The sequence below is a fragment of the Tetrao urogallus genome (assembly GCF_951394365.1).
Source record: "Tetrao urogallus genome assembly, chromosome: 9".
Taxonomy (NCBI): Eukaryota; Metazoa; Chordata; class Aves; order Galliformes; family Phasianidae; genus Tetrao; species Tetrao urogallus.
This window is the reverse complement of record NC_136822.1, coordinates 4236635-4355124: the sequence shown is the minus strand read 5'-3', so window position 1 is coordinate 4355124 and position 118490 is coordinate 4236635. Positions and strand designations below refer to the sequence as shown.

At 52.0% G+C, this 118490-nt stretch overlaps 9 protein-coding genes across 11 annotated transcripts; 6 read left to right on the top strand and 3 right to left on the bottom strand.

Moving 5' to 3' along the window:
• Positions 1-640: 640 nt before the first annotated feature.
• KIF1A (kinesin family member 1A) lies at positions 641-28279 on the top strand (the record flags this gene model as incomplete). Its single annotated transcript, XM_079539736.1, has 48 exons — positions 641-746; positions 3357-3433; positions 3525-3704; positions 4067-4132; positions 4243-4421; positions 4683-4794; positions 4955-5032; positions 5288-5353; positions 5675-5692; positions 5968-6043; positions 6129-6207; positions 6395-6537; positions 6883-6909; positions 8108-8316; positions 8929-9008; positions 9152-9227; positions 10799-10878; positions 11076-11182; positions 11346-11429; positions 11518-11698; positions 11775-11847; positions 12059-12152; positions 12623-12771; positions 13062-13240; positions 13339-13476; positions 14202-14462; positions 17337-17455; positions 17535-17620; positions 17828-17966; positions 18072-18240; positions 18613-18703; positions 18852-18970; positions 19165-19220; positions 20328-20436; positions 20552-20618; positions 20715-20799; positions 21035-21140; positions 24875-24989; positions 25279-25412; positions 25542-25603; positions 25724-25869; positions 26129-26341; positions 26465-26542; positions 26775-26899; positions 27033-27179; positions 27332-27524; positions 27597-27715; positions 28237-28279. The coding sequence occupies 48 exons, from the start codon at positions 641-643 to the stop codon at positions 28277-28279; spliced, it is 5439 nt and encodes a 1812-aa protein (XP_079395862.1).
• Positions 28280-30882: 2603 nt separating this feature from the next.
• On the top strand, positions 30883-39307 carry ILKAP (ILK associated serine/threonine phosphatase; the record flags this gene model as incomplete). Its single annotated transcript, XM_079539680.1, has 12 exons — positions 30883-30928; positions 31145-31210; positions 31398-31454; positions 32052-32171; positions 33014-33140; positions 34127-34233; positions 34712-34805; positions 36086-36173; positions 36455-36576; positions 37462-37581; positions 38820-38901; positions 39167-39307. 12 exons carry the CDS (start codon positions 30883-30885, stop codon positions 39305-39307), a joined length of 1170 nt encoding a protein of 389 aa, XP_079395806.1.
• A 1153-nt stretch (positions 39308-40460) lies between these two features.
• KLHL30 (kelch like family member 30) lies at positions 40461-44449 on the bottom strand (the record flags this gene model as incomplete). Its single annotated transcript, XM_079539916.1, has 7 exons — positions 40461-40712; positions 40921-41066; positions 41236-41424; positions 41499-41654; positions 41747-41833; positions 42065-43031; positions 44210-44449. The coding sequence occupies 7 exons, from the start codon at positions 44447-44449 to the stop codon at positions 40461-40463; spliced, it is 2037 nt and encodes a 678-aa protein (XP_079396042.1).
• Positions 44450-48544: 4095 nt separating this feature from the next.
• On the bottom strand, positions 48545-62633 carry THAP4 (THAP domain containing 4; the record flags this gene model as incomplete). Of its 2 annotated transcripts, none has more annotated exons than XM_079539787.1 (6): positions 48545-48730; positions 50418-50521; positions 51356-51465; positions 53191-53350; positions 60716-61872; positions 62326-62633. In XM_079539787.1, 6 exons carry the CDS (start codon positions 62631-62633, stop codon positions 48611-48613), a joined length of 1959 nt encoding a protein of 652 aa, XP_079395913.1. In that variant the 3' UTR covers positions 48545-48610. The 2 variants fall into 2 exon arrangements, with proteins under 2 accessions (XP_079395913.1, XP_079395914.1); XM_079539788.1 differs by lacking the exon at positions 62326-62633 and adding an exon at positions 62006-62082.
• Positions 62634-67741: 5108 nt separating this feature from the next.
• Positions 67742-80377, top strand: ATG4B (autophagy related 4B cysteine peptidase; the record flags this gene model as incomplete). 2 transcript variants are annotated; one of them, XM_079539780.1, is made up of 12 exons in its annotated part: positions 67742-67838; positions 68319-68390; positions 70184-70282; positions 71096-71197; positions 71957-72029; positions 72802-72881; positions 75556-75752; positions 76677-76755; positions 77486-77631; positions 78215-78271; positions 78562-78655; positions 80304-80377. In XM_079539780.1, exons 3-12 carry the CDS (start codon positions 70222-70224, stop codon positions 80375-80377), a joined length of 963 nt encoding a protein of 320 aa, XP_079395906.1. In that variant the 5' UTR covers positions 67742-67838; positions 68319-68390; positions 70184-70221. The 2 variants fall into 2 exon arrangements, with proteins under 2 accessions (XP_079395906.1, XP_079395905.1); XM_079539779.1 differs by having other exon boundaries at positions 67745-67838; positions 78562-78663; positions 80276-80377.
• A 3577-nt stretch (positions 80378-83954) lies between these two features.
• DTYMK (deoxythymidylate kinase) lies at positions 83955-88848 on the bottom strand (the record flags this gene model as incomplete). Its single annotated transcript, XM_079539545.1, has 5 exons — positions 83955-84065; positions 86437-86634; positions 87421-87511; positions 88534-88642; positions 88719-88848. 5 exons carry the CDS (start codon positions 88846-88848, stop codon positions 83955-83957), a joined length of 639 nt encoding a protein of 212 aa, XP_079395671.1.
• A 235-nt stretch (positions 88849-89083) lies between these two features.
• ING5 (inhibitor of growth family member 5) lies at positions 89084-95110 on the top strand (the record flags this gene model as incomplete). Its single annotated transcript, XM_079539862.1, has 8 exons — positions 89084-89126; positions 89262-89333; positions 89439-89605; positions 90893-91004; positions 91875-91968; positions 92900-93035; positions 93855-93916; positions 95065-95110. The coding sequence occupies exons 1-8, from the start codon at positions 89090-89092 to the stop codon at positions 95108-95110; spliced, it is 726 nt and encodes a 241-aa protein (XP_079395988.1). The 5' UTR covers positions 89084-89089.
• Positions 95111-98378: 3268 nt separating this feature from the next.
• On the top strand, positions 98379-105784 carry D2HGDH (D-2-hydroxyglutarate dehydrogenase; the record flags this gene model as incomplete). The annotated part of the gene is made up of 9 exons (XM_079539915.1): positions 98379-98730; positions 99422-99479; positions 100785-100924; positions 101612-101805; positions 102004-102172; positions 102749-102892; positions 103298-103440; positions 104011-104176; positions 105525-105784. 9 exons carry the CDS (start codon positions 98379-98381, stop codon positions 105782-105784), a joined length of 1626 nt encoding a protein of 541 aa, XP_079396041.1.
• A 6374-nt stretch (positions 105785-112158) lies between these two features.
• Positions 112159-117546, top strand: GAL3ST2 (galactose-3-O-sulfotransferase 2; the record flags this gene model as incomplete). The annotated part of the gene is made up of 4 exons (XM_079540101.1): positions 112159-112184; positions 115763-115849; positions 116024-116303; positions 116707-117546. The coding sequence occupies 4 exons, from the start codon at positions 112159-112161 to the stop codon at positions 117544-117546; spliced, it is 1233 nt and encodes a 410-aa protein (XP_079396227.1).
• Positions 117547-118490: the final 944 nt, after the last annotated feature.

Sequence of the window (118490 nt, the reverse complement as noted above, 5' to 3'; positions counted from 1 at the left end):
GAGCTGTTCTTTTTCCATGTGAAAGCCCATCCTGTGTTCAGGGCCCAACACACCGCTCTGGCTTCTGACATCCAAGGAAGCGAAGTGGGACTGGCGCTCGTCCATTTGCACCTCCCTGGGGCGAGCATCCCAAGGCCCCTGCTGCGTTCCTGGGAGCCACTGGGGCCCTGCTGGCAGGGTTGCCCTTTGCTGCTGAGACCATTGATTGCTGGCTTAGTGAGATGGAGTGGAAAATAGCTATTGAGTGCACAGGGCAGGGCAGCAGCCAACCATGGGGCACTGAGAAACCGCAATGTTTTTGTGCAATGCCCTCCTTCCACTGTCTGCCCTCGAGTCAAAGGGTTTTCCTCCCTTCTGGGCTGGGGGCTGGAAGCTGTGGGGATGGGCACATGAAGGGCAAAGGGGTGCTCACTCCATGGGATCAGCACCACGAGGTGAGACAGCTGTCCTGCCCCCAGCTGCAGGCGCCGTGTCCCCTTCCATCCAAGGGATGCTGCAGGTGGCTGGGTGATGCTCTTGGCTCATCTCGACTCAGTGATGGATCGCTCCTCCGGCAGGGCCTGGAGGTGGGAGCTCCCCTAACTCCTCCTTCTCGCCCCACAGGACAGCTCCGTTAGCAGCACCCATCCCAGCCGGCGCCATGGCGGGAGCGTCCGTCAAAGTGGCGGTGCGCGTGCGGCCCTTCAACTCCCGCGAGATGAGCCGGGAGTCCAAATGCATCATCCAGATGTCAGGAAGCACCACCAGTGAGTACTGCATCGTGAGCCCCGCGTGCAACTGCGGGAGCGGGGTTTGCACGGCTTGCAGGGAGCAGAGCAGGGGTTGACACCATGCGATGGTGGGGAAACGGTGCCCTACATCCCTCCTCTTTGGCTCTGGAAGCATGCAGATGGGACAGCACCTAAAATAACTCCCAGCTCCCTGCGTCACTGGCAGAGCCGGTGCCAGCCACCCCCATGGCACACACCGCCAGCAAAGGACGCTGCAGCGTGACGTGTGGGGACGTCTGGCAGGTCCCGGTGTGGGCAGTGCAGCTCCCGCCGGCCCTTTGCTGACGGCGAGCTTTTCCTCGCCCGCGGCGTCAGGCGATGAATGAACAAAGCATGGGCTGATCCCACTGGGGGGGCTGTGTGGGGCCGCGCTGCTCCCGGAGTCGTGCTGAGCCCCTCTCGCCGGTGGAGCGTGACGGCCTGGGGCAGCCCCTGCCCGGCAGCGAGGCCAAAGCTGAATGCGGTTGGTGGGGCGGAAGGTCCTCTCGCAGCCTCTCCCCCTCCCCAGGGTCAGCTGCAGAATGGTGTAGCGGCGCGGCTCTGCGCTCTGCATAACTCATTCAGCGGAATTCATCGCGCCCTGCTGGGTGCAGGGCAGGGGGATGGGAGCGAAGGAGCCAGTCCTTCCCGCAGCCCTTGTTCCCCAATTTCCAGCCCCCCTCCCTCATACTTCTTGGCTCACGGTGACCAACCCTGCCTGCCAACACTGCTGCTTTGTTCCACTGCAGCATTGCCACGGGGACCCCGGCCTCCCTCCCACAGCCCATTGCCATTCCTGAGGGCGGCGTGGCACTGAATGGCCACGGGCTGGGGCTGGAGGAGCCCTGCAGGCACTGCCGCCCACGGTGCTTTTCCAGGTGCTTCCCCACACTGATGTCTGCTCTCTGGAGCTTTATCCCAGCCTGAGGCCTGACATCTCTGTTGTCATGGCAAAACATGGGGCTTCAAAATATGGGGATTAATTTCATTCTGCTTTGTCCAGTTCAGTACTTATGTGTGACAAAGATAAGCGACATCTCCAGATGCTCTCCTCCTCCCTCTTGCCCGTACCTTATTCTCCCCATCATAGAATCATAGAGGTTGGAAAAGACCTCCCAGAACATCCAGCACGTCCATCTCCTCGGTGGTAAATAACCAGGGTGAAAAAAGGGGCATGGAGAGCATCTCAGCTTTGGGGATGGGACAGGATGGGAGACCCACAGAGCCACAGTGCATTTCCCCATTTCCCAGCCATTGGCCATGCTGGGGCCGTGCCCCCCCCCGCCAGCTGGGTATCTGCAGCTGGGACACACAGAGCTGCTTGGTGCCATCCCCGCTGCTCCCAGCCCTGCGCCCGGCACTGACAGCACTGCGACATGCAGCGTCCTTTCCGTGCCAGCTCCTTCTCGCTGCAGGTCTTGGTCCTGACCCCTCCTTTGTCACCTCTGTGGTGACAGGTCAAGGACACGCTGCCAATTCAGTACGGCAAAGCCCGTTCCCTAGCGACCCCGCTGTTCATGAGAAGACTTCATCACTAATTTAGGACCTGGGTTGTATCAAGCACAGCAGTGGTTGTGGTGTCCTCATGTTTGCACTGGGTGCTTTCTCACCCCATTCCAAACTTGGAGCACTTGGGGTGATTGTGCCATGTGGGCAGAGCTGCAGGCACCTGCGTGGGGCAGGCGGATGGGCGATGGGATGGCGATGGGGCATCCCACCCTGGGGGAGATCCATTGGAGTTTGGGCTGAAGAACCCACTGAAATTTGAGTTGCGGAACCCACTGCGATTGGGGTTGCAGAACCCACCATGGTTTGTGCAGCCCCCTCCCAGCTGCTCAGTAAGCTCCCAGCCCCACAGCAGTGACAGGGAGCACTGTGGTCCCACTGCCACCGCTGCATGCTGGCAGAGCTCTTCGTGGGGGCTGGGTGCCCCATGCTGGGGGCTGTTTCCCCCCCTCCCCACACAGCCCTGCGCATGTTGCAAGGGCATCTCAATGTCAGCGGCGATTGCTGAGCGCTGCGTCCCGTGACTGCCCTCCTGGTTTGGGTTTCTTCTGACGCATCTCTATGAGTGTCGGTTATTTCAGAAGAAAATAAAAAGCATCATAAACACTCCACGGGGTGGGGGAGGAAAAAAAAAAAAAAAGAAAAAAAAAAGCGTCGAGCAAGTGAGAAAGAGAAGTGATGCAGTCTCTAATTTCCATGGCAACATCCTTTTCACCAGGGGATGGGAAAAAGCAGGCTCTTGTTTCTGCTGGCGGTTTAACACAGGGCATTAATCACCCTGCTGCTGCAGGGAGGATAAGGTACCAAAATAAAGCAGTGAGCAGGAGGGGGCTGGGAGCACTGCTCCAAGTCCCCGAGGGTGGCTGTAGGGGGTCGGGGCTGTGACCCTGAGCTGTCCCCACGGTGTAATGGGGCAGGAGGGAGCCCAATAGAGGGAGCCGCTCCCCCTCACTGCGCTCACCCGCACAAGGCTTTGCCCTCCTGCCTGTCCCCAGTTTCCATCCCAATGGGGATATAGGAATGAGCCCCTTGCAGCCCACTCGGTTGTGGGATGTGGTGCTGCCACCTGGTTTCATCACATCTCTCTCTGTCTGCCCCCAGCTATCCTGAACCCGAAGCAGCCCAAAGAGACACCCAAAAGCTTCAGCTTTGACTATTCCTACTGGTCCCACACCACGGTAAGCAGCAGGGGGCCCGAGCCCAGCTGGAGTGGGATGCAGCAGGATGACCTCTTTCTCTGATTCCTTCTCTCCTTCCTCCTCTCCGCAGCCTGCAGACATCAATTATGCATCTCAGAAGCAGGTGTACCGTGACATCGGCGAGGAGATGTTGCAGCATGCCTTCGAAGGCTACAACGTTTGCATCTTTGCCTATGGGCAAACTGGTGCTGGCAAATCCTACACCATGATGGGGAAGCAGGAGAAGGACCAGCAAGGCATCATCCCACAGGTACTGCCTGGTGAATCATAGAATCATTAAGGTTGGAAAAGACCCCTCAGAGTCCCAAGTCCAATCCCAGCCCACCTTACCGTGCCCACTGCCCACGTCCCTCAGTGCCACATCTCCACAGCTCTGACCGCCTCCAGGGATGGTGACTGCCCACCTCCCTGTGCAGCTGTGCAGTGCCTCACTGCTCTTTCTGAGAAGAAATCCTTCCTAATACCCAACCTGAAAAACTGTCTCGCACCTGAGCAGGATGCCCAAGGAAGAAGTCAGAGGGAGGGACAAGTCAGGGAGATGATCTGTGGGTCACGGGGACTGCAGAGCATCCCTCTGCCCGGGGCTGAGCATCCCAATTCTTCTCTCTGCAGCTGTGTGAGGACCTCTTCTCCCGCATCAATGACACAACCAATGACAACATGTCCTACTCCGTGGAGGTAGGCACATCTCCTCTTGGGAGTGGGACGCTGGAGGCCCTGCAAGTTGGCCATGTACCAACGTCATTAATTCCAAGTGAAACTCAGAGCCCTGTGCATGCTGTCCCCAGGTGAGCTACATGGAGATCTACTGCGAGCGGGTGAGAGACCTCCTGAACCCCAAGAACAAGGGGAACCTGCGGGTGAGAGAGCACCCCCTCATGGGTCCCTATGTGGAGGACCTTTCCAAGCTGGCCGTGACCTCCTACAACGACATCCAGGACCTGATGGACTCGGGGAACAAGGCCCGGTGAGTGGGGTGAAGGAGAGCACTGGGACTTGAAGAGCTTACAGGCACCTCTAGGGACATCAAGATATTTGTGCATGGGCTGAAGTTGGCTGAAAAGCTTTCCCTGGTGCTGGGGGCAGAGTGAGAGGTTGGTGCCTCTCTGCTTCTCTAGAAAGGAGGCAAGATATGATCTGCCTTGACTGCACTGCCCCATAATTGTCCCCAGTATCACCGCTCTGGCATCCCCTGCGGAGTGTCATGCCTTCTGTCCTTTCCCCACAGCACGGTGGCTGCCACCAACATGAATGAGACCAGCAGTCGCTCGCATGCTGTCTTCAATATCATCTTCACCCAGAAGCGGCACGATGCCGAGACGGACATCACCACTGAGAAGGTGAGAGCAGAGCCCCTGGGAAACCCGAGAGGACACAGCGAGGGCTTTTTGTGCCACTGTTGGCCACGGAGAGCAACTGGGAAGGCGCTGGGTGTTGGGTACCGGTGTGTTGGACATGTGCCGAGCCTGCTACAGCTGTCAGCTCTGTCTCTGCCTGCAGGTCAGCAAAATCAGCCTGGTGGACCTGGCTGGCAGTGAGCGAGCTGACTCAACCGGCGCGAAGGGCACAAGGCTGAAGGTGAGTGTGGAATGGTGATGGTGCCAGGCCCCTCATCCCCAAGTGTTCCTTGTCCTTCTCCCACACACTGCACTGGACACTGACACTTTTTGAGTTGCCCAGTGCCAGGTCAAGCAGGATCCACAGGCTCCACTTGAGAGTTGCTGGTTGCCCAGTAAGACCAGCTGCTGTTTGCACACCCTGCACCGGGGCTTCCCCATCCTCCTTGGCTGCTCTGAAACAGGGTCTAATGATTTTGGCTTTTCTCTCTATCAGGAAGGAGCAAACATCAACAAGTCCTTGACCACACTGGGAAAAGTCATCTCTGCTCTGGCTGAAATGGTAGGTAGCCTGAGCATGGGTAAACAGCCCCATGGAGCACCCAAATTCCCATCTCTAAGGAAGGTTGGGCACCCAAGCTCTCAGATATGAAGCACCCAAGCTCCCATCTCCAAAGCGGATGCAGAACCTAGACTCCCAGCTCTCAGGGATGGGCAGATACATCCCAACCTATCCTGCACAGCCCAGCCCCCTTGGCTGGAGCCAGCTCGTTCTTGGGATCCCATGCTGGGTGAAGAGATGGGGAGCAGCTTACTGTCACCTCCCTCCCCCGCTCCTTTCTATTTGCAACAGAGCTAAACAATTTTTCTGCTTTCTTTGCAGGATTCGGGGCCGAATAAGGTGCGTGCTCTGATGGGGCTGGGTGGGTTTGTCTCTTGAGGAGTGGAAGTGGGTTGTGTGGTGGTATGAGTTGAGCCCTGTAGGGGTGAGACACTATGGACCCGACTCACGCTTCTCTTGTGGGTTAGGCCGATCCCTCAGCATCTTGGCCAATGCATGACTCTTGTTAGATACCTCCTAGTCCTTGCAGTGCATTTTGAAGGCGGGATCTGAACATTTCAGCAAAAAGGAGAGCAGGCAGTCTGACAGCCTGACCTTCTGCTCCCTCTCCCCAGAACAAGAAGAAAAAGAAAACAGATTTCATCCCATACCGGGACTCAGTGCTGACCTGGCTGCTAAGGGAGAACCTGGGTGAGGCTGCAAGGCTGTGAAGGGTCTGGGGAGTATGGCTTGGGGGGGACCACAGCTCACTGAAACGTTATGTCTGTCTGAACAGGAGGCAACTCCAGGACGGCCATGGTCGCTGCGCTCAGCCCTGCTGACATCAACTACGATGAGACGCTCAGCACATTAAGGTAGGCTTTGGCAGGAGGTCCGGGGTCGGGTAGGTCTCCAAAGACCAGCTGCTCCCTCGTGCTCTGAGTCCCTTCCCTTCAGCAGGGGGGAGGTGAGGGCTGCCTGCAGGCCCCTACAAGAAGGACAATGCCCTGCCACGGGTCCTCTGGCCGAGCCACCCTTCTCATGGGCCCTGTCTCTCCCCAGATATGCCGACCGCGCCAAGCAGATCCGCTGCAATGCTGTCATCAACGAGGACCCCAACAACAAGCTGATCCGGGAGCTGAAGGACGAGGTGGCCCGCCTGCGTGACCTTCTCTATGCCCAGGGGCTCGGGGACATCATTGACAGTAGGTACCGCGCCGCGCACAGCCAGGCTCTGGGATCTTGTGGGGATGCTCCCAGAGCTGCCCCGTGTCCTGCTCCACACTCAGACCATCTCATTGCCCACCTCACTGTGAGGAATGGCACGTCCCCTCCTTGTCACCACCCTGCTGGGACATCTGTGACCAGCCCCGCATATGCCATTCCAGAGCCCTCCTCACCCCACAGTCTGTGTCCCACTGCCTGGGATGATGTTGGGGGCCCCAAGGCCTCTCCTCCCCGTGCTTTCAGGCTGTTGTCAATCCTACCTAGATGAACCCACTCTTGTTCTGTTTTCTTTGTCTTCTTCCCCCGCTGTCTCTCTCTCTTAGCCCACCCTGCTGCGGGAGGATCCAAATGTGTGTATTGCCTGTCACTGGTACTCTGTGTTGCTTCTCTGCTTTGGGTAGGCTGTGCCAAGGAGCATTTGTGCAGCATGGGGAAGAGCTCCCACAGCTGCTCCCAGGGCGCTGGCAAAGGGCAAACTGGGCAGAGCCCAGTGCTCTCCCGCAGGAATGGTTGGCACAAGGGTATCCCTGCACTGCCATCATGCCCTTCCCTTGTGCAGGGCACACTTAGTGCAGTGTGAGGTCCTGCAAATTCATCTGGTGGGACCTGGTGTTACAGTCACCACAAGGACTCTTTTCCCCATGCTGTAACTATGCTTCTCCTTGCTGCTGCTGCTGCTGCTGCTGCTGGGCTGATTGCTGCTTCTGGCACTGCTTCTGAAGGCATGGGCTCTGCTCCCAGGGCAAACCGGTGCCAGGCAGGCATGGTGTGATGTGGGTGGCCTTGGGACACCTCGGAGAATGGTTCTGCTGAGGATCATCCTGGGGACAGCAGAGGAACAGGGTGAATTCAAGGTGGAGACTTCACCAAGTAATGGGGCTTCTGTCCCCAAGCAGCCAGAGGGTGACACCATCTCTCCTGGTAGTGCCTGGGCAGACGGAACGGTTCTCTCCATAGAAGCTGGCTGGTTCCTATGGGCAGGGAGGATTGGAGTGGCCAGCATCCCCAGAGAAGGGATGTTGACTCATGTCCACATGGATTGCACAGCAGCAGCAGCTGCAAGCATCCTGCTGGGAGATGAGACCAGCAGCTGGTGGTTGCTGATGCTTGAGGTGCTGGGCTGCAGTGAAGTCTGAACACAGGTCCCTATCTCCTTGTCCCCTTTGTAGGGTGGGGGCTCCTGGCTCTCCTTGCTTTCCCCAAATTCCCCTCGCTCCCAGCCCAGCTTATCTGGGGCTGTGGGGCAGGATGCTACATGTGCTTGGACAAGGTGGTTTAGGCACCGTGTCATCAAAAAGCATCCCCAGCAGCCCAGGAAGGGCTCCCAGACTGGTCCTGAGCTGCTTCTGACAGTGGCCCCAGGGCACTGCTGCTGATCTGCTCTGCCAATGCTCTGCCTTTTTATTTTAATTTCTGCCTTTCTTCTTGCCACTCTTTTTTTTTTTTTTTCCAACAGCTTTTCTCGTCTCTGTCTTCTCTCTCTCTCTCTTCCTTCTTCCTGTCCATGTGTCTTCCCCCTGGCCCATCCCTCTCCTTCCCCACCCGTAGATGTGTCCGACTTTGAGAACAATAATGGCACTATTGGGACAGAGCTGAGCCAACGCCATGACAATCTCTCCACAGTGACCAACGCAATTGCTGGCATCAGCCCCTCTTCCTCCCTGTCGGCTCTCTCCAGCCGCGCAGCCTCTGTTGCCAGCCTCCATGAGCGCATCATGTTTGCTCCAGGCAGCGAAGAAGCTATTGAAAGGCTCAAGGTAGGAGGCTGGCTTGTTGTACCCGCTGTTTGCTGGGTGTAGAGAACGAGAGTTAAGAGCAGCAGCTGAGGGAAGTGGGGCTGTGCAATCTGGAGGATGCTGAATTGTAGCCTCGTCGCTCTACAGCCACTTGAAAGGAGAACGTGTCGGCCTCTTTGCCCAGGTGACAAGTGACAGGCCATGAGGAAACAGCCTCAGATTGTGCCAAGGAAGGTTCAGACTGGGTATCAGAAGGAATATCTTCACAGAAGGGTGGTTAGGTGTTGGGTTGGGTCCCCACCCCTGGAGGTGTTGAGAAGCCATGGGGGGTAGCTCCAAGTGCCATGGCCTAGTGATGGGACATGGCGAGTTGGGTTGGTGGTTGGACTTGGTGACCATGAATGCCTTTTCCAACTGAAATGTCTCTGTCATTGTGATTCTGTGGACCCGGAGCTGCCAGGTGCACTGGGTGAGGAGTGGGATTGCTGTGGTGGGGCTGGGCTGGAACTGTTGTTGCTCTGTGAGATGCAGTGAGTGAATGCAGAGCCCATCAAAACCAGGCTGAAAGTGGGGCAGCTCCATGGCTGAGCCCAATCAAATGCCCAAAACGCTGAGCCTCCTTCACCCCACCAGGAAACAGAGAAGATCATTGCTGAGCTGAATGAAACGTGGGAGGAGAAGCTGCGCAGAACCGAGGCGATCCGGATGGAGAGGTGGGTGGATTGGGATGGGGGCAGTTTGGTGACTCCCATGGGCTCCAGCTGTGCCTGGCGAGCATGAGGCATCCCCAGGAGGCACGCAGGGAGCAGTGCAGGGTGGCTGCCAGGGCTGTATTGACAGGCTCTGCTTCCTGCAGGGAAGCCTTGCTGGCCGAGATGGGGGTGGCCATGAGAGAGGACGGAGGTACCCTGGGTGTTTTCTCTCCAAAAAAGGTAGGATCCTCTAATTCTCCCTGCTAAACGGGCAGGTGGTACCCATGCAGTTCCCTCCAAGCCTATCTGTGCCAGCCAGCCCCAGATATTTCCAGGGGGCTCTCAGAGACATTAACTGTTAGCTCTGGAACCTGCAATGCACATTTCGGTGCCAGCCCTGCTCTGTCTATATGCCACAAGTTGCTGCAATAGAAGTGCACAGGTAAATAGAAGAGCCATTCCCTGCCACAGAGCACATGGAAGAAACAGCCCCCATTCAAGAGACACCGTGGAGCCCTGGTGACAGTTGTGGTGTCAGGCTCTTGGTGTCGGCTGCTAACACCTGGGGCATTTGATATTGCTGTCAGCCTTCCTTGCTTGGAAACGGAGGCGCAGCGGTATTAAATAGCATTAAACAGCATCCCAGGAAGCATTTTCTGAGCAAAACACTGGCCCTGCCCCAAGCAGATCATCTGGCAGCGAGCCCTGCCAGTGCAGTGCTGCAGCTCCTCACCGCCACCCAAATACCTCATGGGACCCACGGGGTGAGGAGAGCAGGCTCTGCCCCCAGCCCCTGCTGGGACAGGTGGTGATGAGCACTTTGGGACCCTGATGTGGCTCTTGTGACAGTTTTCACACCACCGTCTTTGTTTTTCACCTGCCTCAGCCGCTGCCCATTAGGCCCCCTGATGTGTGTGTGGGAAGCATGGGGGTGTATTCCCCAAAGCAGGTTGGTCCTCATGTGGCCTTGCTGTGGTGTTCTTGGTGCCAACCTTTTCTTCAGCTCTCTGATTTCTCCAGCTGCTGGTGAGGAACGCTAGCTCCAAAAGTGTGCAAAACATTCTGTGAGCAAAGCACAGCCAGAGCTTGTTGCCCTGCTGTACACCATCACTGGGGTGACAATTTGTCCAAATCTTGCAAATCTGGAGCAAAATTGCAAACCAAAAGAGCCTCAGAGTTTCAGACCCAGAGGATCTGGAGGGTATGTTATTCCTGCCAGCCGCCATGAAGAACAGCCTGTGTTTCCCTTCACCTCCAGCTCTCCTGTCCTGTTTGCTGTGAGTCTCTTGCACCCATCCTGGTTTATCCAGCTGGGGACACCTCTGCATGCGGAGTGCCCACAGGCTGATAGGATATTTATCCTCCTCTTTCTGAGAAACTCAGAGCTTGTCCCGCTGGCAGAAGGTGCAGTTGCAGTAGCCTGCAGTGGGATGAGACAAGCAGAAATTCCCTCTCATCAAGTGCACAGTGGTCATGGCTTGTGGGAAGGAAATCATGGGAGGGAGCTGATAGGAGGAAGGACAGAGAGTGCAGACATGGCCACCTGCATTTGAGGACTCCTTGTGCTGGGCCTTTTTGCATTCCAAATATTCCCAGCAGCCAGGGAAAAGCCACCAAGAACTCAACCCTTGGGAGAGCAAAGTGAGGAGGCTTGGTGGAGGCTCACAGTGGAGTCCAGCCCTGGTTTTGTTGGTACTAGGTTGGGTCAGGGTGGCCACAGGACTGGATGGTCATGGAGGCTGAAGGTTGAGGAGCTGGGGGGTGAGCTTGGGTTTCGCTGTACCCTGGTGACTCCTTCTTGTGTCCCCCAGACGCCCCACTTGGTCAACCTAAATGAAGACCCGCTCATGTCTGAGTGCCTTCTCTACTACATCAAGGACGGGATAACCAGGTGAGGGCTGGGTCTGCTGAGCTTATATGAGCAGTACAGCTGCAATGGATAACATGTATGTCTGTGGCAATCTCATGAGAGATGTTAGTCCTGCTAGATGATGCAAGTCCAGAGAGTACTTTGAAGCCCAAAGCAGGATATTTTGGAGCTGGTTTGAGGACAGATGCAGCTGGCTTGAGCTGCCTTTTCCCCAACAGGGTTGGCCGGGAAGATGCAGAGAAGAGGCAGGACATTGTTCTCAGTGGGCACTTCATCAAGGAAGAGCACTGCCTTTTCCGCAGTGACACGAGGACCGGTGGTGAAGGTACTGATGTCCTGAGGGGCTCTGTCTGCTTCCGTCTGCCCGGGTTCATTCTGGGGTCCTGCCCTGGGCTTGGGGCTTGATGTGAGGTTGGCCAAGCCGTTGCTCATGGTGGGGATATGCCTGGAGGCCCAGGCTGCCCCTCCACCTGCTGCTTGTCACGCAGTGATTGTGACCCTGGAGCCTTGTGAAGGCGCCGACACCTACGTGAATGGCAAAAAGGTGACAGAGCCCAGCGTCCTGCGCTCAGGTGGGTCCCCAGGGGACGCTTCTGCCCACAGTTCCATGCACTGCGGCCATCCCTGCCACTAAACTCAAGCTCTATGTCCCCGCCACAGGAAATCGGATCATCATGGGGAAGAGCCACGTGTTTCGCTTCAACCACCCCGAGCAGGCCCGGCAGGAGAGGGAGCGGACGCCGTGTGCTGAGACACCTGCTGAGCCCGTGGACTGGGCCTTCGCCCAGAGAGAGCTGCTGGAGAAGCAGGGCATCGACATGAAGCAGGAGATGGAGCAGAGGTGGGCACGTGGGGCTGGGAGGAGGGTGAGGGCAGGAGCCCAGCTTGGTCATCTCCATCTTCCCTGCTCCTTCCAGGCTTCAGGAGCTGGAGGACCAGTACCGGAGGGAGAGGGAGGAGGCAAATTACCTTCTGGAGCAGCAGCGGCTGGTAAGTGGCCAGGCTTTCTAGGCTGTCCCAGCACCACCATGCCTGGCAGCTGTTTGCATGGGGCAGCTTTGTGCATCTTGGAACGATGACGAATCCATCATCCCATCATTATTCCTGGGACTGCTTACCAATATGGACGTGGAGTGGGGAGAGAAGGGTGATGAAGATTGTATCCTGTGGATTGCATCGTTCTTCTCCTTGCTTCCCTTAGGACTACGAGAGCAAACTGGAGGCTCTGCAGAAGCAGATGGACTCTAGATATTACCCTGAAGCCAATGAGGAAGAAGAAGAACCTGAAGATGAAGGTGAGTGCTGAGTGGCAAAGGAGAGATGGAAAAGTTTGGGTGGAAGGAGAGGATGAGCTGATGTTTCTGCAGATAGGTCTGGGAGGGCAGCTGGTGTGCTCCAAGCAGCCTCAACTTCACCTCCCTCCTCTCAGCCATTAGAGGAGATATTAATAAAAAACATCCAGAGAACTGGTAGGAGGAAGGATTTTAGAGTGAAGACCAAAAAACTCCATTGCGACATCTGGCTGCAGAGCCTCGGGGAGCCAGTATGAAGACACTGGGAGCAATTTTGCAATGAGTTTGCCCACTGCTGCGCTCCATGCCCTTCCACTCCTCCTTCTCCGCATGGCAAAGCAGGTGTTGCAGTGAGGCCTGGATGCCTTCCATGGGAAGAAAAGCAGTGCACCCAGACACCTCATGCTGCATCCTTCGCCCAGCCTCAGCACCAGGATGTGTGTGGTGAGCATCCTTCTGTGTCCTTCCCACAGTGCAGTGGACAGAGCGGGAGTTCGAGCTCGCCCTCTGGGCCTTCAGGAAGTGGAAGTGGTACCAATTCACCTCCCTCCGTGACCTGCTCTGGGGCAATGCCATCTTCCTCAAGGAAGCCAACGCCATCAGTGTGGAGCTGAAGAAAAAGGTGGGTGCTGATTGCGAGTGGTGGGTCTCACCATCGTGGTGTTGCTGGGTGCTTATTGCTTGGGTTTTTAGGGGACGTGTGGTGTTGCTGCTTGCTGCCACAGCAAGGGAGCACAGACCTGTGTGCTGGCAGGGAGCTATGGGAAGAGAGCCCTAAGCAAGCGGCTCCAGCACATCCCTGTCATGCATCTGTGCATGTACCCACACAGTGCTGTGGTGACAGCAAGAGCCCAGGCTGATGGCACTGTGGTCTTCGTGGCTGGATCACCATTCTTCTCTGCCTCCTTCCAGGTGCAGTTTCAGTTCGTCCTCCTGACAGACACGCTGTATTCACCTCTCCCTCCTGACCTGCTGCCTCCCGACGCTGCCAAGGACCGGGAGAAGCGGCCATTTCCCCGCACCATCGTGGCTGTGGAGGTGCAGGACCAGAAGAACGGGGCAACGCATTACTGGACCCTGGAGAAGCTCAGGTAGGAAGGGACGTCTGCACTGGGCAGGCTCGGCAAGAGGGCTCTGCTAGCCCCAGCCTGGTTTCTCACCACTGCCCCTTGTGTGCCCACATCTGCAGGCAGCGCCTGGACTTGATGCGCGAAATGTACGACCGTGCAGCAGAAGTGCCTTCGAGCGTCATTGAGGACTGCGACAACGTGGTGACCGGCGGAGATCCCTTCTATGACCGCTTCCCGTGGTTCAGGCTGGTTGGCAGGTGAGCGTTTTGGCTCCTTCGATGTGCAGCCTGGAGGCACGGCGTCCCCCCGGGGTAGAGCTGCTGCCAGGCAGAGCGGCCTATCACCGCCGTGGCCCACACCACAGCCGGTCCCCTCCGGCCTCCCGTGGAGCAGTGCCACCAGGCAGGGGCTGCCAGCTGCCAGTGGAGCGCCGGTGCCGCCGTGCCCACCGCCTATGTGTGTGTGTGCACATCTGTAGGCGTCCGTGTCCAAGCGTCTGTCTGTGCCACCCGTGCCGTGCGTCTCCATGTGCTTCCTGCACGGTGCCGGCAGTGAGGACGGGTGGCCCAACAAGGACACACGGATGTGTGTGCCTTGGAGGCCTCACCTCGTGCCACAGCAGCACCGGCAGTGGGATTTCCCCGTGGTGGGGTGGTGGGATGTCCCCCAGCCTTGTGTTGTGTGTTCCGTCCCGCTGTGCTGTGCTGCCTGCAAAGCCAGCGCCGGGAATTCCCGTGTTTGCACCAGTTTGTTGGGTCTCTCTTTTTTTCCCACATTTTCTAGCCGACAGCCATTGGTGGCTCCCTTTAGAGACGCACCGGATGGGCAAGTCTCTATTTCCTGACATCCCTTGGTTTGAGCAGAAAACAAACCAAGCCAAAAAAAAAAAAAAAAAAAAAAAAAAGCAAAATCCCTATTCTTGCTCTCTCTGTTTGGAACAGCTGGTGTTAACCTGTCTTCTATCTTGTTGTACTAACCTTAGTTCAGATATCTCTGGCTGCAACAGCTCTCCTCTTTTCAACACATGCATGAGCGAGCGCATGGCTGATCTCACCCCCTCCCCTACCTTCTCGAACCCCGACTCCGACATCACCGAGCCTGCTGACGAGCAGCACGAGGGGCAGGAGGAGGAGGAGGAGGAGGAGGCGGAGGACCTGGAGGAAGACATCTTTCCGGAGTGCCCGCTGTGTGATGGCCGGGATCCGTTTTACGACCGCTCCCCCCTGTTCAGTTTAGTAGGAAGGTTGGTGAGGTTTTAGGAGAGCATGCTGGGAAGGAACTAGCTCTTTCGCATGAGGGAACTGCTTTCTGGCACGACCCCCACCTCCAGGGCGTCCCGTGGGCGCAGGGGTGGCCGTCGGGTCGGGGCCACCGAGGTAGGGCTGTGACAAACACAGCAGCAAGGGCACAGGGCGAGCGCGAGAGCCCAGCTTTGGGCAGCCCCCAAAAACATGAGATCTCCCTGAGTGCCGCAGGACCTGCACTCGGGTTTCCATTCCCAGGGGGCCCACCTGTCCGTCATAGCGAGGACCACAGGTGTGACCTCACGAGTGTGAGGCTCTGTGCTTTTGTCCTGGTGGTGCTTCGGCCACAACTTTTGCAGCTGTCCCAATGCAGTAGGGGAAAATGAGGTTGTGCCGGTCGCTGTGAACCCTGGCACCATCTGGTGGGACTCAGGGGGAGCCACGAGAGTGAGATGAGCTTGGGATCAGCGGGGGGAGGAGAACTCTTTGGGAAGTGGAGTTTTCTCTGTCTGTGTCCCACGCACTGCTTGGGACCATCTCCACGGGCTGGTAGCTACGAGCGCAGGGCATGCTCAGGAAGGGCACATAGAGACCCAAGCTGCAGGAATAGGAAGGGAAAAGAACCTTAATTTCTCCTCCCTGTATGCCAGGACAGTCCTGGGCTTGGTCACTCCTGGCTTGGAGAAATCGGGATGGGTTTCTGGGCTCCAACTGTGCCTTCAAACTGTCACAATCCGCCCATCCCCAAAACGCCCTCGTGACACAGGCAGGATGATGCTGGCCCCCTGGCTTCACTGCAGAAGGCTTCCCAAGGGGACAAGGGATGTGTGCTCAGAGCAGGACTCGGAGCCCCCATTCCTGGGACCATGGGGGTCTGCCCAAGGCAGAGCCCCCACCGTGCTGGGGCTGCTTCTCCCTTACCGAGTCCAAGTCTGGGGTGCGAGCAGCAGATGGAGCGGCACAGGCAGAGAGGGAGGAGGTGGGGTAAGAGCCCTGCAGCCTCAGACCGAAAGAGCTGGGTTCTTCCACCCTTTTTTTTTCTTTTTTTTTTTCTTTTTTCCTTTTTTTTTTCCTTTTTTTTTTTTTTTTTTTTTCCAAAAACCAAAACCAAAACTCTTGGGGGCACCTCAAAACCAAACCCACCGACCTGCCAAGCGAACCTCTGCAGTCCCCCAGGTCGTTCCCTCGGGCTCTCCCGACTTCTTTTGAGTCTGCCCCGGGTTTGGCTCCCCACGCAGCAGCTGTGCCGGCCACATTTCTTGTGAAGTGTGCTTTGATTGGTTTATGATTGGATCCTTGTCTTTGATTTCTTTCTTTCTTTCTTTCATTTCAGTTTTTTGTTTTGTTTTGGTTTTTTTAGTTGTTTTGGTTTGGTTTGTTTTTTGTTTTTGTTTTTTAGCTGCTGGCTCTCTCTCTCCAAAGCTTTAGCAAAAATTGGGGTTATTTCACTTTTGTCTTCCTTTGGAAAGGCTTTTCTTTGGTCTGAGCATGCCATCTTTGCACCTCACCAATCTTGTGGTTAGTGTCCCTGCCCTCCTTCCTCTAGTGACACACTTGTCCCCCTCCTCCCCATCCTCTTGTCCTTCCCTTCCCATCTTCCCCCCCTCCTCCATCCCCCGGATTCATCCTGATGGGCTGCCCACTGATTTTGGGGCAGGAGAATTGCTCATGGGCAGGCAGTCCCAAATCCATGCCTACCTGAGCCCTGGTGGCCAACAAGAAGAGCTGGGGAGAGATGCTCGGTGGGGGATTGCACTCTGTGACTCAACCCCTCTTGGAGTTGTTTTGGGTGGAAAAAGCCTCGGACTTTTGGGTGGAAGAAGCCTTGGCTTGAGGTTGGCCCAAGCTGCAGCAGCAGCAGGGAGAACCTCTGCACCTCTGCAAGGCTGAATCTTTGAACACAGGGCTGTGGCCTTTTCTGCAAGAGCCTTTCAGATGCCATTCGGATGCCTGTGAACTTAGGAAACCAGCCACCTGGAGACATCTGCATTTGCCTTGGGGAGCCTCCTGAAGCTGATGTGTCCTGACTGTTGCCTTCAGGATCCCTACCCACAGGACACAAGGACATCACACTTCGAGACACATGGGAAAGTGGAAACAAGCCATCCCTGCTGAGGACATAAGTGCTAGAAGGACCTCTAAATGGTGGAAGGACCTCTATGGTGTCCTGGTCAGAAAGGACCAACATTTGTCACCAGCTCCCAGCTAGGGAGGGAGAGGCTGAGCCGGCCAGCTGTGAACTCAAGGAAGGCAGCAAGCGGAAGCCAAATGACTGAGGAGTGCCACGTGCCTGTGCCCAGCCCGGATACCTGAGAAGGTCCCGGGGAGCTCAGCAGCCACACTGGAACCCCGCGGTGGCACCAGGCGGGACACAGTGTGGGGACACGTGCATGCCACCAGCCACACCTCACAGCATCCCCAGCCACCTCCAGCCACCGCCGCCCAGAGCAGGTTCACCTGCAGAGGCTCTGATGCCCAGGCCAGGACCTTCTCCTCCCCCCATCCTTTGTTCCCGCCCAGCCTCTTCCTCCCTCCTTCCCTCCCTCCCTTCCCATCCTGTCCTCGCCTCGCCCGCCCCCCGTTGCCTCCGCAGCACCCCCAGCTCTCTCACGGCACCTCCTGCCCCCATCCTCCGGCTCGTCACCGCCAAGACAGTCCTCTGCCCAGCTTGCCCCCTCCCCAGGATGCGACGGCCGGAGAGACGCCGGCTCGCCCGCTCCCCGCCCCGCGCTGGCCCTGGCTGCCCCTCATGGCTTTGCTTTGCAGCGGTGACATGGGACATGGGACCTGGCCGCCGGCGGCCGCCACCCGCGCTCTGGGATGCTCGGGCGGAGGCGGTGACGGCGCTCCCGTGTTGCTTCTCTCCCCGGCAGGGCCTTCGTCTACCTCAGCAACCTGCTGTACCCCGTGCCCCTGGTGCACCGTGTGGCCATCGTCAGCGAGAAGGGCGAGGTGAAGGGCTTTCTGCGCGTGGCCGTCCAAGCCATCTCAGGTAGGGACTGGCCCTGGTGCTGCTTCGGCCTGCGTGTCCCCTAGCATCCCACCAACACCTCGCTGCTTTCCTCCTGCAGCCGACGAGGAAGCCCCAGACTACGGTTCTGGCGTGCGGCAGTCGGGGACAGCGAAGATCTCCTTTGATGATCAGCACTTTGAGAAGGTATGACCGCAGCGGGGACTGGGATGGGGTTGGCTGCAGAGACCACGGCGTCTCACCCTGTAGGGTGGTGCCCAGCTGCTCTGCCTTGGGTACCGTCTGGGCCGGGCACAGCCCCTCCAGGAGCTGTGTCTCTGGGCTGGGGCTGCCCTCCTTTTGGTGCTGCAGTGGTGGCAGCTCCCTCAGCCCCATTCCTCCATCGCCCTCCAGTTCCAGTCCGAGTCCTGCCCTGCTGTAGGCATGTCTCGCTCGGGGACCTCCCAGGAGGAGCTGCGCATCGTTGAGGGCCAGGGGCAGATCAGTGACTTGGGGCCCTCCGCCGATGAAGTCAACAACAACACCTGTGCCGGTGAGCAGCACCCAGCGGGGCGTCTGAGCACAGAAAGCCCACATCCCCAGCAGCAGCTCAGCATCAGCACAATTCCTCCTGCTGAGGGCTCTCCTTTCCCCACAGTGACCCCAGAGGACCTTCTCCTGGACAGCCCGGAGAAGTCCACAGTGGATGGGCCTCTGGAGGCAGCTCTGGACCACCTGAAGCTGGGCAGCATCTTCACGTTTCGAGTGACCGTCCTGCAAGCCTCCAGCATCTCAGCAGAATATGCGGATATCTTTTGCCAGTTCAAGTGAGATCATGGTGACCCCCCCCAGGCTGTCGTGTCCCTCTATGCTCTGGCCTTCACCTCCCTTGGTTGCCCCAAAGCAGGGATAGTGTTGCAAGCTTCGTCCCACACTCTGCTTCCATTCCATCCAAGTCTTTCATGGAAGCAAAACCAAAAGACGTGGGATGAGCCTCTGTCTCTGCCTGGACACATATTTGGTCACTGGAAAAAGCAAGGGAGTGTTTCACAGGCACTGAGGGCTGCAGATCAGGGTGGAGTGTCTTTCTATGCCAGCCCTGCCCAGGTGGCAGCGCAGGCTAAGTTCCTGTCCTCTCTCCCACTCCTGCTCCTCTATGCTGCCCTGCAGTCCCCACGTGACTTCCCTTCCCTTTGCAGCTTCATCCATCGCCACGATGAGGCCTTTTCAACGGAGCCCTTGAAGAACACAGGGCGAGGGCCACCACTGGGTTTCTACCATGTCCAAAATGTGAGCACCTTCCTCTCTGGCACCCCCTCACCCGCACAGCTGCCAGTGCCCATCCCTAGAGCAGCACCTTCCTTCTGCCTGCTTTCTCAGCACATCACATCCCTTTCCAAACTAGACAGTGTGCTCAAGTGCTCTTTCTCTTTCTCAGATTGCTGTGGAGGTGACCAAGTCCTTCATCGAATACATCAAGAGCCAGCCGATTGTATTTGAGGTGTTTGGGCACTACCAACAACACCCCTTCCCACCCCTCTGCAAGGACGTCCTCAGGTGGGTGCGTGTGGATCACGTGTGGCTTATTGTGCCTTCCCCTGGTGCCACAAGGCCAGGCTGGAACAGCTGGCTCCAGCACCAGCTCCAGCACCAGTGGGGTCCTGGCTCCGAGGGTACATGGAGGTGGGTGGCCCCAGGTTGGGACCAGTTTTTGCCACGGTGGCTTTTATCTACACCTGTTTTCTCTGCAGCCCGCTGAGGCCATCCCGGCGCCACTTCCCACGGGTGATGCCACTTTCCAAGCCAGGTAGGGGATGATGTCCTGCTCCTCTCCCACGGTCCCCAGGTCGCAGAGCACATTCCCCACTATGCCCCGCTCCCAGTGCCCTGTGCCACATGCCTGCAAGAGCAGGGCTGGATGGCAGAATCTCAGAGACATCACCAAATGTGTCGTGCTCCAGAGCACCCGGAGGCCCTTTGGCACCTGCTCACTCTGTGTTTGGCTGACGCAAGCATCTTTTCCCCCTGCTCTCATGGCAGCCCCGCAGCATCCCTCCCTTGTGCCAAAGTGTCTGTGCGTAACCGCTTTGCTTTGTGTTGCCCTTTCTGTTTGTTTCCCTCCCTCCTCACAAGAGCACTCCAGCCCCCACCGGCTCACCCACTGCCCAGTGCCGGCCGTGCTGGCAGGCTCACTCCTGGACATGCTTTCTGGGCACGCTCTGGCGGCCGCCACCGCCGCCACTTCCCTCCTGCGGCGTGGCATGGAGGAGCCCGTCTGCCCACCGCCCCTGCCTGCCGCGGACCGCGCCATCAGGAAGGCGCAGAAGCCGGGTTGGTGCCCTCATGAGCCTGCAGCAGGGTCAGCAGCTGTCCCTTGAGGGGCCAAGGATAGCAGTGGGGATGGCATGGTGCTCTGAGGTCACCTCCCAGGGGCTACATGAGTCCCTGCTGCTTTCGTCTGCTGAGACCCGAGTTGCTGTGGTTTTTGCTGAGTGCGGTGGTTTGCTGTGATGCCTGCCCACCTCCTGCTCCAGCACCAGGGGTCCCATGTCAGCCAGCAATCCGGCTGTCCCTGAGCTGCTCCACTGGTGCTGGAGCTGTGCTGTGTGGTTTGGGACCCGTTCCTGTCCCTTCTGGGGTTGGTCAGGTGTTCCAGGAAAAGCCCCATCTTGAACCCTCACTTCTCTGCTTTGGGAATGGGAGGAAGTGCCCATGAGGTGCTCAGGATGGGGCTGCATCCCTTTGGTAGTGCTGCGTGCTGCCTCCTGCCATATTGCCACCTGCCTAGTGGCCCTGCTTGTCCCCAAGCCCTGCCTGCTCTTTGTCCCCCTGCTTGCTCCCGTGTGCCCCCAACCTCAGCAGCAAACTCCCCCTTTCTGCCTCCGAGTTAAGGTGTGCTTCCCACCCCCTACAGTGCCCGCCACCAAGCTAAGCACCATGACTCGTCCCAGTGCTGGGCCCTGCCAGTGCAAGTACGACCTGATGGTCTTCTTCGAGATCTGCGAGCTGGAGGCCAACGGCGAGTAAGTCCTGGGTGGAGGAGAGAGGGAGGCAGCATGGTGATTTGCACCTCTGGGGAAGCACAGTGGGTTTGGGCACATGAGCAGAGCTGTGTCCCCCCACCGTCTTCTCTTCCAGCTACATCCCGGCTGTGGTGGATCACCGTGGAGGCATGCCGTGCCACGGGACCTTCCTCCTCCACCAGGTACTCCCTGCTCAGAACCCAACCGCCTGCTCCTGCCCCGCTGCCCAGGAGCTGTGTTAATCACCACCCTATCCTCTCTGCCCTTGGCGTTTTCAGGGCATCCAAAGGAGAATCACTGTCACCTTGGTGCATGAAACAGGCAGCCTGATCCGCTGGAAGGAAGTGCGGGAGCTGGTTGTGGGTAAGCAAAGCCAGACAAGGTTGCAAAGAGTTCCCCCAAATCTCCTCCACATCTCTAGAGGCTTCTGTGCTTTTTTTTCCCATCCCATTCAGTTTTCACTTACTATCATGCTTGCAATAGTACAGAGGTGACTGCCCTGTGGGTGCCACCACAGTGCCAGCAGGACATGGGGGTGCACACCATACACATGGACCCTGGCAGGAGACCTGAGTGGGGTCCTGTGCTTTGTTTGCAGGTCGGATCCGGAACACCCCAGAAGCTGATGAGTCTCTTATTGACCCCAACATCCTGTCCCTGAACATCCTGTCCTCAGGCTACATCCACCCCTCACAGGACGACCGGTGCGTGCCAGTGCTTCTCTTGCATTGCAGTGCTGGGGGAGACAGGGAGCTGGTCCTGTTCAGTGGCAGTGACAGGACATTGTGCTCTACTTGTCACCAACTCAGTGCCGTGTTGTAGCTAACTGGCTGGAAATGCCGCTTCATGCTCATGGCTGATCCCCATGTGTCCAGGGCCATGGGGGACACGAGGTCCCTCACACCTGTCCTGGGGCTGTTCCTGCTCTGCGGCTGTGATGTGGCCGCACCGAATGGTTGGAGTGTGTGAGTGTGGGGCACTGTGACAGTGGGGACAAGAGTGTGACCGTTTGTTGGTGGCACAGGGAAGGAGTGATGGGGCTGATGCTGAGCTTTGAGTGGCATAGGAGCACACTGGATGGCAGTGGGACCGTCTTTCCCTTTGCTTTTCTTTGTTTTTCTCCTCCCCACTGTGGCTTGTCCCCAGGCTGGTGTGTCAGTGACAGCCCTGCCTGTGAGGTGCCAGCCTGCAGTGCTGCTGGAGCAGCTCCTGGCCACTCTGCATCCCACTGCCAGCAGGCAGGGAGCGCCTGGGCACGGGCTGTGCGTGCAGGTGTCAGACATTGTCACACCCACTGGGACAGCAGTGAGGCCAGGCAGGAGGCTGATGGAATCAGTGGTGAGGAGGGTTCAGACTTACAGAGCTGTGATGGTTCGTGCCGGGTGGCTGAGGCTTATGGGAGCCACGTGGATGTTATACCCAGGCACACAGGCTTGTGGGACCGTGTTGATGTGCGTCAGCAGCTGCTCTGGTCCAGGCTGCGGCCAGATCTGATCTCAGCAGCCCCAGCATAGCCTGATGGAGAGGAACACGGCTCCCACCTTCCCCGTGCATTGGGGCCATGGGGTACCAACCACCCCCTGGGATGCCATGGCAGGGGCAGCAGGTGCTGGATGACACACTGGGGGGACAGAGATTGCTGGCTCCCCGCAGGACACCGAGGGGCCGCCGCAGCAACCCCGCGCTTCCATCCTGCCATGTCCCGCATGCTTCGACCCCAGCCGCCTGCCGGGACAGGAGGCCAAGGATGGCAGCAGGCAGAGCGGTGTCTGCCCTCGCCCTCCTCCCAGGCTGCTTCCGCTCCCTGCTTTGCTATCGTCCGCCCCTCCGCCTCCATCGCCGACAGCAGCCCTGGCTCTGCCCTCCTCCCGTATCCTTTTGGACCTTCCATGGCAGCCGCCGGGACCCTGCTGCCCTCAGGCAGCCCTGGGGTGCAGTGCCCAAGGCCTTTCCTTGCTTCCCTCCCAAACCGCTGCTGCCGCTGCCCATCTGAGCCCACACTAACCATGTGATTGTTTTGTGTTTTCGCAGGCAGTTTCTTGATTCGGATATGCCTAGGTATTATTTGTTTCCATTGTTTTTTTTTTTCCACCCCCTCCACTCTCTCCCCTCTCTCCCCGCATCTCAGCACTCTCAGTCCCGCTGCCGGCGGCACTTGGGTTTCCAGCCCCCTCTCCACGTCCCCCTTCCCCTCCCCGCATCCTGGGCACCTCTCTCTCACGCCGCACTTCCCTGCGGGTTTTGCTGTTTGTTTGGATCGTGCTCTCGCTCCTCCTCACTCTTGCTGGCCTGCGCTCTCATCGCCCCGTTTTTGTTTGCTTTTCGACTTTTCACACTGCTGCTCTCCCAGCTATCCGGCATCCAGCTCTGGACATGCGGTCCCGGCCCCCTGCCCCAGCCCTGTGTGGGGAAGGCACGGCATGGCAGGCTGTGTGGGGACGTGTGCTGGGTGTACGCACACCCTGCAGCCATGTGCAGCCCTCCTTCAGGTGTAGGTGTGATGTATACATGGCAAAGGTGGATGCAGCAGGGATGGGGTATGCCAAGACCCAGTGGGGTTCTGGATTCCCTGCCGCAGCTGGAGACTGATCCTGCTCAGGACAACCGAGGACATCTGTCTGTCTGGCAGCATCCCACACCAGTGGGGCACTTGGGGATCTCTTCATTGCCTTAATGCAGGCAACTTTCAGGCCCTAGGAGTGCAGAAACTGCTCTGAAATCGTTGGAGGGGTCCTGCAGTGAGGGTAGAATTAAGGGAGGAAGGTGGGGGGCTGCAGAGGTCTTGCTGCAACATCCATAAAGCAATAAACCTTGGGATGCTCTCCCTGAGCAATCTTTCGCCCCTGATTTGGGGGCCAGGGGAATGTGAGCAGTGATGCAGAGCTTAGTGGCACAGAAGCAGCCACTGCAGAGCGAGGAATGGCCACCGTGCCTGGTGAGGAATTCTGTCTGGGCACAGCTCCATCCGCAGTGTGGGTGCTGAGATGGGCTCTGAGAGTTGTTGGGCTCCACTGGGCCCCCAGAGCAGCCCCAGGGCAGACCCTTGTGCCATCCTGCTCCTCCTGGCACCCCGGTTGGCTCCATCCTGGGCAGTGGTTGCCGCAAGGCACGCGATGGCCCCGTCCAGACGATGCTTTCTGACGTTTCGTTTTTCTGTGTGTGTACGTGTGTGTGTTTGTCCTGGGTTGCCTTCCACTTATAGCATTTCATTCGGAAATGACACTAGGTATTTTGCGTGCACATGCTCGGAATGGTCCCTCCCGCTTCTCTCTCTTTCTCCTTTGCCTCGTTCCTTCGCTTTTTGCTCTTCTTCCCCCTCTCCCTAACTCTCCTCTTCTCTTATATCCTCCCTTGGGAGCTCTCTCTTCTCAAGAGCCCTTTGTGTGAAAAGTGATCCTTTGCTTTGACTCTGTCTCACGTGGTTTTAATAGGCAACACCTCTGAGAGAGTGACTCGCTGCTCTCCAGCGTGGTGCCCCAGGCAGGGGCAATGGCCATGCACCCATGGGTGCAGCCAAAGCCCCCTTTGCCGGGAGCCTGCCCCGCTCTTGGCCCCAATGCAGCTCAGTTCTGGCTGCCTGCACATGGCCACGGCCAAGCTGTGGCTGCCTGGGGGTGCTCACAAAGGGACCAGGGTGGCCTTGGGTGCGTTGTGAGTGTGGGTGCCCTGGCAGTGGGGAGGTAATGCTGGGGTCCCCCATGTTCTCGACCCAGAGCTGCCTCCTGCTTCCCCCTTCTCATTACTGTACTGCCCAGACCCCAAAATGCAACCACTGCTCTGCTATGCGCCGTCCTTTACGGGGTCCCACCAGAGCTCACACCCCAGCTCCTGCCCAGACTCACCAGTGCACAGTGCAGAAATGGAAAGCACAGAATGAGGCAGCGGGCAGGAACAGAGGGCAGTGGCCAAGGGACAGGGGAGACTGTCCCATAGGCTCCAAATCCTGGGCCCTACCTCCTGGTGGGGACTTTGCTGGTGGGATCTGTCCCTCCATGCTGAGCATCCTCTCTCCTTCCTACTCTGGCTGTCATCACCCGAATGGTGACAGCTGCTCCCAGAGTGCTGATGGGTGACAGGGTGCTGGCCTGGGTGTGCTGGAGGTGGCAGCTTGCCTTGAGCTCTGGGGACACGCTCCCTCCTCTGTCCTTTTGTCCCCCATTCCCTGCCTTGCCTTGCACTCAGCTGAGCCCCCCGTGCTCCCAAACCCCTGCGCACAGTTCAAGGGCACCCGTCTCCCTCCCGCTGCACCCATTCTGCCTCGGCTTTGCCTTGAGCCTGCATCCCCCAGAGTGGCTGGCCCCAAATGTCCCATGCATGCCCATGTATCCCTGCAGGCCTGCTGCAGCGCTGCAGAAGGAGGGAGGAAGGGAGGTGTCTCCCCGCTGTCTGGCTGGCATTTCAGGGAGATTGTTTCACTGGCTCTGCTCTGTCTTGGCAGGACTTTTTACCAGTTTGAAACAGCGTGGGACAGCTCCATGCACAATTCACTGCTGCTCAACCGTGTCACCCCATACCGGGAGAAAATCTACATCACCCTCTCCGCCTACATCGAGGCAAGGACCCATCTCTGTGCCATTATAACACAAATGGGAGTTCCCTCACCATTGTGGTATTCCTGGTGGAGTGCAGCCCTCAGAGGTGTTCCTCTGGCAGCTCCCCACTTGCAAGCACAGCCCGGGAGGACACTGGGATGCTGCCTTTGCCCGTTAATGGGGAAAGGCAGGGGCTCTTCCAGCCCTTCCTGCCTTCTGTGGGCTGCACAGCACAGGGGTGCTGCCCGTATAGCCCTTGCACCCCCTTGACACAATCCCTCTGCTCTCCTCTCTCCCCGCCCTGCTGCAGATGGAGAACTGCACCCAGCCTGCCGTCATCACCAAAGATTTCTGCATGGTTTTCTATTCCCGAGATGCCAAGCTCCCTGCCTCCCGCTCCATCCGCAACCTCTTTGGCAGCGGCAGCCTGCGGGCTTCAGAGAGGTACCAGCTGGTTTTGGGAGGGAGGAGAGGGGACAAGCAATGCTTCCAGCACCCAGTGCTGCCCTGGAATGTGGGGTAAAACCTCAGAGTCTGGGAACAGAATCAAGTGACATCCCCCTTTGCTTACAGCAACCGCGTGACGGGTGTCTATGAGCTGAGCCTGTGCCGCGTGGCGGATGCTGGCAGTCCAGGTGGGTGCCCTGCACGTTCACTGTAGGGCTGTGGTGTGAGTGATTCTGTGAGTGCCTGAGCCGTGCTCCTATCCTTTGAGCCATGTGTCTGTCCCCTGAGCCATGTGTTTGTCTCCAAAGGCATGCAGAGGCGGCGCCGGCGCGTATTGGACACCTCTGTAGCCTATGTGAGGGGAGAAGAGAACCTGGCTGGCTGGCGGCCCCGCAGCGACAGCCTCATCCTCGACCATCAGTGGGAGCTGGAGAAGCTCAGCCTCCTGCAAGAAGTAAGATGTTGGGTTGGGAAGAGCTTCTCGGGGCTGAAATTCCACACTTTGCAACAGAGGGTGCCAAAACACACCCAGGATTCTCAGCCCTCCTGGCTTTGTGCCGTGGGGCTCTGTTCCTGCTACACTGATGCTAGCCAGGTGCCTGCAGACTCAAAGCTAATAAGCAGCTGGGTTATTGGGGGTGGGAGGCCCCCCAAAATGCTTCCAAGCTGGGCAAGGGGGAAGCCTGGCGCTGAGCAGGGATGCCCTCACCCAGGTGGAGAAAACCAGGCACTACCTGCTGCTGCGTGAGAAGCTGGAGACAACCCAGCGGCTGGGCCTGGAGACCCTGTCCCCGTGCTCCAGCGAGGACTCCGAGTCCCGAAGCACCTCCTGCGTCTCCTCCCCACTCTCGGCTGATGGGGCCCCAGAAGGACGGACCTCTCCTCCCGAAACCCCCAGTGAGAGGCAGAAGGAGCTGGCCGTGAAGGTACAGCATCCTGGAGCCAGAAGAGGTTCCCAGGGGGGCGGGCATGGTGGTAGCGACGCGGTGGGAAAGGCGATGGGGGTGGAAGAAGGAACCTCCTACACCCTCATCCTCATCTGCCCGCAGTGCCTGCGCCTGCTCACGCACACCTTCAACCGCGAGTACAGCCACAGCCATGTCTGCATCAGCGCCAGCGAGAGCAAGGTACCGGGGCGGTGACAGAAACCTGGGGTCTGCAGGGCTGGTGATGGCTGGGAGGGACGCGTGGGGACTGGGACTCGCAGGGCAGGGGTGGGTCTGCGGGTGGCCCTGCTGCCACCCTCTGCTCGCCTGACTGCTCCCAGAGCACCCATATGCACGTTCCTCTCCCTGCCCCGGCCAGAGCTGTGCCCGGCTTCGGGCAGAGACTCCAGTCCACACCTCCGCTCCTCCACAGCTGTCTGAAATGTCTGTGACCCTGATGAGAGACCCGTCCATGTCAGCTCTCGGGGTCACCACCCTCACCCCCTCCTCAACCTGCCCGTCGCTGGTGGAAGGACGCTACAACACCATGGAAGTCAGGTATGAAGGTGGCCGGGAGGTTGTGTTGAGTCCCCAGTGTTCACTGAGCAGGATGGCGGTACTGCTCAGGCATGGTCCCACCTGATGGCTGCTCTTCATCCTCCTCCAACGCTATCCTTTCTCCTCCTCCTAGAACCCCACAGGTCTCCTCCAGGGTGGAGAGTCCTGACCTGGAGCCTGTGGTGGAAGGAGAGCAGAAGAAGTCCCCGTCCCGCCGGCCTGAGGATGAGAAGGAGCCTCAGCGGCAGCTGGTGCCTGACATTCAGGAGATCCGGGTCAGGTAGGAGCCACCAGAGAGGCCAGGAGGGGACTCCCCAAAGGGACGGAGGGGGCAACCAGTGGCTTGGGGGAGAAAGGTGACAGTGCTCTACTGCAGCCACCTCCTTGCAGCCCATGTCCCAGCCTGATCCAGCTCTCTCTATCTTTCTCCAGCCCCATCGTCTCCAAAAAGGGCTACCTGCACTTCCTGGAGCCCCACACCAATGGGTGGGTGAAACGTTTTGTGGTGGTCAGGCGCCCATACGTCTACATCTACAACTCAGACAAGGACTCAGTGGAGAGGGCCATACTCAACCTCTCCAAGGCCCAAGTGGAGTACAGTGAGGACCAGCAGGCCATGCTGAAGGTGGGTGCCAGCCTCACACAGGGAGCCTCAACACCCTGGGGCAAGGTGCTGACCCCACGCTCTCCCTAGCAGACCCCCAACACGTTTGCGGTGTGCACGGAGCACCGGGGCATCCTGCTGCAGGCAAGCAGTGACAAGGACATGCACGACTGGCTCTATGCCTTCAACCCCCTCCTGGCCGGGTCCATAAGGTACGGAGTGGGTGACAGAAGGAGTGTGCTTTGGTGAATGGGCTGTAGGAAGGGGTTGGGAGGTCACTAGCGGCTGAGCGCTGTCACTGGGCTGCAAGCTGCTGTCCTTCCTTGCCAGACATGGGGAGTGGGATGGAAAGGGCTCTAAGCTGATGGAGTTTGGGACATGTTAATAACGATTTCAGCTCCACCACTTTATAGCTGTAAGGAGTTACTCCTCCCCACTTAACCAAGGGCCATGTTGTGGCTGGTACAGGGACCGAGTTCAAAGCAGCACCCATATGCAGCAACGGAGCATTTGCTCTTCTTGAGAACATGTCAAGAAGTTCTTGAGATCCCCTCAAATTGCAGAAGGGGAATAGGAACCAATGCACAGAGATTTATGAGCCCTGGCAAACGAGCACTGTTAACCCCATGCCCCGCTGGTTCCAGCTGGATTCAAGAACCAGCCTGCACACAAGATACCACAGATCTCCATTTCCTCATCTCTGACTTCTTTTGTGTCTTGGTTTCCAATTCAGGTCCAAGCTGTCCAGAAGGAGAACAGCCCAGATGAGAATCTAACCTGAAAACCACCCTCCACCTCATCCGTCTGCCAACAGGATCAAGATAGCAGATTCTGTCTCAAGAGTCCCCATGTTAACATCCGATCTCTCACACCATCTGCTGCCCCAGCTGCCTGCTCCATGGAAGGATCCGTCTCGATCTACACCTTCATGGGGGAAACTCATTTCTGTTCGTAGCTGCAAACGCCCGGTCCCACCTGGGCAGGATCTCTCGTGTGCATGTGATCTTCTGCCCCTCCCCCCATGGGTGGCCTTCATGTCACACAACCTGTAACACTCCTGAAAGGTTCCTTTCGGAGAGGAGGGAGCAAGGAGGGTAGATCCGGTTAAAAGCTGGTCTTTGATCTACAGAGGTAGCAGTGTCGTAAAGCTCAGAGATGAGAAATCAGGAGGAATTGCTTCCACGCGAAGGGAAAGTGGTAGTTTAGGTATGGGGATTTCCTAATTTATTGTTTCTACAAAAGATGGCAGGGCAAAATCAGGTGTCAGTAGTTTAAGATTATATTTATAAAGTATTTATTTCTATTTACATCACAAAAACCCATACACTGGGTCCCGCCCCCGAACAATGCCTCCCCTGAGCCGGGGAGAGGCTTGGCAGCGGGCTGGTGCCAAGGCCACCGCAGCCCCTCTCTCAGAGACACCTTTCTGGGAGAAGGGACCAAACACGGCGACTGCAGTGCGCTCGCCCTCTCTCCCCATCCTTCCCTCAACCTTCTGCTTTGCCCCCCAGCGCTTAAACTACTTTTCCCAGAAGCGGTGACCAGACCGGGCACCACGTCTTCCCAAGCGAGGCAATTCCTCCCTGCCCCATCTACCTCTGGTGGGGGACGCATGCTGTTTTGGGCGGCCAGGGCACCCACATGCACATGGACGAGCCAACCGCCCGAGCCCCGCGGGATGGTTGTGCCTCACTGAGAACAAGTGTATTTGGGCTCCTTCTTCTGTCCGGTGCCCGAAATGCAGCCTACGTTGGCTGTCCCCATGCTGCCCCCAGGGCCTCCTACCAGACAGCTGCGGAGGTCAGCATTGCCACGGCGGGGAGCATGGAGGCTGGGCAGGCTGTTCCCAAAGCTGGCTGACGAAGCTCCCCAAGAGCCGGGATTCGGAGCAGCCATCCCAGCCCCACGGCTCCTCGCCCCCAAAGGCTCTGCTGTCCCCTCCTGCAGGAAGAACAGGGCTGAGGCAGGTGATTGGGCAGTGCAGAGACCAGCGTCAGGGTGGGGATGGTGGGGAGCAGAGAGGCCGGGGCTTCTTACTTTCATAGCTGACGTTTTCATACCCCACACCCCCGTTCCAGAAGTGCAATCCCACCTTCCTCCCCTACCTCCATAGGTAACTCAGTCTATGGCTGCAGCACAGCCGTGCTGGCGGGGCTCCCCACAGCCTCCTCCTCCCCAACAAACCCCACACCCATCGCTCACGTCCCTCCTCTCGTCTGTTCGTTGGTCGTTTTGCCGAGCGTGGGTGCTTCACTTCAGGGCTTCCCGAGGGTGGCCCATGCAGCTCCGGGCAGGAAGGCGGGCGCCTTCCCCCGCACATCCCCAGGCCCTGCCGGGCTTCGCTTCGCTGTCACGCATTCACAGCCAACCTTAATTTGCACAGCACGGCCACATCTCGGCCCCACCACCGCACGTCCCCGCGCTGTCCCCTGTGTTGTCGGTGCGGTGCTGGGCAGAGGCCGTCCCTCCACACCGTTTGCTCCTTTGTAAACCCGCGGGGACGCAGAGGACGGGGTGGCCGGGCGCATCGCTCCCCGTTCGGCTGTTTCCCTCGTTGGTAGGATCCCAGTTTGGCCCAACTCCTGCCTGGGGGCGAGAGGCTCCTGCGGGCTGAAGGCAGCTCCCGGCAGAGGCCTTCCGACAGGGCCGGGCCCGGTGTCTGCCAGCAACCAGACACCGCTCTGGCGGCCATGCAGGGCTGCGGGCCCGGCTCCGAGGCGTGCCTGAGGCCAGCCAACCTGCAGAGCACGCCGTGGGACCGGGCTCGAGGCCCGCAGCTCGAGGCCCGTTTCAGCCCCGCATCCTCTCGACCCCACGCGGGACCGCAGCCGTTCCCGCCCCGTTCCCGTGCCCCCTCCTCCTCGTGTTGGAGCTTCGGGCCCCGGCCGCCTGCCCGCGCGCCAGGCTTGTTCGGTTCTGAAATAAATGTGGCATTGACGCAGCCGCCTCGAGCCGTGCTTTGCTGGGGGCGCGGGGAGCACCGGGCCGGTGGGGCGGTGGGGGCGGTGGGGGCGGTGGGTTCCCTCGCGGCGCCGCCAGAGGGCGCTTCCTCATTCCTCTCTCCCCCCCCCCGACCCCCCCGACCCCCCAAAAGCCGGGCACGCGGCTGGCGCCCTGCCGCCCCGTTGGCCAGAGCGGTATTGATTGGCAGCGCAGTTCCGCTTAGCGATTGGTGAACGCACCTCCGCGTCACCGCCCCACGGCGGCGCGTCGACAAGAGCCGGAGCACTTCCGCCGCCACCACGCCGCTCTCTCGCCGGCTTCCGGCCTTCCCGCGGCCTCCCATTGGCCGTCACGCGGCGACGCCCCGCCCCGCGAGCCTGATTGGCAGGGGCGGGGCGCGGCGGCGGGGCGGGCGGCGTCGGGCCGGGCGCGGTGGATGGACCTGTTCGGGGACCTGCCCGAGCCCGGCGGCTCGGCCCAGGGTGAGGGGGCGGGGGGAGCCCGGCAGGGGGCTGCGCTGCGGGCTGCGGGTGGCCGACGGCCGGCGGGGCCTTTTCTGGAGGCGGGAGGCCGGAGCGTTCGGCGGCGCGGCCTGGAGGCCGCCTCGTCGCGGGGCTGAGGGGTGGCTCTGGGGGTGCGGCCGCCGCCCCTCCGCGCCGGGGCCGCCGCTCGTGCCGAGCCTCTCCGGTGTCTTGCAGGGAAAGAGGCCCAGGGGCAGCTTCGGCTCTTCGACGACCTCCCGCCGGCCGGCAGCGCCGACACAGGTAAGGCCCCGCCGTGCCCCACTTCGTTCCGCGTCGGCGCGCCTCCGGGCTGCAGAGACCTCCGAGCGGAGGTTGAAATGCGGCCGCCTTTAGTTGTGCAACTCGTGCCCGTTCTGAGGGGCCTGCAGAGCTTTGTTCCCCTGCAACGACGAAAGTGCTCGCTTTTTGCCTTTCTGTTGTGCTCCAGGAAAAGGAAGCTCTTTGCTCTTCGATGATCTCCCGCCGGCCGGCAGCAGCGATGCAGGTAAGCGGCTCTGTTGGCTCTGCTGGCCCGGCCTTTCCAGCCTCTTCAGAACCGATCTGTTGGTAGGCAGGGCTCTGCATGCAGCCGGATGGTTGCCAGCTCCAGGATGGTTGAGGCTGTATTGTATGGGAATGGGAAAAGGTTCTGATGCCACGGCAGCTGTTTTTAATTGACAGCTTTAGTTTGTGACCTGTGTTCTGAAGTCCATAATGAATACACTATGCTTCTTTAGAGTAACAGTGTGTGCTTCCTCGCATTCATTAACAAATGTTAATGAAAACCAAGCAAGACTCTGATCTGGAATGTTAACTGTCTGAACGTTCAACTGCAATAAAGGCCAGGAGCTAGGAAATGGTTTGTGGCCTGGGAAGAATCAGATGCCCTCTAGCCGTACCTGGCTGTACTGTGGCTGAGGAAGGGCTGTATGATTCAAGGTGACCACATCTGTGCGTGCTAGGTTAGATAGTGATGTGAGCTACCTGTCACTTAATGCTGCGTGAGCATGAGAGTGCTTCAGTGCAGGAGGACTTACTGCGGAAGTCCTGCAAATAAAACCATGCTGGGAGTTTTCAGCTGCCTGCTTTTATTCTCTTTCAGCCTCCAGCACTCCTGAGCAGGTCTCAGCAGGGAGCCATGCGAAAGGGGAGAAGAGGAAGTCCCTGGAGGAGGAAGAGAAGAATGGCAGGGAAGAACTTGTGGAAAAGAAAGTTTGTAAAGGTTTTCAGACAGTTTGAAAACAAATGTACTCAATTTATACTTTTGACATTTTGCTGAGGAAGTCCAGACTAAAGCTGAGCCTTGGTTCTTCAGTCTGCTGGCATTTGCAACCTCTTGTGTGGAGCAGACTGTGGTGGAAGGAGCCCCTCAAACTCTCTGGCCCTCTGCCTCCCTTACATGGGCCTCCTTACCAGTCTGCTGAAGTGGCAGGAGCTGGGCAGTGTGAGTGCCTTGGCATCTGCAGAGTAAGGGGTTGTGCTGCCAGCAGGGGAACTGGGTGTGAAGCCTCTGGAAGGCTTGACCTACACCAGTTTCTTTTGCCAGATCCACAAATCTCTCTTGAGTGGCTGCTGAGAAAGCCAGAGAGAGAGAGAGAGAGGCTTATTTGTGTTGACATGTAATACAGTTGACTTCAGTGCAAGTTCCCACGTGTTATGTTCAGCTTTGGGAAACCAGATGTGTTCAGTGAAAAGGAAGTTACATATTCTGGAAACAGTGGAGTTGGCTTTCCTGCTCTCACCCATTCTTTAAAGCTACGCTTTGTTTAATCTTCTGTTTCAGTTGTGCCATTCGTTCTCACCTCACCATCTGATAAGGGCCCTCTGTGATGCCCAGCAGTACTGCTTGTGTACAGCTGTCCCCCAGAACAGTGCAGGCTGCTTTTGTAGCTGCTGACCTCGTGTTACAAAGCACACTGTGCTCAGCAGAAGGTGCCAGATAGGCTGCTGCAAAGCATGGGCCGTAACTTCGCTGTGTGTTTGTCAAAGCTGAAAAGTGACCATCGATGTGAGCTGAGGCAGTGAGGGAGTTTGATTGGCTGTGTGTCTGTTTGTCTCCTTTAGGGTCAGTGGGCATTCTTGGATTGAAGGGCTACGTGGCAGAGAGGAAAGGTGAAAGAGAAGACATGCAGGATGCACACGTCATCTTGAATGATATCACTGAGGAGTGCCAGCCTCTGCCCTCCCAAGTGTAAGTGAGCCCTGACTGCCAAAGCCAGGGGATAAAGCTGTGGATGGCAGCCAGGTGTGGAGGTGAAGAAGCTCCAGCTTGCCTCACCAAAGCCTGTGGTGTGTGATGGTTTTTGCTTTAAGCAGCTGCTGCTCTTGCTTACAGGGTGCTTTGTGATGTGTGTTTGGGGCTTGTGATTGGGAAATGTGGAGCTAACCATTAGCCCTGTTCCTGAGCATGTCACAGAACTAGATTATATATAAATACCTTCCAGTGGTAGTGCAGTTAGTCACTGACCTCACAAGAACTGTGAGGGCCTGATAACTCTGGATATTGAGTTTCTGTTACCCTCACTGAAGCAGGGATGTTTCGAGACACTGATTTTAATTAAAAGCAATCAGTTTTCGCCTTGGGATTATTGCAGAGTGTGAAATCCTTACCTGTGGCAACAAGAGAGTGCTTGAAGAGGAGAGAACAAATGTTAGAACTCTGTCACCTGAAAAGCTGGATTATCTTGGGAAATAAAATATAAACGTGCATATATATTTATGTTTAAAGGAGTGCTCTCAAGTGTTGTCCTGATGCTGTGTTGAGCTCCTGAACTCGTGTTCTAAGAGCTTTGTTTGATGAAGGATCCAAGCTTCCTGTCCGTAGCGCAGTTGCAGCAAACTTCAGCCATGCAAAGAACTGTAGGGTTGCTCAGACTGATGTTTGTATAGTGCTGCACAGTTGCAGCACCTGGCAGGTGAAGTGTTTAGCTGCTTTTATGCCCAGCTGTAGCCTATAAACTACATTATACTTCTCATGTTCTGCAGAGAGGGCAGTTACAAGGCAGTGTTGCTTGTAAACCATGAAAATCCTTGACTGCCTGAGCTTTGGAACTTCTTACCTCTGCTTGTGCCTCAGAGTGCAGCATTTCTAAGGCTGGCTGAGGTGGGGCAGGATGTTATGGAACAAATGTATCCAGTCCTGCCTTCTGGCTAACAGCCCTTCTTGTTCCCTCCCAGCACACGTGTCTCATACTTTGCTGTTTTTGATGGCCACGGGGGAGTCCGAGCCTCAAAGTTTGCAGCACAGAATCTGCACCTCAACCTGATCAAGAAATTTCCAAAAGGTGAGAGAGAGGAGTGTGAGGGCTGTGGGACAAACGGCCACCTTTTGTGCTGTGAAGCTGTGGCTGCTGCTTAAGGGGATGGGTTTGTTGGTGTGCAGTTGTGCAGTTTCCGTTCCTTATTCCAAATGGGATTGTGTGCACAGAGACCATGCTGCCTCTTGGGGAAGGGAGTTGGAAGCCTTTTTTGGAATGAAAGTGCAAACAGCCAGTATTGAACCAGTAACCAAGCCTAGGATGTTCTGTTGCCAAGCTTGGCAGTGCTGCTTTGTGAGAAAAGGAAAAGTAAAAAATATCCTCATTGCAGGGGAGGGGGTTTGTCATAACTTCTGTACACGTGTTATCAGGCAGACTGTAGTGGCATGAGCCTGGGATGTTCCTCAGCTGCTGTGTGCAGGATCTGCCCAATGTGCTGCCATCTGTTCTGTGTGATGGGCTGGATATGTCTTAGCAGGAGCTTAGTTGCTGTTTTCCCTGGCAGGTGAGGTGGTCAGTGTGGAGAAAACCGTGAAGAGATGCCTTTTGGACACCTTCAAACATACAGATGAAGAGTTTTTAAAGCAGGCATCCAGTCAGTAAGTGTAAATGCTTCCTGTGAGGAAGCCTTGAGCCATGTCTTGGTGAGACACCAAGTACAGCTGTGTGCCAGGCTGTGCCTGCCTGCTTGAGCTCAGTCACAGCATGTTCTAGTCTTACCCTGCAGCGAGCAGCCTGCCAGGACCCTTTGGGCTAAAATACCTGCTAATGGCAAAGAAAGGAGCCAAAACGTAACCAAGAATCCACTCTGCACCTACCAGAGCATCCTGCTTGCCTTCTCTTTGAAGACTTAACGTGTTGCTGAAGCGATGCATCCCACACTGTGTGAGCTAGGAGCTCTTGCTGGGTTGTTGTTTTTCTTTTCCAGCTCTAATTTTTAAAACAAAACTGATAAACACAGGTACTTTGTGGGCAAAATGCCAGCCTATCTCCCTGCTGGGTTTTGAGTGTAAGCGCTCTTGTCTTGTTCTGCCTCTGCTAGGCTGACACACCAGCTGTGGTTTGTGAGTAAGTAGGGTACAAATTGGTAAGAAAATGATTGTATTTCAAACACAGGCCTTTACACTTCTTGTCTGCTTCTTAATGACACTTCTGGCACAGCTGGAGAGACTGCTGCATCTGAGATGCCCTGCAAATTTTAAGTAAATTAAAAATTGGCTGTTTCTTAAGGGACAATAGGAAGAAGTTTCCTGGAGTCTGTTACAACAGCATCACCCCTAAGGCAGTCTGTTTGGTCAGAAATGTGACAGAGCTACTGCAAAGAATTCCTGTGTAGCAGCACCTGTGTTGATGGTGACATTTCATGGTGATGCACATTTTCAGCAGCACCTTCAAAATCAGGAAAAAATGACTGAAATCAGTCTCTCAAACCTAACTTCAGTAAAGAATTGTGTTCAAGCTGGGCTTCATTATGGGAAAGATTCATGTGGCAGCTGTAACCTAAGAACCACTTCTCAGCTTACCTAGAGCTCCAGGGATACAATCTTAACTGCAGTGTCATGGTTTTATGGTAAGTATGGCAAGTAAAATACCAGGGGTGTGACCAAGTAATTGGTGTTACTGCTGAGGTGAAGGTGGGACTGAAGTGGGCAGGAAGAGCATGGTGAGAAAAAGAAGGGAAGGAAAGGCAAAAGCATGGTAACTCAGTTTCAGCCCTGGCGATTCTGGTGTTTGGTTTTGGCTTTTTCCTTGGCTGCCTGCAGGTGTAATTTACTGCGGGCTTGCTGCCTGCTCAATGTCGCTGTTTGAGTCCCCAGGCACACTGTCAGCAACTTCTCAACAGTTTTCCTCCTTGGTAATCTCTCTGTTGTTTCCTCAGAAAGCCTGCATGGAAGGATGGCTCCACAGCTACGTGTGTCCTGGCTGTTGACAATGTTCTCTACATCGCCAACCTCGGCGACAGCCGGGTAAGCAGAACAGAGATGCCCACTGTTGGCATTTTGGTTCCTCTGCAAGCTTGCTAGCTCTGCAGGGTGCGTTCTGTTGCCTGTATTATTTGCAGGCAAGTGCTGTGGGGAAATACTGCATTCTTTCAGTACTCTATGCCAGAGATCACAGTTACCTTTCAACATTTAAGCTAGCTTTTCTTTTATATATGTAGAAAGCCTTGAGTGCAAACTTAAAGCTCTCTCAAGAAGTTCTTGCTAGAGTTTTGGTGTTTACTCACGAGGTTCTTTTGTCAGCACAGGCTATTCTGTGTCGTTACAATGAAGAGAGCCAGAAGCATGCAGCCTTAAGCCTCAGCAAGGAGCACAACCCCACCCAGTATGAGGAGCGTATGCGGATACAGAAGGCGGGGGGAAATGTCAGGTTAGTCCTGAAGGTGAAAAGTGAGCAAACCTAAATGCTGGCTCAACTTTGGATGTAGAGTTTCTGGAGCTTTGCATGCCTGCTAGTGAGACCCTAGAGGTAATTTCACTGCCTATGAGTGATCCCTCAGATATCTGAGGAGTCAGTGGCCTTGTTCCGTTGGCTGATGGCTGCTGGTTTCCCAGGACTTAAAATGGTGACAGTGTTGTGCTGCAAAGATAGGAACTTATCCACGCCTGAAAGCCTGACAGCATAACATCAGCATAGACATGCTTAAAATTGAGCTGCAGAATTTGGCTTGGCTGTTAAGCTGCACGCTGTGGCACTGAGCAGAGTTCACTTGCTACTTGCAGCACCAGCTCTCCCTCCTTATCTGGCACGAGGGAGAGTATTTGAGAGGGCACAGTGTCTGTCCTCACGGCTGTGCTTCTTGTTCCTCTAAGTGCTAGCAGCTGAACCAATGTGTGGGGCAAATTGTCCTGCATGGCAGAGCACAGGAGGGGCTGCCTGTTGCTGTTCTGGTCTTCTGTTGAAACACAGTGTGCTAGATAACCCTTCTTACACAAGCCTGTAAATGCGGTCCTCTGCCTCCAGGAGTTGTAGCATAACTCTTGCTTCCCTGGCTTGCTAGGCTGAGCAGGACTCAATTTAGGGCGGAGAGAGAGAAAACAGCCTTGAATTCTCCTGACTTCATTTCTTCCTTCCCCACTCCATTTGTTTGTGTGAAAGAGTGGGAAACATGCAGAATAGGATAGAGGCTTGAAAGGCAAGGTTTGAACTTACTGGGGAAGTGAGTTTGGTTTTGTGCGAGGCAGCTGAATGGCAGTGGAGAAGAGCAAGAGGTTTGTGCACAGAGGAGACTGGGCATTTTTTCTCCTTGCACAGGGATGGAAGAGTGCTGGGAGTGCTGGAGGTTTCCCGCTCCATTGGGGACGGCCAGTACAAGCGCTGTGGTGTGATCTCTGTGCCAGATATCAAACGCTGCCAGCTCACACACAATGACAGGTAAGTCGTGCCCACTCACCAGGAGGCTGCTGTGTCCTGGCTCTCTGCTCAGCAGCAACGCCAAGCTGCTGCCTGAGCTGAGGCACTTGAGGCTAATCACCCAGAATCGAAGGATGCTCTTGCTGCTGATGTCCCTCTGCTCCTGTTCCTTACCAGCGCAGTGGGGCAATGCTGCTGCCTCACTGCCAAGACACTGAAGGCTCCTGTTGGAGAAACCAGCCTCACTGTGGCGATAATGCACACAGGCCTCATCCTGCCTTTGTGCTCTAAGCTTGTGCACCTGTCTTCAAGCAGGTGGTTAAGGCTTGAATCCTTGGATCCCTGTGCTGCCCAGGCGGTGTTCCTAGAAGCTGTGGTGCCCAAATACACCATTGCATTCAGCTCTGATTTTTGAAGATTTGAGATAATTTTCCAGCAAATGATTGATGATGATAAATTCCATTCAGGTCGGTACAGCCCTGAATGCTGTCAGAGGCAAGTGGGTGACCCCGTGCTCCTGCTTCTGGTGGGATTAAAATTCCATAGCAGGCAATCTACTGAAATATTTTAGGGGATATTCTGAGCATCGGGATCTGAAACTGCCTTCAAAGATGTGCATTGCTGTGGTGCAGGGGCTGTAGTTTTCTGTTTGGTGACTGTCTCTGGGGCTCCTGGTTAATACAAACTCCTGTGCAGGAGAGGGAGTAGAGTGCGCAGCAAGCTGTTTCCTTCTCCCCATTGGGAGCTGAGAGATAGATAGCTCTCCTCCCCTGGGGTTTTGCATCACTTGTGTTTACACCAGGAGCACAGCATTGTAAAGGGCTGCACTTAAGATACTAAGCTGTGTTGCTCTATTTCCTTGCACTTGGCTTCTTAGCAGGGCAGATGTGAACGAAAGGATCTGGGAGCTGCTCCTAGAGAAATGGTGCAGCTTCCCAGCAAGGCATGGGGACAGATTATATGGTCTTGCTTAACTGTGTGTCAATCGGCCTCCCAGGATGTCCTGATGTAGCTCTGACATGGCTCATCTAACTGCTAGCTTGTACTCTGAACTGCCTCAGCCCCCTGAGTGGTTAAAGCTGAGAAGCCTCCTGGTGCTTCTGGAGGGTGAGGGGGGTTCAGATGAGCTTTTTTGCGTTGTGTCTTTGGATTGAAACATGGATACTCATTCAAATTAAAAAAAAAAAAAAAAGGTGCAGAGGGACTTGGCTTTAGCTGGGGACTCAAAGCTTCATTCTCATAACCTGTCTAACTTCCAGATTCATCCTGATAGCGTGTGACGGCCTCTTTAAAGTCTTTACGCCAGAAGAAGCTGTGAACTTCATTGTGTCCTGCCTGGAGGTAAGGAGAAGTCATCTTGGGGGCTGGGTTTCTGATGCATTCATTTGTCAGTGCAGGAGCTGTGAAATCATATGTGACTTGCTCCCTCCAGACTAATTAGCTGAACAATGAGCAGGTGGTGCAGAAATGTACTTCTGCCAGAGGCTCCTGTCTGTTGATGCTTGTCCTTATTTAGTTTGCTTCCCTGTGCTCAGAAATGACCACGTGCCTGCACTGCTGTGCTTTGCTGGGAGCGATCTGTGTTGTCTTTCTCTCATCCCAATAGGATAAGAACATCCAGAAAAGAGAAGGGAAGCAGGAAGCAGACGCTAGATACGAAGCTGCCTGTAACAGACTGGCCAACAAGGCGGTGCAGCGAGGGTCGGCGGACAACGTGACGGTCATGGTGGTTCGGATAGAGCACTGAGAGAGGAGGGGCAGCAGCGAGGCCCCCATCTGATGTAAAGATGGGATGAGTCGGTGTGGGTCTGTGCGTGGTGGGGGGAGGGCCCTGCTGCGTGCTCCTCAGTGTAAATAAAGGTTTTTTCTAATAGTTCTAGTTCACTTGGCTAGCAGTGTTTTCTAAGCAGTTACTACAGTGGATCAGCTTGTTGGGGGAGTTTTGTGTCCTGTTAACCCTCACCCCCTTGAATGTCCTGACAAACCAAATAAATCCATTTGGTAGAGGTGCTGGTGAGAGCAGGCATCTTTGTGCACAAACTGCCACCTGTTCAAATGCTGCAGCTTTGCTTTTTGTTTCCTCGAGCTTTATATGATGCCTAGGAAGAGCTCCGAGCACCAGGGGCTCAGTGGGAGCTCCTGGCTGGGCTCTGTGTTTGCTACCTTCTGGTGCTGGGAAGGAAATCCTTTGGATCTGGAGTGTGAAGTGCTCTAAATGGCCCTGGGAGAGCAGCAGAGGTCCTGCTCCCAAGCAGGGTGTGCCTCACCAGCCCTGTATGTGGCCCTGAGCGACACAGGGATCCCCCCACCCCGACACACAGGCGGGCCACAGAGCTACCGGTTGCGTACATTTAATGAGTCAAACATCAGAATAGCACTCTGGAACAACTTGATCAAACAATACCAGCATCCCAAGAGCAGAGTGCTGGAGGCTGCATTGGCCTCTGAGAAAGGGGTGGCTTCATGCTCAGCCCGACCTGGGGCTGTGGGCATCAGAGCTAGGAAAGGGCTGACAAAGTGCCAGCTGTGTCACCATTGTGGGACCGTGTCCTTGGGGTGCTTGGTCGTGTGCATGCTGTGTTGCTGTGCAAGAGGAAGCTGACATGGAGCAGCTTCAGCACTGGGGAGGTTTGCCCTGCTTGCTCTGGCACTCTAGCTCCCAGAGCCACAGGGAAAGGGGGCTGGTGGGAGGGAAGCAAGTTTGAAATACCCCAAAAGCTTTGGGCTTTCAGAGGGTAAAAAAAGCTTTTTTTTTTTAAGATGTTGGTGAGGTGTTGGTGGCTGTGGTAGGGTTAGGGGGATGGGGTGGCAGTGGGAGGTGAGGCGAGAGGGAACCCAAGCAGCTTCCTGTCTGGCTGGGGTTGAGCCTGCCAGTACCTGGAACGCCGCCGTCAGCTCTGCTACCGCCCCTGGTCCCCTGGGAAAGCCTCAGTCCACTTGGAGGTATCCATGAAGATGGAGGAGGAGCTGTGGAAGAGCCAGAGGCAGGGCAGCGAGCCCTCCCGCACCCAGCGGTCCTTGGCGCAGTCGTACACCTCCATCTCCACCCGGTAATCCCCATCCATGCCCTTCCAGTGGCCGCCGGTGACGAAGAGCCGATCTCCCAGCGGCACCATCCCGCCGTTCTCATGCAGCGTGTGCAGGAGCTGCACCTGCACCAGGGGAAGGGCGAGTGTTGGGGTCCCGCTGCCCACCTGAGCTTTAGCTGCATCCGTGCTTTGGGCTCACACGGTGCGCTGTGGGGATGGGGTGCCGGGGGAACGTGCAGGGGTTTCATGCTGGTGGCGTGGGAAAGCGAGGGTGAGCTCTGCTTAAAGCCATAACTCCGTGCGGATGCTGTGCTCCTGGAGCATGCACTACCTTCTGCCAGATGTTGGCCTCTGGGTCGTAGACGTGGACCTTCTTGGTGTTGTCCCCGATGAGGTAGATGAGGCCGTGCAGGGTGGCGCAGCGCGGGGCCGACAGGTACTTGGGGATGAATGGGGACGTGATCACGCTCCATGCATCTGCAAGGGGCAGCCGTCAGTGGGCGGGCAGGGAGCAGCCCCGGGTATTCAGGGAGGGTTAAAAGGAGATAGATTGGCACCCACGCTGCCCACCAAAGGCAGTGCTACAGCCCAGGGGTTTGCTGTAGAGCGCCACAGGGGCTGGCAACGGGGTTTGGTGGGTGCTCACCTCGCACAGGGTTGTAGCACTGCAGGGTGAGCGCGTTGTACTTGACGGCACAGGAGCCCACCAGGTACAGCTTGCCCAGGCAGCCGGCGGCGGCGAAGTTGCTGACATATTTGAGGGCTGGGCTGATGGCTGCCCAGCTCTGGTTGTAGGGGTCGTAGCGCTCTACCTCCAGCACCTCCACCGTCGTCCCTGCAGGGCAGTAGCAGGCTGCAGCCCTCTGGGCCGTGCCACAACCATCCACCTGTTCCCCGGCATCCCCTTACCCCCGAGGACGTAGATCTCGCCGTTGAGGACGGCGCTGGTGTGGTTGGTCCGCGCTCGCAGCATGGAGGTGATGGCTGTCCAGACACCATCCTTGGGGCAGAAGCGCCAGGCCTGCGTTGTTGACCACGTGTCATTCCGGGACCCCCGGGAACCACCTACAGGAACAGGTCAGGACCCAAAGTCAGCTTCTGCTCAGACAGGGGTCCCCAGTCCCTGGGACGATGCTGACCCCCTGCCCGGCACCTACCAGTGACATAGACGTCATTGTTCAGTGCCACCAGAGAGAAGCCCCACTTGTTGTAGTCAGGGAAGTCGGGCAGAGCCATCCACCGCCCTGCAAGGCAGCAGAGCCACGCTGTCACCCTGTGTGTGGGCTGGGGACTTCCCACCTGCACCATCAGAGGTGGGGACAGCAGCTCAGGGTGACACCGTTCCGCCAGCCCTATTTCATTCTTCCTTCACCCCGTGTCCCCACGCTGCCAGATGGTTTGGGAGCTGCTTTTCTCCATCTCATCCCATGTGGGAAGAGCTGGGGGATGATGACCACACCGCAGTGGGCACTTACGCGTTTTGGGGTTGTAGAAGGCGAAGTTCCTGGGGGTGGCCGGCGTTTCCAGCCCCCCCTCCTCGTCCTCGCTCTCCTCCAGCACGCGCCCACCCACCACCACCAGCACCTCCTCCAGTTTCTGTGGTGGGGCTGCCTTTGGTGGCGTGGGGACAGTGCCGGTGGCACTGAGCATGGCACGGGAGCGGGCCACCAAGGCCTGGCTGGCGGCTGAGTCACGGACGAGGGGTTCGGCGGCGAGCAGGTTCTGCAGGTAGTGGTCGGGCAGCGAGACCAGGCGAGCCAGCTCCAGCAGCTCAGGCAGGAATTGGGCCCTCTGCTCCGGGTCGTAGCGCACCCAGCGCAGCACGGCTTCGGCCACGCTCTGCTCTTCCTGCACCTGCAGCTGCTCGTTGGAGAGGTAGACAGCCAACCTCTCCTTGGAGAGCTGGAGGAACTCCTCCTGCTGAGAAACAGCCTCAAAGTTCTCCTGCAAGAAGGACCAGGCCTTGGAGGACACCTCGGGGCAGCCGTGGCTCTCGCCAAACTCACAGATCCCCAGGCAGTTGGTGGCGTCCATCTGCTGCCGCAGGTAGCGGCTGCACACCTGCTGGATGGTGGGGAAGTGCAGCTGGCTGGAGGTGCGCGTCAGCCCCTCCACGTTGCCCTGGTTGATGGTCACCTTCCCCGTGTAGGCAAAGTCCAGCAGCGTCTCCAGCGCGCCGGGGTCCACCTCCTTCAGCTCCACACGCGCCGCGATGCTCTCGGCGAAGTCCCCGGAGAACATGGCGTGGAAGTAGTGGCTGCAGAGCGCCAGCACGCCGCGGTGGCAGGGGAACTCCCGTCCGCCTGCCAGCAGCGTCACGTCCGACAGCTTGGGGTGGGCGCGCAGCCGCTGCAGCCCCTCCAGCACGCCCTGCGCGTGCGACGGCAGGCAGAAGTCAAAGTCGTCCACGTTGCGCACCATGGTGCCGGGTTTGGTGGCTGGCTGTGGGAAGGAGCTGAGCGTGGCGAGGCTGTCCCTGCTGGGAGGTGGTAATGACGGGCTCTTCCTTGCATCGCCCGTGTGATGTACGGCACCAGCTGGGGCTGAGGAAGGGATTTCAGGATCCCCGCCGCCCCCCTGCCCTCACCGCCCTGCGGCTGCGCCTTCCCCACCCTGAGCCGTAGGGCTGAGCTGCCCTCCTGGAGCTGCTACGTATTTCTGAGGGGGGGTTGCAGTGATCCAGGAGGTGGCTTTAGGACTGGGGTCACATTCAGCCCCCGAAGCTTGGATCGTTCACCCTGACACACCAAGGTGGTGCACACGGAGATGCCCCCCCCCCTCTCGGTACAGCTCAGCCTGAGCATCCCATGTGTGGGGTGTGGATGTGTGGGTGCCCACAGGGAAAGGTCAAACTCATCCCCCCCCACCCCCACCCCCCCACACGCGGTGCTCAGCCCCCGGCCCTGCTGAGCCCCCAACTCCCACCCGACTCCTACCTGGGCTGTGCCCCGCTCAGAGCGCGCCGTGTCCCATGCAGCAGGGAGGGCAGTGGCAGGGCACGGGAGGGACACGCGGGGTGGTGGCGGGGGCTGAGCTGGGGGGGTATTTTTAGCCGGGGCGGGGACAGTGCTCTTAAAGGCACCGCTGGAGCAGAGCTGCCTGCTGCCACCATTGGCACCTAAGGGTGCAGAGGGGGAAATCACCCTCCCAGGTTACTGAGAGCACCGTGCTGCTGCGTGTGCCCAGGAGGGGCAAGAAAGACCCCTGTGCTATTCAAGCACGTGGCTGCGACCCATTCCCCTGCCTGGGGCTCGCTGTTAAATATAGGCTCGTATCTCGGCCCCGAGGTGGAGCACAGCGGGTGGCAGCAGACACAGAGCAGCCGGCACCGAGCAGCCGGGTCTCCACGGCGCCGGGGCACTCAGCAGGGCGTCCTCCATCACTCCAAAATATCTCGAGGGTTTTTTTTTGAGACAAAACTGAAACGCTTTTATTGAGGCCGTTTGAGAAGCACAAGAGGGGGCGTCCACGGGGGTGGTGAGGCGTCACTCCTCGAAGCTGAAGATCTCGGCCTCCTTCTCCTTCCAGAAGGCGAAGCTGCGGTCGATGCACCTGCAGATCTCCTCCTGGCTGCTGCGGCCACGGCGGGCTGCGCTCTGCGGGGGGCTGCCCCCCGCTCCCCCCGCTCTCCAGGCCGAGCCCTTGGCGGTGCCGAAGAAGCGCTCCTTGATGTCCTCGAAGCCGTCCCCCCAGCCCCGCCGGCCGGCCGCGATCTCGTCGGTGACGGCGCGGTGGAAGGCGCGCGCTGTGTCCCAGCCGTGCCGGCCCAGGTGGTCGAACACCTCGAAGCACAGCAGGTGGCGGCCGCGGCGCTCCTCGGGGGGCAGCTCCCGCTCCAGGATGCGGAAGTAGCCCAGCATGAAGAGCTCCAGCGTCAGGCTGTCGTAGTCGGCCGGCGTCCCGTCGGCGCGCCGCACAAACTGCTCGGGGGACAGCGGGGAGCGGGGGCTGCCCGCAGCGGGGGGCAGCGGCGGCGGGGGGCAGGCGGCCACGTCCCTCCAGCTGCCCAGGAGCTGCTGGATGGCGCTGCACTGCCGCGACAGGCGGCCCCTCCTGCCCGCCCGCTCCTCGCCCGGAGCGCCGGCTCTCTCCCTCTGAGCCTGCAGCGCCCGGCACGCCGCAGCCCAAGCGTTGAGGCCTCCGGCCGAGCGCTTCCAGTGGCTGAGGAAGAGCAGCACGATGCGCTCCTTGCGCAGGCCGGCCGACTCGGGCACCGGTGAGCCGCTGCCTTCCGACGGCGCTTCCTCGCAGCTGATCCCCGAGTCGCTGGCGGCCTCCACCACCGCTGCGGTCTCGCTCTCCCCGCCGCCGTGCCGCTCGAAGGCCCCGCGCAGGCTGCTCACGCTCACCCCGCACTGCCGGATCTCCCGCTGTGCCACGCTGCCCGACGGCGTCCGCGGGGCTGCAGGGAGCGGTGCGGGCGGCGGGGCAGGCACGGGGCTGCCACGAGCCCCCTCGGCCTTGGCCAACAGCGCTTCCAGGCTGCCTACCACACCGGCCAGGCGGCCGCACCAGAGCGGCAAGGGCTGCCCTGGGGCGGGAGGAGGGCTGTGAACGGTGATGCTGAGCAGCGGGGAGGGCAGCAAGGCGCGCAGCTCTTGCGCCAGGCGCTGCAGCTCGTCCTGGTAGGCCTCTCCTCGGCGCCGCAGCCGCAGGCTCTCCACCGCCCTCTCCAGCTGTTGTAGGTCAGCCTCGGTCAGCAGCTCACCAAATGGGCCCAGCACGGCCTCGTGGGACGGTGAGAAACGCCAGGCGCCCGGCTCCTGCGACAGGAAGCCATCAGGATGCAGAGACACACGGGACCCAGCTGTGTCCCACCCACAGCCCGGCCCTACCTGATCACACACGGGCACCTCATCCGCCAGCCGTGCCCGCAGCCGCCGCACCATCACCTGCCGCTTCCACTCGGGGATGGCGCGGCCCCGCTCGTCATGCGTGGGCACCAAGGCGTCCACATCCAGAGGGTCCACTGCGGTGGTGCCGTGGGGGTCTTTCCAGGGTGCTGCCGGCTCCGCTGCCGTGCCCTGTGCAGCAGCACGGTTTCCCCGGGCCTGCCTGGTGCAAAGGGGAAGGGCAGGGACACGAGCACGGGATGGCGGAGCGGTGCGGTGACGTACCGGGTCCATGAAGGGCGCCGGGATCCTGCCCCGCTGTACGGGTCTGCGGAGCTTCAGCTCAGGCAGTGGTGGCTCGTTGGGCTGCATCACCCTCGTGTCTGGGACCTTGTGGGGACAGGGGGATGGGGACATGTTGCGGGATGGAAGAGGAGTCTGCATCCCCGCTCTGCTGGGAGAGACAGCAGAAGCAGCACAGGCGTGAGGGCAGAGAAATGTGTTCAGACATTTATGCTAGGCAGAGCACTCACAGCTAGATGAGGAGAACCAGGAAAAGCTGTGAGCGCATCTGTTGACACAGCCCCACACTCCTGGTGTCTATCCACCCGCAGGGAGGACCTGCAGCTCCTGCAGCCCACACTGCAGCATGGCCCTGGCTGGGTGCTCTGCTCCTGGGCACAGCAGACACCCTCACTGGCAGCCCTGGGGAGTGCAGAGAAGGGGAGCTGGGCCTGGGTAGCTGCGATGATGTACAGCACTGCTGTGCTCAGGAGGGCTCTTTGCAGAGCAGCACAGCCCCACCCCAGCAGCAGCTCTGCATTTCTGCATGTCCAGGCTTTGCAACCCAGCCTGACCCTGCACACGGCTGAGGCGCAGGAGGCTGGGCAAGACCTTTCCTGGCTACCTTCTCACCTGCCCAGCAGTGGCCCCACTGCAGACACTTTCCTGATCCGCTTGGGCGGGTGCCAGCAGCAGTGTTCCCATGCCTGCCTCGGGCTGAACTGCAGGGACAGCAGCTGCCCCAGGGCACAGAGGGTCTGTGTGGGTGGACATCCTGGGGGACACCCACGATGCCCACAGAGACAGGGACCCCCCTATCCACAGCCACGTGAGGCTGTGCTCCCCTCCACCGCCAGCCCTTCTTTTTCCCCATCCCTTCTCCCAGCACTCACTCACCTCGGGGCTCGCTGCCACAGGCAGTGCTCACAGGGCTGCAGCAGAAGATGGAGCTCAGAGGTGCAGGCTCATCCTAGGGTGCCCCTCCAGCAAAGCGGGGTGCTTCTCACCTGCACGGAGCCGGGGGGAATAGGGGGCAGGGCGGCCCCCCAGGAACATGGAGCCAGGAGCACCGTGCTGCCCGCACCCCGTCCTGGGCAAAAAACAAGCAACTGGATCCCAGTGCTGCTGCTCACACCGCAGGTTGTTATCTCAAAGCCCTTGAAAAGAAGGAGCCTCATTAGTGAAGCAAATGTGCTGGCCGGCATCGGCCGCCGGCTCACCACCCGCCTTGCAGGAGCCAAAGATGCGGCCGATACAGCAGTGCTGGCGCAGCCTTGATGGGCTTTAGGATCAATAGGATGATGTGCAGATGGAGGAGGGATGGAGCCCGGCACCCACCGTCCTGCTGTATCCACTGCACCAACCTCCAGGTCAAGTGATGCACAATCCAAGGCCGGCTCAGGGCTGGATGTGAGTGCAGGCACCCTGTGCCCAACTGCACACACCTGTGGGGCGGTGGCAGGGAGGGGGTCCGACTGCAGGACCCGCATGGCTGCTCCCGATATTCAGCGCTGTTTTTGTTTCCTCACTCAACCTCCATCCATTATATATGGCCAGAATATATCAGTGGAGCTCGGTTACATGAGAGAAATTCAATCGAGGGGCTGGAAAAAAAATGAAGCAGCAGGAGATCAAAGCCTCTAAACGGTAACCACCTGGTGAGGATCCATTACAGAGCCGGCCTCCGGCCCCCCAGCAGGACAGCGCTCTGAGGGCACCACTGCCACCAGCCCAGGCACAGCAGAGATGGAGCTGGGCAGCTCAGGGACCAAAGATGGACAGAAGCAAGCTTGAGCACCCTGCTGTCCACCTTGGTGCCCACCAGGACCCTTACAGTCACACAACCTTTGGCCAAGCCTTTGAGCTTGGCTTGTAAGGAAGCTACGGGTGCAAACCAGACATGAATGGAAGCAGCCATTAGAAGGGCACTGCAACCCCCAGGCCTTCCACAGAGCTCCCACTTAGAATCCTTCAGATGGCAATAGCAGGCAGCCTGAATTTAGATCTGTCTGAAAAGACAAAATTCATCCATTGCATATACTAAATCACAGATGTTTACTCAAGATAAATCCCTTTCTCATCGTTACCCACCCCTACAACTATCTCCTGCACCATGAGTTCTAGGGAGCCCCTTCTCTCACCTCCCAGTCCCCACTGTTTAAAGTTTCTTTTGCTGCTCCGTGACTCAAAGTCTTCACCTGTACTCTTGCAGCACTCTGCACAGAAGCCAGAGGTCTGGTTCTGGCCTCTGGGCCTGTATCACCCTTTGTGAGAAACAGGATTCCTGCAGGACCTGACCAAACAGCCTTCAAAGTCCATGGGGGAGCGGGTCATAGAATCACAGAGTGGCTTAGGTTGGAAGGGACCTTGAAGATCATCCAGCTCTGCTCATTCTTGGTCCCGCTCCAGCTGTCACACATTAAGAGGTGTGTGAATACGTGAGCTGAGCTACATCAGGCAGGAGCTGGAGGTCTCACAGTTGATCCCTATAATGCAAACCCATTCCTAATCCTGCTGCTTCTGTGGCACAGTCAGACAATAAGCAGAAGGTTGAATCCATCGCCCTTTCTACCCCTGAAGCACTGACAAACAAACACTGATCTCTTCCAACCTGATTCCATGATTCTAAGTATCCAAAGGCCCCACCTGCAGCGCAGAAGGCCTCAAAGACCACTCAGCAATCACACCCAAAAACACAGCCGTAAAAATAAAAGCTTTTATTATTATTATTATTTTTTTTATATATACCATTACAGGAACATCCGCTAACATTCTCACCAGCATGGGCAGCTCCACACAGCCGGGGCTGAGCACGGGTACCTGGCTCCAGCTTCACCATCCCACATCCCCGAGCCACTGCTGCTCCCGGGGCGCATTGCCCAGCTCCTCACCCTGGCCCTCCTGGCATCAGGGTGTCACCTTCTTGTAGGTGATGTGGAGGTGCTGCGTCATGGGCTGTGTAGTGGTCGCCATGGAGACAGTTTGTTCTAGCTTCCCATCGGAATTGAGACGGAATTTTCTGGTAATCTGAGAAAGGGATAAGAAAAGAAATATCTCATAAATCAAGCAAACTGCATTCCTCACTAAAAGTTGTCTGCTGGAGCGATGGCTGCTCTCGGTGAGGTGTTCTGTGGGACAGCCAAGCAGCAGATCTCTGCGTTACACTGCCTGGCACCATTACAGCCACCCCCTCCTACAGACAGGCCAACAACCAGCAGTGTCTCCCCCACTCTTCCTTGCACTGCTCATACTGCACTAAACCTCCCTCCCCAGAACCAATCTGTGGTTACCCTGCGGAGCTACGAAGCCCAGGAGCTGTGCAAGCAGAAGCTCGAACCCTGATATCAGCCACTTCCAAGCTGCTCAGGCTGTGTTCAGATCTGGGCTTAGCACATGTTGTTAAGTCTGCTCTTAGGTGTCTATGTAATAAGGAAGAGAAGTGGGGCCATTGTAAATCTCAGCTCTTGGTTCAAAATAATACTTAAGAGTACTGCTCCATCTGCCCAGCTCTTAGGGACAGCAGGATGACCTGCAAGTATGATTAACTGGCAGTTAATTAAACCAGCTCCATTTAGAAATTTCTACAAGAAAGAAGAAAGTAAAGATCGTTAGGAGCACAGTGTGGTCGAAAAGCACCCCATGGATTCACAGAGCACTTCTCTAACTGCCTCACCATAAAGCTTTTGCCAAGTGGATATACTGAAGTGTACACATCCCTGCTCTGACCAGCTCCCTTTCACCTTAACAGCTGAAAAACCAACAGCCTTTCCAAAGTGCCATGTTCACATCACCACCGGGGTGATCCACCCAGCTGTGCCAGGGGAAGGCCAGCAGGAAGACACCAGGATCCCTGCTGCTCCAGGATTTCAGCTGGTCTTGAAGACATGGAAGGGAAAGGAGGCTTTCACAGACATGTTCATTTCCCATGAAGGTGACTCAAGGGCACATCCACAAGCTGCTGCCAGTCTGCGTGCGTCTGTTTCTACAGATGCAACATGTGCCTAACACCAGCAGTAACACATCCCCTCCCATTTCAGCAGCCCGTGCTTGCCAAACACACAGCTGGTGCTCCTGCTCTCTTAAGACCACCTTGGCCTTATCAACCCACCCTCAGCTTGCCCTGGCTGCTTCCTGAAACAGGAAAAGACAAATTAAAGGTTGCTGAACAGCCTGGTTTGACCCGTTATCAGTAGCAATATCAGTGCATATGCAAATTGTTCTGATGTCATGACAGCAAAGGAGGAAATCCACGATGACTATCAGAACAGACACAGGCTGCTCTGTGTCCCACAGCTGCGGAAGGCAATCTTGGAAAGGACGTGTGATCAGTGTGGCAGAGATCCGTATCTGCAGAGTGAGCTGATCCATGGCTGCCTCTGTAAAGAGAAGCCCTTTCCTGTGGGCTCAGTGCTGCTGTTTAGACAAGACTTTCCTATCTTCTTCCATAAGGACCTGCTGCTGCCACGGTGGAGACAGGGCTGTAGCTGGCTGCTCTGACTCAGCATGGCAGCTCTTATCTGTGATCCCTTTTCATCCTGTAAGCTATGGAACGGCTTCTGAAAACTCAGAGAGAAGATAAGCAAGGATACTGTGCAATATTTCCAAGAGCACCTGAGGCAATCTGTAATGAAAGCGTGTTAATCAACCTGCCCTCTCAAACAGACGCCCCTGGGCTAACATGATGACTTGAATTGCTGACCGAGCGTGAACTCACCTGCTCTACATGGGGCTTCTTGGCAAAGGAGATCCTGGCTATGGAGTGAGAAGCTATAGACAGCTCTTGACCATTCACCTCCCCTTCCTCCACCTCCACAAGACCTAATGAGAAAGCGGAGTCATAAACACCAGGCAACAAAGGTTAATTAACAAAATGTCACAATTATTAGGCTACACAGACAAAGAATGTTTTTCCTTGACCTAGCACATATCAACAACTGCAAATCCATGCAACCTCAGAAACATAACGCTACTTGGAAGCCCCAGCCAGACTTACTCTCAGTGTGGGATGAGTATCACATTGCAACTGGCAATTTTCCATTCAGCACCTGCTCTGTGGTCTTAGATCCAAATTTAAGCATCAGCTGGGTTTGAAATTTCTTCACTTACAACAGTGTAGATGTAGTTCTGTCTCTCATTTGGTCTCTGTGAGTGCACAACTAGGCACTACTTCCAAACAGTGGGAAATTCTCCTAGTTTAAGATCTCATGTGAAGAGTGGGAATGATGCAGCTCATCTGTACACATTCCTCCCTTCTCTCTGCACAAAAAGACCTGGATGCCACAAAGGCAACAAGAATGCCACTGGCTCCTTATAACAGCCCATCATTAAGGCTGAGACTGCAACTCCTGGCACGAATCAAAGGGTTCCTTTGTTTTCAAAATCTATGCCTGCAAATATCAGCATACTATTTTAGGAAAGGGTGCCCCCATCTCGTGCATGTGTGGTATTTGGATTTGTGGTCCCTTCCTGACTGAGACAGCCACAAAGCCTTGCTGGCTGGGCTAAGCCAGTCCCAGCAACGTGGTGCTCATCAACAGCAGGACGGAGGTGCTGAACCCACAGTGAAAATACATGAAAAGAAACTGCTAAAGAGGAAGAGTAATGAAAGGCACAGCAGGACAAGGGCCTCCCTCTTCCCCAGAGAGGCAGTACCTGTGTTCTGGGCGCTGATGAAGGCCACCTTATTAGTGTCAGGTTTGAGGCGGATGAATCCACATTCTCGGTGCATTGGTTTCCTGGTGTCCGGATGGAAGGCATTGAATCTGAGGGGAGATCAGAACACCAAAGCTGCTGTACTGCTGCACTGCAAATACAGGCTTTGGCCTGGTTTCATCTTAGAGGAAACCACATTGCATTTAACCACACAAGCCGGCCTGCAGTGTTATTTGTAGAGTAAGAGGCTGAGCATCCTTCATGGTAAGAAAATGTGTGTAAGGACAGCCCCTTCACACACACACACCTAGCTCCCAAATAAGTGGAACCTGTTATGTAAGTTCAGACTTCAGATTTTCTCTAAGAGCTAGCTCAGAAACTCCCTTGGGTTACAGTAAGACACAGCACTGATGCTGAAGGTGTATTCCATCTCAAAACCTTCCTTCTCTCAAATAAACATCTAGCCTTGCAATATCACCTTTATTAAGCTTTTAAATCTGGCAGTCTTTTTCTTCCTTGTATGTTACTTGCCACAGGCAGCAACACTGCACACTTATTTCTTCCCCACCTCAAAAAGAAGAGCAAAATAAATCAGCTCAGATGCCTATCTAGGCATCTTCAGGATGCCTTACAGCTGCATACTTGGTCATCGATATCACAGCTGTTATTTATGTATTATTACACACGATCATAAATTACATTAGCACTCCTGAATCTACACAGGGGACTGAATTAAACAGCAACTTAAACGCACTGATAGCTGCATAATGCAATGGTCTGCTCCACTGGTGTATTATGGCTCACATATTCCAGACTCATCTCTTTCTTTTCACATCATTTGTCTTCGCATTTCCATCTCCTCACCCTCTTGTGAGAAGGAGGCAGAGGCAAGCTGCTGCAGCAGGCTGCATCCATGCTGAGGGCTGTCCTGGCAGCCCAGCTGTGCTCTGCAGCCAGTGCAGCCTATGGAGCCGTGCATCATGCTGGGATCGTTGAGACTCCAAGTGGGAAGGAACTGAACTAAAGCAGTTCTCAGTGCCTGAACAATTACTTGCCACCATACAGTTAGGCTGCCTGCCCAGCATCCTGCTTGTTGAACATTTGATTTAATTTTCCTCCAGTTTTTTTGAAGGTGAAGATTGAGGACCAGTTTTAAGCAGACAAACTCAGGAGCCACAGCACAGCTCCTTCATTCATATCCGTAAGTGGCAGCTTGAAAAGCAGAGTGATAGCAGTTCTAGGATAACACCATTACCTGAGGATTCATTTCTAATTAAACAGCTACCACTGGCAACAGGAACAGTGTCTTCTCTGGCCAGAGGGACTGCACATCTTCTGCCTAACAGATGCACTGGAGCACACCACATTAATGTGGAAGGACAGCAGACCTTTAAGGACAGGTGCTGAACCTGCCCAAACAACTGCGATGGCTGAGTCCAGGATGGGGCTGTTTGGGGTGCACATAACCCTAAGGACTGGCAGGCCACATGAAATGCACACTCAGCCACTGTCACAGTGACCCTGTATAGGTGCACATCAACAACAGAGGTGTGAACTCACTTCTGAAAAGCCCTGTGGTACTTCTAGGCTGGTGAATCTTCACAGTCTGCAAGCAAGCAGCTCCGGGCACGTCACAACAGCACACCCATTTATCAGCAGTTTTAAAGGGAAACAAACAAATCAGGCCACCCAGCCACATGTGATTACACCGTCTTGTTTGGTAAATGAAAACTTGTTTACTTGGAACTGGAATAGAAATATGAACAAATCTCCCTGCAGCCACACCTGCTGTGATCCAAACGTTGCTGCCAACGCAGCCAAGCCTCCAGACTTACGAGAAGTTGAGCATAGGCTGTCCCACGTGAGAGATGTGCACTTCTTCCAGGTACTGGAATGGCTTCATGGTGGGGAAGGTGCCGTCGCCTGGCGGGTCTGAGAGCCAGGTGCCCAGCATCCAGGAGAGGGGCTCCATCACAGGGTTCAGCTGTGGGGTCTCTGTGGAAAGAATGAAGGTGGAAGATTGGTGGGTCTGCTCTGCAGCTTGGGTGGAGGGAGAACACGAAACACCTTGGAGACAAAAAAGCATCAGGAATGCTTTTTTCCAGCTCCACAAGGCAGGAGACAGGGCATACAGCACAGTCGTGGCAAGCAGGTCTGCTTTCAGGGCTGCCCTTGCCTTACCTATAGTGAAGGGAAAGGCCCCTGCCACCTCCAGGCTGGGACTGAGCAGTCTGTGATCCCAGGATAAAGAAGGATGCACGATATCAGTGACACATCTCCAGAGCTCTGCCCTGATTTTTCTCAAGCACTGAGTCACCAATGCTCCTGTTTGGTTTGGAGACCAGGGAAATGAGTCCTCACTACAGAGGAAAATCAGGCTGTATGCATATTCAGGATCAAAGTTCACTTGTCTTCTTTTTTAAGAGGTTAACGAGTTGTGCGAAAGGAGGCAGAGAAGAAATCACTCTGTTCAGGTGTTGGACGAAGGCTAAGTGTAAAACACTGAAAGACCAGGAAGCAGGCAAGTTAAAGCATAAAGCAGAGGAAAAAACTACCTCCAGTCCTTGCATTTATTGAGAAGCAGCCACAGCCTGCTTCACAAAATGGAGAGACTCCTGTTTTAATGAATCATTTCAGAAGAGTTTTGATAAGCAGCAGCTTTTTGTCTCAGGGGGTGTAAGCTGGAATAATAAAACAGGGAGCAAATGAGACAGGCATCTGAAAGTCATGCTAACAACAACGTAGACAGTTCCTAAGATGTAAGCAGGGAAAGTGATCTGGCACCCACGTGATCTCAGGAAAGACCTCTACAAATAGAGATGAGGGGGCCCACTGAAAAATCTGGGTTAGTTATGTGTTGCAGACAAGTAAGACTGAAGCACTTGGAGCAGGGCCTCCTCCCACTCGTTGCTGACTGGCAGGTACTGGCAGGCTGAGGCTTCCACACCGTGTGATATCATCCAGGAATAAGCTACCTGTCTGGCTGCTCTCAAAGGAGAAATGTTGCCCCAAAAAGGCAACGCTGTATGTAAAAAGCTGTTTGCTCAGTCTGAGCCTGAAGTTCTCTGCAAAGAAACCAGCACAGGAAAACACGAGATGTGACTGTGAAATAAGGTGTTGAAAGCCTACAGCATCAGGGCAGCTCTCTGCAAAGAGCACAAAGAGACCCCATAGGTCTGGGCAGGCAGCACTGTTGACCAGATGGGTCACTGCAGCCTGCAAATGTCCAACAGTACTTCAGGGCATTTCCCTTCTACCTGTACTGTCAGCAGCCCAACTGACAGCATGTTATTTTCCCGTGCAGTGCAGTGATTATTGATCACCAAAGGCCAAAATTACTGCTGCAAGAAAGTGTACTTCTAAACCATTTCTTTGCAATCACTTTCCCCTTGCAATGTGAACGTGGGCCATTTGAGAGCACAGAGAGCATCACTGCTGTGTCCAACCAGCATCTGCCATCCCCTTGTTACCTGCAGACAGACACTACTTAATTTCTGAGCTTGCTGCAGGCCTAGAAACCCCAGGCAGTGAAGAGAGAAGCTTGGAGAAGGCTGGCAGCCTGCAGCTGGGCTGCTGCTGCCCTCTCCTGGGCCAGGAGCTGGCAGCAGAGCTGAACACCAGGACCTTCCCATCACCAGAGTGCTCGGTAATAGGGCCCTTCAGTTTCTCTTGCTTACCTTGCAGCAGCTCAGGAGACTGCATCCAAGTAACAGATGGAAGAAACAGCTTTAGCAGAAACTCAGTTATAAAAAGACACTGCACACTGCTGCTTCTTACCCTTGGCATCCGTCTCTGGCTGGTGGACTTGGTCCTTTTATCATCTCTTGCAGCCCCTGTGCCAGGGACTGAGCTGAAAAGGGGGAAAGCAATAGCAGGGAGGCAGCAAGAGAAAGTGAACTCATACTAGAAGCAGAGGCACTCTGCTCTACCCCAGGTTATACTCTTTCATGAAGCATCCATAAGACCTCTGCTCCCCTGTGAAACCCAACTGAAGGCTGCCACCACATCCAAAAGCTGTGATCACAGCTTAGGAGACAAAAACAAAGTCCTGCAAGTAACGTGATCACCTAATTATCATTTCCCCAGGAGGCTGCTCAGGCCACACTTCCCCTCTGACTGCTGTGCCTGGGTCTCGGGGACACAGCACTGTCTCAGCTTCTGGCCTTGCCCCATCCCTCTGAACTCATGGATCCTTCCCCTTTGCAGGGGTGTTAAAAGTCAAATCCCTCCCTGCATGGGAACAAAGTCAGCCTGCTGCCCACACTCTGCAGCAAGGAACAACACAGTCTCCTGCCATGAGATAACAGGACCACGCAATGCCCCGGCCATGGCTACATGGGCTTCAGTCACTGTGTTCAGTCACTGGCACACAAAGCTATGCTGGCACAAAGCCCTGTAGTTTTATCAGCAGTGTGAGCAGCCAGTTAGCTGGCAGTGACACAGCCACCCTACCTCACCCGGGCTGGGGAGGGCTTGCTGCACGAAACATAAGGAAAAAGAAAAGAAAAAATCTCATGCAGCACCTTCCATCCTCAACATGCAGGGTGTGCAGCCAGCAGCCTCCTGCAGTCCTTCCTGCGGCTGAGTCACTCACTGGATTTGAATCAGCAGCAGCAACATGCTGCTAATTAAGAGCAGCCTCGTTCTCTGTGCTTTTTGCATGTTTAATTACAGAAGGAGGCTTTATCCCCCGCTGTCCCTCCCCAGCACTGCACCCCCTTACATTTTGCTGATGCTCTCCCCCAGCAAGAGCAAAGCACTAAGTATGCAGCTCTGCTCTGGGGGGGTGATTACATTCACAAATACTCATCTTATGCCCTGTATCAGTAATTAATTTCATAACCAAGTCCCCACGTGTTACTGCCTTCTTCTAACCTCTATGGTGAAACATTCCAGTGTCTGCAGCCACCACCAGACTTCTGCAGCACAAGGCACACAGAAAACACTTTTTTAAATGACACACGATTTTGAGAAACCCAAACAGCCTAAGGAAAGCTTACCTCTGTGTGTCTTATTGCTTTCAAGTTTTCCTTAGTTAGCATTTTCCTTGCTTCCTAGTCACAAGCTATTGTATTTGTGCTTTTTTCAGTGTGAGTCATTGCCTACTGGCTTCAAAAATAAATGCTTAACACACACATGCTGTACAGCTAATGAAAAAAATAGAGAAGAAAACAGACCACTCCACTGAAAAAGGCCACAGGAAGAGCACCAAAGCAACATGTCTTTTTTTCCCCTTCCAAGCTCCTTTCTCTCCATGGGGACAGCAAAAGGGCCCTCTCCTGCTCAACTCAGTCCTGAAAACACAATTCCTAGACTGAAATGTCTACCTCAATCAGCTGCAGGCTGGAAAGCCTCACCCAGCCTCTCTCACGTTGCCTTCTGACACAGATTCAGCCTCACTCTTAACCTATGTGCACACATTCTTGCTTCTTATCTCCCACTTTGCTTACTTTATCTACCTCCCCGTGTGTAACAACCACTTTATAGACCAGCCTTCTGTCCTGGCCATTCCCATCCATTTCTCCTGGTAACCGAGGCAGAAAAGTTGCAATCAGCATTTCCCATTCTAGACTGAACTTATTTTTCTTATTCTCACACACCCCAAATCTCTTCCTACTGATGCTGAGGAATTAGCTTTGCTGCAATGAACAAAACCCACTGCCATCTTGGTGGAAAATGCTACAGCTGTAGAGGCATCAGGACTCCAGCTGTGCATGACAACAGATGTTTAATGTTTAAGTACTTCCCCAAAGCTTCCCAGCTACACTTCATTCACACAGAGGAAGTATTAGAAGCAACTGTACTGCTGTGAAGTTTTGTACACATACTGGAAAACAAATCTAAACTGGAAGAAAATATTTCCTGTGGATTTTTAGCAAGATTCTTATTTTCCACATGCACCCATTTTGCAAACTCTCCTGCCTTTAACATGACCTTCATGAAGGGAGACACAGAGTTTGGAACAGGCTCCACAGCAGCTCAGAACTCTGTGTTTTCAAAGCTCTGTCTCTCTGTTAAACACATACACTTGAATCACATTGAATCCTACCTGCATCTGCTCCACTGCTGGCCATGGCGGGCTGAGTTATTTTCCTATCTCTTGGTCTAGCTCTCTAATCACCTTTGCTCGCCAGATCGTGTTTTGCACTTGGTTGATAAGATGGCTATAAAGGAAGTGATCTCAACGTGAGGTAAGAAGGCCATCCCAGTGCCTGCTGGGAGATGTAGTTTCAAAAAGAGATCAAACTCCACAGCGGAAGGAGACATGATCTTGTGAAAGCAATATCTCCTTCCTGGCTCCGGGAATGGATGCAGCTGGCAGAGCTGAGAAGAGCTGGGTAGATGGCAGGGGCGCCTAGCAGGAGCACTGCACAGAGCAGCCTCCCTTGGCCCTGCACTCCATGTTCTCACCAGGTCTGTAGTTCTTTGCTTGCTCTGTCTCTCCCTAATTTCTCTTCACACATCCTCTTGATTTTTGGAGCACCTGACCTTGCTCTGCCTGGTGCACTGTGCCTAGCCACGCTCTGTTGAAGTATTTCTCAGCCATTCGTCCACAGGCATCAGAGGTGGCCCATGAAGCAGAAGAAAACATTTTCCTATCAAAAAAGCAAGCAAAGTCAGAGTTAAGCACAGGAGACATCCGTAGAAAAGCTGTGCAGGAAACAGCCCTGGGCTTTCCCCAGAACCACTCAGCAGATCCCCTGCTATGAAAAGCTGGGGAATGCCACACTCGTGCACCACGATGGCTTGGGCACACTGTGAGCAAAACTCACCCACGCTGATCCCCAAACATGGTTGGCAGGGGCTGCGTGCAGCACTCTGCAGAACTCTGCCCTTCCAGCTAGCTTGGTGTGCTGCTTGGGCACAGCCAGTAGCAGTGTCCCTGTGCCTTTGGGTAATGCTGCCCTACCATACTGCACGTGTGGTGCCCTGTTCTCCAGCCTTCCAGACCAAGAGTGGCACCCAGCCTCATACCCACGTAGCTTGAAGCTGTAAGCCATCTGAGAGTGCTGGGGAACACCAGAAAGCCTTCAAAACCTCAACAGATCCACAGACCAGACTCTGTGAAAAGTGCAGGTGGGCTCGGAGCACAACTTGGGCCAGCAGCTGGATGCCAGGCAGCAACAGCAGGGCTGTAGGGACAGAAGCAGCAGCAACCTGCAGAGTCAGCCCCATTGCCTGTGCTCTTCACACTCCCCATCCTTAAGCCTTCAGGGAAAAAAAGATGCAGGCTCAGGTTTATGGCTGTTAACAGCACCTCGTTGACGCATCCTATGATTTAAGTCAGCTGAAATGTAGCTACTAATAAAGACTGTAATTATTATTAAGCTAATACTTGCTACCCCAGTTGTTATGAATATCAAAAAGCCCTCTTCAACGCAGCGTTGCATCACAGTACAATTTAGTGTCTGCACATAAAGCGGACTCTGCCCAGCAGCACTCAGCTGCGCTTAATCAGGTATTTGGACTGCCATAAACTGGGACTACGAGCACAAGGAAAACAAGGCAAAGCAGAAGAGCACCGAGATCAAACTAAAGCAAAAGCCTGCCAGCCACCAGCAAACCCTTTGAGAAGTCACGAGCAGAATGGTTCCACGAGGAACTATTGGCCATATCAGCCTCCAGCTTTGTTGGTGAGAGACAGCAGGATAGATAAAATGTCAACTTCTTAATGAAGTGATCATCACCTTAGAAAACCCAGTATGTAATTTTACACGTATGCAGAAGAACATCTATCATGAGAAAGGGGGCAAAATCATACTGCTTCCTAGAAAAAAAGCCTTGCTCAGGATCTTCTTTGCTGATCAGGCTCTTCCTGCAATTAGCATCTCACTGTAGTCATTTCAAAAAGGTCAGACACCTTTATGAATGATATTTACAGAATCCTGAAACTGTATCCAGTTATTTTCTGTATTCTAACAACAGAACTGTATAAAAATATAGACTAGAAGACATAAATACAGAGACTACTTTGACTTCCCACACTGGGGAAAAAAGCAAGCCAGTCTTTTCCCAAACCAAAGTGCGAGTTTTGCACACAGGAAAATGAAAAACACATGGAGAAAATAACATTGGGTATCAGCCTCTGAGACTTCAGCTAGGGTTTGTTTTCTTGCAGTTGAGCAAGGAAGCAGGCTGTGCTGCAAGGACCTGCAGAACACATCTCCCTGCACTGGCATCACATTTCTAACCGTGCCTAACATCACGCAGCTTCTGAAGATGAGAAGAAACCTCACAAGGGACACGGAGGGAAGAACCACCGTGATGAGCATTTCCAACACACTCAGGCAGCCACGAATGGCTGCTCCTTCAGGAAGACCCTGAGTCACACATCTCTCGCAGCGTAACCCTGTGTTTTTCTCTGCAGCCATACTACATCAAATACCATTAAATCCTCAAAAAACTTTTCTCTGGAATTATACCTTGCAACTAGACTCACTGTACAAGTTCTGTCAGTGTGCAAAAAATTTATGTTAAATCGCTTTTCTTGCAATGGAAAGGGGTAAAGGCCGGACCCAACTCCTGTACCTGCATTTTTAGGCTACCGTGTCCCTCACTGAACTTCCATCTGTCTTCAGGTGTCTCAAATTCATTCTTAACAGCTAGAGAATTAATTCCTCTGTCTTCACACTCTTATTACCTGCTTCCTGACTTCTGCCTTCTGCAGATGGAAATGAGCAAAATGAGCCCAGCACATCAGTCAAAAAGAATGTCCTCCACATGGTGACAATACCATCATAATTGACACCTCTGCCTTCTATATCCCAGTGCTGAGTGGAGCACGTGAGATCCAAAATCAGAAGCACTTCTGCATCATTAGAGAAGACTAGGACAGCTTTCCCAGATACCTGCTGTCCGTGGCAGCTCAATGATACATTGAAAAATTTCAGACACCCTCCAAAGATACAGCGTAACACAACAAATGAACAAACCAAAACAATCCACATAGAACAAATTAAAACAACAACCAACCTCAAAGGAGTTGTCTTCCACACCAACAACTTGCTTCTTGCCCTTTACCTCAGAAAACCACACCAAAACAACACATGCTACCCTGTAACTTTGGGGCAGCAGAGTTTAGAGAGTGCGGTAGTAACTTTGAATGAACAGTCAACATTGATGGGGAGAAAAGAAAACAACAGGCTTTGGGGATAGAAGTAGCTCACGTGCCCAAAAACCCAACTAACTCTTCTACCTGCATCTCTCAGCCCAGTCCAAGCTACTACTTCTCTTTCCAAAAATGCACCTTTGTCCTGTCTTTAACCTGCTCTCCATCTGTTTTATCTCTAACTTAAACAGCCTCTTTTTGTTCAGAAATGGAGAATTCTGCCTGAACGCAAAGACACTGAAAATACTGACCACAGTCCTGGGACAGCAGGCTGTTCAAGTAAGGGATACTGATCCTCTTCAGCTCATCCAGCTTCTCCTTCAGCTTCCTGACTTGGCTGTCTGAGCGGCTGATCTTCTGCCTCAACAATTTCAACTCCCCGTTCTTCTTCTCTACCTGTTCACGCAAGCAGCACACTTGGCTTTTGCTCTGCCTGGAGGAGAAACAGTACGAGTGGAGGGAGTCGATGAGCTTGCAGGCTCCCGAGGCCGACATGATGACCTCGTTGATCGACATGGGGTTGGCATCCGTGTCACCCTTCCGTCCCACCACGGCCTCGGCAGCAGGCTGAGGGGTCAGGTCTGCCGGGGATGCTGACAAACTCTGGGAAGGTTTCTGAGGGGTCGCAGTGAGGGAGGAAGTAGGGGAGTCTTCCGCTACAGTCTTATCGTGTCCCATGAGATTGCTACTGCAGCTTGGTTCCACATCTCTCTTTGGCCTTTTCCTTTCTAGCTGCTCTTTTGGGAAAGACGGCCTCTCTCTGGTATGCTTAGAGGAAAAGCTGTAGGAGTGAAGGGAGCCGATGAACTTGCAAGCACCAGAGGCGGGAGGCGTGAAATCGTCCACCGATATGCCGCTCCTGTCCGCCACCCAGCTCCCCATCCAGGAGCCTTTAGGACAGTCCTCCGCAGAAGATCTCTCGGACTTTTTCTGAGGTCCGGGCTTCGCAACTAAGCTATCGCCTAACGTCCTTCTCCGGGGGCCTTCCAGCTGCCCATGGAGATGCTCTTCCTCCCCAGACATCGACCCGATCTCCGCTTGCAGAGTCACCTCCTCCATCTCGTCCGTCCCTTGCATCACCATAAGGTCCTGCTCGGGAGATGAGGTCCTCTGGACTACCTCACAGCCTCCTTCCCTCGGGCCCTCCCCATCCTGCAGCGGGACCTGGCTGGCTATTTTCCTTCTGCTCCTGACATAATCCAGGTTGTCGCGCTTCTTCTCCGCGAGCTGGAAGATGGTGGGGACGGCGGTGGGCTTCAGCAGCCGGTGCTGGTCCTCCAGCCGCCGCGAGAAGCTGTCCTTGGTGAAGTGCTCGCTGCAGAGGAACGAGTACTTCGTGGGCGTCCAGTTGTCCCTCTGAACAGCCTTCAGCCACTGAATCAGGCGTTTCGAGTCCTTCAGAGGGAACCTACCGACGGAGGAGAAAAGCGTGAGCGCGGCAGCGGGGCGAGCCCGGCAACCCAGGCCCCGAGCCGCCCGGAGGGGCCGAGGCGAGGCCTCGCTGTCAGCCCCCGGCCCGGCACCTGCGGGGCCGCACTCACCTGTGGAAGGAGACGGCGCCGCGCAGCGCCTTGCCCTGCCGGTTGGAGCAGTTGGCGGCGGCGCAGCAGATCACCATCTCCGGCCGCGGCCGGGCCCGCCCCAGCCCCCCCGCCGGCCCGGCCCGGCCCGGCCGCCCGCCGTACAGCAAGATGGCGGAGCCAGGTCACCCCGCCGCCCCTCCGCCCTGGGGAAGGGGTTTCTGTACGGCGCTGCCGTCAGCCGTCATGGCGGCCGCCGTGTGGCCGCCGCCATTTTGGCCGAGGGGCCGCCGCGCGGCGCGGCCGCCGAAGGAGGGCGGCTCCCCGCCCCGCTCGCTTGCCTCTTCCTCGCTGCCGGCCGTCCGCCTCCCGACGAGCGGCTCGGGCCGCCACCAGCTTGTCCGAGGCGATCGGGAGCTGCCTTCCCGGGGGTGGAGGGGCGGGGCCCCGCGGCCTCCGTACAGCACGATGGCCGCGCCCGGCCGCCGGAGTTCCTCGGGGCGTACTCCCGGCGGGCGGCTCCCATGGGCGGTGCCACCGGACCGCTCGCGCGCCGCCGCCGCCGCCGCTCGGCCTCCCGCGGCCCCGCCTTTCCGCCGCCGACCCGGCGCCTCTCCGCGCTCCGCCGCAGCGTTCCGTACGACGACATGGCGGCCCCCAGAGCGTGCTGCGGCGCACCCGAGCTCGAGAAGACAGCCAATCGCCGCGCGGGCCGGCGGCGAGACGCGCTGCCATTGGGCGAGCGGGGCGCCGGCGGCGGTGGCAGCGGGTTGGGTTGCGCCGGGGCGTATGTCTCGGCGGGGCCGGCGGCGGGTGCAGCCCTCGGCGGGGCCGCCGCCATGGACGCAGGTGGGTGTAGAGCCGCCGCTCCTTCCCGTGCCTCGGCATGGCCCGCGGCGGTCCGGCGGTCGCGCCTCCCGCGGGAGGAGGGCCGAGCGCCGCGGGAGGAAGGCCTCGCCCTGCGGGGGCCTCGGCTCTACCAGCTGCGGCCTTGAGAGCGGCGTTTGTCGGAGCGCGAAGGGCCGCCCGGCCCCGCTCGGCTGAGGTTCGGGCTTTTCTCAGTGCGGAGCGAGCGGAACCCCAGCGCCTCCGTGTCTGCATTCGGCTGCCGCTGGTCGGGGCCGGGACAGCGCAGGGCTGCGGGGGTGGGGAGGGGTCTGCGGGCTGCCAGGGGCTCTGAGGGCCGTGGTTTGTTCGGCCCGGAGCGCGGGAGCAGAGCGGAGCCCTCGTGGCGGCTGCAGCTCCTCACGGGGAGCGGATGGGCAGCGCCGAGCTGTGCGCTGAGGGAACGGCGTGGAGCTGCGTTGGGGAGGGGCGGCTGGGGGCAGGGAGAGGTTGTGCAGCACGGGGCGGTGGGCACGGCACAGCTCCAGCGGGCACGGCCCTGGTGCCAGAGCTCAGGGAGTGCTGGGACACCGCTGTGAGACATCGGGTTTGGGTGGTGCTGCGTGGGGCCGCGGGTTGGCCTCAGTCATCCTTGTGGGTTCGGTTTGGGATGTTCTGTCATAACTTGGTCTTACCTTTGCCTGCTTCTCCTGTCTGGCCCTCATCTCTTCCCATCGTACCAGCAGAGCTGCTCATGATGGAGCTCTTGCTTTCCCACAGGAAAACAAGCTGGCACTCGGATTGCAGCAGGTTTCCCGCTAGCCATGCCCAGCACCAGCCTGCCCTTGCCCTGTGCAGAGATAAGCAGTGCTCTGTGATAACAGCGTCTCCTATGCCTCCTACCTGCTGGGCAGGCATCTGCGTGGGGCTGCGCTCCCGGGGGCCGCGCTGCTCACAGCATTTGTCCACGGCCTCGATGCCGAGCTCCAGTGGGGCTGATAGAGTCCCTGCTTTGTGCCAGCATGTCCTTGTGTGCTGTCACATCAATGTCTCACACCTGGGAACTGCGCGTGTTCTGACAAGTGAAACAACACAACCAGAGCCAACGGGCGTATTTGTTTGCCCTTTATGTAAGCACAGCAAGGCTTATCAAGGGAAGAAAAAAACGTGCTGTGATAGCAGGGCTTCCCTCTGCTGCATCTCCTCCTCTGCAGGGCTTGTCTCGGGCCGTGAAGTATGGAGCACTGGAGCCCTGTGGCCCAGTGACAGGCTGGCAGGCTTCGAACTGCTCAGCCTCACCGTGCCTTAACTCCTTGTTTTTGCTCAGATAATTGGGATTTGTCTTGTCTGAGAGCGCTTAGGGAAAAGGAGGGACTTAATCTCTCTTCTGCAAAGGCCAGAAGTAAACGTTCAGGCTGTTCTTCAGCCATCTGCTTTCCAAGCATTTTTCAGCTTTGAACCTCTCTAGTACAGTAGATTTACCTTCTTGACCCTCAGAAACGTCCTGAATCTGGCAGCAGCTTTCATCCTCTCCACTCTGATTCCCTTTTGATGTACTTTTGTTAGCCTTGAGGGGTGACCATCTGCTTCATTCCCAATACTTTTGCTGGTGTTCACTGGGGCTGCAGGACTTGGGGAAAGCACCCCTGAGCTGTTGCTGCCCAAGGAGCATTTGTTCCTGTGCTGGGGAGAGGAGCCCTGCCAAAGATGGGGATGCTCTAGAAAGAATTTGGAGAGTGACATATTGTAAAGCCTGGTTTTCCTTCATCTGGCATCCCAGATCTTTATTTCCACATTTTTTATGTAAAGAGGAAGGAAGGGAAAAAAAAAAAAGAGTTGACAGAACTTTCAAGCTGTGCGTGCAAACCACGGTTGAGATGATTTGTGCTGGAGCAAAGATCAGCCCTTTTGCTGTGTAAAGCATAAGGAAATTCTCTTGAGTCATCGCTGTTTAGACTCCTTTGTTTCATGAAGTTGGCAGAAAAGCAGTTCTTGTTTTGCTACAGTAGTGAAAGTTTGGCACGTGGAAGGCTTTGCCTTCTCCATCAGGGCTTTGGGATGCTCCAGCAAATCCCACGCAAGGTGTGCCTGTGGGGCAAAGGTCCAACCACTGCTGCATCACTCTAAGTGTGTCTGACACTCCTGGAAGGAGAAGCTGCCTTTCTGACGGTGTGCTCTGCGTGGCTCAGACTTTCACCCCTTTAACTTCAAATCCAGTGTATGCTGGTGGAAGCTGAGCCGTTGTTCAGATGTGTGTGTATGTGGATCTCCTGCAGAGGCTGCTGCTCTGCTGTCCTGGATGTGCAGAGGTCAGCCTTGAAAACAGATCGAGGGCTCCTTGAAGGTGAAGTTTTGGATCACTGCCTGAGAAAAATTGCTGATCTCACCTGACTTCTGCAGCTGTGAGAAGAGCATCTTCAAAGAGGATTTCTGCTTGGTGAACTCCTGGTGATATTTATGGACAGGCCCTTTGCTTCTAACCACGCAGCTCACTGTGCTCTTACCTGAATTACTTTGGGCCTGCCTGCTGAAATATGGAGCTCCTCTGAGCAACAGCACGATGCATGTCATTCTGAAAAAGCACCAAAGGTTGTGAAGGTGGATATTTGTGAGGGGAGGATGCAGACACTGCCTTCAGTCTGCTGGGGATTTATTGTTCTGTTCAAACGTTCTTAACCTGAACTAGGAGCGTTCATTTGATTTATTCTTTTTTCCCTGTGAAGGTGAAATTTTAGCCCCTGTACTTAACCTGTCAGATGATGGAGAGTGTTTTCTTTAATTAAAAAGGCAAAACTCCGTATGCGCTAAAGCCTGCCTGTGTAGTTTGGGTGTGCAGCTGGACCTGCCAGACTTGTGCACAGAGCCCCTGGGATAAGGCATTCAGCTGAAGGGCTGCAAGTGTGGGACCTGTCTTTTGCACAAGTCTCCCAAGTGTTTGGTGTTGTAGTACTTGCAGTTTGCATGCCCTGCACGTGAGCTGACCCAGCAGGCAGCCTGGAAGCCGCTTGGGCAATTGCTGGTCCCTTCCTGTGTAGTAATGTTACATCTGTAAGAGGAATTTGTGAAATTCAAAGGAGCAAACAGAAAGCGATGCACACTTGAAAGCATTTGCAGAAGTTGTAGTTGAGTGGAAGGATGTCAGCACTGAGCAAGAAGAGAGCAGAACAAGTCAAGCTATTACGGTAGGCACAGCATGTGGACTGTTGGAGATTTGTCAAGTTTGGCAACTGCACATAAAACCATTCTTAATTTCCCCTGACAACATTTAGCAGTGAAAAAGATTGTGTTACTTTGCTCCCACTTTTCTGTGTGAGCAGAATTGCTTTGCTTGGATTGCTTCATGCCTGGGCTAGGGCCAGAGCATAGTTCAGAATTTGGTTTAGGAGCCCACTCTGCGTTTGTGTTTCCAGGGCTGCTGCTTACATGGGAGCTGGTGTGAGTGGTGATGTCCTGCTGCTGCTTATGGGTTCCTTCTAGCACAGGAACTGGCTTCCAGTTGAGAGAGCCCAGAGGCAGAAGGCCGATGAGGTACTTGCAGGAGCCAGAATGTCTTGCACAGCTTGTTTTCATGGGTGTAGCATCTTAATCCAGGGTGCCTGGAAAGAGGAGGGGCAGAGCCTTTCTGGAGCTCTCATTTATGAAGTGCAAATCAGCCAGGTCATCATTTACTGGAGCTCCAGATGGTGATTTTGGAAAGCCAAGTGAGGAGCAGCTGGGAGAGAGAGACTCATCTTCTGTGCACACCTGTTTGTGAGCGAGGTGGCGTCTGGCCTGATGGCAGGTGAACTTGTGGGCAGCAGTGAGGTGTGCACCATGGCTGGTGGCTTTTGCAGGAGGTGGGAATGAGTGGAACTTGTGGTCGTGTAGTCTGTCTCCCTGTTTTAACCCCAGGCCAAATGGCCACAGATTTCAGTGGGTTTGGTATTAGAACTATTTGCTTTAACAGTTGCAGAACTGCTAACATAGCTTTGTTTTAAATTTAACTTGGAGCTCGTTGAAGAATTGAAATTGGGTACAATTCTTAACCTTCAAGTGATTTAAAGGCAGCCTCCTCCACCCCCTGAGGTTCACTTCCAAGATTTCCCAAATACAGACCTAGTGGAGCACAGCACATCCAGCTTATCTTCCCCCCCCCCATCCTTTTGTACAAGGCTTAAGCTGCCCTGATCCAAGGGCATCAAGCAGCAGCCTGTGCTGTGTGCATTCTGCAGAGTGCAGCGATCAATGCTGAGCGGTGGTGTAAGAAGAGATGGACATTTGGGTGCTGATTGTGAAGGGAGCAAGAATAAAGCAGACACAAGGTGTGTCTGTCTCTCGGAAGCTCAAACCTCTGCACTTATTTGCATTCCTCACTTTTAGCATGACCTCCTCGAGCTGCAGACTGCTTTGGACAGGCCATGGCTTGTGCTTCAGCTCGTGGCCTCTGAGGATGGACTGACTTGAGAAGCGAGGTTTGGTTTCCAGCTTAATGCAGTCTGCATTTCTCATATTTCACCACCAAAAGCTGTGTTCTCAGGAAGAAGCATCTCAGTTGCTCTGCTCCCTTGAAAAGAGGACCGCAGTGCTGTAGCTGATGACTGCTAGTGTTTGCACAGTGATAGCTGTGCTGAGAAGCACTGCAGTTGCTGGCTGAAGTCCTTGACGTTTTCTTGACCCACTCAGTTTTTACTGGGCCAAACGTGGAGCTGATCTAACCTGGAAGCTCCTCTGTTTCCTTGCTTGTGGAGCAGCAGGCGAGAGCTGTGGGTGCATGGGTTCCCTGTTCCTTACAGTTTGTGACTGTACTGGGAGCCAAACTGTTTCTTACTGGTTGCTCTGAGGGTAAGTTATGGTGTCACAGCACCAGTTCTGCAGTACTGTTTTTGTTTGATTTTTGAACAGCAAGGAAAAAACAATGAATGATACATATATTTCTTTCTTTCTATTCCAGCTACTCTTACCTATGACACTCTCAGGTTTGAATATGAAGACTTCCCTGAGACCAAAGAGCCTGTTTGGATCCTAGGCAGGAAATACAGTGTTTTTACAGGTATTTTGCATGCAGGATGCTATGACACTGCAGAGGATTCTGTTAGTGTTACATGTTTTATGTGCAGCTAGGTGACTGCAGACCTTGCAAGCACAGAGCAGAACCTATGTGCTGTTAAAGATGGTAACTTCTGTGCTTCCTTCTGTCTGGCCATCTCTGTAGGCTCCAGAATATCTTTGCACAGAAAGTTACCATTTAGTAGTTACTGGCAAATGGATAGCTCAGGGGAAAGGCAAGAAAAATTGTTTACTGCTTCACAGTTTACCTGTGACCATGGTGTTTTTGATTGGTTGTAGCTTTTTTTTAAGGGAAAAAGTTTCTTTTGCCTTGTGGCACTGTTGCATTCTCCATGCAGATCTTGTCTGGGCCAGCAGGCTGTGTGCAGAGCAGGACACTGTTAAGGAGAAGAATGGGTGGGAGATGGGTTTAGGAGTGCTTGGTGCCATCTTTGTGCATGCCTTTCTATCTTAAAACTTTCAGAGAAAGAAGAGATCCTGTTGGATGTGACCTCTCGGCTGTGGTTCACCTACAGAAAGAACTTCCCTGCCATTGGTAAGTCTAAATGCATCCTGGAAGTGATGTTGGCTCACTCAAAGTCCAACCCAGTGGGAAATTTTCAGTGGCTTCATTTGGGTTAGAGAACAATCTCCAATTGGAACTGAATGTGGATTAGGCTATCCAAGTGTAGGACATGCAGATGATCACTGATTTTGAAATATTAAGCCAAGTTTTGCTTCACTTTCACAGAAAGGGTAAGGAGAAAATAGTTCTCTGACTCCTGACTGTTTTGAATGTCTGTCTATAAGCTCTCCTGTTGTAAATGCCACCCTTGAATCAGGGAGCAGTGGGTGAGTTGTCTTCAAGGCAGAAGGGCTGTTTGTTTTTCAGTACGTTGAATGAGGTCAGCTATTTCCTTAGTGTGCAGGTTCCTAAAAGTACTTAGATGTCAGTTGCACCAGGCAGCTGTTTGCTCTGTAAAACTGTTTCACAATTCAGAAAATATGATAAAGGATAAGGCATGAGTGGCATTAAAAACAAAAGTGGATTCAAAAGATGAGCCAATAACATGAATACGTTTGTGGCTTTTGACAGTGCAGAGAAAAAATCACCAAATTCCAATTTCTAAAGTAGTCACCTGTTCTTCCAGTGCAGAGCAGTGATAACTTTTAGAAAGTAATTTAGGATTTGTGGAGGAATCTTATGCTGATATCAATTTCATAGGAAAACTTTCTGAATTAACCACGTTAGTTATCAGAGCAATTTTTGGTGATTCGTGCTGATTGGATCCTACAGAAGTCTAAAGAAAAATACTATTTAATGATGGCTTGGGCTGAAGGTTAAAGGTTAAGGTTAGAAGCTGGAGATACAGTACAGAAATTCCTGCCTTCATGCACCTTTTCTAGAATATGTGAGGGTTTGGGTTGGTTGTTTTGTAGAGCTTGAAGGGAATGTAACAGGCAGGACGTTTAGTAACTTAAGGAGTGCCTCACAGCAAACTTGAAGGCAGACTTCTTAAGATATTATGTGTATCTTTCTTTCAAAAATAGAAAGCAGCAGCAGTACAGACCAACTACTTTTACCAGCTGTGCTAAGGTGCAGCTGGCTTGGTGCCTGTCAGCCAGCTCACTAGCTGTGGCCACACTGAACACTTCAGCTCTGAAGCCTGTAAAAACAGCCAGACCTTCACTGAAGAAACAGCAGTTTGCTTTGGAATTCTGTTCTGTGTGTTACAAGTCTTTGTTCTCAGGTTTTCCAGTGAGAGTTAACATCCAGCTCATTATCCAGTGTTATGGAGGATGTTTGTTGTTCTTGCTGCTGCTGGAAGATTTTTTCACTTTTTTTAATCTAACCCTATGTGCACAGTGGACTCTCATCCAGTCATCATCTGCTTGTGATGTGGGAATTCCTTGTGACTGATTAGTCTTGCATAATGAGCTCCCTTCTTAAAATGAGCATTCCAACAAGTGGTCTGTCACAAGCACCTCTGTTTTGGAATGTCTCTGAATTAGGTTGAGAATCTGCAAGTAGACTCAAAGGCTGCTATGCTCATGAGAAATTCAGCTGTCTTTCAAGCTAAGTTGATTGAATTTCCTTTGAAGTTGTTGGTTTTTTTCCCCCCATCATTTAATGTTAAAGATTTGTTTGTAAGGGATGCTATTAGGCTAGTTGCTGGTAACAGTGTTTTGATTTCTCAGCTTTGGCTTTGTGAGCTAGCATAGCCTTTATTCCTTGCCCAATTTCTTGGATAATTCTGCTACCCATGCAGGCTCACAGCGCTTTCCTTTTTTCTGCCTTGGCCGTGTTGTTCCATTCCTTACATACTTGCTTTCTGTCCTTGTTTCCAGGAGGAACTGGTCCCACATCTGATACAGGCTGGGGCTGCATGCTGCGGTGTGGCCAGATGATCTTTGCTCAGGCCTTGGTCTGCAGGCATTTGGGAAGAGGTAAACCAGAGAACTGACTTCCAGGGCCGTGTGCTCGCACCAGTGCAGTGCTTCTAAGGGTAGCAGCTGGGAATTGCTGAGGGCTCGGTAGCTTTTCCCTGAGTTTTCTCAAGTTCAGGGCTGATGTGTGAAAACTTTACTGGAAACTTTCCAGTAGGTTTCTTCCTGCAGCTGTCTGCAGCTCTACATAGTTGAATGTGCTTGTTCAAGCTGTAAGAAAAGGAGAGTCCTGTAACATGCTAGCTAAATCCACTGACACCAAACAAGTGCTAAGCTTTTCTTGAAGGGCTTTTTTATATACTTGAAGTTTAAAAAGTCCTACCAAAAGAACACACTTGGAAGTAGCTTGGTTTTTAACTTGTCAAGAAGTCCTCTCTTTGTGCCTAGTCTCTTCTGCCTGGAAACTTCTGTTCTTGCACTTGAACCATACTTGGTCTGTATTGGATTTCTTTCATGGTTGTTGATTACAAACATAATTTCCCAGAAATTCAAAAGTAATGAGGTCTCCTGGTTTTCTTCAGAATGCCTGTCTATGGGAAATTAACATCTTATTTTTCATTTGTGGGTTAGAGGTAGAATTTGTTTTCTGATTCTTTTTCTGTGTGTGATGTTCTTTTATCTCAGCTGTGAAAAAGCTTTTTTTTTTTTTTTTTCCCCTGTTGAAATTCATGGTTTGATGTTGGGAATGCTTCAGATGCTTGGTAGTAACAGTGACCTGAAAATCTGGTCAGTGGTTGGTGCAAAGGGAAGAGAGATGGTAGCTTGCTAATAAAGATCACATTCTGTTTCACGTACCCCCTTTGTTTGTTTTAGACTGGAGGTGGATAAAAGGCAAGAAGCAGACAGATAATTACTTCAATGTTCTTAATGCCTTCATAGACAAAAAGGACAGCTACTACTCCATTCACCAGATAGGTAAGGATGCTGGGTGCTGAGAAACGTGGGGGGAATATCTTGTCTGAGTTTCCTGTGAGCAAAGACCATTTTATGTTCATTTCTGTAGCTTAGCTGAAAAACCGAGCGGGTTATTTTCTGACACAGTGCCTATTTTCTGATCTAATCTGAAACTACCATTCTTTATTATGATGGATTTTCCTACTTGGCTTCATTCAGACCTTCAAGTTTGTGTAATGCTTTAGGTTATATTCAGCATCAGTTTCTGTATCCTATTTAGCCAAGGTGAGAGAAAAGCGTGTGGCTGCTGTTCTCACCCAGACCTTGTAACGTGAGAAGACTGCTGGATGAAGGCATTTTCACAAGTAGCAGTTAAGCTAAGGAAGGAACTCGCTTCAATATAAATTTCCCTGGCAAAAGAAAAAGAAAGCCTGCTCTAATATTTTCTGTGAAGTGTTAAGATACCTATAGCTTCATCTACAGTGAATAATACGTCAGGTAATGGGTGTTATTCATCATCACACACTAAGAATGGTTTTTCTCCTGAGGTAACACTGCCAACACTTTTGTATTCCCTCTCTGGGAAGAGATTTGCTCTACAATCTTTGAGGATATACTTGTCTCTTCCATCAACAGCCCAGTAACCCGTGAGAGGTTAGGTTCTGTTGACTCCAGAATGTTTCCAAGTGAGATCTCTTCTCCATTAAGTAAAAATCCTGGCTAGGAAGGAGCACAATGTAGGTGAAATTCTTTGCTAAATTATTTTTTCTTGTCATGCAGCCCAGATGGGAGTTGGAGAGGGGAAATCCATCGGTCAGTGGTATGGACCAAACACAGTTGCACAAGTGCTTAAGTAAGTGCTGAATTTTTCCTTTATTTCTTTCAAACAAACCAGTGGGTTTGTATTACGCCCTGCTTCACAGGTCTCTACCCACTGGATGAAGTGCAACTGTGTATGTCTTAATGCTGTTAGCAGGCAGTTACTTGACCTTATTGACTTGATAGGTGTGAACTTGAAAGGAGCCCTTTTATTCAGAAGGTAGCAGGATGTGACAGAAAACTGATTTCAAATTGAGGAGGCCCCCCTGGCAATCCCTTTCCTTTCCACAGCGCTCACTTGTAGAACATGGTGCAGTGCTCTTTGCAGCAGACCAGAAGCAGCTGTCAGAGTAGATGATCATTGCTGTTGTTTGGATCTCTGCTGACATCCTAATTGTCATCGTTGTCAAAAGGCTGCCAATGAGCCACTGAGTCACAACTGCATAGAAGAGGAAAGTTTGAGTATTTGCTGCCTGGGTTCCATAGTGACAACAGAGGATCAGGACTGTTTATTTGAGACATCCAGTGTGTTCAGAACATTCTAAACATCCTCCTGTCACCATCCTTTCCTCAATTCTTCGACTAGGTTTGTCAGGAGCTCCATGAATAGGTAATCACACATGCCCATTTAGCCCAACATGTCTGTAGGTGATGGGGAGATACTTTAGGGAACACCAGTAATTTTTTTAAAATGAATTTTTAGTTATTTATTTTTTTCTCCTTATGCTACATTTTTCTGGTAATGGGAATTGAGTTAGAGATTGTATCTTGTAATTGAAATCCGTTTATTCTTCTTTTTCCTATAGAAAACTTGCCACTTTTGATACATGGAGTTCACTGGCAGTACATATAGCCATGGATAACACTGTTGTGATGGAAGAGATCAGTAAGTACCACGTGTGGGTAGAACATAATGTATCCTGCAACAGCAAGAAGCCAGAAAACAACTGGAAAGCATGTAGTCATGCAACACTAGAAGCATGCAGTAAATATTCCGTTTTAAAGCTGTGGCTAAGTGTGCTACACCTGGATGAGACTTGCTTTTCCAGGGCAAGGAAGCTCCTTGTTTTGCTTTTGCTTTGTCTGATAAACCTCAGACTTGGCACTGTGGCCTGTGGATCTGGAAAGAAGGAACTGCTGACTTTCAGGCAATAGGTGGGAGCTGCTTGGAAGGTAGTGACAAACTGTTTGTGGCCACCAGTAGGACGTGGCACATGGCTGCTTCCTTACCCATATAGTGGGGTAGGAATGTCTCTGCTACTAAGCAGAATAAGAAAATGAGAACAAACTCTCTAAACAGGAAAAATGAAAAATGGGGAATGAAGGGACTCATCTCTGGAGACATCTTTTGAAGATGTCCTTTTAAAGGAGTGCTCGCTCGTTTCTTTTTCCTTTGTTTGTTTGTTTGTTGCATTCTGACAACTGGGTGCCTGTGGAGGCTGAGCAGCTGTGCAGTGTGTTCATCCCTAGCGTGCTTGCTCAGGCTGCAGTGCCCCAGTAACAGCAGTGAGTGATGGAATGGCTGTTTGCTGCAGTCCTTTGTTGTCCTGGCTGCACAAGCCTTCCCCTGTTGTTGGTTTAGGCTCGAGAGGCGATGTGCTTACACAGCAAAAAACCATTCCATGTTTTTTGCTGGAATAGTATTCTGAAACAGCACACAGAACAATCCAGAGAGTGCTTGAGCTGGTGCCGTTACTTGTGAGATTGTGGCAGCTGTCAGATGGATTGACTTTGGCTGCTGTGGAGCCAAAATCAATTAACAGACAAGGACTCGTCCCTACAGTGCAGGACAGCAAAGTGTCTTAGCAGGTAGTCCGACTGAGAAGTGCTGTCTAACCTTAAGTATAAGCAGTCCTAGATATGTGCTGATGTTCTTGGGCTGAACAAAGATCAGCATAAAGACAGGAGCTGGATTTATCTTTCGCCTTTAGCCTGAAAATATTCCCTCTAGAACTGAGGTGTGCTGGCTGCATGGCTTGGGTATGTTGCAGCTCATTTCTGTGTGGCTTGTGTTAAGCACTGACACCACTTCAAGTACCGTGTCCAATAGAGCCTGTGATGTGTAGGGTGGTGTTTGTTTTCCTCAGCTGAATCGTGATGTGCCTCCTGTTCTGGAGCTGGAAGTCTCTGTATGAGTGGGTCTGACATTATGTATCTGTAGGTGCCTGTTTTCTATCTTGTGCCCCAAGCATCTGTCAATAGTGAAATGTTCAAAAGTTACTGCTGGTTCATACATCTGTTAAATTCAGTCACTGATACTGCTCAGCCTGAGGTGAGTAGGAAATAACCTTTCTCTGCAGCAGTGAAAACAGCCACGAGAGCCTTCTCGGTCTGTCTGTTGTTTTGGGAACGTGCTCATAGGCTGCATACAGACACATCTTCCCTTCGAAAGGGACAATATAGGGAGCAATTGCAAACCTCAGTGCAGCTTCTCTCTCTCACTGAGGCTTTAGCTCAGAGTCCTCCTTATTCTGACCTTGGAGGTAACATTCTCCTTGTTCAGCTGCATTTGAAGCCTGTAGCAGTGAGCAAGCATCCTGTTGTAACTGCTGTGATGAAGGTGCTTGTTTACATCGTGTCCTACCTGCCAGATTCTCCTGGTATTCAGGTTAGACCAAGAATAAATTAAATGAGCCTCTGGCATTTTGTCTATTTGCCTTGAATTAATGATTGAAATGCTGTGAGTTTTTCTGGTTTTGTTTCATTTCTTTACGTGCATGCACTCACCCAGCAAGTAATGAAATTAGCTTGTGAGACAAGTAGGCCTGGGGATGGTCCTGTATCAGAATCTGCATAATCTGGTTACATTCCAGGCTGCCTGTCTCTTCACCAAGCCTTTAGAGTGAGGATGCACAGTGTTTGTCATGGGCATGCCCTGGGGATTTACACTGCTCCACATCTTACAGGCAAAGCTCATGCTAAAATTGCAGATTTTACTGATCACCCATTTGGGTCTCTCATCTAACTCCTGAATGATCCCTACACAATTTGTAAAAGTTTTAGTGAAGCTTAGGAAAATTACAATTACTCAAAGCAGATACCATGTTTATATCCTGTTGCAGTGCTCGTTACAGGTGAAGATTTCCTTATTAAGCCATGCTATTTTCCTCATTCAGTTCAACTGGCCTAAATGGCCTCGGTACTTCCCTGGAATTAAACACATGGGTTGTTTTGTTTCCCACCCACCCTGTCTAGATGCACTCTGAATTCCGGATTTATGCCTTATGTCCCAAGCAAGTCATCCACCTGTGTTGACACAGGTTGTTGCTCAGTGTTCATCTGCAGGGAGAACTTGCATTTTAATGGCCCAGCAGATGGTGGCTGGGAGTACAGCACGCTTTGGCACAATCTTGATGTAAGAGATGAAATGCTGAGCTTGTCCAGAAGCCCTGCAGGGGGCACAGCACGGGATCACAGTGGTGGACCTCGTTAACTTTTTGTTTTTAAGTGCTGTAGGCTTTTGGAAAATAGCAGTTGTTGATCAGAGCTAGAACAGGATTATGAGAGGTTTAGAAACTGAGGTTTTTCTGATGTTTTCTGCTCATGTTCCCTTTTCGTAGGGCGGTTGTGCCAGTCCAACTTCTCCTGTGCTGGAGCTGCAGCATGCCCTGCTGTAGAGGCAGACGTGCTCTATAATGGGTACCCAGAGGAAGCAGGGGTTAGAGATAAGCTCTCACTGTGGAAACCATTGGTGCTGCTGATACCTCTCCGCCTTGGGCTCACAGAGATCAATGAAGCCTATATTGAAACGCTAAAGGTAGGGGATCTGAAGCTGACTGTTGATATTCTGATGCTTAAAGACCCTGCTGTGAATTAAGTTGCTTCTGGAAGAAAAACATATTTAGAGACGACTATTTTCAGAGGTCAGGACATGGATTCTATGGGTTTTTGTCAGGAAAGTGTTGTGTTTATTGTTTCAGGAGCTTTTTTTTCAATTTTCATTTCATAACTTAATCTTAGTCCCTGTTGGTGTGATGGTACCCCACTGCTGAAGAGCTTGTTCAGCACAGCTGTCCTGCGCCTCAGTGAGCATGGTGTTGCAGACTCTCCCCGTGGCTCTGAGCTGGAGCTTGTGCTGCAGGCTGAGGGTAGAAGCAGGCTGATGGTTGCCCTGTGCAGCAGGAAGTTGCAGACCTTATGGTGTGCAGAGTACACGTGTGAGAGAGGATGCACACTGACTTGCTGTGCTAAAGGTGGCAGTGTCTGAGCCGTACAGGTAAGAGAGCTCTGCGTGCAGAGTGGGCTGCTTTCCCATCACGCAGTAGGCAGTTCTTGGATACTGCAACTGGATAAGGAACATGGACTGTTTCCTGAGTGATGGCTCCCTCCTGAAAGCCCTGTTGCAATACGACAATTTCAAGGATCTTGTCACTGAATGGAGGCAGAGCTGGAACTTGCTCAGAGGGAGTTATAGAGTAGTGCTGCCATTTTCCTTTGGTCCACCTGTGTGTTGCTATCAGCAGTTAAAGGTGTTGAGTTGCTGTTGTGCTCCTTCAAGGCCTTGTTGCAGCCTTTGTGATGGAGCTTTTCTCCAGAAATGACTGTTTCTGCTGCTACAACTGCTGGTTTTTTCAGTGTCCCGGTCTTTTTTTTTCCCTGCTATGTTTTCAGATGTTTGCCCTTGTTTCCACTTGCTGTCTCACTGTCTGTCAGCTGTGTGTTTTCTGTATTGCTTTTCCAGCACTGCTTCATGATGCCCCAGTCCCTCGGAGTGATCGGAGGCAAACCAAACAGTGCTCACTACTTCATTGGTTATGTAGGTGAGTGCCCAGAGTACTGCAGAGACTTTCCAAGCATCTCCCCACAGCTAAAAAAATGTTTGTGGAGCAGTAGAGCTCTCCTGCTTGGCCTGTAGTGCGTGCTGCAGGTTTCATTTTTTCCTGCTGGAAATGTGGAAGGCTGCTGCAAGCTGAAACCCTGCAAGAAGTCTGAGTGATGTACCTTTGAACAGGGGCAACAGTACAGAATGCACACTTCTAATGCTAGATCCTGTCTGTAATGATGTGTGCATAAGCTCTAGCTAGGTTCAGAGCTGACCTCCCTCCAGGGATTTGACTGTGTATTTACCTGCCTTTCAGTTCTTCCCTTTCTGAAACCCTACAAATCATTGTCCTCTCTTCCTTCCCTCTGATATTCTATTTCTGCTTGAGACCTAAAACTGTGCTTTGGATTTCCAAGACTCTCTTGAGCTTACATAGGACCTTGGAAGGCATGAACAGAGCCTGCAGTGCCCACATAGTGCATGTGCCTTGAACACAGATGGAGTGGGTGCCGTGATTCTGCTCATACTGGTTCTTTGTATGGATGAGAAGTATTGCAGGAGTGGCCAAAAGCAAAATGCCCTGAGTAAATGATAGGTTCCTCCTTGGGATTTCAGGAGCTGGCTCAATTATTGCTCTTCCCCCTTCTTTTTATCTCACTATTTGCTTCTCAGAAAAGCAACTTCTGGCATGGTTCTTCCTGTTGATGTCTCGTTGCCTGTCTGTCCAGGTGAGGAGCTCATTTACCTGGATCCCCACACCACACAGCCTGCAGTGGAGCCCAGTGACAGTGGCTGTCTCCCCGATGAAAGCTTCCACTGCCAGCACCCTCCCTGCAGAATGAGCATCGCTGAGCTCGACCCCTCCATTGCAGTGGTGCGTTCCTGCTGCTTGTTTTCTGCCCAGCTCACAAATAGCAGGTCCTTGTTTGACAGGGGCCTGGCTGAGGTGATAGGTTGGGTGGTCTCCAGGCAGGCTGCGCTCTGGGCAAGTGTGTTTCAATTGCAGTAATGTTGTTAAAGAAGCTTCTCCTTGAGGTAGGAGCTTGGTAGAGAGATCCTGCTTGTGGAGTGATTAAATGCTTTCTCTAGTGGGGCATTCTCTTTCCCTAGAGTCTAGTTTAGCTTTGATTCCTGCCTTCTAAAGGGCAGATCTGAATCCACTTCTGAATCTGATACACTTCTGATCACACAGATCATACTTCTGATACAGTGTGATTTGTATTCTGTTGAACCTGAGATGACTGCCCTTGGTTTCCACATGGGTTGTTTCTGTCATTCTCCTTGTGCAGCAGAGCAGATCATTGCATTGATCAGCACTTGAACACTCTGACTCCGATAAGCCTCTGGGGAGCACTCAGTTTAACAGGGCACTGTAAGCCACACCTCAAAGCAAGGCAGTTAGTTGTTGTAACTGCTCGCAGTCCTGGTCATTCTGTAAAGATAATTTCTTTTTACAGGGCTTCTTCTGCCACACAGAGGAGGACTTTAATGATTGGTGCCACCAAATCAAAAAGGTTTGTGTTTATATCGCTGGGAAAGGAATACAGGGTGTTATTGGTTCCAAAGTGTTGCACAAAGAGCTTGTTCTCCGCAGCATGATCCCATTCTAAAGCATATGTAAATAGCTGAAGACACCAAAAGGATTCTAGCTCTAAAATTCTGCAGCTGATACGAGTGAAAATATTTGAGAAATCATTTTTTCAGCTGCAAGGCAGTTCCAGCAGATCAGTATCCCTCTCCTAACAAACCAGAGTGCAGTGAGTGCGGTGTTGCAGGTTCTCATGGCTCTGTTCTTTTCCCACAGCTGTCCCTGGTAAGAGGAGCTCTGCCCATGTTTGAACTGGTCGAACGCCAGCCATCACATTTCTCCAACCCTGACGTTCTGAATCTCACACCAGGTGAGGCTGTGCAGGGAGGAAGAGCCAAGAGGAGTTTGGTTGTCTAGAAGTTGTATGGAATTGCACACTGACTTTTGCTGTGTTCCCATTTGCCCTCACAGTTCCAAAGTCTGGAGCTTTTTGGTCAGTTTAATTCTTTGGTTTTCAACCAGTGGTTCAGATTCCCATGGTATCTCAGCGATTTTTAAGAGGAGTCTGAATGATGACTGGATTAAAAAAAGCTCAGACTACTCTAACAGTATGAATTTATGATTTCTAAAGAGATGCTTAAAGAAATTGGAAAGGTCCACTGAAAAGGCTGAAAACTGAGCTTCTGGGTATTAAAAATTGACAGAGATGAGGCTGGTCACATATACCTCCAAGTGCAGGGGATTCTTTCCCTGTGCATTTGCTTAGTCCTGGTGATGCAAATAGCAACAAGTGTTAGGCACTGTTTTGGCTGTCAGGCTCTGCTTATGGTGTTAATAATGCAAGTGAACACTGCCAATGGCTGTGCATTTGCTGCAAATTGTGCCAAGAGGAGTGAGTTATTTGTGGGCAGGCTCACCCTGTCACCAGGCATTGGACTGCATCCAGTCACCTGCATTCCTGCATTCATTGCTTCCTTGCTGTCTCTTAGCACGAACTTGCAGTCTTTCTTAGCTCACTGTCCTATTCTGTAGGTTTGCTTATATTGTCTGTTGATCCTTGCCTATATCAAAATGTCCCTAATTACTACCTTCTTTACTCATGAAAGCGTTTTCCTAATGAGCTGCTTGTCCTTCTCTTCCCCAAGCTTTTAGAGCCTCTCCTGTTTGTTTTGACCATACTTTTCCTTACTGTCAGCCCTCACTAGAAGGATAAATGATGCGCTCATGGACGTCTATTCCTTTGTCCTCATTTTCTCCAGTCAGTTGTGTTCTCTCTTCAGTTACTTAAGCATAGAGGGCTGCTCCCTGAGAAGTGCCTGAAGAAGTTATGCTGCAGCACCCACAGCTTGCATGAGGAACACTGATGCTATCTGTACACACTGCTGTGGAATTAAAGCACGTCACAGAATATTCAGAGGGTCTACAGCCTCGTGTTCATGCACTTGTCCTTGTTCTCAGCAATCAGTCATGGTAGTTTAGCTTCTGCTGACTGTTCTGCCAAGTTTAGTGTGTGCTTTCTTAAAGCCTGGGTTCATGCAGATTTCTTCTTCACTTCCCCAGCTTGCACACACCTTCTCACTTGAATTTCCCCTATGGTAAAGCTGCTTTTCCTGTACATATGTGCTTCCTCTACACCACAGAGTTGAAAGGGTGGATGGAAGAGAGCAAGCAGAAGTACACTATCCTTTCTTCCAAAACATTCTGCATTAATCACTTCAGTGTGAGTGCAGGCTGTGCACTGTCCAGTGCTACTGGACAGGAAGGCTGTACAAAACAGTCACAACGCAGAACTGCACTGCACCATGGCGGTGTCAGGATTTGTGAAACCTGGTGCACCTTCTGCCATGTAATTCTCTCAAGTGCATTTTCCATGCTCCTATACCTCTTCAGAGCCTTCATTCACATGTCATAAAGCCTCTTAAGCGTGTGGGTCTGTGCTTCATATTCAGCAGCTAGTTACTGTGCTGCTGAGCAGTCACTGCGCCCCATGGAGATAACACCTTCTTCTTCTCTTGCAGACTCCTCCGATGCCGACAGATTGGAAAGGTTCTTTGACTCAGAAGATGAAGACTTCGAGATCTTATCCCTTTGAAAACAAATAGGAAACTGACTCTGCAAATTTGTGTTATGTGTGGGGAGAAGTGGGGGGAGGGAAGCTCCTTGGAGAGCCTGGGGCTACCGGTTTTCATAGGTGCTTGCTGCCATCCCTGCCTCTTGTCCATCCTGACATTCTGTGCAGCCTCTGAGTGGAGCGTGCATTGTCTGCGTTGGGATGAAGAACCAAGTGGTGTTGCAGCCTTACTGGCTGGAGTTGGGATTTCTCAGCAGAAACCGCCTGCTGGAAGTGGATGCAGTGGTGCCTAGGAGTTCAAAGCCTATCTGTTACATCAGCAGGTCAGTTGGCCTTCTGGGGGAGCCATAGAAACCTTTAGAGTGCTAAATCCTTACACGGGGACTTCCCTCTGAAGCTTAAGTAGAGCCACCCCTCATTTAGTAGGTGACACGTATAGTTATTTCCTTTAGCAGCTTCTCTTAGCAGCCGATTTGGACTGCAGCTCACAATGCAAATAACAGCAGACATGTCCCAGTGAGGCAGCTGTGAAGCCCCCAGAGTGCAGGTGGCTCTGTTTCCTACAGTGAAACTCCTGTCCATGCTTTGCAGTGCACAGCGCTTTCTCACAGGTACAGTCGCCCTCTCCTGCTCACATCCTGTCAAAAGGGAGCTGGGGTAACTTAAGAATGAGGGCTAATGCAATAAGCAAAAGGCTGTCTGGGGAAGTATGGACCTGTGCTGCTGGAGAGGAACATCACCATCTCAACTAACAGCAGAAGGAAGGGAAGGAGAATAGAAAATGTGTGTGTTCTAGCTGAGTGAGTTGGTAACACGCTGTGCTTCTACTATGGATTTATGTCCATACCAAGTATCTTCAGGAAAGGTGCTTTGAGCAAAGAACTGGAATCCACAGGCCCTGGGGGGGAAAAAAGCCCACTGCAAGGGGAGAGGTGAAACAGGACAACTGAGATCTGCCAGCCACGTCCCAGTGTGCAGCCACAGCATCTAGTGAATAATCCTGTTGAAGTGGAGAAAAAAAGTTACACAATTCCTCAAGGAATCCTCTGCTCTGTGGGTTGCTGAGCAGTTCCTCCAGCTATTCCTGTTAGACATTCCCTTTCCAAACCAGAAAAGATGCCTGAAGGTTGAGTAGGCTTCATAGCTGCATTGCTACCTTTCCATTTGCTCTTCTGCAAGCTCCTCTACCTGCAGAGTTTGCACAGGGCAAGGTGCTGCAGGAGCTAACCCACAGAACCCCATTTCCAGTAGTCATGCCAAAGAAGTCAGCAAAGACAGAATGTCTTGAGAAGGAGGATCCAACATGATGCTAGAAGTTGTAGCTGCTTTAAGATAACAGCTCTGCTGCACAAACAGAAAGGTAAACCATGGAGGAGAACTGACTTAATGCAAGCTGCAACAGAATGTTGCCTAAGTAGTTTCCGTAGTGCATGCTGCAGACTGCAGATCTGTTTACAAGGTTTGTTTTGTACATACAGGATTGGAACCTATCAGTTAATGCTTATGTGCTCAAGGGTGGTGACAGCTGGCTAGAAATTACTCATTTTCCTCCGTGACTGACCTACTGATGCTCTAACTGTCCCTATGCTACCCAAAAGCAGAGATTTGAACTGGGAACCACAATGCTTCTGTCACTAAATTATTATTTGCTGCTTTCTGCCTGCTTCTCCTCTTCTCTCTTGTAGTTAGGGGAAGAGGCAGCAGAGGAACTGGGGCTGTGCTCCATTCATCTGCTTTCAATTTGTATCTGAATAAACAGATCTAAAATCTTTTGCCTTTCCTAATGTTCTTGTACATTAATCTCAGGTGACGTTGGGTGGTACTGAGTAACCCTGCAGTGCAGGGGGGAGCAGTCTTGAAACAGCAGCACCATGCCCTTGTTATGCTTTTAGGGCAAAAGCTGAATTACGTACAACAGCGTCTTCAATCTTTCTTATCTGCTAGAATAGAGGCTGGCTTTGTGGTACTGCCCTGATGATTGATGTTCCTGTCCCAAAGAGTGAACATCCACAACATGCCAGCAGAGACAAAGAAACACTGCTGTGGTTCATTTCTGCTACTCACTTTTAACGTTGTATGAACACTGGGGGGAAAAATAATAAAACAGTACCAAAAGGCTTCCCTGCTTAGCAGTGCAGCATCTCACTGCTTCTAAAAAGCATAAGCCTTTCCAAGACAGGACATGCTTTTCTGGTGAGTCTCTGCCACATGTTCATTTGAGGTAAGCAGGAGAAAGAGCCAAGCAGAGATTGAGAAGTTAATATTTCACATTGGTAGATGGAAAATAAAACTTGTTTCCTTTACAATCTTATGCTCACTGTTTAGCTACTCAACTGCTAGTTTTCCATAGTGTCTGTTTCTAGGAAGCCTTTCAAACACTGTGCCTGCAGTGGTAAACATTACAAAAAGAGCTCTAAACTCAAGAACCATTTTTTTTTCCCCCATTTTGCCATGCAGTAGCAGGAGACAGCAGTTGGAAGCAGCAGCTTGTGCTGCTCCACAGCAGGTCCTTTTTGTTGAAGGCTACTCACTTGGAGTACATTTCTCTTGGTTGGTACAAACTGCTGCCAACGTTCAGTTAAGAGATGCTACTTATTTTCTATTGCTGAAGATATGGGGGAATTCTTAACCTAATACAGGATAACTAAGTATTAAAAGCCTTTGTTGTTTCATGAATCGGAGCCTTATTGTAACAGCTCAGATTATTCTGAGCATGGCCATAAGGTAACAATTAGAATGGGACTGGAGGGAATTGGGCACACTCAGAACATGCAGCTGATCTGGTTTGGCAGTGTGTGCAGGACTGTTTGAATTGCACTTTAAATTCAGTCTTTATAGAATTCACTGCTGACTCTCTTCTGATGTTGGCCCTGTGAGTAAACTCAACCAGTCTAGAAGAACTTGCGTACCACTCAGCCTTCAAAATGCTCTAAGTTCACGTTTATTTCAGACACTTACCCCTAAAAGCAGCTCAGCCTCTGTATTCCTGTTGTACAGCTTGGAAGCAGACTTGAAAATGAGTTCATCTGTCCCTTCATTCCAGCATCCTAGCAAACATCTCCCTGGACTGAGGGCCTCCCATATATCCTTCTAGAAGATAAATGATCACATTGGAAAAAGACCCACAACTTAGCTGTGGTACAAAATGTTTAGAAGAGCAGTTTATTGTAAAAACAAGCTGGGTTCAGTACAGGGATGTATTCCACTAAAGAAACAGAACCAGAAACACGGTCATTGCATGGAACTTCAAGTATGGGAAAGCTGTTCCTCACCTGCTGAAGCTGTCCACGTTTGTGGAAACTCAGCTCAGTTGCCACATCTGCACTAAAGGACAGCCTACAAAAAAAGAGATCCTACTTAAGGTAGGGAGGAATTGTTTCAAAAGAACTGTTACACGTTCATTTATAAAAAAAACAAAGAAGGCCCTGGGGATTATGCAGAATGGAAGAGGAGCAGAGGATGTTACAAGGACAAGCTTGACCCATACGAATACATCGTGACCTATGGTGTGGTTACTGGAAGGTGATGTAGGAATCATCCGGCCAAAGAAGGTCCAAGAGGTGAGTCTTCATTAGGACTGAGAATGACCTGCACTGCTCTACTTCCACAGTTCTCCCAAGGGTTTATCCTTAGCCTCCTGCATGGTTTTCTCTGCAATGCTCTTGATTTCTCTGTGCAAGTCTTCTATGCTCTTTGAAGCATCCATTGTCTGTTTCCAAGACAAAAAAAAAAAAACAACCAAAAGCATAGAAACATTCCTCAATTTCCAATATGGGAAAAACTCATCTTCCTGTTATTTCTGCTCCCCCCCTTTACTCAAAATTGTTACCATCCAGAAGCACTGACAGGAGCTAATCACCCCTCTTGTGCACTACTTTTGCAGTGGAACTGGAAAGTCTGTTTCACCCGGAACATACATTTAACAAGCAGATGTGGAGAAGATGAAGGGAAACAAGACACCACTGCTGCATGCTTTTTGCTGACGGCCTCTGACCTCAAGCCAGGTAAACATTCTTCACTATGTACTGTAGCGCCCCAGAAACATCAGTGCATCATCCCTCAGAGGTTCTTCAAAATGAACTCCATCCAGAATAACAACCTCTCCAAATCCAGTCCCTGTGATCTGCCAGTTTTAATTTGTTCTTTTGTGTTTTGTTTTTTTTAAACACTGCAAACTGGTAGCACGGTGTGATTCTGGCGTCCGCTGAGCCTGATGTTTAAGAAACAGCACTGCACCTGTGTGACTGCGGGAACTTCGGTCATAAACACAACATCATTTCATGTGCTTTTATCAGCAGATGTTTTTTAACTGGGAGTTCCACCTTCAGAATTGCATTTTGCAGGTCACCACAAATCAACATGAACTGGTGAGAGTTGTGTTTCCACGGCTTTACGATTACTCACCAGTACCCAAAATGAAGGAAAGACTCTGGTTAAAAGATGAAAGCAGGTGCAGCTTTATCACGACGACCTGTGCAGTGCTGCACCATGCAGCAGGCTGTGAGGCTATGCAATAAATATATTTTGTAATTAAACAGCAGTCTTCTCATTATGGCACAACCAACAGCTCAGCTTTGTGAGCACCCAACATCAAGCAGATTGCTGATCTCAGTTTATTTTTCTAACTGATAGCACTGAGCTCCATGTCATGTCTTGGACTAAATGGATCTTTGGCAATCTATTATTATTTTGGTATCTATTATTCTATGTGATGCTGAGGGAGAAATAGGCAGGAATGCTAATTGTTAAAGGGCACTGAAATGGGATTTCTGTACTCCTTTCAGGGACCTCTCACCTCTTCCATCTTCTCTTTTGGTATGTACCTATTTAATAGTGCTGCAGTTTGGGGGATTTTAAGCAGACACGTTGCCAACACTTTAAATGAAAACTCCTTTTACATAGTGGATAGGTGAAAAAAAAGAGAAATAACAGATGACAGGTAATCAGGGAAATACATTCCTCTGCTGGAATCTCTTAAAAATCAGAGCTTGCAGTCTAGACATAAAGTAAGTTCTGTATTGTTTCATATGATTATTCTGACAGGATGCTTATTTTTCTTCTTTTAGTTTTAGTGCTTCGTTATGAGTTTTTCATCAGCCCATTTACCTAGTCATTATGATGTAGGAAAGGCTGTTTCCTAACATGACATTTACTGGAATAAAAATACATCTCCTAGTTTGGGAACTGTTCCTTCAGGTTCTGCTGCATACAAACTCTCCCATGGTACAGAATCAGGTTTACCTGAAGTGGGCTGTGACAAACCACATTTGCCTTATGCAGTCTGATCATTTGGCAATACATCCAGTTTTGCATACATATCCAGCCCATGGTGACTAGTGATTTAACCATAATGTGTACTTCTTTATCTCTGAAAGCTACAGCCTACACAGAAAATGCTGCCTGTAACTCATGGCTGAGTACCAACAGAATGATGGAGATGGTAAGAAGGTTGTCCAGACCAGAAAAGCCTCTGCCAAGGTCACCTGCACTCAGGATCAATAGGGAATGCTTGCTCTTCTGCCTGCTGATTGTGCAGCCCTTTGGAAATAGCTCCAAGGGATGACTAAGGAAAAGTGATGTAGGAGTATGAAACAAGAGATCATGTGTTGTGAGAGACTTCTTGTTTAGCAGGATAGTAAATGCTGGTCAAGACTGGCTGTGTGAAAAGGAAAGTCAGTAAGGGAGAGAGAAGCTGCAGGAAGGCCCCAAAACCTCTAAGGATTTCAGCATCCTTAGCAGATGCTGCAGGATAGAAAGGAAAGAAACATACGAAGGAGCATGGGTGTGTGTCTCACTATTTTTTACCCTGGTTTGTCAACTTGTCCTTAAGGAGTATGATTTCCAAATAAGTTTTTGTGCAAAACAAAAGAAACTCTTCCCCTGACTCCAACAGGGCCCATTAAAGTGTCCCAGAGTAGCAGGTGCCCACAGGCCACTGTGCCTTTGGTTCTCCAGCACAACCCCCTGCCCTTTCGCAGGGACAGGAAGCATGGGGATACAATGTGTGCAATTCAGGAGCTCTCGTGAGACCCTCCTCCCAGCCCCAGTCCATGACAGAACCCTCAGGGTTATTTCCTCACCTTCCAGTTTAATGTCTTCTCATTCATCAAATGATGGAAAGACTGCAGAACTTTTTTTTGGAAGGGGCCATTCTCATAACGTTCTTTTCCAAAGTTCCCTCGTGCTGCTGCTTCCTCTGGGCTCAGCTGAAGAAAGAGAATCACATCTGGCTTTGGGAGGCCAGCATCAGGCTGTTTGCACCACTCCAGGCAGAAGTTCTGTCCCAAACAAAGAAAATCAAGTCTGAAGTGACAAAAAAAAGGAATGAGAACAAGGGAGAGAAGGGCAGCTAGAGTGGGATTGAGGGAGGGACAGTCATAGGGATGCAGCACAGATCGCTGAGCATAGTGCTACGAACTGAAAAGGCGATATTCCAGTTTAATATTTGTGAATTCAACCCTGTAATTTTGGGAATCCAGATTTTTCCAGGCACTGTGTACCTCTCAGCTTCTCACTGAAGCTAAGTAAAGCTAATGATTTTAACACCTCTTCCACAAAGCCCAGCAGGGGGAAATACTGAGTCATATTCTGAGGTCTCCACACAGCTGCTATCGGTCCACAAGAAGGCTGCTCTGGAACATAAATGTCATGCACTTTTAGTATGGCACAGCCCACAAAGACTCCTTTTTAAATACCTACCCTAGGCTTACTCAGCTTGGTTGTATAAGCATGAGTGCATCTGGTGGGTCAAGGGAAAGAATCCTTCTCTTCTATTCAGCACTATGTCTGGTTTGGGGCTCCCCAGTATGGTACTGGAGTGAGCCTACCACACTGGTGAGCAACCTAACACATTCCTCTACTTTTTCTAGGGTAGACACAGGCACACAGGCAAACAGGCCACGTCAATACCTAAGTTGAAATCCCTTTCATCCCTCAGTTCCAAACCACTTTTTCCCCACAGGAAAAGCCTAGACCACAGAAACTGAAGTCCAGACCAAGCTTCTACATATCTCCTGTTTCCCCAGATACAGAGAGGGGCAGGGCCTGCTACATTCCCCACTCACCTCCTTCGCACTTGTGAAGGCCACTCCAGAAAAGGCGTATCTGTCAACTACAAGCGTGATCCCTTGATGGAGCTTCTCTTTCATTGATGTTCTGAAAACCAAGAGGGAGAAAAAAATAGTCAACAGAGAGACAAATAAAAAGAGTTTATGTAAAGACAGCTCACAAAGCTGGCACTTGTCTGTTAACGTACTTCATCACAAAGTGTGATCATGAGCAACATCAGCATTATCCATGACAACAATCATGGATCAATTACTATTTGTGCTCTGCCTTCTATGGCATAAAGGAAATACCCCTTCAGAACACGCACACTCAGATGCATGTGCAGGATACTGCTCAGAGCAGCTCCACAGCTCACACGCAGGATCACTGATCAGAGCAACAGCCGGGCACAAACAGCTCAGTCTTCCATCCTCCATAAGCGATGCAACAGGCTTGTGATATACTGCTTCTGACAGAGAAAAGCATTCTTATTTACAATGTTTCTTGCTGCAGTTCACTACACCAAAGGATGTGCCCCAGGCCCAGTGATGTTGTGATCTGTCCAGTCCCTTTGGGCTGCCATGAAGCAATGGTGCATTGAAAGAAGGTTGGATATTGGGAAAAATTTCATCTCACCAAGAGCAGTGAAGCACTGCACAGCTGCACAGGGAGGTGGGGGAGTCACCATCCCTGGAGGCGTTCAGAGCTGTGGAGATGTGGCGCTGAGGGATGTGGGCACGGTGACGCGGGGTTGGACTCGGGGATCTTAGAGGTCTTTTCCAACCTTAATGATTCTATGATTCAGAATCCAGGCGGTGACATGGAGGCGTGGCAGGGGTGAATGATTAACTCCATTGGCTTCCTTAAGTGGCAGCAGGCAGGGAGCTGCTGGCCGGGACTCAGAAGGAGCACCCCAACAGAGAGGGGGAAGTTCACTTATGGCTGGAAGGGCAATAGGAACGCAGTGTGGACCCGCAGCCACGCTCCTTCACCAGGCCGCAGCCCGCACAGCCTCTCTCAGGACCGAAGCCCTCGGCTGGGCACCACAGCTCGCCCCGCGGCCCGCAGCCTTGATTTGTGACCGCCTGTGCCTGCCTCCCCAGCCCCTCGTCCCCCTCCCCGCCCTTTACACGTGCTCCCAGCGGTTGGCGGAGAACAGCAGGTGCACGGCGTGGTCGTCCAGCTCCCTCTCCCTCGATAGGTAGGCGCCGATCAGCCGCCCGATCTCCGTCGTCCTCTCTGTAACCAAGCGGGCCAGAGGTCGGCGGCCCGGCCGCGTCTCCCAGCGGAGCCCCCCGCACCCCGAGACCCATACCCGGGAAGCGGAGGAGATCGGCGCGGTGCCCGGCGGCCTGCAGCGCCTGAACCAGCCGCCGGCTCTGCGTGCTCTTCCCGGCGCGGTCCATCCCTTCCAGCACGATTAAAGCGCCGCGCCCGCCCGCCATATTGCCCTCCTCCCCTCACCGCTTCCCCTTCCCGCCATCGCCGCTCTAGGCGGCGAGGAGCCATAGAGACAAAGTCCTCCGAACCGACATCTAGGCCCCGCCCTCATGAATATGCAACGCGGAGCGCCCCCCGCGGCCAATGGGCACGGAGCGCCTCGTGAATATGCGATGAGGCCGGGGCCGCGGCCCGTGTCCTGCGGGCCGGGCGGGCGGCTGTCGGCGGCGGGGCGCGGGCCGCAAGATGGCGACCGCCATGTACCTGGAGCACTACCTGGACAGTGAGCGCGGGGCCGCGGCCGGGCGGGATCCGCGCCGCGACACGGGACCGAGCGGGGCGGGCGGGAGCGCCGGGAGTCCCCGCGTGGGTCTGCCGCGAGGGGAGCGGCCCTGATGGCGCTGCGTGTTTGTTTCAGGCATCGAGAACCTGCCGTGCGAGCTGCAGCGGAACTTCCAGCTGATGCGGGAGCTGGACCAGAGGACGGAAGGTGTGCAGGGTCTTCCCGTAGCGCGGGCAGCCGGGGGGGGGGAAATAACGCTCCCTCTGGGAGCACGGCTTTCTCACGCGTGCGTGCGGCGTCTGGGCTTTACAGATAAGAAAGCCGAAATTGACCGCCTGGCCGCAGAGTACATCGAGTCGGTGAAGAACATGTCAGCCGAGCAGCGAGTGGAGCACCTGAGGAGGATCCAGAGCGCCTACAGTAAATGCAAGGAGTACAGCGACGACAAAGTGCAGCTGGCCATGCAGACCTACGAGATGGTGAGTGCTGTCACACCGCTGCGTGGCCGCCGTTTGGCTGGGGCTGCTGCTGGGCTTTGAAGGCACGGCTCTGTTTGTCCTTCTGCTGGTGTATTTGCCTTCAGTATCTTACCGAAACAAAGTATTCATTTTCCAGCTTGCTTCTCTTGCTTTTGCTTTCCCCGAACTCCTGCCCTTGTGTTGCTGGGTTTGGTGTCGAGTAGACTTCTTTTCTGGCAGCAGCACTGACAGCCAGCTCGCCCTGCCCACCTGCCTCTCACCCAGGCATTCACTTAGGGCTGTCTGGTCATAAGCAGCAATTTTTAGGTCAGCTTCCAAGCTACGTTGTGTAGGAGCTGAGGGAACCGTTTCCACTTGGTTGCCTTGGATCCCAAGGCATGGAACCCTGTCAGCTCCTGTGTGACAGAGGTCCGGCTCTGCCTGTTGGGCTTAGTGGGAAAATGGCATTTCTGAAGGTGCAGATCTCCACTTTTCTCCTCTTCTGCACTGACTCCTGTCTATTTATCTGTTCTTTGAGTAATTCTCTGTGCATTTTATCCCGTAAGTGACTTTAAGCGAGGGGAATCCCTTTTTTGTCTGCACTTAGTGTGCTGTAAGTAGCTTCTAGGGATGCTTTGAGTTCTAATTAGTAAAGCTGCGGTACTTCAAATACTGCAGAAAAGGAAATAATTTCATGTCTCCTGGGTAAACACCAACTTCATGAATAGGTACTGCAGCAGCACAGCTGTTTTGTGGGTGGGGGTGAAGGTTTGAACACCTTTATTGCACCTCTGTTCTGTAAACCATATTACTGTGGAGGTTAGAAGACACCTAATGTGCACTGACGATATTGGAGATAGCCTGTCTTCGTTATTAAATTTCATTAAATAGTGTGCTAGTGAAATACCACAGAAAATATTCACACACGTAATGGATACCAACTGAATAATGTATTTTCAAAGTGGCAGAAAGAGAACTTTTTAAAAAAATCTTTCTGTGCTGTCCTACGAACTGTTGGTCTGGTTGCTTGGACTCTCCTTCCCCCACTCCCTTTTCCTTCCTTTCTTTTTGCTTGCATGTGGGTTCAGTCCGCTTGCTTTTCTTCAGCATTTTTTCCTCTCTCTGTGTGCTCCAGTTCCCTTTGTGTACACCATTTCCCTTTTCCAGTCTGATATGCCCTTCATGCCTTGCCTTGAGCTGTTACATTCATGTTCTTAGGGAGAGCAGCCAAGCTACCAGACCTTCCTTGTTTTGCTCTGGGAGTGTTTCTGTGTTTTTAGTTCAGTTTGTGGTTTCCTCTCTGTGCAGGTGGATAAGCACATCCGCCGGCTGGATGCGGACTTGGCGCGGTTTGAAGCGGATCTGAAGGATAAACTGGAGGGCAGTGACTTCGAAAGCTCTGGATCACGAAATCCGAAAAGTGTGTAAATGTTGTGTGTTTAACAGCCTTTTCCAGCACTGGGCATGTCTAAGCAGAGGGCCTTGGGTGCAGAGTAGACTGTCATTTCTAGACGCTATGGTGTAATCCCATACTTATTTTAAATGCTCTTCAGGTATTTATAGAGTTGCACTGGGCAATAAACAGGAGAAGGAGAAGATTTAGTGCTGGGCTCTCCTTGTCAGTGTCCTGAAGTGGTCGCTGGTTGTAAGGGCACTACTGGCTAAGGGAGAACTAACTATGACAATACTGAACTGATGCTCAGCCTGTGGTTCCTGCAGTTATTGAGTTTAACAGTCTTGGCCTCAGTCTGTCACTTAGATTTGAAGATCTGTGTATTTAATCAAATATGTTGCTATTTAAAGTCTTGCGTGACATTGTGGACTAATATAAAATACGGTGGTCTAACTTAGGCTAGATATTAGGAGGAAGTTTTTCCACCCAGAGGGTGGTGAGGCACTGGAACAGGTTGCCCAAGGAGGCTGTGGATGCCCCATCCCTGCAGGCATCCAAGGCCAGGCTGGATGTGGCTCTGGGCAGCCTGGGCTGCTGGTTGGTGACCCTGCACACAGCAGGGGGTTGAAACTAGATGAGCATTGTGGTCCTTTTCAACCCAGGCCATTCTATGATTCTATGAATTGCCAAAACTGCAGATGTAGGATTTAGACACTTGGGGATATTACTTGCAAGATGGGTGCGTTTGTGGCAGAAGAGTGTATGTGCATTTCATAATCAGTGTTTGTGTTCAGTTGCATGTGACAGACAGATTTCAAAACAGTGAATGCACCAAAAGAAAAACGCCTGACGATGGTATTCAAACTGATTGAAGCAATGCTTTATCTGTCTCTACAGAGGGAAAAAGTCAGAAAGACAAAAGAAGCTCTCGTGGTCGAGGTAAGCGGACCTCTGAAGAGGACACACCAAAGAAAAAGAAGCTGAAAGGAGGGTAAGAAGTATCCAGTCACACTTCTGATGGCTTGGGTTCAACACTTCATGAATTTCCTCGTGTTTGTGTTACCCTGTTTATGACTCTCCTGTTGGGATGATAGTGGTGTTCCAGTATTCTGGTCTCACTAATTAGAGCCCGCCTTAAGACAAGTTAGCTTGACTAATTAACTCCTTGCTTGCCACGTGGAAACCCAGCATGCTTGGAATGCCCTCTGTCTGGAAGGACGAGATCAGAGTCTCTGTTGCTGTTGGCAAGCTGGGAGAAAATACCCTTGATTTTTGTCATGCAGCTATTTTTAACAGTTGCTTGTGATATTCATTGTAAAGAAACACTTTCCTGTTGGGACAAATGCTGATGCTGTGTTGCTGTTATAGAGATCTTGCAGAGTTTTCATGGTTGTTTTTAAACAGCAGCTGTCTCCTAAATAGTCTTGAATAATGTAGTTCTGTTCTGTGAAGCAAGGAAGGAGGGCATTTAACCTCTCTGGCATGTGATTTTTTTTTTAAAGGGACCCTGCTAATTCCAATATATTCAATTAGCTAAATGGAGGAGCAAGTTGAAAAGAAAGGAAGTATTTTCTGTTAAGTGTTACTGCTGTGTCAAAGCTCCTCAGAGCAAGATGGTTCCCTCATACCTGACAAGGAGAGAAGAGTGTGTACTAAAATGGCTTAGGGAAAAAAAAAATAATCAGGTTATTCTGACTGCAGGCAGAAGTGAGGTGTATGGGAATTTTGTTACTGTAGTCATGTACTCTTAGAATCTACAAATCAGTCTTTCAATCCTTTACAGTCAAGCTCGTATTTTTGTATTAGCTCAAACCCACGTTCTGATTTAAAAACGATTTAAATGGCTGTTGCAAATTAATTTTCCCACCTCTTGGGAATGTTCTGTCACCTGTAAGTGACAAGTGCTTTGGCCTTGTCCGCAGCTCCGAGTTTGCTGACACCATCCTGTCAGTGCATCCCTCAGACGTCCTGGACATGCCTGTGGACCCCAACGAGCCCACCTACTGCTTGTGTCACCAGGTGTCCTACGGGGAGATGATTGGCTGCGACAACCCAGATGTAAGCACTTGCTTTATTGCTTGATTGCCAGTGTGCCCAGGTGGCCAAGAAGGCCAATGGCATCCTGGCTTGCATCAAAAACAGTGTTGCAAGCAGGAGCAGAGAGGTGATTGTTCCCCTATATTCAGCACTGGTGAGGCCGCACCTTGAGTACTGTGTCCAGTTTTGGGCCCCTCACTGCAAGAAAGATATTGAGGCCCTGGAACGTGTTCAAAGGAGGGCAACAAAGCTGGTGAGGGGTCTGGAACACAGGGCTGCTGAGGAGAGGCTGAAGGAGCTGGGAATGTTCAGCCTGGAGAAGAGGAGGCTCAGGGGAGACCTCATTGCTCTCTATAACTTCTGAAGGGAGGTTGTAGTGAGCTGGGGGTCGGCCTCTTCTCTCGTGTCATCAGTGATAGAAGCAGAGGGAATGGCTTCAAGCTACGGCAGGGGAGATTCAGGCTGGACATGAGGAAGTATTACTTTTCAGAAAGGGTGGTCAGGCACTGGAATGGATGCCCAGGGAGGTGGTGGAGTCACCGAGCCTGGGGGTGTTCAAGGAAAGGCTGGATGTTGTGTTGAGGGACATGGTTTAGTGGGAGCTATTGGGAATAGGTGAACAGTTGGACTGGGTGAGCTTTTAGGTCTTTTCCAACCTTGGTGATTCTATGATTCTATGATTTTATCATCAAAACGCACCCCGTGTCTTTTGAAATGATTTGCAGCATCACAGCCCAGTGAAATCCAAGGGAGGTGCTTGCTAATTTGATCATCTGAAGTGAACGTAGTGCTGGTAAAATGCTAAGCATCTCCTCTGTGGGTTTTTCCTTTGTTTTGCAGTGCCCCATTGAATGGTTCCACTTCGCTTGTGTGGACCTCACCACCAAACCAAAAGGGAAATGGTAAGGACACACGGGTTTTTGATTTCTGTCAAGCTGCAGTTTCTCTCGAAAAGAATCACAAACAGAATTGAAACCCCATGGTGACCTTTCCTGACAAAGGAACTTTGTTCTTGTGGTCAGAGGTTTACATCATGTTGGGTTTGGGACTGCTTTTATGTGAAGGTAAGGGGACAGTTTTTCCTAGAGGCTGTTTCCACAGGAGTCTTACTTCCTTAGATTTCCGTGGGAGCAAAACAAGGACCCAGGCATGTAAAATTTCATGATAAGCAGAGCAATTCATGAGCTTAGGCTTTTGTCAGCGTGTACAGCTTACATCTCATGTCTGCATTTGTCGCTGTGATTAAGGTTGGGAAAAGAATACTTTCTATTCTGCTTAGGGGAGCCCAATTTAAGACTACAGTTTCTTCACCTACCTATGTGCCCAATTTAGAAAGAGTCACAGGCTTTTTCTGTGCTTGCTTTCTTTTGCAAAGGACAAAAGCTTTGCTAAAGGTTGTCTTTTGCAGTTAAAATGCCACACTCTTCAATTCACATAACAAAAGCAAAATTTTAAGAGGAAACCCGACAGCACTACTGCATTAAGTGGGAGCAAATAGTATGACTTGGTCATTGCATTCCAATCAGATATTGCAGTGGCAGCATGCAGTTGAGTGACCAGCTGCTTATTGAGTCTGCAGACTTTTAAAGACATGCAAATCTTTTTGTTTGGTGACTTTCTTAGTCTAACTGTAAGTTGTGTATTAGAAGTGAGGTAATGCAGAGGTGCACTGGTTGCAATCATTGGAGGGAGAGGAGGAATTGGAGCGGGGTATCCTTGTTCCTTTAGCTCTGCAGGAAGTTGATGTACCAACCTTGAGGAATTCAGTTGGAATAACTTGTGGGTGAATGAAATAGAGTGACTCCGAGCTGTGAGGGGCAGGTGAGCCCCTGAAGCCTTCTAGTGCTGACCCTTCTGCCCACCAGACTCCATACAGTTCCTTCCCTCTCTGCCCAATCTTGCTGCATGCCATGTGAAGTGTTGCAGTTGGCTAAAATTAACACCACCTCCGCTCATTTCCAAGTAATAGAAAGGCTCCCGAGTAATACGTTGTTAATTTTAGGTACTAATTAACAGCCAGTTTTGTTTTGTTTTTTTTTTCTCTCTGTAGGTTTTGTCCGCGCTGTGTTCAGGAAAAAAAGAAAAGTAAGAAGTAAAGGGGAATACCTCCTGTGAGGCAAGAAGAGTTTTAATATATTCCTTCCTTCATGTTGCAATATCATCTTTGATTTCGATTGTGATCTTAAAACCTGCCCTCCTCCGTTTCTGATATGCTATTTAATTGTCCAGTTGTAATTCCCGTTCTTTTGTGAAAAGTGACTTTGGGAAGGGAGGAATGTGCCACAGGGATTTTATTTATGTTACTCTCGCACAGCACTGAGATCAGTGTTACTCTGAAGTGCTAGGACAGCCCATAGCTGTAGTCTGCTTGTTTTTAGGAGTCTCTTAAACCCTGTGAGGCACTGCAGGAAATTGAGATACCCACCTCTTCAGTATGATGCATACCATCGCTGAAGACATTCAGACTTGGAGCTTAGCATGACAGAAAAAGCAATTCTCTCTCATGCAGCCTACAGGAAAGGATTAACTCCATTGTTTTGGTGTGATGCCCATTTGTTGTGCAGTTTTGTAGTACAGAGAGGATCAAGAAAGCTTATTGGCTTTTTACAGTGTCTGTTTTCCTCAAAGCCAAATGCTGTGCTTACTTTTGGCAGGGTGAGCATGGGAGAGAGAGAAGACCATATCTTCTCATTTGGGGAATTTCTTCTGTCTAACTTTGCACTGCCTTTCTGTTACTTGGTTTTGCTCACATCCACGTTACAGCCTCAACAGAAGCAAACTTTATGGCTTTTAACCTCCTTCTGTAAAAGGCTTGTGTCTTCTGGAACAAAACCTCTAAATATCAAAGGAGTTGTCCTGCAGTGTTGACAGTAGTACTGAGAAAACAAGTTACCTTTCCTGTCAGTTTTTATTGCTTTTAAGCGTGTTACTGTGAAATTGAAACCTAAAGTATTGTGATAGGGGGTCCGATTTATTCATACAGAAAGATGAAGGCCTGATTTTCTGTTATATCTCAAGCTTTAAGGGGAGATTCTGTGAGGACAATGTGTACGTGGCAGTGATGATGCAGCAAAGCTGAGGGGTGGCCGTGTGGTAATGTGGTGGGAGTTTGGTTCTTGGGTAGCTTTTGCTATGAAAAAGTGCCATTAGAGAAGGCAGTGCAGCAGGAATGTCTTTAAATTACTGCATGTCTTTTTCAAGGGGGCAAGTTTGTCAGCTCTTGACCTCTTGAAGCTGCCTTTCAGATCTCGAATGTGAATGCTTGCTGTCATCACAGTGTCAGTTGCTGCAGCAAAAGGATGAGAAGGAAATCATGAGTAGGAAAACAAATTCTGTCTTCTGTTAGTGTTTTTTTTTTTCTCCTTCCTCTGAGTTAACAGTGGATGCAGAAGTGGAGGGAAGAACAGATAACTGTTGTCTTTAGGTATCTCCTGTCTTATGGGGCTTAACTGCCCACAACAGAGACATTGTGGGTAAAGGTTGTTCTGCCAGGGGAGGGAGGAAACAAAGCAAAAAGCCCTGCAGCAGGATGGAGCAGGGTCTGTGAGCCTGTGATGGCTGTTAATGGCATCTGCATATTGCTCTGCATACCAGTTCTTGATACAGGCTGTTGGAAAGGCTTCCAGATAAGCCCTTTCTTCTGCTTTAAAAACAACCTGAATAAACAGTACAGAAGGGAAGAAAACCAAAACAAAACAAATCTAATCTGACTTTGGCACCAGCTTCCAAAAGAAAAAAGTTTTTTCTTGTCTTGCCCTGACCCTCTCATTTGTGTTTTGCCATGAAGGAAATTAGAACTCAGCTCATGCCAGTTTAGCCTTCCTGTTTTGCTCTGGGTTTGTAGCTGCTTGCAGGTATGTTAGGATTGTCGCAGAGAAACCTTTTGGTACTGAGACAGATTTTCTGTGAACCTTCTGATGTATCTGCTGTGCAGAAAGCCTGTCTGCAAGGTCCTTTTGTTGGAAGTGTGGCATTGTACAACTTTGCTGCGTTGCATCACTCCACGTTTTATATGAAGTTTCTGTAGTTGATGTTTACAGGAAGATGCATGTTTGTCATTGCTGCCATTGTAAAAGCATCCCGAAACTACACAGACAGGTTAGAAACAGAACGCTGGTGGGAAGGGAGAGGAAAAGCACAATCTCACAAAGCTGGGCTTAGAAATACAGCCAGCCTTCTCCTCCTCTCTGCCTCTGTTTTGGGAGTAAATATAATTGCGATACCTCATGAGCCAGCCTGTAATTCAGTACCAGCAGTAAGCCTGTACCTCACTGACCTGCTACACTGGATTCCTCGTAAGGGTGACTGACCTGAAGGCTATGATGCTGTCCCAAGTTCTGTTTTCTCCTTCTGTCCAATGCTATTGTAAACTTTTTTCCCTTGTCTCCCAAGGCTTTAACAGTCATGGTATCACTGTAAATCAAGCGTTGGATTTGAAACAAATCCAAAAGTAGATTGTGCCTCTTGGGAGATCTTGCAGGTATGGAAACGCACAGCTGTGCAGGTCAGTGCCAAGCTGACTGCTCTACACTCGGGAAAGATGGTCAGGTGGGACAGCAAAGTGTACTTTATTAGTATGTGCTTTCTTGGGCTTGGAAAAGCAGATGCTTTCCATTTCAACCAGCAAAGCAAAAAAAAAAAATCAAACAACATTCTAGAAGTTGGCATCGATCCTCAAAGGGAAGGAAGCTTCTTCAGCAGGACCCAGGATCAGCACGTGGTGCAGACCTGGCTGCTCCGTACGGCGTGACACCACCAATGTGTCCTCAGAACCCACACCAGCAATAAGCCCAGCCTGCCCCTGGGCTGGGGGACCCACAGCCTTCACTTCTGGTCGCAAAAGAGTTAAAATCTTTCTCCTGAATTTTGAATGTACAGTGTTAAATGCACCCTTATGGAGAAGGATGGACAGACTGTGGTGCGGAGAGGAATGTTCCACTGACAGTTGTCAATGCACCAAAGTGTTCAGCTTTACTACAGCTCAGCCAAACTGGAGGTGAAACGACGTTAACCCAACAGCTCTATTTTTTAAAGGAATTAGATCTATGTTCCCTTTGTAAATGGAAGAGAATATAAATCTTTTTATGAAAAAAAAAAAAAAAGAAGAATGTAAAGTTAAAAAAAAAAATAAATGTATATCTGTATTTTTGGATCACGTTATAGATAATGAATATATTGATATAAATAAAATATTTTTGGGAACCGAGCTGTCGGAGGTGATGAGAGGGCGGGCAAGCGGGCGCTAGGAGCGCGCGGACGGGGTCCTCCCGCCCGCAGGGGGGCGCTGCGGGATCCTGCGGCCAGAAGAGGCCGGCAGGCGGCGTGCGGCTCAGCCGCGCCTCTCGTTTGCTCCCCGGCTCGGCCATGGGGATCTCCGCAGGCTCCGGCCGCCCCGTGCGGCACGGCTGGGCGCAGCTGAGGCGGCTGGCGGGATCCTGCGGGACGTGGCGACCGCAGAGCCCGGCCCCTGAGCTGCGGCGGCCGTGCCGCGCTGCTGTCGGGTCCCGGCAGCGCCCTGGCAACGCCCTGCACACCGCCCGGCCCCGCCGCCAGGAGGTCCCGCTCACCTGCGAGCGCTACGGCCTGCGGCGGCTGCCCTTCGCCCGCCTCGGCAGCGGCGATGCGGCTTTCTTTGAGGGCCTCATGCCGGGCAGGGCGTGCTCGAACCCCGAGGAGCTGAAATCCTCTAATGTGGACTGGCTGAAATCAGTCCGAGGTAAGTGGGGCTGCTGGTGTCCCAGCGCTGCTGAAACCTCGCTCGTCTCTACTCGCAGACCGGACAGAATGGCTTTTCCTCGCAGGAGATACGAGCTGCCTGATGGTTCAGGGTAAAAGCAAATTGTTTTCCTAAAAGCATTGTGTTCGCTTCATAGTTTCTGAGTTTTTGACCAAGCCTCAGAAACGAGCATTGTGAATTCTGCCTTTTGTCAAAGATTCTATAAGAACAGACTCACAGAATCACTACGGGTGGAAAAGACCCTCAGATCCCCAGGTCCAACCCCGCCGTGCCCACTGCCCACGTCCCTCAGTGCCACATCCCCACAGCTCTGAACGCCTCCAGGCACGGTGACCCCACCTCCCTGTGCAGCTGTGCAGTGCCTCCCTGCTCTTTCTGATACATCTTTCCTAATATCCAAGCTGGACGTCCCCGATGCAGCTTAAGGCCACCGCCTCTCGTCCTAAGATAGAAAACATTTCCTAAGATAGAGAACATTTCCCCATGCTCACTCTGGTAACCAAGTTTGTAGACACATAAAAGGTTTTTACAAGTTGCTTGAAGTGCTTTAGATTAACTGTGCCTCGCATTGGGGGTGTTGCTATTTCAGACATCATTCCTTGCCACCTTCTTCGTTCTGCTCTCTGTACAGCCTGTGGCTTGCCTTGAGAGTCCCTTGCTTTCATTGCAGGCTGCAGCGAGCTGTTGTTGAAGCCAAAGACAGCAGCAGAGGTGTCTCAAATTCTCAGGTAATGCATGCTTTTCTTACAGGGCTGTGGGGCGAGGAAACCCAGGTTTGCTTTGGGAAGGTCACAAGGGGGAAGGGATGTTCAGGCAGTCGTGTGAGCGCTGGAATTGCTGAAGCTGGTTGTATCTTGGTGGTGCCTCTGGTGACTTCAGCTCTTCATTGTAACCTTTATGTCCCAGCTGTCCTTGGACTCTCATCTTTTTGCACACCCTTTAATCCAGCAGCACCCAAGCCAGGAACGCTGCCTGCTGTTATTAATCCAGAGCTGTGTGCCTGCTGCTGGGCAGGCAGTATCACTTGTCACTGTCTTTGTACTGACAGATGAGACAAAACTACCCCATTTCTTTCCTGCTGGAGTAAAAAGACAAAAAAAAATATGTCTTTGAAGCTCTTGATACCATGGGTTTGGTGTGTTTTGAGGAGATCTGGTGTACCACCTAAGTTCCTAATGTGCTGTGAGTATAGTTCAGGCCAGCCAGTGGGTTCAGTGGCTGTTTGCTAGGAGATTGTAACTAGCAAGGTGGCTGTATGGTTTTCTTAGGAAGGAATGTACAGGTTCATTTTTAGAATGTTTTCACAGAGAGCTGAAGCTTTTAAAGGCAGAAAGAGACTTGAACATGTGCCTTGTGTTTCATAGGCCCAGTGCTCCCTGGCTCTTGGCTTTTGTGTCACGGTAGCATCAGGCAGGCCCGAAGGCTGAACTTTGATTTATTCTGCAAAACAAAATTCCTGTGTCATGGCCAGAGGTCCATGCAAATGCAAATGGGCAGTAGCAGACTTCTCAAATGAGTGTTGGCATTGATGAGAAGGGATTCTGGAGTGCTCAAGGTGGAGGAGAGAAATTGGGGGAGATAAGCAAATGGATTCAGTATTAATAATTTTTCTGCTCTGCTGGATTGTCAAAATTAGACACTGTACCCGTGCTCAGTTCGAGCAGTTGTGTTAAGGGATCCAAGGAGGGCCCATCTGCAAAGGGAAGAAGATTGTTTTGTCTACCAACAGCACTGCCTGGGTTTGGAAATATGAGAGCAGGAGTGGTTGAATGTCAGCATCTGTTCAGGGGAATGGCCCCAAATGTTCATTCTTTTGTCCAGCACTGGGGTGAGTGCAGTGAGGAGCTGTGCTTTCTCATGTTTACAATGAAACTGCCCCTTTGTGTCAATTTAATCTTTAGGCTAAACATTGCTTAATTGTTAGGCACATTGAGCGCTCACAACAGTGCGCATTGATGTAGAAGTGACTCTTCTGATAGACTGGATTATTGGCCTTAAAAGATCTGAGGCTTGAGAAACCTGTTTCCTTCCAGGTACTGCCATGAGAGGAACCTGGCAGTGAGCCCACAAGGGGGTAACACAGGCCTTGTTGGGGGCAGCGTTCCCGTCTTCGATGAGATCATTCTCTCCACTGCTCTGATGAACAAGATCATCAGCTTTGACCCGGTGTCTGGTAAGTATCATAGACACGTGGTGCACAGAAGTGACCCCTGGGTCTAACTGAGGTGTTTTATGGGAGCTGGCAGCTGTGGGGTCAGCAAGGCTCAGCCCAGCAGGATCCTAAGGAGCGTTGGAGATTCGTGTCCTCCCTGTTCCTGCTGCTGATGCCATCCTTAGGTGATAACAGGAGCAGATGTAAGAAAATATCCGGTGGCAGAAAAGAGGAAGAAAGAGATAAGAGGATGGTGTATGTCCTGTTACCCAGATGAGAAACCCAGCAGGTGGAGAACAACAGTGGTGGAGGAGGTGTGTGATAACCATTCAAACAGGGAAGGGAAGGATGGGGAAAGCTTACGTGTTGTTTGGGTTTGGAAAGCTAGGAAACAGACTGCTTTGAGTATCTCAGTTCTTAAAACATGGTGAGAAGGGAAGTGAATGCCAGGCAGAGGTTGACTGAACATCACTGTATTTTGCATGCCCAGAGCTACGGATGAGCAGATGTTAAATCAGTAGTGAAGCCCTCTTGGGTCGAAGAAGGATGGAACAATGCCCTGTAGCAAGCACAGGGTTCTTACAGCTTCAATTGAACTCCAGAAAGTTTTAGAGGAAGAGGTGGTTCCGCCTGCTTGCACTCTTCCCACCTCTTCAGGAGGAACCTTCCTCCGCGGCATCAGCCTGTAGCAGGATGTCTGTGTTTCAGGAATCCTGGTGTGCCAAGCTGGCTGCATCCTAGAGAAACTCAATGAATACTTGGAGGAGCGGGGCTTTATCATGCCCCTTGACCTGGGAGCCAAAGGCAGCTGTCACATCGGTGGCAATGTGGCCACAAATGCGGGAGGCCTGCGGCTGCTGAGATACGGCTCTCTGCGAGGGACTGTGTTGGGGCTGGAAGTGGTAAGGCGAGTACCTGGTAGCTCCTGGCACATCGACCTCTTATCATTTTCCTGCTGTTCTACTCTTGGCTGTCTGTTAGGAAGGCAAAAGTTCCTTTTCGGTCTCCCTCTCTTAATTGTTCTTTTTGTGGCTCTTTTGAGAAAGTGCCTTCGTGCATGAAGCATCTGTTATTGATGCTGATACTCCGTGTTCTCACAGGTGCTGGCAGATGGCACAGTTCTGGACTGTTTGGCATCTCTGCGCAAGGATAACACTGGCTATGATTTGAAGCAGCTTTTCATTGGATCTGAGGGGACTTTAGGTGTCATCACAGCTGTCTCTATACTCTGCCCTCAGAAACCTAAAGCTGTGAATCTGGCGTTCCTAGGTAGGAACTGCTATTAATAAGCATCACGTGTGAATTTGTATGCTGGAGTGGGAATAGTCGTGAAAGGGGAGTCCTTGTTGAAGCTTTTTAGCAGAGCTGTTTGGAGGCAACCTTCACTGAGACCTGTTCTGTTCTCAAAAATGCCAAATGGGGCTTCTCAGACAGCTTGCTTCTAATACATATGTCCTTGGAAGCAGGCAGCTGAACTCCTCAGAGGGTATGAGTGGGCAAACGTATGGAATACATGCAGTGAACCCAAGAATTTGCCTAAACTTTCGTAAGAGCCTTTAAATACATCTTGGATTGCTTTCTTTCCCGTGTTGAGAACTAAGTGTGCAGCAAATTCTTTGCTATGAATTGTCTTGGAGTGTGCAAGAGGTCCTTGCCACAGTAAAGACCAATTGCTCTCTCCTCCTGCTGTTCTCCTCCAACCCTTTCCCCAGCCCAAACCAACCCACACTGGACTCTTGTTTCCTAGAGGAAACATCACTTCAAGCACGATACAGGCTTTTTAAAAAGTCTGTAAAAGCTTTTGAAGGATTGATTTTTGTTTCTGATCTTTGTATTTGTCTGAAGGATGTCAGGATTTCTCTCGGGTTCAGGAAACGTTTACGACCTGCAGAGCCATGCTGGGAGAGATCCTGTCTGCCTTTGAGTTCATGGATGAGAAGTGCATGGAACTGGTTGAGAAACATCTTGGGCTCTCCAACCCGGTGAGAGGTACCACAACTGATACCTGTCTAGGGAACAGATGCAGGTAGCAGCCTTTGTGCTGCAGAAAGTGGCATTATCCTGCTTAAGGGCTTTTAGTCCCACTTAATTTTTATACCCAGTATTCAATTCCAAGCTCGACTGGTAAAAGTTTTCAAAGATAGAACTTTTTGCTCCTACTGGTTCCCACAAAAATACTGGTTTTTTGGAAAGCAGTAGTGGATAAAGCAGTGAAGTGCCCTCCAGATAAAAGATTGCCACTTGGGCTGCACTTCTGTTTGGCACCAAAGAATCTGCGTGGTAGAGGATACTTGATAAAAAGTGCCAAGTTTGGGGAGAAACTCTAGAATCTGCAGTAAAATCCCATGCTTGTAGCACAGAGCATCCACTTATTTTATTCTCCCTCACTTTCAGGCAGCCCTTTTTATGTTTTAATTGAAACTTCGGGCTCCAACTTGAGGCACGATGAAGAAAAATTGAACAGCTTCCTGGAACAAGCCATGACTTCTGGTTTAGTCACTGATGGAACTGTGGCAGTGGATGATAAGAAAATAAAGGCAAGTCAACATTTCCTCTTGCACAAATCTGCTTGAAAAAATGCTCTCCTTCATGAGGAAGCGTTCATCCTGTTTGAAGTTAATACACCTGAGTGACCTATTAGCTTATTATTGAGAAGAAAGGCCCAGAGTGTTTGGGTTGTCACTGGATGTTTTCTTCTTTAACGAGTGGAGGATATGAACTGTGGGATATCAGTAGTTGTGGTAGGACCTACATCTCCATGAACACTACTGAAAGCAAAAGCTGGATCGTCAGAGAGGCCAGGAATGAATGAAGTCCTGCAAACCAAGGTGGGGATGTGTCAGAGCCAGACTCTGCAGTCTGAGGGAGCAAAGTGGGCACTGGCAGATCAGTGGAGGAGGCACATCCCCACCTCTTGGGAAACCAGAACATCCTTGCAGAAGATGCCCATGGCTGTGGCACTTGTTCTTGCTGTCTGCAGTAAGGCAGAGGATACTGAGGGATATCAGATGTTACGGGTGGAGTCGGGGCTTTTTCCTCCCCGTGTCACAAAGTATTGAACACGAGGAACTTGGCTGATTGGGATTCCTTTGATCTTTGTCCCACAGGCACTGTGGAGCCTGAGGGAGAGGATCACAGAGGCGCTCAGTCGTGATGGCTGTGTGTACAAGTATGACATCTCCCTCCCTGTGGGAAAGCTGTACGATCTCGTGACTGACATGAGAGCTCGACTGGGCCACAGTGCCAAGAACGTGGTGGGCTATGGCCACTTGGGTGAGTGCAGATGCAGGAAAAGGAGATGACTTCTTCTTCTCCTCCAAGTTTTGCTGTGCACCTTCCTAGTAGCTCCTAAAGGTGTGGATTGTTTTAATTACTGAGGAGCATAGACTGAACAGCTGAGAGCTGTTAGAAGGATGCATAAGCATCTTCGTTGCTTTCAGACTGTATTCTGCATATCAGTGGCAGGTGTGACCTGGCAGCATAACCACTAACCTCTCTGCAGCTTTAAAGTGGTTGTTTGTATCTTTTTGCTCTGTGTTTTCTGTTTAAATATCTAGGGTATTTCATGGCACCATCAGTGTGATTAATGTGCTCAGACACATTTGGTAGATAAACATTTTCCTGTCCAAAGTGATTAGTGATATTGGAGATCAGTTACATTTGAGTCGTTCACTCTCCAAATGAGAGTGATAAAAAGAGTTCACACTTTTTTTGATAGAAAGAGGCCCTTACATTGATCAGAATGCTTTGAAACTGACTTCATTTTATATACACTAGAGACAGATAAGTCACTTTGCAGAGCTGTTCTATGGGTTCTGCTAAAAATAAATCACCAAACCAAGCCAGAAACAACAGCAAAACCCAGATCACTCCTCAGCATGCCTGATGTCAGATGATTTGAAAGACATGGAAAGACAAGTTTTCGTAATAACAGCCACCTTTGGAGGATGGTGGCATTGAGGATTAAGTTGTGTACTGTAAGAATTTGCTGAGATAAAAGAAGAGGTTCCAGAGGGGGGATGAGTATTTTTTTCTTTGTCTTTGTGTGTTTTGTCTTCTGAATGCCCTGTAACTGTGTGCTTAATTGAATATCATCCCACGCAAGCAGCAAAAGGAGAAAATAAATGCTTTTCTTTCTTTGTTTCTGTTGATGCAGTGCCAAAGTGCCCTTTGAATACTGCACAAATATAATAGGTACAGCAATGAATTCTGTATTGAGATCTAATCATCATTATTAAATACTGTTGGGGAAATCTTTGGCATGTCATCTTAATGCGGGAAGAATAATTAGTGCAGCACGGTTCTTTGAATCTGTGAGTTACAGAAGTGGGAATTTGAGAGTTGCTTGACTTGGAACGCTTCCTCAAAGGTTGTACTGAAAGCATGGAAAAACAAAGATCCTATTTGAGTTGTTTGTGCACAGAGGGGCCTGATGTTTGTGGAAGGACAGTTCACTTCCCCTCTCTGAAGGAATGGTTTGGAAAGTAACAAAGGCACTGTTGTTTGAGTACTTGGATGTATTGGATGATGTCTGACTACTTGAAAGATGACAGCAGTGGTTCTCCATTGCAGGGCTATGGATTTTTTCTTACAGACCCACCTGTGTAATGTTTTATTCCAGGAGATGGAAACTTGCACTTGAACGTCACGGCAGAGTCCTACAGCCATTCCCTTCTGGATGCCATCGAGCCATTTGTGTACGAGTGGACTGCAAGATACAATGGCAGCATCAGTGCAGAGCACGGGCTGGGCTTCAAGAAGAAGCAGTTCATTCAGTACAGCAAACCCAACGAGGCAATCTTTCTAATGCAGCGTTTCAAAGCCATGTTGGACCCCAAAGGAATCCTCAATCCATACAAGACGCTGCCCTCCAGCCCCTGAGCAGAAACCATCGCGTGAGGACGGCGATCTGCTCAGGACCCACATGCTCCAGTTCGTGGTTGAAGTGCAAGCACAAGGAATGTTCCCTGCCTTCCTTCCTTAGTGTGGTGGAAGAAGTGAAGGATTGTGCTTCCTCTTTTCCAGGGCGTCTGCTCTTTCTGAAGAAGAACACATTACTGATTTTGGCAGTATGGGTTTTCTGTTTAATCTGAACCTTGACACCAAGCACACAAATATATATATATATATAAATCTTACCCACTTGCTCTTCTGTGAGTGTGATATCTAGAGTTGATGTCCACCTTAGTCTAGGTAGTGGGATGCCTGAAGATTCCTCACATCTCTCAAGCTCTGGTGATCACCTTTTTTCTTTCCTCTCTGTACCATTTGTTGCGTACATTCTGCAGTCAAAAAGTTAAGGGAAAAGGGAGCAGCAAAGTTTCAGAAGCAAGGGAACTTTTGAGGATTATTGCCTTTATCTGAAATTACCTGCAGGATTATGAGAATAGAGTCCTTGCTTATAAAAATAGAACTACTTCACACTCGCTCAGTCAGGGTGAGGTTGGTGAGGTGGTACCAAGGCATGTGAGCTGGCAGCAGAGCCAGCTGGCAGCAGCAGGGCCCTGGTTAATTGGCAACGTTTGAGGCTTCTTCACAGCATGAGGCCATTGGATACGTGGTGCTAAGCATCAAGAGTCAGGCCTGTCTCTGTGGTAGAGTTTCAGATCCTGCTCTGTGCACCCTTACCCTACATCTGTAGGAGCGCCGCAGTATTTTTGCTATCATTTCATGTACGTGACTGTGACATACACACATCAAAAGCATTACAAATCTGAGTCCACAGATCTATGAGGAGGGTTTATCAGTGTTGTTTTAGGACCACAGCAGAGCAGGGCTGTCAACCAGGCACACATAAGTCCTTCCTGCACCTGATTTCTGTTCCCCAAGAGCTCGTCTCCTGGACAGGTCAAACTTCCCAACCCCTGTGTACTCCCTTAAGCCTCATCTTGGATTTCAGCAGTGAAGACTGTATTTGGCATTATGGGTTGGAGCAGGCAAATGGCTGTAGCAGACATAGCTGTTGTCTTTGTAGGGAAGACTTGGATCCCAGGTAGGTGCTGGTCGCATCATTACACCGAAAGGCAGAAGCCAGATATGGCACAGCATACAAACAGGGGCAGAGCTGTGCAGGCTGTGCTGTGTGTAGGTCTGTCCATGAGGGTGAGTTCTGTTGTTTGATTTAGTACTGTGCAATCTCCTCACTTTCAGGACAAACAGCTTTAAAGTGCAGTAAATCATCATCAGGACTTTTTTATTTTGATTACTATTGCTGCTGTAAATATCTTGGAATTATTGCAATGTATAAAACAGTGTTAATACTCTAAGGAGCATTCCGCTAACAATAAAGATTTCTTCACATTTTGAAGCTTCTAGAATAATTTTGGAACTGTAACAGAAGTGATTTTTGTTCCTGTTTTTAAAAATTACAGCAGTGGAAAAGGCTTATTTAAAAAATAGAGAGCCAAACTCTCATTCTCTGTGGGTTGGGATAGTCTTCTTTCTATATCTGTCTGTTTATAGTTAGCAGGAGTTGTTATACTTTGATTAGGACCAGAACTTCTTGGTCTGAGCCTCTGCTAGTGGCCTAGGGAGGTTAAGGATAAATCTGGCCTTGCCAGAACGCTGTTGTGAAAATGTCTCGGCTGTAAGTAGCACAGCTGGAGTTGTGCACCATCACAACTTGCAGAGCCCTGTACTGAGTGCCAAGGTCTTGGCCTGGCTGCTCTTTTGGCTCCATTTGCTGTTTCATCCTGACCACGCACAACGCTCCTGCCTCACAGCAATATCTTTGTACTGGATAGGATTGAAGAGGACTGAGGGAAAATGGTTCTGCCTAATTCTGCAGCATGGTCCTTTGCAGGAAGGACCTAAGAGTGGGGATATGAATCCATCTCCAGCAGAAGAAGGAGCTGATGCAGTATGCAGTACCTCATCTTTCACCCGAGCCCTGGGCTGGCAGCTCTTCACCTGGAATGGCTCTTCCTCTTCCCACTGTCATAAACAGCATCCATCCTTTCCATGTGCTTGGATGATGGGCTTTGGGAATGACATTGGATCAGTTGCTGGAGTGTAAGGTCTTGGAAAGGCAGAAAGAAGGAAGATGACTGCAAGGTTACAATGAGTCAGTGATGGACTTTGGTTGCCGTTGGCAATTTGGGTTTTACAGCAATTTGTTGCTTTGACCTTCAGCTCCGCCGTTTCTGTTTTGGTTTCTGAGGACTCCTTGTACACATCCATGCTCCCTGGATGCTGTGTGGCCAGGCCAGAGCAACTCTTGCCTGTCTGCTAAGGCCTCGGCTGGAGTCCTGGCTGAGAGCTGCTCTTCCTCTGGATCTTCAGCTGAAGAAACAGAATTCATGCTTTGTGTCCTGTCCGTGCCCATGATAATGTCTGTGGATACTTCTGCTCTCTTGCCCTCTAGTTTGGTCTGATTTAATGGCGAGGTGACATCAGCCAGAGGAGGTGTTTGCTCATTTGGGGTGCACAAGTGACAGGGGACAGGGTATCCAACTCCAAGTGCACAACGCAGAGATTGCTGTGCATCAAAGTACTCAGCAAACTCCTTTTGTTCTCCATAGGTGCAGCCTTACCACAGGGGCAGGTTTGGGGCTGGTGGAGGCCCACGTCCAGCTCTGCTCCGGTTGGCGGGCAGCCTGGTAGCAAACAGCAGCGTGGAAGCAGACAATAGGAAAGGAAATCAGTAGGAAAGTGGAATCCTGCTGCCTGGCACTCAGAGAGATCCCTGATTCCAACAGATGCATGAAAAAAAATTAGGCTCACTCAAGCAGGAGGGTGAGAGGAGAAGGAAGATGTGGGAAAGCACCAGCAGACAGCACAAGACCAAGTGCAACTGGCAGGTGATCTGTGTAAATAGGCTGCTTTTAACTGGGCTGCTTCACTCACAGATTTTTGCGTGCCCTCTGTGTGTGTGCTGTGTGCCCATGTGGGCTGTGCTGGTGCTGGTGGCCATGAGAAGGGATGTTTGGGCAGCCCATAGGAGCTGCTGGGTATCACAGGATAGCCTTGTTGACTCCGGATCTTGCTTGATCCTCCCCCAAATCCCAGGCATTGTCTTTGTTTCCTCGCTCAGAGCGGTTTTGTTTGGATACATCCTGCCTACTTTGAGATGACAGAGAGCTCATCACGTACTGCTGGTGCACAAAACCACACTGTCGCCCTGCTGCTGCTCGAGGGTAAATCACTGCCCACGAGTCTTCTCCTGCCTCCCAGTGTTTGCCACATCTGTGCTCACCAGTCTGTGTACATCACTCAACCCCAGCGCTATCACAGATCGTCCGTCCAGAGCAGAAAAACATCCTAAAGAGCCATTGTCTTCCATTTTGAACCAGAGCATCACCTCTATGAGGTGTTGAATTGAATTAAGGATGGTGGCTGCCTCACACGTCGCAATGAAATTCTAACTAAGGTCACGACCCTCTCAGCTTTGCCACATGGATGTTTTTGACAGAAATAACTCTCATCATTGTGCAACCCACTGTGTCAATATTTAGGCACGTCCTACCCCTCCTTTTGTTCCTCGGGAGCTGTCAGGGAGGAGCTGATCATCTTCAGGCCTCTGCACACTACTCTAAGACCATCTCTGCTTCCTCCTATCGCCAGAAGTTAGTTCAGGCGGCCCTGGGATGCTGATACTCCTCTCCAGCAGCAGGAACTCCAGTCTCCCCGGCAGTCATTTGAAACAATATAGTCATAAATGGCCTTGTGCCCCTTGAATGCTCCCATCGAGGGACTGAAGCTCAGTCATCAGGTATATCCTAACAACGAAGCCTTTACACAGCTGTCGGTGAGCTTAGCGGTGTCCCTGGAGCAAGGCATGCATAGGGACCCAATGAGGCTGCAGCCACCCAATGTCCGGGGCTGCAGGAAGGAGGGGGTTAAGCAGAGTGAGCATGTCAGGAGGCAAAATGCACCCAGCCTGTGCTCTGTGCAGCAGATGATGCAAAAATAGGGGAAGTCCATGGCGGCAGGAAAGAAGAAATGTACAGGACTTGCTTTCTGCCAAGCTAAGCCTATACAACCTGTTCTTTCTGGGTTGAGTTGTTAATATTCTCTGCCTTTTTCCTGCTCCCTATTTTTTTTTCTTTTTTCTTTTTCTTTTTTTCTTTTTTCCCCCCACAAACTACTGCCCAGAAGAGGTTAAAATGCAGTCTTTGTGCACGAATGGTTCATTCTGGGATGTGAAACATTCCGTCTTGCTTTTCTTCAGCTGCACACAGGGAAAGTGCTGGGGAGGGGGTCGTGCTGCCAGATAACACCGTGCTGCAGCCCAGGGATTCTGGCAGGGACTGCACATGGAGAGCTGAGGGCTCCATGCTGCACCATCCCAGCTGAACAACAGGGTGGTTACCTTGCAGGAGGAGGTATCATGGGCTTGTGTGCCAGCTTCTCTCCTGGATCTATAATACTGGCCATCTGTTGGATGTTGTTGGTGCTGTCCACCGTTGGTTTACCATGGTATGTAGGAGGGAGACAGTGCATATGTAATATCTGTGCGTTATTTTTTTAATATGGAGTCATTGTAAGATCTTCTTGTCCCAAACTTTTCTAGGGCACAGTGAAACAGTGGAAGGATGAGGAGTGCCTGTGGGCACTCAGTGCTGCAGGGTCTCCTGGTGCAGCATGGAAGCGTGTGGCTCTCTCCCATCCCAGCTCAGAGGATGGAGCAGCTCCCGCAGGGTCCTGCCCCAGCTAACGCTGTGCCACCTGGCTGCCCTTCAGTGCTTCTGCTCTTAAAGCAACCCAGCCCCAGCTAAGCTCAGTATTTCTCCTCGGCAACACGTTTTCTACATAACTGAACCTGAGCGGGTGAGACGGTTCTTGTACAACAGCCCAGGAGAGAGCAGTGAATCAGTTGTAAAAGTGAGAAAAAATGGTTTTCCATGGTTGGTGGGTTCTGCCAGCTCCTGAAAGGGACACCACACGGCTGATGTGCTGAATGTTAACAGGAGAAAGAAGGCAATGAATTAGTGCCTGTTGCCAGCAGCTCATTCCGTGCTGAGAATAACCCTTTGCAGAGCAGCCCTTTGGCTCAAGGAAAGAAACCCTATGCCTCGCTAATCTCTGCATCTTGATAAGCACCAGGATTGAGGCTGGCAAGGGGAGGCTGTTTGGCACGTGAGCACATGCTGCTGGTGTGCTGGTGGGAAAGGTGTGCCATGGGTGGAGAGGGACGGTGCCATGGATTGCATAGGAGAGGTTTGGCCATAAATGTCCCAAACCAATGGCTTACTGCCCTATTCCAGACTAGGGGATGTGCGTCAGCATTTTATTGTCCAAATTACACATAATGTCATCTATGTCCCACGATCAGCAGTTCCCCTACTGTGTTCAGTCCCTGGAAATCACAGCAGTAGATGCATGTTTGGAGGCAATCAGGGAATAGGGTCGGGCACTGACGCACATTGCTGTGGGTCCTGTCCAGCTCCTGCTCCCTCTTCTTCCCTCCCTGCCTTGCCCTCCTGTGGATACCCCTCCAGGCAATGAGCTGATGCCAGGACAGGCAGCAGGAATGCAGCAAATATAGAATAATTGCAGCTGTGTGAGGCACCGTGGGGTCTGTGCCTGCCTGAGTAACTCTGGAGCTGCCCCGTGCCATGTGCAGAAGTAGTGGAGGCAGCCCAGCACCCAGCCCTGCAGGGTCCCAGACATGGGGAGATGCCTCCCAGCTGCAGGGCTGCTCCTGCTTTCCCAGGAAAGTCTCAGTGGACTTTGAGACCCACGTGCAACACAGGTCATGGCGATCATTCTTAAATCCAGAAGTCACTTGGTTGGATCATGCGATGTAACTCAACTGGTGTAGACACAAAAGGTTTTCCTGCCGAGGCTCAGATACAGCAAAGGGTCTGTGCTCTGTACGCCCCGAATAATTGGGCTGTCATGGGAAAAGAGTTCGAGTCATTGTGATTTCTGACTTGGTGCCAGTGGTGCAACCTGAAATGACGGGGAATTTCCTGCACACCATTCCTGCTTTACGCTCTTGTTCTCAAGGGAAGGCTGTCTTTGCTAAGGATGGCCTCAGTCCTTTCCTCCCCACACCCCCCATCCACTACGGCAGCTCAGCAAAGAGCACTGTACCTGTGCAAACGCAATGCCATGCCAAAACGGTTCATGGCTAATTAATTAACTTCCGCCTACTGCCGAGCCACTCCCTTCGTCCTCACCTGTCTCAGACATTTATAGCAGCGATAGGATGCTAGAAATAGAGGCACTTACATTCAGAGCTGTGGGAGGCTGTAAACAAAAGGAGTTTGGGAGCTGATTTGCAGAAGAGATCCTTTCCAGCTGGCGGCAGCATGAAAACCCATGGGTGCACTTCAAGGTAAGGGGAGACGGAGGAATTAGCATTGGTGGTTTGCAGGGAGGTCTGTTTAGATGGCTCGGATAATCCACATGAGTGGTTAATGACCTGCGGCTAGTTTACACGCTGCTCCAGGTAAAGATTAATTTTGTCTTCTTGGATCCCAAGACTCTTAATTTGAAAGAAGCTCGTTGTGTCGAGACGGTTCCTTATAGGGGATCTGTGTTATTTTCAGCTTAATCCAAATAAACCGAAGTGTGTCGAACCTTAAGGCGTGCAGTGCACATCCAAGTACTGCACTTTGGCCCAGGGTGTCTTTGGTCGATGGATGCGTGGTAACAGGGGTGCTCTGAACGCATTCTGTGCCTTGTGCCACAGGAGCTCCCATTGACAGAGCTGATAGTTATGAAATGGCCCTGCTTACTGCTTCGACTGCCTCAGTGTGCTCCATAATGCTCGGAACTCTCCCTGCTCACCTTCAGCAGATACAGCAAAACAGTGCTCAGATAAGTGGGACCTGTCCTGAAGAGGTCAAACGATATTTCAGCCGACATCGTGCCTGGTGTCTGTGGGTCTGACGTGCTCACAGTTAGGAATCACTTGGCTGGAGAATTGCAGTTTCCTGACCAAGTCCTGTGCATGTTGTGCTCAGGGCAGTGGCTGCTCCTTCCCCTATTAGCAAGCAGGTTACCAGAGCCTGTCCCTCCAGGGTCCCATTGTCCTTTCAGCCCCTTTGGAAGAGCTGAAGACAGCTGTCCTGCCATCCATGTATTCACCAGGCAGTGAAGTGGGAGTCAGTGCCACCGGGGGACAATTAGCCCATCTTTTCTGCTTGGGGATGTTGGTTGTAAAGAGGTAGTTCAGCTTTCCTTCTCGTTTCATAGGGGTGGTGACCTTGCACATGACTTACACTCAGGATGCTTTAGGCAAACATTGACTCATTTGCCCCAACAAACCATCTGAGTGCAATCCTCCTGCTTTTCACTTTGCAGACGACACCTGAGCAAACATGGAACCTTATCTCACACACTGAATTCTGCAGAAAAGGTGCAGAAAAAGGACACAGGCAGACTGGCTTAGCAAGTACCACCATGCAGGTAGAAAGGCAGACCTTGGGACACCACCACAGCAGCACCAGCTTCACCTTAAGTGAAAGGCTGAGGAACGAGGCAAGGGGTCAGGGTGTGTTCAGCAGATGCAAGCCACTGGTCCCTCTGTGTTACTCCCAGGTCTCAATTCTACCCATAAAGCACTCAAAGGAAAGGGGTTTCTGTCCCCTGGGAACAAAAAGTAAAGAAATACTGATGAAGTCATAGAATCATTAAGGTTGGAAAAGACCCCTCAGATCCCCAAGTCCAACCCCAGCCAACCCCACCATGCCCACTGCCCACGTCCCTCAGTGCCACATCTCCATGGCTCTGAACACCTCAAGGATGGTGACACAATCACAGATCACACAGAATCACAGAATCACAGAATCACCCGGGTTGGAAGGGACCTCAAGGATCATGTAGTTCCAACCCCCTTGCCTAGCAGGGCCACCAAACATACACATTTAGATCAGGTTGCCCAGGACCCCGTCCAACCTGGCCTTGAACACGTCCAAGGACGGGGCATCCACAACCTCCCTGGGCAGCCCGTTCCAGGGCCCAACCACTCTCTTTGTAAAGAACTTCCCCCTAACATCCAACCTAAATCTTCCCTCCTTCAACTTGGATCCATTTCCCCTAGTCCTGCTATTGTCAGCCCTTTTGAAGAGTTTACTCCCCTCCTGGGTGACACAACCGGCTCCCTGTGCAGCTGTGCAGCGCCTCGCTGCTCTTTCTGAGAAGAAACGTTCTCTAACACCCAATCTGAGACCCATCTACGTCTTGGCATTCCTCATGAAGAAGTTGTGCTGCCATTTCCCACCAGAGCTTGGTGCTTCCCAGGCTTTGGGAAGGGCTCTGCTGCTGTCACAGGGGGGAGAGTGCACTCACGCAATGCAAAGCTCAGCGCAAGGTCGGCCCTCTTTCTGCAGCACTACCACCTATTGCATTGCGGCACCGCACCCTGCACCCAAAATTCTTGGGCTCTTGTTCATTTTATGGCACGCTGTTAGACATCAGTTTTGACTGTCGTATTTCTGTGCGCAGCTCCCTGTTTTATGTTGGACTTCGCTCTCTCTAGTTTTCTGTTATCTTATCTGTCTATGTCGTCTTTGCTCATGAGAGCCATCGGGAGGTTGTGAAAACGTACTGGGCCTGGCAAGGATGCAGGGTTCAGCCAACGTGGTTCTGTGTATGGCATTCTTTGCTCCTTCTTCACAGGTCTGCTTCTTTGGCTCTCCACTCAGACCCATCGGGTTGTACTGGAACTTGCACCAAGTTACAAATACCACTGACACAGACAGAGGGTTTCAGGCACAGCGCACAGGGGAAACGTTTGGAAAGACTTTGGAGAAACTTGCCTGGTTTCTGCCCCTCCAGTGTTTGTCTTTTTTTCTGGTGTGACAATGGTTGTTTGGCATTGGGATGCCAACAGCGCTCTTTCCCAGGATAGAGAGCATTCCCAGGAAAACACAGTAGTTGGGATTGCCTTTTGCCTACCCACTACATGTCCCCAAATGAGGCAGGGGAGTGCTGGCTTCCTGCTGGCTGGGCAGGGGGAAATCACAACCATGATGGTCCCACTCTGTAAAAAGGACTGCGTCGTCTCAAAACCCAAAGCCCAAAGCCCAAAGCTAGATCCTCTGTATTTTGGAAACCGTGGCTGAAAGTGTACACCGTTAAGAAAGGTTTTAAGATCAGAAGAGTCAGATGAAGTCTGGTGGACATCAAACCTCCCAAAGAGCCTATTCATGTCCTGGTTAGAACGACTTGGTGATGATACACGGGGGTTGTCTAATCAGTACTGGGAAAGGCTCGACTCTTTGTTCTCCAGGCAAAGCGTTGGTGGATGAGGTGACCAACCACAGCTCTAGCTCTGAGTTCAGGCAATTTAAAACCTGGCCAAGGGGAGACAATCTGATGACATCACATGGGAGCTGCAGGTGAAACCAAATGTGAGAGCCCAGGCTGAGAGAATCATCTGTTTTGAGAATCAGGCTGTAACCTGTAACACACAAGTTAAGTGTGTTAAGTGTGTTAGAGGCACTGCTGTGTTATTAACCAGCCTTCTATATTGAAAAGTCCCTGTCGTCTTTAAAAAAAAAAAGTCAATTGTTTTGCTTTTTGACTCTTATCTTGTGGAGTGTTGTCATTGCATGGCACACTCAGATTTCTTATCAAGGAAACACCCATAACTCCTACAGAGTTCTCCTTTTCTATGTCTTGGTGGCTGCTGAGAGACACTTGAAGAGAATAAACTCAAAGCAGACAAAATCTGGGGCCTCAGAAACCAAAAAAAAAAAAAGCAGTTTGTGCAGGTCAAAATGAGGATAAAATAGCAATTTCTCTCTGTCCTGCATCATATCCCAGAGCTGCTGGCACAGCTGGTGCCTGGCATGTGGAAATCATGGCCCCAGTGACAGAAGTCATGAGGGCAGCAGTTTGGTGGTTCACATTTGGGGCAAGATGGCCTTCTAGATAGCATCCACTGAAATTCTGCTCTCTTTCCAGGACTATCAAAAATCTTCTCTTTGTCAACTTGTTCCTGGGACTTGCCTTCCTCTTGGGATTCTTCCATGCAAGTAGCAGGAACCACCTGTAAGTCTTATCACAGCAAGAGCAGCCATTTGCTTGACTTGATGCACACAGTGCAGTGAGGAGCTAACCTGTGACACTTGAGTTAGCTCCCTTGATTTAAGCTGACGCTGCCAGCTTAAGAGATGGGGTATGGCTCTGGAAGGGCTGTTTTCCCCATGTGTTGCCTTCCTGCAGATTCCAGAAGAGTTCTGCAGAGCTGCTGGCGTCCCCCATGCCCTGCCAAGCCAAGACCAACATCATGTTCCTCAAGACCCACAAGACTGCCAGCAGCACCATCCTCAACATCCTGTTCCGCTTCACTGAGAAGCACAAACTCACAGTTGCCCTCCCCGCTGGCCAGGAGTTCCACCTGGGTTACCCAGAGAGATTCATCACCAATTTTGTGGAGGGTTTTCAAACCCAAAAGCAAAACTACAACATCATGTGCAACCACCTGCGCTTCAACCCCTCTGAGGTAAGAGCCCTGGCGCACGTGGAGAAAGTGAAGGATGTCATCTCTCTGGGTTTGTGCAAGGCCTTTGGCATGGCCTTTCACCACATCCTTACCCCTAAATTAGATACATATGGATTTGAAAGCTGCACTACTTGGTGGATTAGGAATTGATGGGATGGTGGTAGCCAGGGGGTTGTTGTCAATGGCTCTATGTCCAGATGGAGGACGGTCATGAGTGGTGTCCCTGGGGTCAGCAGTGCTCTTCCACATGGTTATCAATGACATGGACAGGTGTGATTGAGGGCACCCTCAGCAAGTTTGTTGGTGACACCGAGCTGAGTGGTGGACCTGGACATGCTCAAAATGTGGGCACGTGACAATCTAATCTGTCCTAACAGCCTTCTTCTTCCCCCCTCACGCACAGGTGCACAAGGTGATGGCAAAGAACACCTTCTATTTCACCATCCTGAGGAACCCCATTGCTCTGCTGGAATCTTCCTATGTCTACTACAAGAACGTAGCCCCTGCATTCAGGAGATCCAAGGACGTGAATGAATACCTGGCATCACCCCTGAAATATTACCTTAAGGAGGATTACAGGAGTAACATCTACGCCAAGAATAACATGTGGTTTGACTTTGGCTATGATAACAACGCAGAGGACAACGAAAAGTATATTCAGTCCATCTTGGAAGAGACTGAAGAGAACTTCCACCTGGTCTTGATAGCAGAATACTTTGATGAGTCCATGATCCTCCTGAAACGCACCTTGTGCTGGGATTTAGATGATGTGATTTACTTCAAACTCAATTCCAGGAGCAACGAGACTGTCCAGACCCTGACTCCAGAAAGCAAGGAGAGAGTAAAAAAGTGGTGCTCGCTGGACTGGAAGCTCTACCAGCACTTCAACCAGAGCTTCTGGAAGAGGATTGAGGAGACCATAGGATTTGAGGAGCTGAAGAAGGAGGTAAATGACCTGCGAATGAGGCAGAAGGAGCTCATGGAGACCTGCCTCTTGAACCAGGAGGCTGTGGCGAAGGATCACATCAAGGACAAGGCTCTCCTGCCTTTCCAGCCAGGGACGGCAAATATCCTTGGTTATAACCTCAGGCAAGACTTAGACAATGACACCCTGAAAAACTGCCAGAAAATGGTTGCACCAGAGCTCCAGTACATGTCTTACCTCTACTCCCTCCAGTACCCACACAAGCAGAGGAAGCCCATAAACTTTCCCAAGCAGTGGAGCAGTTCTCAGAAGACGTAATCCCCTACTTTGCAGCTACAGCATCCCACTGCTGCAGCCTTTTGCACTGGCCAAGTTTGGAGATGAGACTCTTGCACAGGATGGGGAGGCTGGGGGTCATTTGAGAGCTACTTCCACACTCTGTCATTCATTCTGTGGGAAAAAAAAAAAGAAAAAAAAAGTAATCTTTTATTTCTTTGTATTTACCGCCTTTTTCTTTATGTGGATGCCAGACCTTCTGAGGGGCACGGCCTCTTCTTGGTACTGAGGTTGCAGCCACCATGTACCTGGACCTTCCAGACTTGCTGAGACTGTAGCAGAAGGCCTCCAGGCAAGGACACAGCCTTAGCTGGGTAATGCTCGAGTCCATGACGCTGCTGTCACATGCAGGGGAAAGCCTGGTGCTGCTGAGCACTGGTAGGCTCTCGGGCTGGGCTAGACTTTCTTTCCACTTAAACATTAATCATGAGCTCAATCGTTTGGTTTGCATTTGACCTTTCTTAATAGAGGTCGTTACTTTAACAGCTGGTTAAATCTCACTAGAGCAAGTCCTGATTTCCTGCTTTTAGGAACCCAAAATAAAAGGAGTGAAGGGAATGAGGACAGGAGTGCGCAGAGGGAATGCAGCAGTGGAAGGCACAGGAGCACAGGAGAGGAATGAGTGTTCCAGGCTGGCAGCATTGGTGTTTTAGCATCAGCAGAGGCTTTGCCACGTTCTGTTGCTCCCACAGCCAAACTCTCCACCACCAATTAGGAGAAGGGTCCAGGGAGGCACTTCCACATCACATCCACTGTGATGGAGAGAATGAATCAAACTCCTGGGACTTCTGCACGTGGCCAATTCACAGGGAGCAGAGCAGTGCCATCACACCACAGCTGGGCTTGGCACTGGTTTCTGCAGCCCATTGCCAGCTTCTACACTGCCTGCCTCCACATATGGTGCAGGATTTCAGGTTTAACCAGGG